The sequence below is a fragment of the Tympanuchus pallidicinctus genome, unplaced genomic scaffold, assembly GCF_026119805.1.
Source record: "Tympanuchus pallidicinctus isolate F22 unplaced genomic scaffold, pur_lepc_1.0 scaffold11, whole genome shotgun sequence".
Classification (NCBI taxonomy): Eukaryota; Metazoa; Chordata; class Aves; order Galliformes; family Phasianidae; genus Tympanuchus; species Tympanuchus pallidicinctus.
The window spans coordinates 22,661,682-22,805,860 of record NW_026294627.1 but is presented as its reverse complement, the minus strand read 5'-3'; the positions used below and the strand labels follow the sequence as shown (position 1 = coordinate 22,805,860).

General features: G+C 41.9%; 4 protein-coding genes across 5 annotated transcripts; 2 read left to right on the top strand and 2 right to left on the bottom strand.

The window, feature by feature from the left end:
- Window positions 1–55,395: 55,395 nt before the first annotated feature.
- NHLRC3 (NHL repeat containing 3) lies at window positions 55,396–66,274 on the bottom strand. Its single transcript, XM_052671398.1, is given in 9 exon segments — window positions 55,396–58,175; window positions 58,977–59,089; window positions 60,574–60,665; window positions 61,648–61,848; window positions 62,344–62,491; window positions 64,081–64,236; window positions 65,461–65,655; window positions 65,657–66,073; window positions 66,155–66,274. Coding segments are annotated over 9 exon segments (1,671 nt in total). The 3' UTR covers window positions 55,396–57,946.
- On the top strand, window positions 65,865–87,007 carry PROSER1 (proline and serine rich 1). 2 transcript variants are annotated; one of them, XM_052670828.1, is made up of 13 exons: window positions 65,865–66,491; window positions 69,080–69,145; window positions 70,166–70,234; window positions 70,506–70,600; window positions 72,203–72,296; window positions 72,810–72,920; window positions 73,537–73,620; window positions 74,941–75,019; window positions 77,496–77,591; window positions 77,714–77,758; window positions 79,999–81,760; window positions 82,420–82,567; window positions 86,672–87,007. In XM_052670828.1, the coding sequence occupies exons 1-13, from the start codon at window positions 66,447–66,449 to the stop codon at window positions 86,675–86,677; spliced, it is 2,700 nt and encodes an 899-aa protein (XP_052526788.1). In that variant the 5' UTR covers window positions 65,865–66,446; the 3' UTR covers window positions 86,678–87,007. The 2 variants fall into 2 exon arrangements, with proteins under 2 accessions (XP_052526788.1, XP_052526787.1); XM_052670827.1 differs by having other exon boundaries at window positions 83,858–87,007.
- Window positions 87,008–89,566: 2,559 nt separating this feature from the next.
- Window positions 89,567–99,829, top strand: STOML3 (stomatin like 3). The gene is made up of 7 exons (XM_052670881.1): window positions 89,567–90,334; window positions 93,271–93,374; window positions 94,209–94,281; window positions 95,498–95,580; window positions 97,009–97,212; window positions 97,970–98,104; window positions 98,240–99,829. Exons 1-7 carry the CDS (start codon window positions 90,283–90,285, stop codon window positions 98,438–98,440), a joined length of 852 nt encoding a protein of 283 aa, XP_052526841.1. The 5' UTR covers window positions 89,567–90,282; the 3' UTR covers window positions 98,441–99,829.
- A 592-nt stretch (window positions 99,830–100,421) lies between these two features.
- Window positions 100,422–142,494, bottom strand: LOC128074725 (complement C4-like). Its single transcript, XM_052670786.1, has 41 exons — window positions 142,341–142,494; window positions 141,469–141,661; window positions 139,821–140,004; window positions 138,765–138,835; window positions 138,400–138,485; window positions 137,313–137,395; window positions 136,161–136,248; window positions 133,167–133,272; window positions 132,854–132,977; window positions 130,672–130,787; window positions 129,789–129,956; window positions 128,866–129,063; window positions 126,506–126,697; window positions 125,136–125,285; window positions 124,619–124,745; window positions 124,194–124,265; window positions 123,597–123,803; window positions 122,939–123,050; window positions 122,635–122,705; window positions 121,902–122,041; window positions 120,851–121,063; window positions 119,855–119,906; window positions 119,286–119,366; window positions 118,062–118,265; window positions 117,130–117,205; window positions 116,552–116,708; window positions 114,750–114,848; window positions 114,257–114,425; window positions 113,335–113,501; window positions 112,743–112,901; window positions 112,100–112,159; window positions 111,540–111,633; window positions 110,616–110,784; window positions 108,373–108,460; window positions 107,686–107,760; window positions 106,947–107,055; window positions 106,155–106,244; window positions 105,698–105,790; window positions 104,883–104,966; window positions 102,040–102,172; window positions 100,422–101,054 (listed from the first exon to the last, which is right to left on the bottom strand). The coding sequence occupies exons 1-41, from the start codon at window positions 142,403–142,405 to the stop codon at window positions 100,916–100,918; spliced, it is 5,064 nt and encodes a 1,687-aa protein (XP_052526746.1). The 5' UTR covers window positions 142,406–142,494; the 3' UTR covers window positions 100,422–100,915.
- Window positions 142,495–144,179: the final 1,685 nt, after the last annotated feature.

Below are 144,179 nucleotides of genomic sequence, written 5' to 3'. Positions count from 1 at the left end.
CTTGCTTCTTTTCAGAGTGAACTCGGGGCAGGCCTACTTTTAGGGGAAGAATAGCTGGTTTAATATGAACTTGGCTGGCAGAGACCTAGACCTCTGACTAAGTGTAATAGATCATTCTGTGAAATTGTATTCAGCCACCCAACTATTTTCCATGATGTATTTCTTTCTTTCTTTTTATTTTTTTTCTTTCTCTTCTATGAAGAACCAAAGATAAAAATTATTTGTCTCCAGTAACTTTTTGTCTTTCTCTACTCTCTGTATCTCTAGAAAGTATACAGATAAGAGAAGATCAGATATGTTCTTTGGTCTGTTTTCTAAGATATGGCTGTATGAAGCAAGATGAATCAAAGTGAGCAGAAGGTGAATAAGGAGTTGCTTTCTATCTGAATACCATCCGGAAAAGGTCAGAGCAGCCTTCTGAATGACTGTGTCATCATCAAACACAGTGCTGTTCCCCACCTTACTTCAGATGTTCAGTGACCTTTTACTGTTTGACTCTCACACTTTCTCTCCCAAATGTTTCCCAGGCCTGCAAGTTTGCTGCAGTCTGGGCAAAGCTGCTTTCATTTAGCCTATGCACTGTTCTGCCTTTGTTCCATTTCTCTGGAAGATCCTTACCTTCTCTTTGGTCCTTTTCTCCCCTCTCCACATCACTTGAGCATTGCAGCTTCCCCCCCAGAATTTCACCAATCTTCAGCTCTTCAGATTTTGGTAACTGCTGTTCGTTGCAGTCTGCAACCCAGTCCTCCTTCAGCCTTGAGCTGTAAGGAGTATCCTGAGGACGCAGTTCTTCTGTCAGGAAGGAGATGTGTATTTATCTGTAACTAGAAGCAATGTGACAAGCTCCTGAGGCTCTCTTGTCAGAGGGCCAAAGCTGTGGATAGTCAAGGTTCAACTTCACTTTCTAATGGTATGACTAATTTGATGTCAGCAATGAATGGGAAAGGCCATGCATGGAAACTGCAAGCTATCATATCCATTAACTTCAGAAATGTCCATTTTATATCCAAAATGAGAGATTAATTACAAAAATGTGTGCAGATACAGCTGAATACATTCAAATCTTGTGCACACGCTTGTTAGGTATGTGATTCCCTGTTTCCACAAACCCCAAAGGAAGTTCATTTAAGTTTCTTCCCTGCTTCAGGTGGAAAGGAGGAATATTAATCAGTCTCTTCTCCCTGCTTAGGATCCTTTAATGACAGGAAAGAATGACAGTGTCAGTTTAATATTTAGCCAGTGCAGGACTGTAGCATGTGCAGCAGCATCCTGGAAGGACGTTGATTCTCAGTGAAAAGTAACAGACTGAAAGCTAGGACTGGACAGTTGTGCATGAGAACACTCACAGTACTAACGTAAGAGTTACTTCACATTGGCTCTTACACATTACTACAGGTGGCTGATCAAAAACCTAGACAAATGCATGTGGAGAAGAACTGTGAGTATGCTGACTACCAGGACAGAAGGTTGAGTTATCCCCTTCTTTAGTAAAGTGAAAAAACTGGTACACAAAACAGTCATAGAGACAATAGTTAGGGGACAACAATCTCTAGCTTCCTAACTGCAATATTCAGAGGTAAATGTTAAGTCATGAAATCAGTTATACTGAAAAATAGAATGTTGGCGAGCTGTTCTGCACCCCAACATTGTCTGTTATGATCCTGGACAATAAGGCTCTATAAAATAAGGAACTCAGACTCTGTAAAAAAGGCGCACAAGACTGTAAAATACTACTTAAACAGTTGTTTATTAGAGTTAACACTACAAAGAGAACAGTACAGATCTTACGCCCCTCTAGATGCTGGAAACCCCTGGTTATATACCACTGAATGGCCCCCCATCCACACACAGACTGTCACCAGAAAAGGTTACTCCATTTTGGTTATTTGAGCTCTTACAGGATTTTCTTAGAAAAAAAGAATCTTCATACATTTCTATCATCAAGCAGAAAAGATGCATGCATGAAAACTTAGTGCTACACTTTAAGATGAAGGCAGGGTCATGCAGGTGGTACAACAGTCAGTTCTGCTACCAATTCAGTCTGCTGTTAACATCATCCAGCTGAGTTTGTCCTGAAACTGAGGAAGATGTGCAGCATGACATAGGCCTGAAGTAATGTCATATGCACAGATCTGCACATTTCCAGCGCAGATCTGGATCTACACAGGTTTGCTGTTATGTAGATCCCTGACTCCTCAATGTACAATGGTTTTGCATTTAGAATCACTAGATTTCCCACCTTGGTCAACGTAAACTTGACCTCTTTCAAAAGTTACAGATAGTATTAGTAAGCTGTTTGGCTACTAGAGAGACTCTCATATACAAAGCTGTCCTGCAAATAACAGTAAAATTGGAATAACAACAAGTAAAACAAACACTGATTATGGTAACAGTAGAACAGCAACAACAGTAGGGTTAGGACCATTAGAGATGTCCTGACATTAGACTCCACTCCTCTCCCCGTCTTCAATAAGACAATGATGGTACAAATTCTGACACACAGTCCAGTTGCTCATGTGATGCAGAAGATGAGAAACTTTGGAGCAGCTGGAGGGCATCTGACACTTAGGGTGTGTTGATATATAGCATGAATCAAGGGATAGCAACAGTATGAGGTTTCATGAAAAGGTATGAGATAAAACAAACCCATTTTTAGGTACAACTTAGGGGATTTGATCTCCTCAAGCATTACCACAGCCATTATGTCTGCAAGGTGATCACTGTTGTATGGGAACTGCTGAGTCATGGCCTGAACCTCTGATTGATCACCTGAGGTGAGCCATGAGTCAGCCAGAGGAGCACAGGTGAAGGCAATTTAAGACCTATTTAAGAGCTGGCTACCAGGGGGAAGGGTCTCTTCTGGAGATTGCCTCTACTGGTGTTTTGTGGGTGAGCCCAGCATAAGGGTAAGCCTTCCATTTATTCTCTTTTGTTATCATAGTCTGCTTTGCCTAACTCTCTTGTTTATGTTGTGATTATAACAGCCTAATATTCTTTGATTATACAATTATCTTTCCCCCCCCTTTGCTGAGCTGGATTAAAAGCCTTCTGCCATCTCTGCTTCTTGACATGTTTGGCTGACTCATCTGTGTATGAGGCGCACTGCCTCTTCTCAGAGGTGAGATGTTCATACCATGGGGCTTTCTCTCGTTAATGGCTCAAGGTTAACTTGAGTTTCTTTTCACAGTCATTTTTGGGCTATTTTTTCCTGCGAGGAACTGATTTTCTGGAGATCTGGATTTGCCAGCATGGAAATACATCATGCCCATCTCCCAACATGGGATTGTTGTGCTCTCCACATTAGTTTTGCAGTCTTTCTCTCTCATGGTGTCCACAACACTTCTCCATGCCACTGGACATTCAGCTCACTAGGTACGGTCAGCAGGACATTGCCAGCCTAATGGGCAGCCCATGCTCTGGGGACAGGCTACCCTCCTCCAAGGGCTCAGCCTAAGTCCTCCAGCAAGGCATGGGGCTGTGCCCATCTTGCCAGGGCAGTACTGTTGGCCTTCCCAGAAGAAGGCAGACTGGCCTTGGTGTGTCTCAGCACTGTGGATACCAAAGGAGGCATTTGCCAAGTTGCTGACAGCAAGCCAAGTACTCAGCTCAGCCTCTGACCAACAGGGTGACACTATCCAGAGCAACTGCAGCCTTGTGGAGGTAGATATATTTCCAAAGCTGGTTACTGATGTTCCCACAGCAGGAACCTCAAAGTTCCTTTACAGGCCAAATGGGATTATAAAAGGCAAATGCACCCACTGTTTGACAATCTGAGAAGAGCACAGTTAACTGACTCAGCCAACAGATTCAGCAGTTTGTGCAGCAGCATGTACTTGGTCTGGATGGGTTGGAGTTAACTTTCCCCACATCAGCCCAATACAGTGCTGTACTTTGTACTTACACTTAGAACAAGTTGGCACCAATATTTTGGCTATTGCTGAGCAGTTCTGGCATAGCACCAAGGCTGGCTCTCTATCTCCCAGCCCTAATGAAGGAGAGTAGGCTGGCTTGGTGAAGGGTGGGGAGGGGACATTTCCAGAAAAGCTGTTTAAAATGATCAAAGGGATATTCCATGCTATATGGCAACACACTCAGAAATAATAGCTGGGGAAGGAGAAGTTGGGAGTCTTTTCATCATAATGTCTGTCTTTTTGAACAACCTCTGTTCATATTGAGGCCTTGCTTCCCAGGAAGTGGCTGGGATTACCACTGTTGATGAGCAGTCAAAAAGAATTGATTTCTCCTTTTTCTTCTGAAATTAAACTCCTTGTTATATCAGTCCATGATCCATTTTTCAACATATTTTCTCACTTTCTTCTTTTGAGGAAGAAGAGGAGGAAAGCAGCTGGAACGTATCTGTCTAGCAATGTAAAACTACCATAGAGCTCTTATTTTGAGACGTTCTTGATAATTTCTTGAGTTTCTGGAGATTAATATTAAGCAGTTGACGCTGTCCTGCATGACATCCTTGTCTCTAAATTGGAGAGACGTGAATATGGTGGATGGACCACTTGATGAATAAGGAATTGGCTGAATGGTTGCACTCAAAGAGTTGCAGTCAGTGGCTCAGTGTCCAGGCAGATATCAGATGGTATTCCTCAGGAGTTGGTATTGGGACCAGAACTTTTTAACATCATTGTCAGTGGCGTGGATGGGAGCACCTTTACCATGTTTGTGGATGACACCTAGCTGTGTGGTACAGCTGACATTCTGGAGGGAAGGGGTGGTGTGAGAATCCTTCTTTGGTTTTTTTTTTTTTTTTGGCTCAAAGCTTGCTTCCTGAGGTATTTTGTTGAGGAGGTAAGTGATGGATGTTGTGTGGCAATCAACATCGCTGTGTGGACAATTTTACATTTTTGGAGCTGTTTGCCTTCGGAAGATAGTGCTCAGGACTGTTTACTGGCAGAAGATCTAGCCTGTGACCAAATAACTCCTGTTTGCTATAGAAGGCTGGGGGATGATACCATTGTATCCTGCGAAGGCAAGATTCAAGTTGGTGCCTCCCTGCTTCCTCTTATCTGCTGGCAAGGCCAGAAAGATAAGAACAAAGGAGGTTCCTGCTGAGATCCCAGAGCCAGAAGCTGCCACCACAAGGAGAACTGACTCAACCACCTTGGGTTTGAGCTGTCACTCAAAGGAGAGCTGACTTGACCACTTTGGATTTGAGCTGTCACTCCAAAGACAGCTGACTCAACCACTTTGAAGCATTGGAAAAGGGCCATCATCGTCATGGTCGTCGCTCATTGTCCTTCATCGTTGTCAACAGAACAACTCTTCCTGACGACCCACCGCTACTGAAGATCAAAGACGGAACTACAAACCTCTCTGGATCCATGGTGGTGACTATCTCCCTCTTGCTGCCTATAAAGACCCCTTGCTTCTTCTCTTCTATCTTTTCTATCGCCCTCCTTCCCTTCCCCATTACCCTAATTCATAATAGTGGCCGTCCTCCCCTTCCCCATTTCCCTAATTAAGATTTGTAATAAACTGGTTGGACCAACATTTGAACTGTTGCTTCTTAATCTCACGCTGGGTATATAGATAATTAAAGAACCTTCTCTCCCTCCTATAAATTGGAGTGAGACAGGGTGACATCACAGGGTTGAGAGTTTCACATGAAGAGAGTTTTGGGAGTTTCATGTGAAGAGAATTTCACGAGTTTCATGTGAAAATCAAGTTAAACAAGGCCAAGTGCATGGTCCTGCACCTGGGCCAGGTCAATCTCAAACATCAGTATATACTGGGTGGTGATTGGATTGACTGCAGCGCTGCAAAGAAAATCTTAGAGTTATTATTTAATGAAAAACTCAACATAAATTGTCAGTGCATGTTTGCAGTCCAGAGAGCCAGCCATATCCTGGACTGCATCCCCTCTATTCCATTCCCTTGAGGCCTCAGGTACAGTACTGAATTCAGCTCTGGAGCTTCCAAGATGAAGACAGGGACATGTTAGGTCGAGATGAGAGGAGGGTCATGAGGATGTACAGAGGGCTAGAGACAACAAAGATAGGTTGAAAGAGTTGGGTTTGTTCATTCTGGGGAAGGGAATACTTCACAGAGATCCCACTGCAGCTTTCCAGTACCCAATGGGTAGAAGAGGGACTCTTATGAGAGTGTAGTGATGTATGGGAACTGCTGAGTCATGGCCTGAACCTTTGATTGATCACCTGCAGTGAGCCATGAGTCAGCCAGAGGAGCACAGGTGAAGGCAATTCACCTGTGCTGCCAGAAGGGGGGGAGCCTGGCTAGACCTAGACCTATTTAAGAGCTGGCTATCAGTGGGGAAGGATCTCTTTTGGATATCACCTCTACTGGTGTTTTGTGGGTGAGCCCAGGATAAGGAGGATGGGAGTAGGCTTTCTATCCTCTTTTTGTTATCATTATCTGCTTTGCCGAACTCTATTGTTTATTTTGTAATTATAACATCTTATTATTCACTGATTGTACAAGTGATAGGACAAGGGGAAGTTGTAATTGGGAGATTAAGACTAGACATTTGGAAGATATTTGTCACTATGAGTGAGGGTGGTGAGGGCACAGCTGCCCAGAGAAGCTGTAGATGCCTCATCCCTGGAGGTGTTCAAGGATAGGCTGAATGGGGCTTTAAGCAACTTGATCTAGTGGGAGGTGACCCTGCCTGTGGCAGAGCGCTTGGAACTAAATGATCTTTCAGATCACATCCAATTCATTCTATGAGTCTGACATGTAGGTAACCATCTGGTGTGGCAGTTGAGCTGAGGCAGAAACATAGATGAGAGGCCCAGAACCTTTCTGTGCAGACACATGCACTCAGATGGACCTTCCAAGAAGCAGGAGAACTGCCCAGACCTTCAGTTGTGGGAAGCTTCAGTCTGTGAAGATCAAGGAGGTAGGAGAGGGTCATGGGTGCAGGTGTGCTGAACTTATTAATCATTTTAACAAAAACTGTTTTAGCAAAGACTTCATGTAGATCAGCTGCATAGCAGAAGTGTGCACTAAGAGAGCCTTCACAGAAAGGTAAAATGGTCCCAAAGGAGCCAATGGGAAGGGAGGGCACAGCCCCTGAGGAGCAATGGTACTGATGTGGTGTGGGCAGAGCATAATCGTGTCCATGGTCTCGCTGCCATCACAGAGATGCGGTGGGACAGCTCTCATGACTGGAATGCTGTCATGGAGTGCCATGTCCTTTTTTGGAAAGACAGGCTAGAGAAGCCAGGTGGAGGAGTTGCCCTTTAGGTGATAGAGCAACTAGAATGTATCCAGCTCCACATGGGGGAAGGTGAAGAACCTGTGGAGAGCTTGTGGGTGAGAATTAAGGGGTGGGCCTGTTGTGGGGATGTACAACAGGTCACCAGATCAGGAGAGTGAAGTCAATGAGGCCTTCTACAAGCAGCTGGAAGTAGTCTCACAGTCTCATCCATTGATCCTCATGGGGGCTTTAATCATCTCAGCATCTATTGGGTAAGCAACACGGCCAGGCATGTGTGGTTCCTGCATATGGTTCCTGCAGTGCATTGAAGATAATTTTCTGATGCAGATGGTGAAGGAACCAAGAAAGCAGAGGGTGCTTCTGGATCTTTTTCTTAGCAACAGGAATGGACTTGTTAGGAATGCGAAGACTGGGGGCAGCCTGGGATGTAGCAAACATGAGATGGTGGAGTTCAAGATATTAAGTGGAAGAGTAAGGCATAAAGTAGGATTGCTAGCATGAACTTCTGGAGAGCCAACTTTGACCTTTTCCAGGGCCTGCTTGGAGGTATCTCATGGGCAAGAGTGCTGGAAGGTAAGGGGATCCATGAAGGCAGGGAAACATTTAAACAGCACTCTTTCCATGCTCAAGATCAGTGCAGCCCTAAAAGCAGAAAAGTGGGGAAGGGAGGCAGGAGACCTGCATGACTTCAGCAAGGCTTTTTATACTGTCTCCCACAACATCCTGATAATGAATATGTACAAGTCTATGGAACCAGTTGACATGCATCCCAGAGTTCTGAAGTAGCTGGCTGGGGTGGTTGCTGAGCTGCTCTCCATCATTTTGAAAAGTTGTGGCTGTCAGGTGGGGTCCCGGATGACTGAAGGAAGGGTCACATCACTCCCATTTACAAGAAAGGGAGCAAGGAGGACCTGGAGAACTACAGGCTGGTGAGTCTAATTTCTGTGCCTGGGAAGATCATGGAGCAAATCTGCCTGGATGACATGCTTGATAACAAGAGGAATGAGTATGTGATCTATAACCATAACAGCTTTACCAGGGGAAGGTCATGCCTAACCAATCTGGTGGCCTTCTATGATGGGGTGATGGCCTTAGTGGAGAAAGGGAAAGTCATTTACCTGGACTTGTGCTAAGCCTTTGACATGGTCCCCTGACACATCCTTATCTCCAAATTGGAGAGGTGTGGATTTGATGGGTGGACCACCCTGTGGACAACAAATTAGTTGAAAGACTGCAGACAAAGAGTGGTGATTAATGGTTCTATGTCCAGGTGGAGGCTGGTGAAGAGTGTTGTCCCCCAGGGGTCTGTCTTGGGATCTGTGCTCTTTAATATCTTTATCCATGACACTGATGATAGAATTGAGTGCACCCTCAGCAAATTTGCTGATGACACCAAGCTGAGTGGTGCAGTTGACCTGCTGGAAGGAAGGGGCGCCATTCAGAGAGAACTCAGCAGACACAAAACATGGACCCAGGAGAATCTAATGAGGTTCAACACAGCAAAGTGCAAGGTTTTGCACTTGGGCTAGAGGAATCCCAGGCATTTATACAGACTGGGAGAGGCAGTCCTTGAAAGTCCCTGCAGAGAAGGACCTGTAAGTCCTGGTGGATGGAAAACTTAACATGACCAGCTGTTTGCTGTTGCAACTCAGAACACAAATGGTATCCTGGGCTCCATTATAAGAGGAGTGGCCAGCAGGGACAGGGAGGTGATTGTCCCTCTTTTCTCTGAATTCTGTGATTGTGCTCTTGTGAGGCCCCATCTGGAGTACTGTATCTAGGTCTGGGCCATCAGCTCAAGGAGAACATGGAACTCATGGAACAGGTCCAGAGCAGGGCCACAGAGATGATCAGAGAACTGGAACGCCTGCACTCGGTAGACAGGCTGAGGGAGCTGTGCTTGTTCAGTCTGGAGAAGAGAAGGCTATGGGGTGACCTCATTGCAGCCTACAAACAGGAAGGGAGTAAACTCTTTGAAAAGGTGGATAACTACAGGACAAGGGGAAATGGTTTTAAATTGAACAAGGGAAGACTTAGGTTGGATATCAGGAGCAAGCTGATTGCTGAGTTTAGCTGCTTTGACGCTGTCCTGGTCAGAACCACAGTGACTGATCACAAAGTACAGGGGGGGGGTTTGGTTGGTTCCTTCCTTCCTCAACCCTGAGACAACAGAGCAATCCCACAGCTCTTTATGAGAGTGGCTGATGTGGTGTGTGGGTATTGCCAGGGCAAGGGCTCTGCATCCGCACCCCTGCCTTAAAAAAGCCTCAGGGATGGAGAGAAGGAGTCAGGATTAGGGTTAGGACTGTTCAAATGAGGAGAAACTGTAAACCACCCATTCAAGGGACTACACAGTGAGAAGGATTGTAATTAATGTGAAGGGAGTGGTAAGCATGGGGGCACTATGGGGCTGCTGAATCATGGCCTGAACCTCTGATTAATCACCTGAGCCGAGTAATGAGTCAGCCCTGGGAGCACAGGTGAAAGCAATTCACCTGTGCTACTGGAATGAGTGGAGCCTGGCTCCTTTAGGACCTTTAGGGGTGTAGACGAAGCACATAGGGTATATAAACTGCTGTGTAGTTGCAATAAATGCCATTTGCCTCTCCATCATGTTGATGTATGTGTCACTAATTGCCCTAGTCATTCACTAGTCCTAAGATGGCCTGACCCTTCAGAATGGGGGCTGCAACAGCAGGTAGGACCCAAATGGTGTGGCCTACTTGCACCTTGGGGGAGATTGTTGGAGGTGGGAGGCTCAGTAGTCCCTCCAGTAATAGGTACATAGTCTACTGATATTGTGATCAGCACTCTGATTTTCATTGCTAAAGGGACTTCCATCATGTCCCTATGGCAGATCAAGACACCTCCTTTGGTGCCTGATATCGCTATGCAGCTGCAGACATCTGGACAGAAAGTGTGGTGCAGGCAGCCAGGACGTGCCCCGTACAAGCGGAAGTGTTGACCCAGGATAGAAATACGGCCTGTATCTTGCCCTGGAGAGCAGACCTTCCCCTTCTTGGTACCTCTGAAACATCTGTATTATTCCTCGTGAGTCTTTGAGCCTTCAGAATCACCGGAAAGAATGAAATGTCATCAAAAGTGCTCAAGTGTTACTGACAGATCATGTGCAACACCTGGTGATGGTCTACATGGGACTGATGGAACACAGGATGGACCTGCACCTCACGACTGCATGCCTCCTGTAACATCATCAAGTGCTGGCCCATAAAAGAATATCAACGTTCACTGATTGCCTCTCATCTTGAATTTTAACAACATGTGTCGCAATGAAATTGTCTAAGTGTCGTGGTATATTGGATCTCCGTATTAGGAAAAGCTCACCCTTTAGTTAACCTAATCATTGGTTCATGCTGTGAAGGGTTGGAGTGTATGGGGCTGCTGAATCATGGCCTGAACCTCTGATTGATCACCTGAGGTGAGCCATGAGTCAGCCATGGGAGCACAGGTGAAGGCAATTCACCTGTGCTTCTGGAAGGGATGGAGCTTGGATCCACCTCTCCTAGACCCATTTAAGAGCTGACTGCCCATGGGGAAGGATCTTTCCTGGAGATCTGCTCCACTGGAGTTTCCTACGCAAGCCCAGGATAGGGTGAGTGTCCTTTTCTGCTCTAGTATAGTAATTATGTAAGCCAAGCTCCCAAATACACTATATCATCTGTATATTCATTGATTGTACAGGACACCTATTAATGGCTTGGTAATGGGGCAAGGGTGGTGCCAGCCCCACTGGCAGCAGGGCAGGGCTGATCAGTCACATCCCATTACGTATACGCTAATAGTGCTAGTGAGTCTGCTGGTTTGCCATGGCTGCACCCCAGCAGAAGGCCACTGCCATGAAAAATGTGGAGATCCAGATTGTCTAGTATTTAATGCGGATGTTGGTGGGCCTGCCTGCAGCAGGGGGATTGGAGCTTGATAATCCTTGAGGTCCCTTCCAACCCAAGCTATTCTATGATTGTATGGTTAATGAAGCTGAGAAAATGCGGGATAGGTGAGTGGATGGTGAGGTGAGAACTAGTTGCCTGGCTGAGCTCAGAAGGTGGTGATCAGCAGTGCAGAGTCTGGCTGGAGACCTGGGACTAGCAGTGTTCCCCAGGAATCTGTGCTGGGTCCAGTCTTATTCAGTATCTTCACTGACAGCCTTGATGAGAGGATAGTGTCCACCCTCAGCAAGTATGCCAATGATACAAAGCTGGGAGAAGTGGCTGGTGCACCAGAAAGCTGTGCTGCCATTCAGCGGTACCTGGACTGGCTGGAGAGGCTGGAGAGGCTGGGCAGTAAGAAACCAGTTGAGGTTTAATAAAAGCAAGTGTACAGTGTTGCCCCTGGGAATACTGAACCATTGTTTCAGCCTATTGAGAACAGGGAGGCTAATGTGGTTTCCACCAGACAACGAGTTTATTCCAAGAAGACTGCGGCAACCCAGATGGAGGGACTGCTCAGAAATGTGGCTGTTCAAGTCTCTGGCTGCAGAGACTGTTTGAGCCTGCTGCTACCTGGGGAAGGTGGCAGGGATTACACCTGCGTGAGGTGTGAGCAGGTGGATGAGTTACTCCAGCTGGTGGTTGAGCTCAAGGAAAAGGTACAGAAACTTAGGACCATCAGGGAATGTGAGCAGGAGATAGACTGGTGGAGTGACTGGCTGGCGTGTCAGGGAGACACCCTCACAAAAGTGGTGGACCCCCAGCCCCATCAGAGTAGGACAGACCTGACTGATGAGGAGGGTTGGATGAAAGTCCCTACTCGATGTCATGGGAACACCCCCTGCCTGCCTACCCCGCTTCCCCAGATCCCTCTTAGCAACAGATTTCACATGCTGGAAATGGAAGGTGAGGTGAGCGATGAGGTGATGGAGGATCTGCCTAGGAGGGAGCCTAAGGCATGGAGGGAGTCTAAGGCAAGGCGGCCATCCCCATACCTCCAGACTGCCTCTGTCAGGAAAGAAAGAAGGGTGGTCGTGGTGGGTGACTCCCTTCTCAGAGGAACGGAGGGACCCATATGCAGACCAGACCAGAGCCACCGAGAAGTGTGCTGTCTTCCTGGGGCCCGGGTCAGGGACGTAAGCAGGAAAATACCAAAGCTGGTGAGGCCCACTGATTACTTTCCGTTGCTCATAGTTCAGGTGGGCAGTGAAGAAATTGCTCAGACAAGCCTACAGGCAATGAAAAGGGATTTCAAGGGTTTAGGGCACTTAGTTCAAGGTGCAGGAGCCCAAGTAGCCTTTTGTTCTGTACACTAGGGGCAGTCTGGGACTCAGAGCTTGCATGGAAGGTGCAAGCAACGAATAACTGGCTCAGAGGCTGGTGCTGAGCCACAGACTTTGGGTTCTTTGATCATGGGGCAGTTTACTTGGCCCCTGGCCTGCTGTCTGCCTGTGGAACCCACCTATCTCGAAGGGGGCAGCGATTACTGTCACAGGAACTAGCGGGGCTTATTGAAAGAGCTTTAAACTAGCTATGAAAGGGGAAGGGGACAAAACAGGCCTCTCAGGAGATGAGCCTAGGGGAAAGATGCTCGAGCAGGGGATGAGGCAGATGACTCGTCTGAAATGTGTCTATACCAATGCACGCAGCATGAGCTACAAGCAGGAAGAGTTGGAAATGATTGTGAGTCAGGCTAATTATGATCTTGTTGCTATTTCTGAAACATGGTGGGACCACTCCCATGACTGGAGTGCTGAGATAAATGGTTACAAGCTCTTCAGAAGAAGGGTGGTGGTGTGGCCCTTTATATTAAAGACTGTTTTGGTGTAGAAGAGCTTGGGGTTTGGAATGATAGAGTGGAATGTCTATGGGTAAGGATCAGGGGGAAGGCCTACGGTTGGACTGGATGATCTTTTAGGTCTTCTCCAACCTTGGTGATTCTATGATTCTATAAGGGTGGCATCTTGGTGGGGGTCTGTTGTAGATCGCCTAATCAGGACAAAGAGTTGGATGAAGTATTCTATGAGCAGCTTGCAGAAGTCACGCGATCGCCAGCACTTGTTCTGGTGGGAGACTTCAGCTTCCCTGATATATGTTGGAAATATAATATAGCGCAGAGGAAGCAATCCAGAAGGTTTCTGGACTGTGTGGAAGATTGCCTCCTTATGCAACTGGTAGGAGAGCCTACCAGGGGCGGTGCCCTGCTGGACCTGGTCTTCACTAACTGGTGTGAGAAGTGAAGGCTGGGGACTGTCTTGGGCAGAGTGACCACAGAATTGTAGAATTCTCCATTCTTGGGAATGTCAAAAGAGTGGCCAGCAGAACTACCTTCTTGAACTTCCAGAGCTCCCCTGTTCAGGGAGCTTGTAGCGTGGGTCCCTTGGGAGTCGCTTCTCAAGGGTAAAGGGGCCCAGGAAGCCTGGATGCTCCTCAAGACCGAAATCTTAAAGGCGCAAAAACAGACTATGCCTGAATGCCGTAAGGCGAGCCGAGGGGGAAGACGACTGGTGTGGATGAGCCGGGAATTACTGTCAAGATTCAGGAAGAAAAAGAGAGTCTGTGTCCTCTGGAAGAAGGGACAGGCTACTAGGGGAGATTACAAGGAAGTTGATAAGAAATGCAGGGAAGAAGTCTGGAAGGTGAAAGCTCATCTTGAAGTTAGATTGGCCACTGCAGTAAAGGAGAATAAGAAATCCTTTTACAAATATATCAATGGCAAGAGAAGAACCAAAGATAATCTCTATCCTTTAATTGATGCAGCAGGGAATGTGACCACAGAAGACAAGGAGAAGGCTGAGGTCCTCAGTGCCTTCTTTACATCTGCCTTTAATAGTCAGATCAGTTATCTTCAGGGCATTTTGTGCCCTGATCTGGATATCTGGGCTGATACGCAAAATGTTCCCCCAGAGATTGAGGTGGAGACCGTTAGGGAGCTCCTCCTCCATCTGGACAGTCACAAGTCCATGGGACCGGATGGGCTTCATCCTAGGGTGCTGAGGGAGTTGGCGGGGGTGACTGCTAAGCTGCTCTCGACTATCTACCAGCACTCCTGGTTGACTGGAGAGGTTCCAGAGGATTGGAGGCTTGCTGAAGTGACTCCCATCTACAAGAAGGGCCGTAAGGAGGATCCGGGGAACTACAGGCCTGTCAGCCTGACATCAGTGCCAGGGAAGGTTATGGAACAAATCCTCCTGGGAGAGATCATAAGGCTCGTGCATGACGTCCACAGGATCAGGCCCAGCCAGCCTGGGTTCATGAAATTTGTTGTAGTCAGACCAAGAGAGCTGACTTGAGAGAAGAGGAATGGCAGCACGTCCCACCTCAGCGACGCAGGCGGTGCTCTTCCCAACCTACCTCGGTTCCTCAGGTGCCTCTAAGTAATAGGTTTGAAACCCTGGAACTGGAGGGTGAGGAGGCTGACAGTGAGGTGGTGGAACAGCCTCCGAGATTTCTTAAGGAGAGGTGGTCGTCTCCACGCTTGAAGACCTCCTCTTCCGGTAAAGAAAGGAGGGTGATAGTTGTAGGTGATTCCCTTCTACAAGGAGCTGAGGGCCCAATACATCAGCCTGACCCCACGCGGAGGGAAGTGTGCTGCCTCCCTAGGGCACGGGTCAAGGACATCTCTAGAAAGATTCCTGGGCTTATTCGCCCATCTGACTACTGTCCCTTATTGGTAGTTCAGGTTGGCAGTGATGATGCTGCCAAGAGAAGCCTAAGGGCTATCAAGAATGACTTCAAGGGTCTGGGGAGGGTACTGCATGGTGCGGGAGTGCAGGTGGTCTTCTCTTCTATCCCTTCAGTGGTGGGGAAGGACACTGAGAAGATCAGAAAAAACCCTCCTCATCAATAAATGGCTTAGAGGCTGGTGCAGGCAGAAGAACTTTGTTTTTTTTGACCATGGGGCAGTTTACTCAGCTCCTGGCATGACGGCTGCAGATGGAGCTCACTTGTCTGCAAGGTTCAGAAAGGATTGTCTTGGTTCTATGTTTTTTTTGTTTTTGGGTTTCAGTATTCCACATCAAAACATCGTGTAGTGTACGGGGCATTAAAGTGTCACTGCCCCAATTCCAGGTACCTATCCCTTTCAATTAAATTGTATTATATTATGTTATCTTGTATTCTGATACTACAGTAAAATAAGTTTTCCTCCATAGATTGTTGTCGCTGCTTTTTTCCTCCCTTCCTTCCTTCCCATTTTTTGTGGGACTGGGGTGGGGGGGGAGGGCAGAGGCCTGTTGCCCCTGTCACGGACATAGATTGATCTGGTCAACTCTGTGACAAATATCCTAGCCCAGGAGCTGGTGGGCCTCATTGAAAGGTCTTTAAACTAGGTAAGAAGGGGGAAGGGGACAAAATGAGGGCTGCTGAGGTTAAGGTAGTTCAAGGTTCAAAAGTGAACTTGATAGGTGATGAGGGTGGAGTTCAAAGGGATGGAGTGTGGCAGGGGAATGCTGCTTCCCTGAAGTGTCTATACAGTAATGCGCGCAGTATGGGAAATAAACAGGAAGAGTTGGAGATCTGCTATGATCTAATTGCGATCACAGAGATGTGGTGGGACAGCTTGCATGACTGGAATGCTGTCATGGAGGGCTATGTGCTTTTTAGGAAAAATCGGCCGGCGAGGCGGGGTGGTGGAGTTGCTCTTTATGTGAGAGAGCAGCAAGAATGTACTGAACTCCACCTGGGGGAGAGCGGTGTAGAGTGGAGAGCTTGTGGGTAAGAATCAAGGCACGGGCTGATATGGCTGACACTGTTGTGGGAGTGTGCTACAGGCCCCCTGATCAGGAGGAGGAGGTCGATGAGGCCTTCCACAAGCAACTGGAAGCAGTGTCACGATCCCAGGTGCTCGTGCTTATGGGGGACTTCAATTATCCAGATATTTGCTGGAAAAGCAATGTGGCCAGGCATGCGCGGTCCAGAATGTTCCTGCAATGTGTTGAAGACAACTTCCTGATGCAGGTGGTTGAGGAATCGACGAGGAGAGGGGTACTGCTGGACCTTATTCTCACTAATAGAGAAGGGCTTGTCAGGGAAGTAAAGGTTGGGGGCAGCTTGGGTTGTAGTGACCATGAGACGGTGGAGTTCAAGATCTTGAGTGGAAGAAGTAAAGCAAAAGTAGGATTGCTACCCTAGACTTCAGGAGAGCCAACTTTGACCTCTTCCGGGACCTACTTGGAGCTGTCCCGTGGGCTAGGCTGTTGGACGGTAAGGGGGCCTGTGAGAGCTGGTCGGCATTTAAGCAGCTCTTCTTCCAAGCTCAGGATTGGTGCATCCCTGTGAGGAAGAAATTGGGAAAGGGTGGCAGGAGACCTGTGTGGATGAGCAAGGAGCTTGTGCACAAACTCAAAGGAAAGAAGAAGGCCCATGAAATGTGGAAAAAGGGTCTGACTACTTGGGAAGAATATAGGAATGTTGTCAGGGTCTGCAGGGATGCGACAAGGAAGGCTAAAGCCCGCCTGGAATTAAATCTGGCAAAGGGGATAAAGGATAATAAAAAAAGGCTTTCTTAAGTACGTTAACAGTAAAAGGAAGACTAGGCAGAATGTGGCTCCCCTACTAAGTGAGGGGGGTGTTCTGGTAACGGGGGATGCTGAGAAGGCAGAGATACTGAATGCCTTCTTTGCTTCTGTCTTCAGTGAAAAAGCTCCCCCTCAGGAATCCAAGACCCTGGAGGTTAGTGAGAGGGTCTGGGGAATGGAAGACCTCTCTTCAGTCAGGGAAGAGGTGGTCTGGGAGTGCCTAGGCAACACCTATGTTCACAAATCCATGGGACCCTATTGGATGCATCCACGAGAGCTGAGGGAGCTGGCAGAGGTGATTGCTGAACCGCTTTCAGTCATCTTTGAGAGGTCTTGGAGGACGGGGGGGGTGCCTGAAGACTGGAGGATAGACAATGTCACTCCGGTCTTCAAAAAGAGCAAGAAGGAAAACCCAGGCAATTATAGGCCAGTCAGCCTCACCTCTGTCCCTGGAAAGGTGATGGAACAGCTTGTACTGGATGTCATCTCCAGGCAAGTGGAAGAAGAGGAGGTTATCAGGAGTAATCAGCATGGGTTCACAAGGGGGAGGTCGTGCTTGACCAACCTGGTAGCCTTCTATGATGTTATCTCTGGCTGGGTGGATGGGGGAAGAGAGATAGATGTAGTCCACCTTGATTTTTAGAAAGGCATTTGATACTGTCTTCCACGACATCCTTATAACAAAGCTGAGGAAGCGTGGGATAGATGGGTGGACAGTGAGGTAGGTTGAAAACTGGCTGACTGGCAGAGCGCAGAGGGTCATTGGTGGTGGTGCAGAGTCTGGCTGAAGACCTGTAACCAGTGGGTCTGTGCTGGGTCCGGTCTTGTTCAACATCTTCATCAATGATCTTGATGAGGGCGTAGTAGCCACCCTTAGCAAGTTTGCTGATGATATGAAGTTGGGAGGATTGGCTGACATGCCTGAAGGCTGTGCTGCCATTCAGCAAGATCTGGACAGGCTGGAGAGCTGGGCAGTAAGAAACTGGATGAGGTTTAACAAAAGCAAGTTTAGAGTCTTACACCTAGGGAGGAATAATTGGATGCACCAATACAGGCTGGGAGATGAGCTGCTGGAGAGGAGCTCTGCGGAGAGGGACCTGGGTGTCTTGGTGGACGACAGGTTGGCCATAAGCCAGCAGTGTGCCCTCGTGGCCAAAAAGGTCAATGGCGTTCTTCATTAAAAAGAGTGTGGCCAGTAGATTGAGAGAGGTGATCCTCCCCCTCTACTCTGCCCTGGTAAGGCCTCATCTGGAGCACTGTGTCCAGTTCTGGGCTCCCCAGTACAAAAAAGACAGGGATCTCTTGGAAAGAGTCCAGCAGAGGGCCACAGAGATGGTGAAGGGTCTGGAGCATCTCTCCTATGAAGAAAGGCTGAGTGAACTGGGTCTGTTCAGCCTTGAGAAAAGAAGACTGAGAGGGGACCTGATCCAGGTCTATAAATATCTAAGGTGTGGGGGGCAGAATGGCGAGGCCGGACTCTTTTCAGTGGTGAGTGGAGACAGGACAAGGGGAAACGGCCGGAAACTGCAGCATAGGAAGTTCTGCACAAATGTGCACAAGAACTTCTTTACAGTGAGGTGACAGAGCCCTGGAACAGGCTGCCCAGGGGGATTTTGGTGAGTCTCCTTCTCTGGAGATGTTCAAGACCCACCTGGACGCCTACCTGTGCGACCTGGTGTAGGAAACCTGCTTTTGAAGGGGGGTTGGACTCGATGATCTCTGGAGGTCCCTTCCAACCCCTACAATTCTGTGATTCTGTGATCCAGGGATGTCATGGTAGACAGAAAAAGAAGAACGGGTGTTTTCTAGCAACAGATTCCTCATGAAGAAGAGGTTTCTGCCATGAGAAGCCTCACGAGCTGTCTCTCTCCCTCCTGGACTTGCTCTTGTCATGGTTTTATGATTTTTGGTCATCAGTATTCCACACCATAACATCATGTAATGCACAGGAGGGCATTCCAACAGAGAAGAACTACATTTCCCCAGGAAGCTTTGTGGTCAGCAAGGAGATATAACTCTGTGTAAGGTCACCTGATCCTTCTTCTTTGCCGTCTGCGCTTCGCCATCTACACTTTGCCATCTGCTTTTCTTCAGTCACTCAACTGGACTGCATGTCTCACCTCAGCATTGTGGTGAGGTCTAACTACCATCCAGACAGACTCTCTCTCTCTCTCTCATTGTGCTTTGCTAATACTGTATTTAGTAAATCATTTGTTCCACCTCAGATTATTGCTGTTGTTTTCAAGTATTTTGGGGTCCCCTGTTTCCCCTTTCCCAGAGGCGCGGATCCGCAGATCCCTCTGCCCTGCTGGTCACGGAACCGGGCCGAACCAACCCGTAAACCATTGACATTCTTTGGTGGAGAATGCGGGCAGCAGTTGCTTTCTAGCTGTTTAGAACAAATCTCTTTCTCTGCTCTCGGAGAGCTTCATTGAGAAAGCTTATCTGTTTCACCGCTACTCTCTGAAAACGTGACCTTGAAAACTCTAGGCGGACTGCCAATATCCTAGGATATTTGTAAACTCTGAGCTTTACTGTCTTGCCTCTGTAAAAAAAAAAAAAAAAAAAAAGCTTTCTGTTGTGAAACTGACTCTTAAAGGGCTGCATGCTACTGCTTCTTCTTTCCTAATGCTCAAAACATACTGGGCATTAATTAAGCTTGCCGCCTTGCTGTATGGAGCAGTCGGCATTTACAATCAATTCAAAACATGGGTGGAAATATGGACCTGGCATGTTCGTACAATATGGCATACAATTCTGGAGACAGCTGTTAATTTTACAGGACTGGGGATTTTTAAGGTTTCCAGTCTCTCCTTTCAAGCTGTTATGCAGTTTTTGAATGATCACCTAATTGCGTTGTTAATCTCCCTGAATGTATTGCTCATCATTTCACTCAGTATTAGTATTTATTATATTTTGAGGATGTCCTCCCCAAAACCGGAGAATACTGAGTGGCAGGGAGTGTGGAGAGGTCTGGGAGAGACTTTAGACAAATGGAAATCTTCAGTGTCATGGAATTTCACTTCAGAACACCTGAAAGACCCCAAGAGTCTAAACAGCTATTTGAGGCAGGAATGTTGCGGCTTGGGCAGTTCTGAGGAGGCACAAATGATTTGGGGCCTGGCTAATGCTTATCAGGCCCTATTCAATACTATCCTGGAGAGACAGAGAGCTTGTGAAATTGAAAGGGAGAGTCTCAGGGAAACAGTTCGAAATAAGCAAGAGAGTCTCCTGCTCCAAAGAAAAAACCTCCCATCTGAGAGAGATGCCCTCCGAATTGAGAAAGACTCCCTGCAATCCAAACTTGACAATCTTCAATCTTAACAACACACCCTCCAATCTGAGCTAGATACTGTCATAATCGAATGAGACAGGCTCCAAGCTGAGCTGGAGGATGAGAGCATTGGAACTGACCAACCTGATCAACCACAGGAGGCACCACAATTGATGTCAGTTGCCCTTGTAAGAGGACGGAAAACGAAACGAATCTTGACTCAGAAGAGAAGAAAGGGGAGGAAAGAGGTCCAGAGGAGTGGCTCCGAGGTCCAAGAGAAGCACCTCTGAGTCCAGGGGAGGGGCCCTCAGTAAGACCACGGTCACCAATGCCTATGAGGGCAAGAAGTTCTGGAAGAGGAAGAGGTGAGCAAGATATCGTTACCTTTGTTGATCAATCTCTGAAAATGAATGAAATTCGAAGTCTAAGAAAAGACTTCTCACGTCACCCAAATGAGCCTATTGCTACTTGGTTACTTCGGTGCTGGGACAATGGGGCCAACAGTGTGTGGCTAGATAGTAGAGAAGCTCGCCAACTGGGTGGCATTGCTAGGGACTCAGGCATTGACAGAGGCATTAGTACATGCCAGAACCAGGCCTTCACCCTCTGGAAGAGGATGTTGTTAGCTGTAAAAGAAAGATACCCCTTCAAAGACGATCTGATGCCTGAGAAGAAGAAATGGGCTGATATGGAAGAAGGCATCCATTATTTGAGAGAATGTGCTGTGGTGGAAACACTACATAGCCCCAATTTCATTCCTGATAAGCCAGACCAAGAGCATGATCCTGAGAGAGCCAGGTGTACACCAAACATGTGGCGTACATTCACAAAGACTGCACCAGAAAGGTACGCCAGTACATTTGCAGCAATGTATGGCAGAGGGGAAAGAAGACCCCTTATAAATGAGTTGGTTAATAAACTTCAAGACTTTGAGTTACATTTAAGCCCTCGACGAGCTTGTGTTTCAGCCATTGAAAAAGTAGCTGAAAAGCTGGATAGAATGGAGAACAAACAAGAAGATATCATAGACAAACTATCAATCATGCCTGATGCTGATGAATCCATGGTGATAACAGATACATCCAATGAGGAACAGAATTCCCAAAACAGCCTACTTGAGGGGCTGTTCAACTTGATTTCCTCCCAGCCAGTGTCATCCAATGTCTCAGCTATCAAAAGAAGACGTCCTCCTGCTCGAACAAGTGACAACAGTAAGACAACGTCACATTTCGCCTTGTGGCATTACCTATGTGACCATGGAGAAGATATGAAGAAGTGGCATAAGCAACCTACTCCAGCACTTCAAGCACAGGTAAAAGAATTACAAGACAAATCAACCACCAAGGTGAACTTCTCCAAGAAGGTGATTGCTCCAGTTGCTGCAGACAACAGAGGTAACAAATAGAGGGGCCCTGCCCCCATCCGGGGGGGAAAGGGATAACAGAGTTTATTGGACTGTGTGGATTAGATGGCCTGGCACATCAGAATCATGGAAATATAAGGCCCTGGTGGATACTGGTGCACAGTGCGCTCTAATGCCCTCGAGTCACCAAGGGACAAAATCAATTTATATTCATGGAGTGACTGGGGGTTCCCAAGAGCTGACTATGTTGGAGGCCGAAATCAGTCTCACTGGTAAAGACTGGCAAAGGCACCCTATTGTGACTGGCCTAGGGGCTCAAGTACCTAGGTACTTGGTATTGATTACCTCAGAAGGGGATATTTTAAGGATCCCAAAGGGTATTGATGGGCCTTTGGAATAGCTGCTGTAGACACAGAAGGTGTTAAGCAGTTATCTGCTTTGCCTGGCCTATCAGAAGATCCGTCTGTTGTGGGGTTGCTATGAGTGGAAGAGCAACAGGTACCAGTAGCCACAAAAACGGTGCACAGGCGGCAGCACCGCACCAACAGGGATTCCTTGCTCCCCATTCATAAGTTGATTCATCAACTAGAGAATCAGGGAGTGATCAGCAAAACTCACTCACCTTTTAACAGCCCCATATGGCCAGTGTGTAAAGCCAGTGGAGAATGGAGGCTGAGAGTGGACTACCGTGGCCTGAATGAAGTCATCCCCACTGAGTGCTGCTGTGCCAGATATGTTAGAACTCCAATACGAACTGGAGTCAAAAGCAGCTAAGTGGTATGCCATCATTGACATTGCTAACGCCTTTTTCTCCATTCCTTTGGTCAAAGAATCTAGACCACAGTTTGCTTTCACCTGGAGGGGCATTCAGTATACCTGGAATCGTTTGCCCCAGGGGTGGAAACATAGTCCAACCATTTGTCATGGGTTGATCCAAGCTGCACTGGAACAGGGAGGTGCTCCTGAGCACTTACAGTACATTGATGACATCATTGTGTGGGGCAACACAGCAAACGAAATTTTTGAGAAAGGAGAGCAAATAATCCAGATCCTTCTCCGTGCTGGTTTCGCTATTAATCGCTATTGGATCGCTGAGGTCCGCGGCTCGGAGCTGTCTCTGGCAGAACCGCCGCGACTTTTAGCGAGGTACAGGGGGATTTTAATCGCTTTCCTCATCGAGGATTCCCACGGCAACCGTGCGGACGCTGCTCTCAGTCGGGCTACTCTCGCGAGAGCAGCTGACGCAGCGCGGGCGTTGCCAAGGCAACGGCGGGAGATTTAAATGGGTGCAAACTGGAAGCAGCCCTTGATCGCCCCTACAAAAAGCCCTCAAGAGGCGCAGCAGAGGAGGTAGTACAGCTATCTCCCAGGCTGTCTTAACGTGGTGCTTTTGTAAGCTACCCCTGTCTGGACTCCCCTGCAAAGAGTCTTGTTATTGCTATTGGTGGTAAGTGCCAGGGCATTTAGCGAACCCGGCAACAGTGTGAGGGTAGGGGGCAGCAGGGCAGGGCCGATCACTTGCACCCCTTTAGGACTTTCTGTTGAGTTAGTGAGCCTGCTGGTTGCCATGGGTGCATCCCGGCAGAAGGCTTCAAACACAAAAACTGTGAAGACCCATGCAGAGGTCCCGAGCACATGCAGCAGAAAGACAGTAGCCAAGAAGACGGTCCAGAGCCAGACTGAGGTCTGGTGCATGCATAGAAGGGAGAACAACAGTATGAAGTGTGTGGCAACTCAGACAGAGATACCATCACGAGATGCTAGTGTGCAGGTCAGTGGTTGTGAGGAGTGCCACAGCCTGGCCTTTGCAATGCCACATGAAGGAGGCAGCACTTGTATAAGGTGTGAGCAATTGAATGACTTGCTCAGCCTTGTGATTAGCCTGAAGGAGGAAGTGGAGAGGCTGAGGACTATAAAGGAGTGTGAGAGGGAGACTAACTGGTGGTGTCAGTCCCTCTCAACCTCAGGTTCTCGGCACACAGACGAGGCTCCTCACGGAGCACGTCAGCCCCTGCCACCTTACAAACACCTGGTAAAGGGGAACCAGCCAGCTGACAGCGTTTCAGCGAGCCCCCTGTCCTCTCTTCCCCCTAACAGCAATTTGAGAAGGGCGGAGGAGTGGAAACGGGTACCTGCTCGGCGGAGGGAGCATCCCCCATCCCGACCATCCCCGGCTCCCCAGGTGCCTCTGCGTAACAGGTTTGATGCCCTGGAATTTGAGGGGGGGACGAGTGAGAGTGCGGAGACAGGTTCACTCGTGAGGTTGCCTCAGGCGAAGCGGTCACCCCCAAGCCTCAAGACTGCTTCTACCCGTAAGGACAGAAGGGTGATTGTCATAGGCAACTCCCTTCTGCAAGGAACAGAAGGCCCTATATGCCGGCCTGACCCTACCCGCAGAGAGGTGTGCTGCCTTCCTGGGGCACGGGTCAGGGACATTTCAAAGAAAATTCCTGGGTTGATTTGGCCTTCAGATTATTACCCACTTTTAATAATTCAGGCTGGCGGCGAGGAAGTTGATAAGGAAAGCCTGAGGTCTATCAAGAAGGGCTTCAGGGGAATGGGGCGAATACTTAAAGGAGCTGGGGTGCAGGTGGTCTTTTCTTCTATGCCCGTGGTGTCAGGGAAAGGTACAGGGAGGATCCAAAATAGCCAACTCTTAAATAGATGGCTTAAGAGCTGGTACAGACGCAAGAATTTTGGCTTTTTTGACCATGGGGCAATTTACACTGCACCTGGCATGATGGCTGCTGATGCATGCAGCCTGTCCCTGAGGGGTAAGAGGATCTTAGCTGAAGAATTAGCGGGACTCATTGACAGGTCTTTAAACTAGGAATAAAGGGGGAAGGGGACAAAATAAGGGCTACTGGGGTTGAACGGGTCATCCGAGGGCTTGTACCAAACTCCATGGGCAATGACAGCAGAGTGCATAGGGAAGGAGTAGGGCAGGGGGATGCTGGGGATGCTGCTGTTCTAGGGGACCTAGATCCCTTATAAAGGTGGCGAGACGGATAGCCCGGCTGAAGTGCCTTTATACCAATGCACGCAGCCTGAGTAACAAGCAGGAGGAACTGGAAACTGTGATGCGCTCAGAAAGTTATGACCTTGTTGCTATCACAGAAACATGGTGGGATGACTCCCACAATTGGGATACTGCCATCGATGGCTATAGACTCTTTAGGAGAGATAGGCGAGGTAGGAGGGGTGGGGGAGTTGCTCTCTATGTCAGAGATTGGATAAACTGTGAGGAGCTCCCTACGAGAAACAGTCAGGAACAGATTGAGAGCCTGTGGGTTAGGATTAGAGATGGGACTAATATAGGTCAACTGGTGTTAGGGGTATACTACAGACCACCTGATCAAGGGGAGGCTGTTGACGAGGCTTTCTTGCTCCAGATGCGTGAGATGTCTGGCTCACGGGCTCTTGTCCTGGTGGGGGACTTCAACCATCTGGACATCTGCTGGGAAAACCACACGGCGAGCTGCAAGAGCTCCAGAAGGCTCTTGGAATCCATTGACGATAGCTTTCTGGTTCAGGTATTGGACAGACTGACCAGAGGTGAAGCGTTGCTGGACCTGCTGCTCACCAACACTGAGGAGATCATCAAAGGCATCAAGGTTGGAGGCTGCCTGGGCTCCAGTGACCACGCCCTGGTTGAGTTTGTGATCTCAAGTGATGTGGGCCTGGCAAAGAGCAGGATCAGGACACTAAACTTTAGAAGAGCAGACTTCAAGCTACTCAATGGATTGCTGGCCAAGATCCCCTGGCGCGCTGCCCTCAAAGACAAGGATGTTGAGGAGAGCTGGCGGCTCTTCAAGGATGCCCTCCTGGAAGCACAAGAGGTTTCCATTCCTCTGAACAAGAAAGTGGGCAGGCGAGGTAGGAAACCGGCATGGCTCAGCACGGACCTGCTGAGAGAACTGAGGGCGAAGAAAGGGGTGTACAAGCTCTGGAAACAAGGCTGTGTCACCTGGGAAGAGTACAGGGATGCTGTCCGGACTTGCAGACGTGGGATCAGGGAAGCCAAGGCGCAAGCAGAACTGAACTTGGCAAGGGACGTGAAAAACAATAAGAAAACCTTCTACGGGTACATTGGCCAGAAGAGACAGGCCAAAACGGGCGTACCTACTTTGGTAAATTTAAAAGGAGAACTGGCTTCAACAGATGAGGAGAAAGCTGAGGTACTGAATGAGTTCTTCACCTCGGTTTTCACTGGTGGCCAGGATTCTAGTCTTTTTCACGTCCCTGAGCCCTGCATCCCGAAACCTCTATGTGGGGACCAAGGAGGTAAATCCCTCCCCACTGTAAGGGCAGAGCAAGTCCGAGAGTGCCTCCTTAGACTGAATGAATACAAGTCTATCGGGCCGGATGGCATGCATCCCAGGGTCCTGAAGGAGCTGGCTGAGGTGGTTGCCGAGCAGCTCTCCATCATATTTGAGAAGTCGTGGCTGTCAGGTGAGGTCCCGGATGACTGGAGGAAGGGTCACGTCACTCCCATATACAAGAAGGGGAGCAGGGAGGACCCAGGGAACTACAGGCTGGTGAGTCTCACCTCCGTGCCTGGGAAGATCATGGAACAGATCCTCCTGGACAACATGCTCAATCACATAAAGAATGAGCATGTGATCTGAGACAGCCAGCACGGCTTCACCAAAGGAAGGTCATGCCTAATGTATGGGAACTACTGAGTCACGGCCTGAACCTCTGATTGATCACCTGAGGTGAGCCATGAGTCAGCCAGAGGAGCACCCAGAGTATCACGAAAACAAATGTTTAATGATTTAATTCGGGCTGGGGTCCAATTTGCTAAGATCGACCGCCAGCCCTACCATGTCCTTCTCTAGCTCTGGAGACAACTAAAGGACAATCAAAAATTCCAGAGCTACCCTAAGAAATCAAGGGTTAGAGCTATAGAGAGGGTTCCAACAGCAACATGGAACCTAGAAGATTTTATTGTTCCAAATAGGAAAAAAAAGCCACCTCAGCTGTCTCGGGCCACAATGCCTGAGCCGTCGGAAGCAAAAGAATTGGCCCTAGCACAATTCATGGAGTGACAAGGGATGTTAGTCCCCGTAGGGCCTCCAGACGGGACCGGAGGCCCTATGTAGAATTAACGATTTATTGGTCCCGAAAAAATATTCAAAGAGTTATGGCATTGGTAGACACGGGAGCAGAAACATCAATTATCTATGGAGATCTGGGAAAATTTGATGGCGACAGAGCGATGATTGGTGGTTTTGGGGGACAGACTATTCCTGTCACCCAAACACGGTTAAAATTGGGAGTTGGGCGTCTCCCACCCCGGGAGTACAAGGTGTCTATTGCCCCAGTCCGAGAATACATCCTGGGCATAGATATTGTATGGGGTCTGGCTCTCCAAACAACTGTGGGAGAGTTCAGACTTCGACAAAGATGTATCAGTATCTGGGCGGTGCAGGCAATATTAAGAGGCCATGCGAAACATGAGCCTGTTTGCCTGCCGAAACCGTGCCGGATTACTAACGTTAGTACAGACTCCCGGGTGGGCAAGATGAAATATCGAGAACGGTGCAGGAATTAGAAAAAGTGGGTATTATAAGACCTGCACACAGCCCATATAACTCCCCCATATGGCCAGTGCAAAAGTCGGATGGCACATGGAGGATGACAGTAGATTACAGAGAATTAAATAAGGTCACGCCGCCTATTCATGCGGCCGTACCCAATATTGCCTCCCTGATGGACACATTGAGTAGGGAGATAAAAACCTATCATTGTGTCCTAGATCTAGCAAATGCGTTCTTCAGTATTCCAATTGCTGAGGAATCGCAAGATCAGTTTGCGTTTATGTGGGGAGGCAGGCAGTGGACCTTTCAGGTCCTGCCACAGGGATACGTGCATTCACCAACATATTGTCACAATCTAGCGGCGCGTGACCTGGCTGATTAGAGAAAACCTGATGATGTTAACCTATATCATTATATTGACGATCTCCTGTTGACACCCGACTCACTGGAGGCAGTAGGACAGGCGGCAGATTCATTAACCGCTTATTTACAACAGAGGGGATGGGCTATAAATCCCCAAAAGGTGCAAGGTCCAGGCCTGTCTATAAAATTCCTGGGGGTGGTTTGGTCAGGAAAGACCAAAGTGCTACCCAGTGCTGTTACAGATAAGGTTCAGGCGTTCCCAGTCCCTACAACATCAAAGCAGCTGCAAGAGTTTCTGGGTATATTGGGTTATTGGCGTTCCTTTATACCTCACCTAGCACAGCTGCTAAGGCCACTATACAGACTCACAAAAAAGGGGCAGGTATGGGACTGGGGGAAAACCGAACAGGATGCTTTCCAACAAGCAAAACTGGCAGTTAAACAAGCTCAGGCATTGGGTATATTCGATCCTACCCTCCCAGTCGAGTTGGACGTTCGTGTTACTCAAGACAGCTTCGGTTGGGGCCTGTGGCAACGCCAGAGCTCTGTTCGGACCCCCATTGGTTTCTGGTCTCAGGTTTGGCACAGAGCAGAAGAAAGATACAGTGTGATTGAAAAACAGTTATTGGCTGCCCATTCGGTGTTACAGGCAGTAGAGCCAATAACTCAAACAGCTGCAGTTATAGTCAAGACCACTCTGCCAATTCAGGGGTGGGTGAAAGATCTGACCCACCTTCCTAAGACAGGGGTGGCCCAAGCACAAACAGTGGCACGATGGGTCGCCTATCTCAGCCAAAGGAGTAGTCTGTCTTCATCACCCTTGAAAGAAGAACTGCAGAAGATCCTAGGCCCAGTTACGTATCACAGTGATGCACCCAAAGAAATACTGGTCGCTCCACCAGAGAAGAGTCCCATTCAGGAGGGAAAATATCCTATCCCTGAAGATGCCTGGTACACAGATGGGTCCAGCAAGGGCAACCCGAGCAAGTGGAGAGCAATAGCATACCATCCTTCCACCGAGACAATCTGGTTCGATGAGGAGGATGATCAGAGCAGCCAATGGGCAGAACTGCGAGCCATGTAGATGGTTATAACCAAGGAACCCGGTGATGGTATCCTGAACATCTGTACAGATAGTTGGGCTGTGTACCGGGGGCTCACTCTTTGGATTGCACAGTGGGCCACCCAGGAATGGACTATCCACGCCCGACCAATCTGGGGCAAAGACATGTGGCTAGATATATGGAATACGGTCAAACACAGGACTGTATGTGTCTACCATGTTTCTGGTCATTAGCCTCTACAGTCACCGGGAAACGATGAAGCCGACACACTGGCCCGAGTTTGATGAATTGAGAATTCACCATCTGAGAACATCGCCCGCTGGTTACATCAGAAGCTACGGCATGCTGGACAAAAGACAATGTGGGCAGCTGCTAAAGCATGGGGACTGCCCATACAACTATCTGATATCATCCAGGCATGCCAGGATTGCGACGCTTGCTCCAAGATGAGACTGAGATCGTTGCCCGAAACAACAGCCCGTCTTGCTAGGGGACACAATCCTCTCCAGCGATGGCAGGTCGATTACATCGGGCCCCTTCCTTGTTCCGAAGGGGCAAGATATGCCCTGACCTGTGTCGACACTGCAAGTGGGCTACTGCAGGCCTATCCAGTACCGAAAGCAAACCAGGCATATACCATCAAGGCACTCACTAAACTGATGTCTACCTACGGGACACCTCAAGTTATTGAGAGAGACCACGGGACTCATTTTACTGGTGCAACGATACAGCGCTGGGCAAAAGAAAATAACATCGAGTGGCAATTCCACCTGCCATATAATCCAACGGGGGCAGGCCTCATTGAACGTTATAATGGTATTCTTAAGGCTGCCCTGAAGACAGACTCCCAGTCCTTGCAGGGGTGGACGAAAAGACTGTATGAAACCCTGCGGGACCTGAATGAAAGACCTCGAGACGGCAGACTCAGTGCCCTGAGAATGTTGCAGACGACAAGGGCCACCCCGCTTAGGATCCAAATTATGGTCACTGATCATCAGGTAAGACCCCAGATTGGTAACAAAAATAATCTTCTGCTCCCTGCCCCTGAGAATTTAGAGCCGGGTACATATAAAATAAAATGGCCCTGGAAGGTGCAGGTAGGACCCAAGTGGTGTGGCCTACTTGCACCTTGGGGGAGACTATTGGAGGTGGGAGGCTCAGTAGTCCCTCCAGTAATAGGTACATGGCCTACTGATACTGTGGTCAACACTCCGATCTTTATTGCTAAAGGGACACCTATCGTGTCCCTGTGGCAGATCAGGACACCTCCTTTGGTGCCTGATATCGTTATACAGCCACAGATATCCAGCCAAAAGGTGTGGCCAGGACGTGCCCCAGTACAAGCGGAAGTGTTGACCCAGGATAGAAATACGGCCTGTATCTTGCCCTGGAGAGCAGACCTTCCCCTCCTGGTACCTCTTAAACATCTGTATTACTCCCTGTGAGTCTGTGAGCCTTCAGGACCACCGGAAGGAACAAAATGCCATCAAGCGTTCCAGTGTTGCTGTCAGATCATGTACAACACCCGGTGATGGTCTGCATGGGACTGATGGAACATAGAACGGACCTGCACCTCAGGACCTCATGCCTCCAGTCGCATCATCGAGCACTGGCCCATAGAAGAATATAGACATCCACTAATCAATCACTCGTCTTGAATTGTACCAACACACGTCGCGATAAAATTGTATAAGCGTTGAAATATACCGGATCTCTGTATTAGGAAAAGCTTACCCTTTAGTTAACCTGATCATTGGTTCACGCCGTGAAGGGGTGGAGGGTATGGGAACTGCTGAGTTACAGCCTGAACCTCTGATTGATCACCTGAGGTGAGCCATGAGTCAGCCAGAGGAGCACAGGTGAAGGCAATTCACCTGTGCTGCCAGAAGGGGTGGAGCCTGGCTCCACCCCTCCTAGACCTATTTAGGAGCTGGCTACCACAGGGGAAGGATCTCTTCTGGAGATCACCTCTCTTGGTGTTTTGTGGTGAGCCCAGCCGAAGGGTAAGCTCTTCCACTTATTCTCTTTTTGTTATCGTTGTCTACTTTGCCTGACTCTCTTGATTTTATTGTGATTATAACATCTTGATATCTATTGATTATACAATTATATTGTGATTATAACATCTTGATATGTATTGATTATACACCTAACTAATCTTGTGGCCTTCTATGATGGAGTGACAGCATTGGTGGACAAAGGGAAGGCGACCGATGTCATTTACCTGGACCTGAGCAAGGCCTTTGACATGGTGCCCCACCACATCCTCATCTCCAAATTGGAGGGAAGTGGATTTGATGGGTGGATGACCTGATGGATAAGCAATTGGTTGAAAGGCCGCAGACAGAGGGTGGTGGTCAATGGCTCTATGTCCACGTGGAGGCCGGTAACAAGTGGTGTCCCCCAAGGGTCTGTCTTGGGACCGGTGCTCTTTAACATCTTTATTAATGACATCGATGAGGGAATTGAGTGCACCCTTAGCAAGTTTGCTGACGACACCAAGCTGAGTGGTGCGATTGATATGGTGAAAGGAAGGGATGCCATTCAGAGGGACCTCGACAGGCTGGAAAGCTGGGCTCGGGTGAACCTAATGAGGTTCAACACGGCTAAGTACAGAGTTTTTGCATTTGGGCCGGAAGAACTCCAGGCACCCGTACAGGCTGGGAGGAGTGGTCCTTGAGAGCAGCTCGGCAGAGAAGGACCTGGGGGTCCTGATGGACGAGAGACTGAACATGAGCCAGCAGTGCGCTCTGGCAGCTCGAAAGGCAAATGGGATCCTGGGCTCCATCAGGAGAGGGGTGGTCAGCAGGGACAGGGAGGTGATTGTCCCTCTCTACTCGGCTCTTGTGAGGCCCCATCTGGAGTACTGTGTCCAGGTGTGGAGCCTTCAGTACAAGAAAGACATTGAGATTTTGGAAAGGGTCCAGAGGAGGGCGACTAAGATGATCTGGAGCACCTCCCCTATGAAGACAGGCTGAGGGAGTTGGGCTTGTTCAGCCTGGAGAAGAGAAGGCTGCGGGGTGACCTCATTGCAGCCTATCAATACCTGAAAGGAACCTACACCCAGGAGGGGAGTAAACTCTTCAAAAGGGCTGACAATAGCAGGACTAGGGGAAATGGATCCAAGTTGAAGGAGGGAAGATTTACGTTGGATATTAGGGGGAAGTTTTTTACAAGGAGAGTGGTTAGGCCCTGGAACGGGCTGCCCAGGGAGGTTGTGGATGCCCCGTCCTTGGACGTGTTCAAGGCCAGGTTGGATGGAGTCCTGGGCAACCTGATCTAAATGTGTATGTTTGGTGGCCCTGCTAGGCAGGGGGGTTGGAAGTACATGATCCTTGAGGTCCCTTCCAACCCGGGTGATTCTGTGATTCTGTGATCAATCAGTCGAGATGGTCCTACCCAATCCAGCTCCCTACATATTGTAGAGGGAGATAAGGTCCCTGTAGCACATGTAAAGAACATGTTAGGAAAAGCAGTTTGGGTTTTTCCAGCTTGTGGGAAGGGTAAACCTCTTCGTGGAACTGTTTTTGCCCAGGGACCTGGGTCCACCTGGTGGATGATGCAGAAAAACGGGGATGTTCAGTGTGTACCACAAAGGAATTTGATGTTGGGGGAGTGCAGTCTGTAATCCCATGTGTTAAGCATGATGTAGTGATGTAGAATAAGGGGTGGAATGTCATGGTTTTATGATTTTTGTCATCAGTATTCCACACCATAACATCATGTAATGCACTGGGGGGGGGAGGGTTGACTTCTGCCAAATGTTCATCCAACGGAGAAGAACTACATTTCCCCATGTGGCTTTGCGGTCAGCAAGGAGATATAACTCTGTGTAAGGTCATCTGATCCTTCTTCTTCGCTGTCTGCGCTTCGCCATCTGCTTTTCTTCAGTCACTCAACTGGACTGCATGTCTCACCTCAGCATTGTGGTGAGGTCTACCTACCATCCAGACAGACTCTCTCTCTCTCTCTCATTGTGCTTTGCTAATACTGTATTTAGTAAATCATTTGTTCCACCTCAGATTATTGCTGTTGTTTTCAAATATTTTGGGGTCCCCTGTTTCCCCTTTCCCGGAGACGCAGATCCGCAGATCCCTCTGCCCTGCTGGTCATGGAACCGGGCCGAACCAGCCCATAAACCGCTGACAGAATGGTAGCAGGACCCAGCTTGGAGATGCAGGCAGTGCCCATCCTGACCTACGTCAGTTCCCCAGGTGCCTCTGTGAAATAGATTTGAAGTCCTAAAACTGGAGGGAGAGGTGAGTGAGGATGAGAACTGCCTCCAAGCTTTTCTAAGGAAAGGCAGTCAGCTCCACGCTTGAAGACTGCCTCCACCAGTAAAGAAAGGAGGGTGATAGTCATAGGTGACTCCCTTCTGAAAGGAATAGAGGGCCTGACTGCCCGTAGGGAGCTGTGCTGCCTCCCTGGGGCTTAAATCAGGGTATCTCTAGAAAACTTCCTAGTCTGATCTGATCCTCTGATTATTATCCTTTATTGATAGTTCAGGCCAGTAGTGATGAAGTCACTGACAGAAGCCTAAGGACTATAAAGAATGATTTTAGGGGACTGGGAAGGTTAGTTTATAGAGCAGGCATACAAGTAGTATTTGCCTGTATTCCTATGGTGGCAGGGAAGGATACTGAGAAAACCAGGAAAACCCATCTTATAAACACATGGCTGAGAGGCTGGTGCAAACACAAGCATTTTAGGTTCTTTGATCATGGGGCAGTCTACTCAGTACCTGGCCTCAGGTCTGCTGATGGGTATCAGCTGTCCCAAAGGGGGAAAAGGATCCTTGCCCAGGAGCTGGCGGAACTTGTAGAGAGGAACTTGTAGATATGAAGGGGGAAGGGGATGAAACCAGACCTGCTAGAGATGAGCCTGGGGAAGCAGTAATGGGATTAGGGGTGAGGCGAAGGGCTCAGCTGAAGTGCATCTACACCAATGCACGCAGCATAGGCAAGAAACAAGAAGAGTTGGAAGCCACGTGGGACTTCTTCCATGACTGGAGTGCTGCAATGGATGGTAATACAACATAGCGCAGAAGAAGCAGTCTAGGAGGTTTCTGGAGTATATGGAAGATAACTTCCTGATGCAGCTGGTGAGAGAGCCTATGAGAGGAGCTGCCCCGCTAGACCTGCTGTTCACAAACAGAGAAGGTCTGGTGGGGGATGTGGAGGTTGGGGGCTGTCTTGGACAAAGTGACCATGAAATGGTAGAGTTCTCGATTCTTGGTGGAGCCAGAAGGGAACAGCAAAACTGCTACCTTGGACTTCTGGAGGGCAGACTTAGAATTGTTAGTAGGGGGAGTCCCTTGGAATTCTTTCTTAGAAAGGGTCCAAGATGGCTGGTTGCTCTTCAAGAAGGAATTCTTAAAGGCACAGGAGCTGGCTGTTCCCTTGAGCCGCAAAATGAGCCAGCATGGAAGAAGATTGGCGTGGATGAATATGAGGGACATAGAAAGCTCAAGTAATGAATAATTGGCTCAGAGGCTGGTGTCGAGGAGGAAACTTTGGGTACTAATCATGGGGCATTTTACTCAGCCCATGGCCTGTTGTCCGTGCATGGAACCCACCTACCTCAAAGGGGGCAACAAATCCTAGCACAGGAGCTAGCGGGGCTTACCGAATGAGCTCTGTGCTCACAGGTTTTCATCTTCATGGGGGACTTCAACCATTTGGATATCTGTTGGAAAAAACACACAGAGAACTGCAAGAGATCTGGGAGACTCCTGGAATCCATTTATGAAAACTTTCTGGTTCAGGTATTTGACAGACTGGCCAGAAGTGAAGCATTGCTGGACTTGCTGCTCACCAATGCAGAGGAGATCATTAAAGGCATTAAGATTGGAGGCAGCCTGGGCTGCAGGTGAACATGCCCTGGTCAAGTTCATGATCTCGAGGAATGTGGGCCTGGCAAAGAGTGGGGTCAGGACCCTGAACTTCAGAAGAGAGAACTTTAGGCTGTTCAATGGATTGTTGGCTGAGATCTCTGGGATGCTGTCCTTTAAGACAAAGATGTTGAGGAAAGCTGGCTGCTCTTCATGGATGCCTTTCTAAGATCACAAGAGCTCTCTGTCCATCTGAATAAGAAAGCAGGCAGAGGAGGCAGGAAACCAGCATGGCTCAGCAAGAACCTGGTGGGCAAACTGAGGGCAAAGAAAGGTGCATACAAGCTCTGGAAACAAGGGCATGTCACCTGGGAAGAATACAGGGATGCCGTGTGGACTTGCAGACATGGGATCAGGAAAGCCAAGGTGCAGGCAGATCTGAACTTGGAGAGGGAAATTAAAAACAACATGAAGGCATTCTACAGAATGTCGAGACAGACAAAAGCAAGTTAACCTCCTTTGATAAATGCAAAAGAACTGGCTACAACAGATGAGGAGAAGGCTGATGTACTGGATCAGTTCTTTGCCTCAGTCTTCTCTGGCAGCCAGGTTTCTAGTATTTCTCATGTGTCTGAACCCTGCGTCCCTAAACCTCTAGGTAAGGACTGGGGAAGTAAATCCCTGCCCCCACTGTAAGGGCAGAGGAAGTCTGAGACTGTCTCATGAGATTGAATGCGTACAAGTCTATGGGAGAAGATGACATGCATCCCAGGGTTCTGAGGGAACTAGCTGGGGTGGTTGCCGAGCCGCTCTCCATCATGCTTCAAAAGCTGTGGCTGTCAGGTCAGGTCCCGGATGACAGGAGGAAGAGTCACATCACTCCCATTTATAAGAAAAGGAGCAAGGAGGACCCGGAGAACTACAGGCTGGTGAGTCTCATCTCTGTGCCTGGGAAGATCCAGGAGCAGATCCTCCTAGATGACATGCTTGATCAGGATGAGCGTGTGATCCGAAATAGCCAGCACAGCTTCACCAGGGGAAGGTCATGCCTAACCAATCTGGTGGCCTTCTATGATGGGGTGATGGCCTTAGTGGAGAAAGGGAAGGTGACTGATGTCATTTACCTGGACTTGTGCAAAGCCTTTGACGTGGTCCCCCACCACATCCTTATCTCCAAATTGGAGAGGTGTGGATTTGATGGGTGGACCACCCTGTGGATAACGAATTAGTTGAAAGGCTGCAGACAAAGAATGGTGATTAATGGTTGTATGTCCAGGTGGAGGGTGGTAACAAGGTTGTAAATGCTCTATCCCTGGGGGTGTTTCAGATCAGATTGGATGGAGCTCTGGGCGGCCTGGTCTAGCACCAGATCTGGAGGTTGGTGGCCCCGCCTGTGGCAGGGGGGTTGTAACTCGATGATTCTTGGGATCCCTTCCAACCCAAACCATTCTATGATTCTGTGATCACAGTATATGTTGGCGTTCTTAATCAAGGAAGGCTATAGGGGAGGAAGCACATAGATCCTTCAAGAGCCAGGTACTATCAGAGAGTGGCAGAAGAGTCATAGGCAGGGTCAGGAGAAATGGTGGCCATTCTCCACAAATAGAGGCAGCGCTTTGAAGTGCTGTAGCCAGGACAGGGCATGAAGGGCATCTCTCTGAAGAAGGCCATTCCACTGGCTAGTAGGCAAGTAGGCAAGTAGGGAAGTTCAAAATGCACATTACCCAGTAACCAAACACTCCTTCATCTACATTGGTCAAGGGCACTCAATCTACCTGACCCTTAAGGCAGAATGGCAGGCATGCATCTGAGAGTAAAGGCTGCAGCTCCAGCTGAGTGGCCTGCTCCATATCTCCCAGGGTTGGCTGATGCCTCCACTCTGATGAACCTGCAGGAGAGGCTGCAGTGCAGACAGAGTCATGTCAAAAGACAGATGGCAGTGGCCCTAAACTGAAACTCTTACCTACTGGTCAGTGCAGAGTTCTGGTGAATGAATAGGCAAGAGGGTATTTTAAAAGTCTCTGGCATGAGGGGTTGGTGCAGAGCAGAACCAGGACAGTTTATCTAAACTGGCCAAAACGATGTTCTGTACCATGTGGAGTCATACTGAGCAATAAAACTGAAGGCGTTAGTGGGGGGGGGGGGGGGGTTCACTGCTGCTCATAGACTGGCTGAGCATCTGTCAGTGGGTGGCAAGCAATTCCATTGTGCACCATTTAATTATAATACCCATCCTTTTCTGTCCTATTCAACTCTCTTTATCTCCATCCATGAGATTTTTTTTCCTGATTCTCCCTTGTCCTATTTGGGAGGGGCAGGGAGAGGCAAGGTGACAGAACAAAGGGCTGTGTGGTGCTGAGCTGCCTTCCAGGTCAAACCACAACACAGAAAGATTGTTGAGACCAACTTCTGACTCTGTGTAGGGCAATTTAACAGTTAAACTGCGTATCTAAAAGTGATGTCCAAACACTTCCCTAACATCAATTGTCTTGGTGCTATGACCACTGCTCCAGGTAAGCTGTCCCAGTGCTTGATCACCCTCTCAGTGAACTGATGTCCAATCTGAACATCAGCTTTCCTGATAGACTTCTCCAGTTTCATTCTTCCATGTTGCCCCCCCCCCCCCCTCACCCCCCCCCCCCCTCCTTCTGCACTCCCAAATGTGTTAACTATTACTGGTTCAGTCATTTCAGCAGTTAAGAATTAGTTCACTTCAGAAAGAGGAGTGGATTTCCATGAATTAGGATCACCTCTGTCCCAATGTCCTACAGAGCCAGGGGCAGGGGCTGCAAGGGGTTACCCTTGCTTATTTTGCCAGCTGCAGTGTGTCCCAAGCAGAGGGAAGCACGCGGGCTCCATTCCCCCCTTACTGCCCCTGTTGAGCAATGTGGGGGAGTGGCCACCCCCTTCTCAGTCTGGCTTGCAGAGGATATGGGAGCAAAGGAAGGCACTGCAGCCAGACATATTCCCTGTCTCCTCTCCATGTTCCTCGCTCCCACAGACCCTAAGGCCTCCATTACACCAGAGCCTGAGCAGTAAAGTATCACTTAGAGTACTACTTATTAGAGCTAAGAGCGTAAGGAAAGAGAATAGTATTGTTTATCTTACGTCCCTTTGGATGCTAGGAGTCCCGAGTTGTGCAGCGTTGAGCAGGTCTCCCATCCATGCGTAGCATGCTGTGCAGACATGTCGGCAGGAAGAGTTTCCCAGTTCTGCTCACTTGAGCTCTTATAGAATTTCTTACAAGTAAACAGCTCTATTCTTTATTTCTTCTGCCCAACAGAACAGATATTCTCATGAGAACTCCTGGAACTTTCAGATAAAGGCAAGGCCATGCAGGTGGTTTGATTGCCAGTTCTGTGTGGGAGCTGCTTGCAGGCTCCTGTTACCACCTCCTGGCTGAGTTCATCCCACAGCACGGCACAGGCCTGCTCAGGTTCACCGTTATGTGGATCACTGATGTTTACATACAGTGGTCTTTTGATCAGGATCACTGCAGGAGCCCATAAAGGAGCTGAAGATATCCATCAGCCTGGGTGCATTTTGAAAGAGACTTACCCTAAGAGCAGGATTTTTTCTCTATAGAGCAGGATTCAGGACATTAGTAAGAAATGTGTTGCTCATGCTGATAACATAACAGCCCGCTATAATGAGTACCTACACTGACTTTTTGACAGTATGGATGGATGGATCTATCAGAATTTTATTATTTAAGGTAAAGGGATTGTACAGAGACAGACTGAATAAAAACCAGCCAGTAGGTTTTAATGTTTGAAATGCTAGTTGGAGCTTAGCTGGAACTTGATCGATACCTGTCATGGAAAAAGTCTTGGCTTACCAGGTTGCATCCAGCTTCAAAATGAAAGAATCATTGAGATTTATTGGTCATACACAGTATCTTCTCCCAGAGGTTCTTAGCTGGAAGACATTCTTTGATAACATGATTGCTATAGTCTGACTACCACTACTAAATTCTATTTTAAATTCCAGAATGATACTGAAGTTTATTGAAATTCTCCACTGGCTACATAATGATCATCTTCATTTATCAACAACAACTTCTCAGTCTCTAATTTTCTCCTCGGTGAATATTCTTCACTTTAGAGGTCTTGCCATTTCACTAGTTGCCTAGTCAAAGTTAATTTCTCTAATGAACAGAGCCACAGCAAAGTATTGCTTGTGTAGCGTTTGAACCGATCAGAAGTTCCAGACACTTTCAGGGGTAAACTCCCAGGTCTCTCTGGGGAACAAACCTCTTTTACCACTGCTTTTATGTCCTTCACCTCCTCCTGTCCCACAGGACCTGAGGGTGCTAACACTGATTTATTCAAAGCTCTTTTGCAAACACAGGAAGGCTACTGTCTTTATACCATGAGAGAAATGTACTCTCCAGGGGAAGTATGTGAATCATGGTTATTCCATACAGCAACATTCAAAGCTATTGCTTTCAGAGGACAGTGAACACACCCTCTTACTTCATCAGAGTTGTGCTTGACAAGGGATCTTTCTGACTATTCTGCTACCCTTGAAGCAAACACGACAGGAATTGTCATTCCCATTGTCAGAAGGACCATCTGCCACTACATTAGGACAGTCTTCTATTCAATTTACCAGCACTCTAATTACAGGATGACTAGCAAATGGTTAAACTGCCAGATGCTATGAAGATATATCACTGTCTCTTTAGGTGGTTAGGCAAACGTTTAATTAGACCTACAGCTGCTTTGTCTGCTTTAGCTACTAACTTATCTAAATTGCATTCACCTGTGGGAAAGATGGAGCTGCTGTCCTCTGAGAAGAAAAGCATCTTAAGCCTAACTTTACTGAAACATACAGCATGTAGATGTGAGCTTCCACCTTGAAAAAATAAGCAATATTGGGCTCAGGGTGTTTAACAATCTGTGAAGCTGTTTATTCACAGAAACACTGAAGGGCAGAACCCTGCAGTTTTCCCATTTGGTACATGGCTTTGGCTGAAGCCTGCAGAGAAGGATTTAAAAAAAAAAACATATAAATCCTTATTTTGGAAAGTGTACTTGGCTCTGCTTAATACTGTGAAATCTAAAGGTCAGATCCAGAAAAATAGGACTTTGGGATCTAGCTGAAGTCTAGCCTCCATTCAGTTTAATTGCTTTTACCCTTCTATTTTAAGGGTTTACGAACCAGGTTTCAGAAGGGTACTTTATTTCCATCTAGTGCTGGAACTAATGCTTGCCACCCCAAGACACAGGCACTGTAGTGACCGAAGTTGCAGGTGGGCAACAAGCTTAGAATCAGCCGTAAAGCCTGAGGCCCTTTGTCAAGGGCTTTGTTGGGTGGCAGCATCCTCAGTGGGGCATGGCCTCATGCTCTCCATTGATTGCAGAAAGCATTGTGTGAAACTATCTGAATTGTACTGATTGCAAGGAGAACTTAGAGGCATTTTAACCCAGATCTACCCTGACCATGCTTTAACCCGATTCATGAGCACAGCTTTAATTACAAGCCAAAGAGCATTGCCAATAGGCAGACAATCTGGCCATGTGCTTTGGTGCATAGGACTATGTTATGATATGTGTATGCTGCTGTGTGCCAGTTGGTTGTTGTGCCAGAACGCTAGCAAGTGGAGAAAGTAAGGTTCTGGGAGCTATTCAGGAGATCCCAGGGAACCAGGCTTTAAGGAGGCTAAGGTGGGGTCTGAAGCTTATACAGAGGAAGTCCTAATTACAGTAATTTCACTGTATTTTTAAGCCTGCCTTATTTATAGCTTCTTCCTTTGCTAGCATCAGTTGCAGCCAGTTTTCCTGATCTGTCTATTTAGGCATATACAGACTTCCCTCTTAGGTACAGATATTGACACTGAGATTCATATGATGGTTAGCTCAGATCTGGATGCTTGTAACATGTCTCAAGCAGAAATAAGCTGAAATCCAGGCACAGTATTTGGAAGTATACAATACTGGTGTCTCAGGAGTTGTGTTTAGCGCCTAGGAGTCTGCTTGAAGTTCATGGTTTTTGCCTGGGAAAGCAGACAGAATACATCTGTAGTTTCATCTTACAGCTTTACTTATGCTCAGCGGTCATTAATCAGGATGAAGCATGTTCTTTCCTCCCACACTCTCAGTATCTGTGTGCACAGTAACATTCTCTATGGTCCGGGCCTTATGCACAAAGAAATATTTTCTCTTCCTAAGCTCTGGGACCTAGAAATTAGGAAAAGCATAGGGAGAGCTTGCAAAGGAATGGCTCTGCAAATAGCTCAGTGTGATGGCTCTAGAAATTGTTCTTCTTTTCCATTTGCAGACATTAAATTTGCTGACTTTCCAAGCAGACAGGAAAAAACATTTATGTGAGAGGCTTTTCAGAGGTGATAGAAACATACTTTCCAGGTGACAGCAGGGGTAGATAGCTGGCTGAGTGTACTGCTGAGGTTTAATTTAGTTGTATTTTTGCATAATTTATTATGGCAGCCCTTCGGAACCTATCTTGATTATTTTATGCTTAAATAAATAAATAAATTATGGGTTATTGAAGGAACTGGTACTCAATTTCAAGAGATGAACCTGAGGCACATCAAAGGCAGGTTCTGAGTGCCAAAATCAACTGCAGTTTTATGGCTATGCTAAGCCATGCAATTATCTTAAACCACAAAGATCTTGTTGGATTTGCAGGGGGAAATTTAGCATCAATCTCTGTACAGAGAACAAACAAACCAAATCAGTGCTGCATTTTCATGCTAACATCGCACAAGACTGCCAGAAGTGCAATACTGTCTGTGTTCAGAAGTGCCACTGGTTGTCTCACAGCTAAATAAAACTGTGTACTTGTTCTGAGGAGCTTGTGTCTGTACAGAACATAATTATCTGTAGAGATCATGACCAGCAAGGCAGCTGAGCAAGTGCTTTGGCTGTTGAAAATGGTACTAGTTAAGTCAGCATTTTACCCTGCTCAGATTTGCAGCCATCCTCCCTTCATTCACTGTTGAGCACATTTTTTCAGTCTTTTCACCTATCTCTTGGGAAAAGAGACTACAGGAACTAACCTTGAGACAGATAAAGCAGGAGGATGATGCCCTTCCCAGGGCAGGAAAACAGGAAGCAATGACAACAGAATAAGGTTGCGAATGTTCTTAGAAAAAAAGAAAAAGTAAAGCCAAGTTGTAACATTTGTTTTAAACCCATAGGAAGAGAGAGTAAGCAGCAATGCAACAGAATTAATTATGTCAATAAATAAATAATGGTATTTTTGTTGCATGTCACTCAGTGGCATTGATCACTGTCAGCAAGAGCAGAGCTTCTCCAGAGTTTCCTCCCCTCTTAGCCGGGCTGGGATCCAGTAGGAGAACAGAGTTGGGACAGCTTTCATTTAAAAGACAATTTATTTATTAGCCAGGCAGAAAATCCTATTAAAAAGAGAGGAAATTTCATGATTGAGCTGCAGTTTTCATTTTTAAGTATTCTGCCAAAAAAAAAAAATGAGGCTGCTTTGCATAAGATGAAACCATAATTTTGGATGGTACCTTGAGCAGGAGGTGAGGAATGTGCTGTGTTCACTATGAGATGTCCCAGGAGTTACTTTGACTTGAGAGACAGAAGATTCCTACTTCCCTGCCAAGCTTTGTTTTTTTTTTTTCCCCTTTTTTTTTTCTGGATTAAACAGTATCTGCTGGGAATGTCTGCTTCCTGGCAGAGCATGAGTGTGTGCAGTGTTCGACATAATTTGTGTCACTCCTTTTCTACCCCTTGGTGACACTTTTTAGCTTTGGCTAAAATAAAGTGATGAGTCTTGGTGTGCCTGTACTGCTAACCATGTGAGGTGGGAGTGAATCTGAGAGCTGGACCCTAACTCTTTTCTGCTGAAAGTTTTGTTTTTTTGCTGGCTCGCTGTTCCACTAAGCGTTTTTCAAGACAAAAAGACAAAGCTTGTGCACGCTACTGAGGGAGTTTTGTTTTTTTCCAGCAACTGCTCCCAAGAGGCACCGTAGGTAAGCTGAACCCTACCCCAGAAAGCTCTGACTCCTGCTGTATGGGCAGATGGCCTTGTGCCACACACAGGTGTGAATAAAACACCCCCTCATGGGTTCATGTTGCTAGGAGCTTCAGAGCCAGCCTTGGGGTATGACAGGCGGGTGGTAGATGAGAGGGCTGACCTGGAAACTCTCACCATGGAAGTGTTTGCTGTGTTGCAACCCACGCTGAAGCAAAAGTCAGTTTTGCAGTGTGAATGCACGGAACTTTTTCATGGCAGAATCCCTACAGATGTGTATGGACACAATGGGCTGGGCTTTCTGTTGCAGAAGTATCTTCTTTTGCACCAGACATACTGTTGGTTACCACATCGCAGCTGTGGGATGGCAAATTCCTGCCAGAGGGGAACTGTCTTCTACAAATTACTTCATTCAGTCATAAAGCACTCATATGACCATCTTGCAAGACATTTTAGCTGGTACAAACCCAGCAGGAACTGTCATGTGGAGATGATTAGGGTTTAACTCTGCGGTGCCATGGCTTTCAGCTGATGGGAAACTGCCCAGAAAGTCTTTCTTGGGAATTGATTTTCTTCTTTAATGTTGCTAACAGCATATGTTGATAATAAAGATTATCCTAGATATCTCTAAACAAAAATGGCACGCCCCCACTGTGGTTCACTTTTGAAAAAACCTGGTCCAAATGCCTTTCCAGATCCAAGGACTGAGAGAGAACTAGAACATGCAAAATAATAATTATAATCCATCAATTTTGCAGAAACAAAGCAGAACAACAAACAATTATGATAGCAAATTGAATCATAAAATGGCAATATGCCAAGCTTTATATCAGCTGGGTCTTTTCACTTGTCTGTTGGCAAAATAAAGAGGATTAGGAGGATGACTCATCTGGTGATTGGAAAATCTACTTTAAAGTTGCAAAGGAAATTCGAGCAACAACAGTTCATGAGCAATAATTCACTACACTTAAGCTTCTGCTCACTTAAAGCTCCCATCCTCAGCTTGTAAACTGTGAATGCTGCAGGGCAGTGGAACCAGCCCAGCTCTGATGCTAGCCTTGCAGCTCTGGGTTGTGCCTGCTTGTGATTGCTGCAGTCCCTGTGAGTGGGGTCATGACAACAACAAAAATGTAATGTGTTTGCGCAGGGGGAAGTCCTCCTGTAGCTGTAGCTCTCCGTGACTATTTTACTACTGACTGCAGTGCAGTCAGAATTTTAATCTTTCTCATCAGTTTTGTCTTGTGTGTCAGTTCTGGATTCCTCCTACACTGAGGCTGGATTCTTACATGAGGAAAGCCAGTGGTGCCAGGGAGCTCCCAGCAAAGTGCCCATCCACTGTCTCATCTCCACCCCAGCCTTCTTCAGGCCAAAGCTGCTGCTCCAGGGTCACCAGGCCCTTAGAATCATAGAATCACTAAGGTTGGAAAAGGCCTCCAAGATCAGGTGGGTGGGTCCAGCCACCCACCTACCACCAGTATTTCCCCTTAGTACAGCATCTAAATGTTTCTTGAATCCCTCCAGGGATGGTGACTCCACTACCTCCCTGGGCAGCCCATGCCAGCCTCTAACCACCTTTTGAGAGAAGAAATTTTTCCTAACATCCCATGTGAATCTCCCCTGGTGCAACTTGAGGCCATTCCCTCCAGCCCTAATTCCCTCTAATCTTCAGTAGAACTGGAGTCGTGCTCTTCTCAGCAGTCTGGTGAAGATGTAGATAACAGGTTTGCGTACGTGCTACATGGTTATGCCTCCACTGTGCATAATTGCACTGTGTTGATGTTTGGCAAGTGCCATCTGGTTTTCATTTTCCTTCACAGCATAATTCATCACCTCCACCCCCACAGATTTACAGTGCAACTGTCTTTCTGCGTTCAAGACAATTTCAGCTACACAGAGTGTGTTTTGATTTATTTTAACTGAACCCAACAGACACTAATATCAAATCATTCCCCTCTAAATTAAAAGGGATTGGATTTGCAAATTTTAGCAAGATAGGACTACTCATAAAATCTTGACTGATAAAGTAATAAGATGGTGAGGAGGAGAAAGAACTATGGAGCAACTCTACTCATCAGAATCTGGGAAAATACTCTGGAGAAACATTTTAAGCACATAAAAACTCATCAGAACTATAGAAGCAGTAGAAAAAACTGAGTAAGTAGAGGAAATGTAGAGAGGAAAGTTCAGTACTGGGAGTCACTTGCTCAGTACTTCCTTTTGTAACTGAAATTCCTATCTTTATTTGCAAACAAGAGGCATCTTTCAGGAAAGCTGTTTGTGAGAGAGGACACAGTCCTGTGTACCTGCATGTGTGTCTGCATGGGGGCAGGGCAAAGGAGGGGGGGAAATTGAAACCAAAGAAGGAACAAAAGGAAGAGCGGATTGCAGAAGTAACAAAAATGCGCAACTGACAAACCTGGAAGGATACTTTTATTCTAGGCTTGTGAAAATTCCTGTGAACAATTCTTTCCACTTGTATTACACAGATACTCTGTGAGCACAATCAGACATAGCTGTAAGGGAAACTGCAAATAGGAAATAAGATCCAAAGAAGAAGCCCTCGTCTGTTGGCACTGATATCTATCTATCTCCTTTTGCAGTAACAACAAAAGCCGTCTTGGAGTTCTATGTGCTCCTCAGTTATGTCTTCAGGTTCACTTTGCTCAACAGCTGTTTCCTTCGAGAAATGTTGTGTGTTAAGGTATTACGAGTTATGAACAGGATTAGTAGGCTAAAGGGACACTGCCAAAAAGCATTACTTTACATGCACATTCACATTAAAAACCTTATTAAGTCTGCTAACGTAAGGAGACAAAAACCTAGGAAATGTCAGGACTAATGCTATCTGTGTTACCCTAAATCTGTCCTTTCCCCATGTGCATCGTGCCTGCAATCTTTAATAACATCATCACCCAATTTATTTTCTCCCCACAGGCTCTTGTCTCATTCAGTGTCCTCTGCTGGATGCTCCTCCTTCAGCTGCCCCTTCCTCGTCCCTCTCTGGGCTCACTGCACAGCCAAACATCTGCATATTTTCCACAGGAATAACAAGTGGAAATTATCTCATGCGGGGGATGTGCCCTTTGCTGAGTTTAAAGCCATATTTAGTAAGGGAGCATTAGAGCTTCTCCATGTTTTGTAATTCTTTTAAATAAGTGGAAGGCAATCTTTTCTTAGAAGTCATGGATTTCAGCTGAGCCTAAAGCAAATCCATAGCATGGGTTATTTCCTAGGCTGTTCAACTTTAGAGATCAAAAGAAAAAACAAAACAAAACAAAACAAAACCGAAAAACCAAAAGAAAAGAAAACAAAAACAGAGTCAAATAAAGGCAAATGTTGAAAAAAATCATCTTGATGACACGATTAACTTTACTTACTTAACTTTACAGCAGCTTGCCCATCACCACTACTTCCCACCAGGGAAGCCCTGGGTGCTGCCCACATTGGGCAGCGGGAGACCCATCCAGGCTGAGAGGGCCCCATGCAGAGCAGCAGGCAGATTTCCCTCTGCTTTAATCATAGAATCATAGAATGACCTGGGCTGAAAAGGACCACAATGATCATCTAGTTTCAACCCCCCCTGCCATGTGCAGGGTTGCCAACCACTAGAGCAGTTCCCTTAATTCCCTTCCTTTGTAGAGCCAGGGTGCAAACATAGCATAAAGGTTGAACACAAGGCTCCAGGCTTACTTTCACCCACTTAAAAATGAAAGCTAGGCAACTAAATCAGCCGCACAATTAAAATGGTCTTTGTCCAGTCACCTCAATGAAGAAACCCCATGCCATTTGCCCCACTGCGCTGCCAATGCTGCTTCAATTTTACCCTTCATCCCTCTGCCTGTGTTTGGTTATCTGTACAAGAGCCTAATAACTTCCACGCTAAATTTAGAAAAGCAGGAGCATTTGCATTCTGATTGCTCAGCCATTTAATTGTTACGCTTCAGGGGATGCCTCCAGCTCTGCCATTCACCCTCGCTCAGGAGACTGGGGCCCTTGTCCCAATGCCGTATGGAAATATCTCCAAATCCAGTCTTGACTGGAGCCTGATCTGCACCTCTGGCTTAAAACTGCTGTCCCAGGGCAAATATCTGCCCAGCTCTTCAGATACCCACATTGTTAATCACATTTAATTGGAATAGGCTTGTGGAAAGCTTTGTCTAAGAAGAAGGCTGTGGTTCCAGCCTGTCTCACCGATTCATACTTTCATTAAAGGCTGTTGTTTTCTACTTCAGCGTTGAATGCTGTGTTTATTTGGCTTCACCTCTAACCACATTACAGTGGAAAATAAATCCTTCCATGGGCTAACAAGTATGCTCATAATAGAACTTTTTAGAAGGCACTCAGAGTTTCCTATCTCTTAATTTTCCCACTGTTTCTCTTATCTGTAATATGCTTATGTCAAGCTCTCTTGGCAAGGCACAGCCTTTCATCTCATCTATTTTATAATGCCAAGCACTTTTTTTTTTTCCTTTTGAAATAATTAATGGGTTTAGAGATTTTTTAGATCAAGCCGCAAATGTTTCTTTGCTGATAAAGATTTTAGGTCAAGAGGATATTAGTTCCTTCTTACCCTAGATGAAATTTCACACAAGCAGAGCAATGAGAAGTGAGGATGCCGTAAAATCTCTTAATGATAGAAAGGGACCTTGGTGTACTGATGGACAGTTGGCTGAATATGAGCTAGCAGTGTGCCCAGGTGGCCAAGAAGGCCTATGGTGTCCTGGCTTGTATCAGGAATGATGTGGTAAGCAGGAGTAGGGAAGTCATCCTGCCCTGCACTCAGCATTGGTGAAGCCTCACCTCGAGTACTGCGTTCAGTTTTGGGCACCTCAGTACAGAAAGGACATTGAGGTGCTGGAGCAGGTCCGAAGAAGGGCAACAAGGTTTGTGAAGGGCTTGCAGAATATGTCCTATGAGGAGAGACTGAAGGAACTGGGACTGTTCAGTCTGGGGAAAAGGAGGCTGAGGGGAAAACCTTATTCCTCTCTTCCAATATCTGAAAGGTGCTCACAGCAAGAGCGGGGCTGGTCTCTTCTCGCTGCTGACAGGTGACAGGACGAGGGGAAATGGCCTCAAGTTGTGCCCAGGTAAGTTTAGGTCAGATATCAGGAAACACTTCTTTACAGAAATGGTTGTTAAGCACTGGCATAGGCTGCCCAGGGAGGTGGTTGAGTCACCTTCCCTGGATGTGTTTAAAAACCATTTGGATGTGGTGCTCAGGGACATGATTTAGCAGAGGATTGTTAGGGTTAGGGTTAGTACGGTTACATATATATATATATATATATGTACATACATATATATGTATATATACATATTGTGCAAACACAGCAGGGGACCACTGCTGCTATTGAGTGGCTTAGACAGTTTTTTTTTTTTAATATATTTTAATTGAATTATTATTTTTTTATTATGTTATTATTTTATTATTTAGCACTTTACTCTCCCAGCATGTCTGTGACCCTGGCTGCAGCAATTTAAAACTTAATAATAAAAATAAAAAGTAAGGTTAGATTATATATACTGTATCTACTACATACGCCTCTCTTGATATATTTTATCTATATTTCAGGTTGGTTACTATAAAAAGGTTACTATAAAGAGTGGTAATGCATTGGAACAGGCTTCCTAGGAAGGTGGTGGACCCACCATCCCTGGAGGTGTTCAAAAACTATGAAGATGTGTCACTGAGGGACAAGGTTAGTGGGTACTATGGGGATGGGCTCATGATTGGACTGGATGATCTTACAGATCTTTTCCAAGCTTACTGATTCTGTGATTCTATGATCCTATATACACATAAGTGTGCACATTTAGGAGATACAATACATATAATCTGAAAATTCTTCCACAACTTCCATTTCTTGAGCAAGTCAAGATTTGCTGAGGAAGGTGATAGACGTAGTTTATATACCGAGTGAGATAGTTATAAAAATAAATTACATATGGATTTTTACACCCAAAACTTATCTACCATTTTCAACAACTGAGCTACTGAAGGATATTATTTTTCCTTGCAAATATTGCCATCGTTGTATCTGCAGACCATTATGGTTTTTACAACAGTAGCATGATTGCTTCCTCTGTTGGAGGATGAGCATGGTGCTCAGAGAGATTGAAGGGCCCTCAGATTTGATGCAGAGTAGGAGGGAAGTAGGAAAAAGCAGGTGTGATGCCCAAGACCTTACATGACTGCTCCATAGGACTGCAGGGGTTTCAAAGCTGGCAGTGTCCCTCACAGAGCCTGGTGGCTGGTTCTGCTTCGAAGGTGGAGCTCTAATACTGACAGCAAATCTGCCTTTTCAGGTAAGCTGCAATTTTCTTTGCAATGTTTGGTTAATAAAAAGAGTTTTTAAAAAATAAGCCATTCTAGCACTGCCAGGTTCTCCTGACTTACAACCCGTCCTCTTCCCCATGCACTACTCGGGAGTTGCATGCAAGTTGCATCACTAAAACTGGGTTTGTCAAGTCAGAGAGCCTCTGGAGCAGCACAGCATCTGCAAGCATCTGTACAGCATCTATATTTGTCATCAAGTGCAGCGGTATGGCTCAGACCATAAAGAGCCACAGAATCATTCAGGTAAGACCACTAAGGTAATCAACACCAACTGTCAATCCATCCCCACCATGCCCACCAACCCATGTCCCTCAGTGCCACATCCACGTGGCTCTTGAACACTGCCAGGGATGGTGGTTTCACCACATTCCTGGACAGCCTGTTCCAGTGCACAACCACCCTTTCTGAGAAGCGTTTCTTAACATTCAGGAAGATGGTGGCTGCTGTGTGTGCACAAAGACTACAGGATTATTTAAGCACTTCATGAAACAAAAGAGCCCTATGGGACTTTCTGATCACCATTCCAGAGACACCGGTGCATCGGTTTGAGCCTTGGCACCTGAGAAAGTTGGGATGGGAGTCCTAAATGGTGCTCCTGCCCCATAACTGTGTGTGTGAGTTCTGGGAGGGTGTAAGTGAAGGCAGTGTGAAATGGTGATCTGCTGTAAATCACAACAGCTATAAACAGCAGCTTAATTAATAAGAGATGTTTAACAAATATTGTCTGTAATCTGTGTTTCTTCCTGACTCAGTTGTCCTTGAGAAAGAAGAAAATTTGCACCAACGGCATTGGGCAGAGTGAAGATCAAAAGCTGTCTGCTGGGCCAGGCATCTCCTCAAGAATATAGGCCATCAATTTTAAACTAATTCAAAGATGGCATTTTAAAAGTTATCCCAAAGATTTTTAATTCCTCCAGCTCGTTATCTGTCTTATGGGCGATCCAAATTTTCTGTCTCCTAGTTCTGTCTTGTAGCATCATCCCTCACAATGACCTGTCAAGGCAAGAGCCTGGAGGCACTTCACAGCAACCCTCAGGTACAGTATAATCTCCCACTCTTAAATTCCCCAGAGTTTCCATTCCTTAAAAGCTCTGAAATTGGTCTGGGCATCAAGTAAGATATTGCAAGCCTTACATGGCTTATTACAGAGCTAGTGTAGAACACGGCAGATAGAATCCCTGCTCCCTCCTCCTCCTGACTTCCAGGTGTCATTCTTAATTAATGGCTTTTTTCTACTGTGAGATTTATGCAGTGCTGAATAACTTTCCCCTCAGATGATGATATCATACAATCATTAAGGTTGGAAAAGACCATTAAGATCGTTTAGTCCAACTGTCAGCCCATCCCCACCATGCCCATTAACCGTGCCCCTTGGTACCATATCTACACATTTCTTGTACATCTCCAGGACTCCACACCTCCTTGAGCAGCCTGTTCCAATAGCTCACCAATCTTCCTCCCCTTCTTATTTACACCATCTCTGTAGAGTTAAATAAGGGTATTTGCTTGCAGAGCCATCCACAACTATGAATGCTATACGTGGACCATACAAGAAGACCACATTTGGTATCTAAGAATACTGCTACCTTACTTTCTAGCTGTTGGTTCCCATTACACCACTGCAGATGAGAATGAACCAGAACAACCATCATCATTGTATCTTGGTTAGAAACGGTTTGAAAGGCTGAAGGAGAGCATCTTCATTTTACTTTCCAGAATTTTCAAGTGCTCCAGTCTTTGAACAAAAATTTTGAACAGAAAAGGCTTTTGCTATCTCACCTCACTGTCAGACCATAAAAACTTAGGATTTTTTGCAGTTGTATTACCTGGCATGGCAACATAGTGCTTTTCCACTTCAGGATGGTGGGCAGGCAGCCAGGGCATGAACTTTGCGCAAAACATCAAAGTTGATCACCCTCAAGTAAGAACTCTAATCAGTTTTGCCAGAACTCTTCATTAAAAATAGCGATTAGGGAGCCTCAATATGAGAGTTTATGAAAGGAGGAACATATTTGCACTCTACAACTTTTTGAAGGGAGGTTGAGACTAGGAGGGGTTTGACCTCTTCTCCCAGGCAATGAATAGGACCTGTGGAAATGTCCGCAAGTTGTACCAGAGGAGGTTTAGGTTGGACATGAGGAAGAACTTTTTCTCTCAGAGTGGTCAGGCACTGGAATGGCTGCCCAGGGAGGTGGTGGAGTCGCCGTCCCTGGCAGTGTTCAAGAGGCACCTGGATGAGGAGCTGCGAGAGATGTTTTAGTAGCTTGTGGTAGCAATTGTAATGAGAAGACGGTTGGACTAGATGATCTAACAGGTTGTTTCCAACCTTGTGATTCTGTGATTTGATGATTCTATGATATTGTCAGCCAATTTTTCAGTAAGGCCAAGGAACCACTTTTGGACTGCATGTTCTATTCAAAAATTGCCTTCAATCCCAAAACCTCAGGATACTTGCACTCTCATCCTTTCAAGCTGGCACGTCCTCCTGCATAGGACATCACATCTTTTCAGCTGTTGTTATATTCCACCCCACCTCTGAATACTGGTGGACTGCACATCCTCGCAATTCAGAAACAAAACCAGTTTCATAGCAGTAACTGTAGGGAAGAAGGCATGTCCATGCAGTGCCTTGAACAAAATTCTAATGATACCAAACACAGTCGGTGTGTACAGTCAAGGATCTTTAAGAAACTCTTCTTCTCTGTAAGAGAAGGCTCTGAAAGAGCCACAAATATCTGCAGTACTCAAAATGAGCACGCACCAGGAATTCACCAGGAATTCATCATTACGTTACAATGCTTTATGTTTGCTCATCTGTTACTTTCCATGTAATTTCCATCATTCTCTTTGTCTTCTGACTTCTGCTGAGGAGGTGTTTCCATAGAACCTTTTTTTGTGAGCCTGCAAACATCTCCTAAATGGGAATATGCATAGGGAATATGTATATCAAATCTATCATAGTATATAGAAAATTAGACTTTTAAAACTATTATTTACCAATTGTACCAGATGTCATGCTTATCAATGTTATATTTCATGTGCCATTTCATTGCCTTGTCAATTCAAGCTCATTATATACTCCTGCAGCTCTTTGCAGCTTTTGTTTTTACTAGCTTAACTGGCTTGGTTGTGTCGGTAAGTTCTGTCCCCAAATTCTCAAGTCTATTTCCAAAACATTTATCAATATACTGAGCAGCACAGAAGTAGTTTTCAATATACTTCCTTCTTAATCTTTTAATTCTGCATTATTTCCTATTTCACACACTTTCTTTATGGGCACAGGGTGAAACGCAGCTGAAAGCCTTTTGAAAATTCAGGCAGATTGTGTTAGTAAGATCATCCTGACATGGACACTCAGAGATTCTTCTAAAGACGTGTAACAGATCTGCAGACTATGTCATTTCCTTTCAAAAAGTCGAGTGACTTACTGTCCTTCTGTACCCAATACGTATTTTATTATGCATTTTGTCAGTTGGCAGGTTCTGTTGGTTCTCTCAAGAATCCTCACACAAGTGTGTTGGGGCTTGTTTTTCCTCATTCCTCAAACTGTATTTGCCATGTTTTCTTTCCAATGGTACTAAGGCAATCCAAAGCAAAATTAAGTATTTCGTAAATCCACTGAAAACGCTGAATGGCCTTAATGAAATGATCACCTGCTAGCAATTTATCAGTTTGTTTTAAAAAGCCATTTATTAATACTTCAGTTTCAGCCAGATCCTTTGATAAGGACTGTGTCAAACTATGCTACTGAGTACAAATTTTTCCAATGTCTTTAACAGCAATATCAGATAAAAACATAGTATATATTCAAGTTTATTCTTAGTGCAGGGTTCCCTACACTTTTTCTACTAGTCATCCTAACCACCTGACAACCAGCAGTAGAGTGCTGAGAGCTAAGAACAGAAATTCAGGCCATATCAAAGCACAGCCTGTACAACACAGAAGTTATATTCAGTGCTGGCAGTTCACAGAATCACAGCACCATAGAATGGCCTGGGTTGAAAACATGATCATCTAGTTTCAAACCCCTGCTATGCGCAGGGTCGACTACCAGCAGACCAGGCTGCCCAGAGCCACATCCAGCCTGGCCTTGAATGCCTCCAGGGATGGGGCATCCACAGCCTCCTTGAGCAACCTGTTCCAGTGCATCACCACCCTGTGTGAAAAACTTCCTCCTAAAGTTCTAATATCCAGACCTCCCATCAAGTGATAGAAAGCCTTTGAATTTGTTGGTTTGCAATGAAAAATACAATGAATTTATTATTATTATTTTATACTTTTTTTTTTTTTTTTTTAATTAAAGCCTTACTAGTTTTCCCACTACATGGCAAATGTTCTGATCAGTGCACTTTACAGAAGGAGTAGAGCAAAAGATGACTCAGTCATCATATGTAAATGATTCCATGGAGGATAACTAAAATACTTCACTACATGGACACCTTCCTGTGCAACTTACTCTAGTTGCATTAGCATCCTGCATTAGCAGGGGGTTGGACTAAGTGACCTCCAGATTCCCTTCTAAACCCTGTGATCTCTCCAAGCTAGCTGAAAGTTGAAAACACGAAGTTGAAGCCAAGCAAATCTAGACTGTAAAGCCTTCCTAACTTTTAATAATATTTATTGACCACAGCGAAGAATTAAAACACAGAGACTTCAGTTACTAAAGTTAGATTTCTTAGCTCTTGTTTGTAAGATATCACATCATAACTCAGAACTAAGTAGGCTTATTTCTGACGTAACTGGCAACATTACTTTATCTCTGTTTTGCACATCCAGTTACATGATCATCTTAAGTTTTCTCAGCCTCAGAACATGCACTTATAGACAAAGTGCATCAATTCATATCTCATATGTATCAATGTTACACTGGCTCTAACACAGTAAAAAATCATCCTGCATGCATAAATTTATATGCTCCTACCTCCAAATTTCCTATAAACAACAGAACTTTGATGCTCAATAAACCCTGAAAAGTTCATAATATATGGAAACATTAACCTCATAGGAAGTCTGCATTGTAACTTTTTGATGCTAACCACTGGCAAACACAGTTTTTGCAGATGCAAATACAAAAACGTAGAATAAAACAATAATACAAAATCATAGCAGGGTTTTAGACAAAGGCTGAGAAAGGAGGGGCAGAATTAAATTGGTGAATCAGCTCTAGGAAGCTTAGCTCTAATCTCACCTGGGGTCATCTCTGCAGGGAAATATACTGGCATTTCTCTCTCAGTATAATTATGCTGCTACAGTTATACTATTATAAATTATTACTTTTCTGAAACAGTGCATCAGGAGTAATTCCATCGAACCTAACAGCATAAGGAATAATCAATTCACCATACAACATAGTCTCTGGACACTCTTTTTCTAAGAAAAATAATGGAAATAAATATGAGATGAACATAAATCCCGTATTAATAAGCCAGAATGACTAATAGAATTATCTGCTTATGTTTAAAGCAGTCTGTTTTGAAAAGGAAAGGAAATCTGCCATAATTCATCATGTCTCTTGACTTACTCCAAATGTTTAGAATTTATCAGCTGTTTACATTTGCTAGGACAGGGTTAAGCTGAGTATGCCAAACATCAGCAGAGGTCTGGTGCCCCCTTACGTTTTATTTAAGCAACTTCTGCGATAGGAAAACATCTCGCTCAGAGATCACTTGTGAGGGCTTCTCATGTTACAAATCGTGGACAAAGGATGTGTTGACTTAGCTAACTGCTTACTGCTTCAGAAAGGTTAATAACCACTTTCAGGCAGTGAACTTAAAGTAATAAGGAGACCCACATATATCCCTATGAACCTTCCAGCTCTTACTGAGATAATTTAGCCTCACTGAACTGATCATGTGTGGCAAAAAGTTGATCTAGGCTTCTTCTGTTTTGACCAGACAGATAAGGCTAAATCAATTGCTGACTGGACAGGAAAAAAAAAAAAAAAAGTCTGGTTGGCATCACTGAGAAAGATCATGATTAACAACATCAACAGATGTTAGAATCTCAGAAGAGACAAAGATCAGTCTACCTAATCTTACCTTCTGGGAATGTCATCCAGGTAACAATTCAGGTACTTACCCTAACTGTAGGGAAGTTTAAAAACAAACAAACAGACAAACAAAAAGTTCCCAAAGTTCAAACCACCAAAACACAGTTTATTCCCCATTTCCTTTATTTTGATACAACAGTGCTATTTTCCTCACACTTAAAAATTGCTATCTTTCAACTAAAACTAGATTTTCCAGGGTTTTAGCAGTTATTTTATATTTTCTTCTTTGCCTAGGTAACACCGTAGTATGTTATTTTAATTCTTGTGCAAGTATTTCTATCCTCCTTGTTCTTCTAAAGCTAAATAGATTGCTCCATAAGTCTTCTCAGGAAATAAAACCTGATTTTATATTATCGTAGAATCACAGAATGGCCTGGGTTGAAAAGGACCACAATGCTCATCCAGTTTCAACCCCCTGCTATGTGCAGGGTCACCAACCAGCAGACCAGGCTGCCCAGAGCCACATCCAGCCTGGCCTTGAATGCCTCCAGGGATGGGGCATCCACAGCCTCCTTGGGCAACCTGTTCCAGTGCGGCATTGCTGAATTTAATTAGAATGTTGATTAATAATATTAACATTCAGTAGTAACAATATTAGTATTATTTTCCCTTATAGAATAAAAAGAGTATGCAATAGTTTTTTTTTTTCTAAATGCTTTGCACTTGTATAGGTCACCATCCTGCTTTGCTAATTACTCAAATGAAAACACCTGGAAGACATTTTTGTGCTTTTTGTTTTTTTAAATACAGGAGTGAGAGCATGAAAAAAGTGGCCTGCTGAAATAGTAATGTATAAAGACAACATGAAATTTTAGATTCCATTTTAATCAGTTATCTAATTTTTTTTTTTTAATATCAACATTCAAGTGTTTTGGATCCCATATGAAGTGGAGTCAAGTAATGCACTGCAACAAAATACATTGACATAATAAAGAAATAAAGAGCCAAAATATTTCACAACGGTAAATTCACAATTTATTTTACCAAATCATCCTATTACACAATTTTTCAGAGATCAGTTTTAAGATGATACATAAGAAGACCCTCACAGAATAAGAAAGTGCATATATCATTTTTGCAGTTTGGCCATAGACACAAAAGTGAAAAAGGAGTCTGAGAATCTCATGCTATTTACATCCCTTCTTATCACACATACCCAATCCTGGAAGGAAAGGCTTATTTTGGCACCATGTCCCTTCTCAGTAAATTCAAACAAAATGGGATGAATATTCCCCTTTTCTAGGTGCTGCAAAAGCCCACTTAAAAATATCCATACAGCAAACTGAAATGTGCATAACTAACTTGTTTGTCAACATCCAGAAGTGCACTACTCCTCCACAGAACACAGAAGAGTGTTTCCAGAAAGCTTAGTTTTGCTTCAAATGGAACAAAGAGAAAATAAATAAGGATGAGAAAGAATCAACATGCTTGGACCCCTTATAGCATCAAGATATGCTCAAATGTAGTTAATTATATTAATATTTTTAAAGGCAATGTCACCTTCTGTAGGTGAGAAATAGCTAGATTGCACGAAGAGCAGAAATCCCTGAGCTAGTGGTGACCTACTTAGAAGATCCACACAACACACATCAAAGCTATGTGGCCCTATCTGCTGAGGTCAAGAGGAAGAACTGCTACCTTTTCAGCTAATAAACACTGCTTATTAGCTGAAATTCAATACCATGCAAATGATGGATCACATTTGCTGAAGTCCCAGTTTCAGGGCTGGCACATGCACAGACAGATTAGATCTGCCTTTATTATTGCTGATCCAGCCAGCAGCAAAGCATTTATATCACAGAATCATAGAATGGCTTGGGTTGGAAGGGACCTTAAAGAGCATCTTGTTCCAAGCCCCCTACTGTGGGCAGGGATGCCCATGTAGTGCATTAATCCCAAATAGTGCTGAAAACAAGGCATCAGGTTCACAACTGAATTGCTTCAAAAAGAAAGTGTATGAATCTGGCTTTTTCTGGACAACTTCCCAATCTGCTGACCCAGAAATGTTGAGATCTTAGATTGAAGCCTGCCAAATTAAGATGCATTTGCTTTAAATGACATTCATTAACATGGATACCTTCAGAATTAATACATTTCCCTTATTCTTTCCCAAGGAAGTAGAAAAAAGAATCACTTTTATTAGTTTAGCATTAAATTAGTCCCACACATTCTACTGTGTGGAAACAGGAGAAATCCTCCCAAATATTGTGAAAACCTAGTAGATAAACATGGAATGTGTGACCATGGCTTTAGAGAAGTACTGGGTGACTCACTCTAGGGCTGTGAAAGCCCTGTTTTGCCAATTCCATTCTTGTACCCACCTCCCTCTGCGCTGTAAAGTGAACTAACAGAAAATCTCATAGCAGCATGGAAAGAAAACAGAACCACTCTGGACTGCGAAGGGAAAGAGATGCACTACACTGGTGCTCCTATTCAGAAAAGTAAGTTTTTCTTCAGAACAGAGTTTGGAGACATCTGTTAAGAAGTCCTTCAAAAGGAAGAAAATCTAGACATTAATGGAGTTGTCTCTTTGGGGTAGTGAAAGTCTAAATGCAGAATATAAAATGGTGAAGAAAAATATCCCAAATCAAAACAACTGCTAACTGACTGAGCTTCAATAACATCGGGTGGGAATCATGTCTCCAAGGCCCCAAATGCTGTTTAAGAGTTTCCTAGCAAACTCTGATTTCTTTACCATGAGCAACTTAAATGAGTTGAACTCCAATATGTTCCACTGTGAAATCTCACTGAATAGAAAACTCATCCTGATAATAAATCAAATTAGATTAAGAACAGACATAGTTAAGAATCAGTACGTGGCTGCTGTGCATATACTTTTAATTTAGTTTGACATGCCTGATGTCATTTTAACTGTAGCCTATTACAGGCTTGACTGCTTCAGCTGAAAGTGAAAACTTTCATTTCACTGCAGATATTATTAGCTACTCAAGGCAGATCCTAGTGTCAGCACTGACACCAGCATCCAGCAGCATCTCTCAACACTACAATGCATCCCTGTATTCAGAGCTGGGCAGTTTCAGCACGAAGACAAAAAAAAAACCAAACATCCAAAAACAACCCAACAACTAAAGAAATGTTATAATGAGGTGTTTGACTAGCAGAAAATCAATCATTTATATACTTCCCTCAGATCAGTTCTGGCCTTCATTTAACAACATACACAACAGGCCAAGTATTTCAGCCCCAACATGAAGCTCTGTACACCGATTAATAAATCTTTCAGTGTTTACAAAATTGTATAAAATAAAGACACTTATCTTCCTCTTTCCAGAAACAAAAGGAAAAGCCATCGTTGCATTACTCAAATTAACAGCTCAAGACCAAGTACTTCTCCAGAACTGCAGCAAGAACAAATTCTTCGCCCTAGAGTTCTGAGCACAATGTTCTGTGCTAAGGAAACACAAGCTACAGAAAACTCAAGGAAATGTGATCACAGCTCTTACACGTCATACAGCTTGTGCTACTGTAGGTGTGGGAAACCATCAACTTAAGGGTACAAATCTTTGCACTTGCTGGGCTCCGATTTCTGCGATATAGATTGCTCCACTCTTCATATCTACATCTACAAGGTGTGGCTTGGTTTCATCTGCCAGCTGGATTGTGCTGACTATAACACAGTCCCCAATTTCGCCAACTGGTGGTGCTGCCAAGATTGCCAAACGGTTGGTATTCAGGTGAGCTACAATCAGATACTTGTAATTGCCAGTAAATCTGTGAAAGAGAGAATGATGCACTACATGACATCTCACATTAACACAACCATGCACCTAAAAACAAACAAAACCTCCTCTTAAACACTGAAGTTTTAGAATGCTATAACAGGCCTAATGCAGTAAAAGAATTAGCTAGTAAACCTCTTTTTATGTGCTGCTGTTCCCTGAGACAAGTTAAATTACTACTGAAAATTCATTCAAGACAGTCTTTCATAGAATGATTCATAGAATCATAGAATGGCCTGGGTTTGAAAAGGACCACAATGATCATCTAGTTTCAACCCCCTGCTATGTGCAGGGTCATCAGCCAGCAGACCAGGCTGCCCAGAGCCACATCCAGCCTGGCCTTGAATGCCTCCAGGGATGGGGCATCCACAGCCTCCTTGGGCAACCTGTTCCAGTGCGTCACCACCCTCTGCCTGAAGAACTTCCACCTAATATCTAACCTAAGCCTCCCCTGACTTAGTTTAGGACCATTCCTCCTTGCCCTATCACTAACCACCCTTGTAAAGACTCATATTTCCTCCTGTAAAGGCTGCAACAGCAAAGAAAATACAAGAACTTCAAAATGAAATTCCAATTTCCACACTTTAATCTATATGGCCTGTTATAAAACCAGAATTCTGCTGTCATATCAGGATACATCTGCACACACCTTTGCACACAATCAGGCCCAGCTCCCTATTAGTTAAATTGGTTAACTACTTGTCATCAGACACTAATTATCAACATTATCATTCACAATGTATATATTTTATTTATGTAATTGCATGGTTCTAGTAGAACTGTTTGGCAATACCTGACAGAATAGGGTCCATCTTCTGAAAAGCAGCTGCTCCAAGCCCCCAGCCATTCCCCTGTCACTTTATCAAAAACCTGGATTCTTCTGTTGTCTCTGTCTGCAACCCAAACCTATTAAGAACAAAAATCATGGTTGTTCACAATTACAACAAATTAAACAGATCAGTTTCTTGCATAAGCAAAGTATCCTGAAGTAAAAAAAGAAGTACCCAGGAAGAACATACCTTCATATTCAAAGCTGAATAAGTAGGTATGACTTCCAAACAAACTCTTCACGTACAGCAATTATTTTTAAAGTACTTTAGCAAAGAAATCAAGGCCCTCTCTTCACTTTTGTAGCTGTGACATGGTTATGCTCAGTGGTAATATATTCATACCTCCAGTGAGGACATATACACACCTATTAAATTCTAGAAACACTGGTCTGTCTCTTGCTAAACATTTGTTTCCCAGCAGTAGTATCATGATCCAGACCCACGATGACTGCATCTGTAGACACTATTATGGTTTTAATACTACTACAAATATTGAGCAACTTCAGTGCTATGACATTTTCAGCACATTTTTGCCTCCTCAGTTTTGTGGAGCTTATCTCTGTTCACCCTGTGCTGAGTTCACAAACACTGTAAGGTAGCAATATCAATAGCCAGTTCCACTGAAAGCCTCACATTTTCTATTATCACAAACATTTTAGCTGTTGACAACTTGTCTGACAGGTAAATAAGCTTCATCAGTTTTCTGGGACATCACCCAAAAGGAAAGAAAAAACAAGTTTACCTGGGATCCTTCATCACTATTTTTAAATGAAATAATGCTACAGCATTCTCAGATTTCTTAGGAATTGCCAATGGTTTTCAACCCAAGCTGATGACCAACACCACTTTGGCAATAAGATCTCAGCCCATCATAACTGCTGTCTTTGACTGTATATACTCACTGTTCCTCTGCAACACAAAGCTGCTGTATCTTTTCTCTCTCCCATCCCCTCAGTTTTGGCAGATAAGTTTTATAATCACTTCTTATTCTGGTTCAGACAGCATCTACAGAACCGGCTGAAAACAGTGACTGAAGATGCAGCCAAGTGGTCTTATTTTCCCTTAAAAGTATTAAGAACAGCAATGCAAAAACTACATAATGATTTAGATCAGGAAGAAGTAGAATCTTGAATGCCTTGAGGTACATGTAGAAAAGGACAGATGCTCACAACCTAGCCAGAGTCTTACCGTTTTCTTAAGCTTATCTGGAATTTCCAAATATGAAACTGGAGTCCCCTGAAGAAGTTTAAGTGCTTGGGCAGTTATCTATTACAGAACAAAATTCTTCTATGCTCCCACAATGGCAGCCTGTTACAAAGTATATAAGGAACATTTCCAACATCCATGCAACAACAAACAGTATCTGGTCAGGACCCTTGCATCAACCCTGAAGATATCCACCTCAGTAGAATCTTCAGTATAAAACTTTGGCTCATGACTGCTATCACACTGAAAACTGTAAAGCACAGCAGGTCAAGAAAAACAAATACAATTTTTTGCATTGTTCAAATTCAGCTGCCATCAGAGTCATCTATAGGTAAAAAATAAAGTCCTCTTTACCCGTCCAAAAGGGTCCACTGTCACACTGTGAGGGATCTTGAATTGGCCAATACCAGTTCCATTTTCTCCACTCAGCCATATCTCTTTATAATCTGAGCAGAAGGCACCACATGAAATAAAAGAAAGAAAAAAAAAAAAAACAAAAAACAAAAAAACAAAGAAAATAACTTCAGCTTAAAGTCATTCCCTTACAAAGCTATTTAGTCATTTGTAGAAGATGGTATTTCTAAACCTTGATAAGTGAAACTAAAAATACTGCAACTAGTGCAGTAACTACTGGATTGTAATTAGTGATTTCAGCATCAAGGTTACAGAAATGCAGCCACTAATGCACGGGAGCCATAGTCAAGGCTCTGTTAAGCACTGTATTAAAAATAAATAAAAACAAACCTCAGTGATGATCACACTTCTTCGTTTACTGAATTCATGTTCTGTATTTGTTACCTGGCAGTTTTGAGTCTATTCTGAGTTACAATAATTTATCATTTTGCATGTTAAATGTCACATGACTGTTTTATGAAGTGGATGGTGTAGTGCAAAGGAGAAACTGTAACACCTCAAACTTTCCAAAGCTGCAGACAGGCTCCCGACTCATTGCCCTAACCAGCACTGATCATCTGCTGGAGAGTATGAGTAAGTTAATTAGAATCACAGAATTAAAGCATCTCCATCTGGCTCAACCTGGCTCTAAAAGTAGAACTGGTCCTGGTAACAAATCAAAACCTGGAATTAGATCAGGTTGGTGATATCAAATTCTCAGTATCTCCACAGGTTGAGAACGCAAAGGTTCTCTGGACAAACTACTCACTGACTGATCACCGCCATCATGAATCTTTCTCTCCCAAGATCAAACTGGAATTCCCTTATTTTGCAATTTTTGTTCGTTGCTTCTCATTCTTCATAGAGAACATCCAAGAAACGTGCAACCCCTTCTCTATACCCTCCCATCAGTACCCTGCAGACAGGGATAAGAACCCACATTACCCTTTGTCCCTGAAGTGTGAACAAATAAACTCTCTCAGCTTCTTGTCATCAATAATTAGAATATTAGTTTTTCAGATCATTTTTCCATACCTTCGGAAAGTTTGAGCAGTCTGTTATTCATTCCTCCATCTCCATCCACAACATACATCTCTCCACTCTCCTCTACAAAGACCTCTGCTGGCTGATCAAATTGTAGGGGATTCAAACTTGAACCAGCGTTACCTGGCGTGCCCAACACCTGCAGAAGTTTACCAGAAGGGCTGTACTGTTTCACAGTGTGCCCATATTTCCCTGAATTAAAAAATAAAAATAAAAATAAAAATCTTAAGAAACAAAATTAGAAGTATTACAACTGATTACAAAGATTAAAAAGAAAACCTGATGACTGCAAGTGAGATCAAAACAAGTAAAATTCCACAGTGAGAGTATGACTATGGGTTAGTGAATCCACAGGCCATAGCAGTACTTCTCCAATCTACTAGGGTCACTAATCATAAGTAAAGACAAGCTTCACAGCCACAAGGTATTTTTATCCCTGATCCTTCTCCTTTGCCAAAAAGAAAAAGCGCTTGCTAAAGGAAGAAGCTACAAAGAGACACACAGCTCTACTCATGAACCTTCAGAGTATTTTATACAGCACCTGACTAGTTTGTTCAAGGCAAGAAAAAACACCAACTTGTTTCAGAGTGATCTGAAAGCCTTATTTAAATAAAAAGGCTGTTTAATTTATACACAACTTGCAATTTTTTCCCTGCTTAATATTTCCCGCATCTCCACAGTGCTTACCTGATCCAACATCTGTGATCCATACTGAACTATCTGTTGCAGTGTTTGATACGAAGATACCATGAGGCATTTCAACTGTATCATTCCAGGAGTAAAGAAAATAGCCTTCCTCTGAGAACACAAGCACCTTTGGTACATCATCTCCCCTCTGAAAAAGCAAAAAAAAATCCATTAATAAAACAAATTAAGCAAGTAATGATACTTTTGAAAATTCCTCTTTGTTATTTTTTGCAGTCTTTCATGAATCATGAAGGTCACGTCTGAGAGTTATCACTTTTTCCAGCTAGAAAAGGAAAGAGAGAAGGGTCTAAATTAACACCTGCCAATCATTCTAGACTTCCAACTTAAATCACATTGAGATCAATTTTCAGAGCAGCCAAGCACCTGCACTTTGAATTGTGTTTTTAAGTGGTTGATGAAAAATACACAAATAAAATGCAAGCATAATACAGGCACAAAAAACTAGCTGTACTGGTTAACTGCATGGTACTGAATTACTCACGCTGTGCTCCATAATTAAATCCTTTCAGATGGTCCCAGAGGGACCATCTTAGCCACGAATAAAGATGCAAATACATGGCACAGGATAACACATGTAACTGAATCCCAATTACTCTAACCATATGGTTTTGATTTCATGGGACAGAGGCTGGAAGGGGACCAGTCATCTACACCAGAACTACATTCTACACTGCAGTTAGAAAAGAAGTTACTGTGATTCAGTTAAGTTAGATCATGTGCTCATACCAGAAAAAAATTCATACTTTAAAAAAGCACAAAAGTATTCTCCCAGAGCTGCTTTAAAAAATGACCAATATCCTTATATAGTCACTAGTTTTAATACAATAATCATTTTATATACTTTGCAGGTTTAGCCATTATATTAAAATTACTGGAAAGTACACGGTATGCTTCAAAAGTAATGCCTCCTGTCTTATTCTGTTGACCTACAATGTCAGAAGGCAGACAGGATGTTGGTGGCATGAGAGTTGAACCTTCCCATCCATGCTGCATTACATTTTGCTGCTGTGCAGCAGATAGTGGCATAGGGGTGGTCTGACAGAATGGTGTCTGACATGGAAGTGCATTTGAAGCAAAGGTGTGGCACTGAATTATTCCATGCAGAAAAAAAAATGACACCCAGACATTCATTGATTCTTGCTGAGCATTTATGGAGCCCAAACAGTGGATGTGAACACAGTGAGGCAGTGAGTGGAGCATTTCAGCAGTGGAGACAGTGACAGTGGTCACCTGTGCTGGTGCAGATTTTTTCAAGCATGGCATGCAGGCTCTTGTTCATCGCTGCTGATGATGGTGACTGTGTTGAGAAACAGTGTTCTGAATTTGCTCTATCAAATAGTGTTATTCTGCCCTTTGTTTCTCTTGTTCTTTTTACAGAAGTAAGCAGGAGGTATTACTTTCGGAGCAATCTACGTACATGTTTTAGCCTCACATTCATATAAACATATAAAATAATCTATATAGAAAAGTAAATATCCTTTTACACTACCTACAAATTATACATGCATATTTATATTTACAGATATATGTAATCATAACTCCTTACATATATGTAAAATGCACATATGAGAAGTATATATACAGACATATAAATGGATAACAAAATAATAAAATTGTCATAGGTGTACAACATAATAATCCTTAATGTAAAGCAGAAATTTTGAAGGCAAAAATGCACTAGATTAACATGAAGAGAAATCTAGCATTTTCACTCACCTGTCCCACATAGACCAAACCGTGAAGAGAATCAACAGCAACACAAAATGTTTGGCCACTGAAGTACTCTGGAATTTTAGGCCAGCTTATGTCCAACTTGTACATCTGTTGCTCTCCATCTCCCTTCCAAGAAAAGTAATCAAATGCTTTTAACATCTGAAAATACAAAAATATGTCTCTGTTAGCAGTTAGATTCCAGAACAGCGGGGTTTGCTTACATCCAGTTTCAACAAATATGAAGATTAGAAGAATCAGCAACAGTAACTTATACTGAAGCACCGTAAGTGGATTTCATTGAATCACAGAATCGTTTAGGTTGGAAAAGCCCTCTGAGATCATCCAGTCCAACAGGTGACCCATCTCCACCATGCCCACTGACCACGTCCCTCAGTACCACATCCACACGGTTCTTGAACACCTCCAGGGATGGTGACCACCACCTCCCTGGGCAGCCCATGCCAATGCTCCACTGCTCCTTCTGAGAAGTTTTTCCTAATATCCAATCTCAATTACTCAGGTTAGAAAGGTAAAGAGAAGCTGGTCTGCAGCTATGGCTCTGATGAACTGCAAATGAGGTAACAAAGCCATTTGCGTTGTGGAGCTCTGGAAGTGGAATGTGAAAAACAAAAAACAAAAACAGGGAAGAAGTGCACATGAAGAAGGAAAACGTCTTAGAAATGAGGAAGCTTAAGACTGTAGGAACAGCAAGGCTCAATGCAGTGTATACATTTTGAAACATAACAGAGAAAAGACTGCTGCTTCTAGGTTGCATTTTTGCAGGTGAGGGGTGGGAGAAGAGGGTGAGCATGGGATAGAGATCTGCACACGGGCACGGAAGGGTCAGGGCAGAGTCACGAAGAAGCAAAGTGGCAGCGGCTGGGGACAACACCTTTCAGCTCTTCTGTTAACGGCTTGGCTACAACAGGGGTACCCTGAGCAAACAGGGCTGGGAACAGCACAGGGGAGGAATGTCATAAACGAAACAGCGGAGCAGGGAGGAAGCCTGACAGCAAAGAGAGCAGGCAGGGTCTGTCACTTCGCAATTAGTAATCACACTCTTAAAAGCAGCGTTCATTTGGCATTCCCTGACAAAGCATCGCCCGGCTGCTCGTTTACTTCACAACAGCTGTAAAGCCGTGGATACAAACTACTACCTAGCAGCCCTAAAGCGGGAAAGGCGCGAACAGGAGGCGGACAAAGAACAAAAAAAAAAAAAAAAAAAAAAAAAAGGAAAAAAAAAAAAAAAAAAAAGAAAAAAAGGTAAAAAAAAAAAAAAAAAAAAAAAGAGAAAAAAAAAAATGAAAAAAAATAAGAGCTTCCTCCCCACATATGGCTGAAGAAAGGCAGCCAAACCCCGAGCCCAAAGCCGCCCCTCCCCACCTGCGAGCCCCAGAGGAGGCCGAGCAGCGCCAGCACGGCCCCAGCCATCACCAGCCGCGGCTCCGCCGCTTGCTTCCGCTTCATGGCAGCAGGGCGGGCCGCGTTGCCATGGCAGCCACGTGACAGCCCCTGCCAGGCCTGAAGGGCTGAGGGGGGGAGAAATACCTCCGCACATTGGGCTGTCCGAAGCAGTGCCTTGCTCTCCGCCGAGCAGCTGTGGGGTGAAGAAAAAGAGAAACAGCCCCATGGAAGGACACAGCGTTTTGAAGAGACACCCAGAGGCTGGAAAAGCTTCGAGACTGGCTCTCAGCTCCACGATTTCGTTCAGGCACTGTTGCAGACGACCAAGATGGGGAAGGGCCTTCGAGCTGCCCTGTGACGTCATAGCTGTGCGCCCGGCGCAGGCGCAGGACCGGCAGAGCGGGCAGTGTGGGCTATAGAGCTTCTTGCTTCTCTCTTCGCCTCGCCCCGGCTCCTGTCTGTTGTGCTGCTGAGTCCCGTCTTCCAAACGCTCGGCCGCGCTCAGTCTTCACGGCCGCCGGAGCGCAGCAGGCGGTGCGGCTATGGCTGCTTGCAGCGCTCTGCGGGCGGGCGCGGGCCTCGGAGCCGCGTGCTGAGGGGAGTGATTCCTGCGGCCGTCTTTCTGCCGCTACCTCGGCCTCCTCGCAGCCCTGTTCTGCTCTGCCCTGCCCACCTTCTCCCGCGCTGCGAGCGGCCCTGTGCCGTGCGGAGGCCGGGTGCGGGTTGTGGTGGGGCGTTGAGCAGCGCCCGGCGCGGTGCCTTTGTCTCCCTCCAGCAGCGCTGAGGGACCCATCCCATCGCCTTGCGCTGCTTATTTTAACCTTTTTTTTTTTTTTTAAACTTACTTATTTCTGTCCACATAAAGACTCTCGTTGAAAGCTTTGATTTAGATTTTTTTTTTAACTTTATTTTTTGCGGTTGTTTTTCCCTCTATTCAAATACCTGCACTGAGTGAACTAATAAAGATGGATAAGAAATCATTTGAAACCGTGCTGGATGAAATTAGAAAGGTAATTTTTCATTTTGCATGTTAATTTAATCATCTGGTAGTAGAATGCTCCTCTCGAGGAATGTTCCATGTTAAATTGTGTACTGTAATTATCATTTGAGGCTTAAATAAAGACTAAATTATACCTCAGCTTGGAAAACCATAATCCGGCATTGCAGGTGCATTGTGCTCATTGCATACAGCAGTATGTGGCAGCTGTGCTGTGCTTGCTCAGTTTGAGGTAGCTTTATTTTCTCAGAAAACTGAGCCCGTGTCCACACTGTTAGCAAACTAACAAGATGTGCTTGGAGAATGCTTATTTGAGATGTGTTTATCATGGCTTTTAAATGGTAATAAAAGCCAGGATAACCTATCAGCACATTGGTCAGGGTAAAGGGATGCTTGGCTAGTCCAGCTGAAGTAGTGAGCTTGTAACATGAGATGTATTTTATTTTATATACCACCTTTTATATGTATGTTTAGGAGACGGAACACACAAATCACACACCATGGGGAGTTTCTAGGCTACATTCTGCTTGCCATATTGAAATGTATGTCTCCATCAGTTCATGAGCGTTTCCTTCCTCTGAGCTGGTCCATGTTCTGAACTCTGGTGATGTGCCTCCTGTTACAGAAGTGCTGAGCAAAATACTTGTTTGATGTAGAAGGCAGAGGTACAGACCTGCCCTCCTGTTCCCTGGCAGATGCTAATGTTTCATTCTGCATGGAGCTCTGCTTTTGAAAGGGAAGCTGAAGATGGATAGCTGGGGCAGTTCCTAGCTGATGGAAATGGAAACAGAAAAATAAGTGTCAGAATTCTTTAGGATCACTGGATAACTAGTTGGGAGGTTAAGCAGAGGTGAGGAAACATCACAGAGCTGGTATGTGTCCTGCTACAGCTGCTGTGGTGTGGAAGGGAAGGGTATGCACCAGGTGTTGTCCTTACAAGGGGCTGTCCAGAAGGAATCATTTGCTCAGTGTGTTATGGTACCAGAGGGTGCAGCTCCTGTTTGAGATGCAGCCCTGGCCATGGTTGAAGTTATTCTTTTGGGTGAATTGGGGTACAAAGTGCTTTTGCACAAAAGCCCCAGTTATGTTTGCTGGCATAAAGGCACCTGTGGGCGTTCTGTATAAGGTTGCTCTCATAAACTTCTCTTTATAAAGTAGGTTGGATATTGGGCATATACGTGTATATACGTGTGCTGTATTACCAGCTAAGGATGTGACACAATAATTCCAGGATACGGATTTGCCTCCTAACCTGAGGACTGTCATGGGAAATACGGGGATAGAATCAGGGAACAGTTTGCACATGAAGGACTTTTTCTGAGAATTGATGGAGGAAGGGAGCAGTGTCTCAAGTGTTACATCTGCATTGCAGCCCTTCAGAATACATTCTGTGATTACTAAATACTGCAGAGAAAAGGGTTTTTGGCATGGGATGTCGGACGTTTGTATTTCCTGATGCCATCTGCCTGTATTCCTGTAAGCTGCATTTACTGCTCATCTAAGCATCCGGGCTGTGCTGTCTTAATGCTAAAGGTGCTGCTTCATTGTAACCTCCAGCTGTATCTTTGTTACTTTGTTTAACCTTCATGTGAAGGAACCTTTATTGTGTGACTCACAAGTCAATTGTGTTATACCTTTCACTCCTACAATTAGCAGCAACAAAGTATTTAAACGTCTTAATGTGCAGCTTTAGTGCTATCTTTCTCCATGCTTATTTATGATAATTAAAAAAATAAACCAATTTTATGTACAGCAAAACAGAGTAATGCTTTTCATTTTTTTCTCTTATTATGAAGTTATCAATTGTCAGTTTATATGCTGTATTACATGCTAGTTTTGTGTGGTTGTTTTTTTTCCCCACAAATATGAAAAGAGAAGGGAGGGAAAGAAAAAAAAAAAAAAAAGGAATGAAGAGAGAAATGCATTTTTTCTCTGACTTCAGCATTTCTGATAGTTTCAGGCTCATAAAGAGGTATGGGAGTTTACCTTGAACAGTGTGCAAGTGGGTTTTATGCACCTGTGCTCCTGCAGGCAGACTGCAGTGACAAAGACCTTCATTTCCATCTGTGTGGAAGCAGAAGGGAAAAAAAGAAGGGGCATGTTTTAGGGCTATGGTAAGACAACAAAGCTCCCTGGAGCAAACTTTTATCATGAACTTCATTCTGTTGCAGTCTTGTTTCCCACTCTCCATAAATTCACTGAAGTAAGATACTCAGCTCATTATTTTATAGGGATCTACAAAGAGATTGTATGAATAACTATCTGTATTATCTTTAACATAAGTTTGATGTAAAAATGTAAAAAATGAGAATGGATAATATTTTTCTTTCAGTGTAGCTTTAAACCAAAGCAATATGAAATGAAATTAAAAAAGTGTTTTTTAAACAGAAAATTTCAATGACCTTTCTCTGGTTCTCACTGTTCCCTTAGTTAAGGAGAATGCGGTCACTTAGAAATATTGCTGCTAATGGTGTAAATGTCATTTTGCAAGGTCAAATGTAGTATTTTTTAGATTAGTAGGTTTGTTTAACAGGACTGTGCTGTAACTGTAATTTTTTGAGAGCTACTTATGTGTCTTTTTTCTTTTTATGCAACTTCTAGGCTGTATTGACTGAGTACAAATTAAAAGCTATTGAATATGTCCATGGATACTTCTCTAGTGAACAGGTAAAGTCAACATAGTTGCAAATTTAATGGGAGCTGTTGGTTTTGTCTATTCAGTAATATAGAATGTATCCCCAGTCATACTGAAGCTGTAGAGATTTATTTCCTCATTACTGTATCAACGTGAGTCTGTTAAAATAGTTCTAAATTCTTTTGTATTATCAAACACATTACATTTTAGCTCCTCTTGCATGAGGAAAATTGGGGAAAATAATCATGGAATTTGGAATTATTTTTAGTATACAGCTGCTGCCAAGCAAGGCATAGAACTTCTCCTCTAGGAGGACAGGCTGTGAGAGCTGGGGCTGTGCAGCCTGGAGAAGAGAAGGCTCTGGGGAGAGCTGAGAGCAGCCTTTCAGTATCTAAATGGGGGCTGTAAGAAGGGAGAGGACAGACTCTTTAGCAGGGTCTGCTGTGACAGGACAAGGGGAAATGGTTTCAAACTAAAAGAGGGGAGATTTAGATTGGATACAAGGAAGAAGTTTTTTACAGTAAGGGTGGTGAGGCATTGGCACGGGTTGCCCAGAGAGGTGGTGGATGCTCCATCTCTGGAGATATTCAGGATCAGGCTGGGTGGAGCTCTGAACACCTGATCTACCTGTGGATGTTCCTGTTCGTTGCATGGGAGTTGGGCCAGATGACCTTTAAAGGTTCCTTCCAAGTCAAATGGTTCTATGATTTTTGGTCCTATTTGCAGTTTTCTGTTTGCTTTTCTGCTTCCTATGTACTGTGGGAATTGTGCATATATAAAAATGCATAGTGAGGAATGTGTGTGTGTTTTAAATACTTTAATAGAAAGTCTTCCCTTCGCAATACTGGATTAGTTAGCAGCCTGTTTGGATGTAAAAAGAGCATTAGGTACTGATGGACGCTGAGGTAATCAAACATTACAATCAAACATTACAGACAAAGTTGTCTATTTAGCTGTATAACACCTTACTCTGTGAATGTGAAGAACACGCTGATGCTCTTAGCACTATTTTTGATACACTCAAAAGATTAATGATGATCTTTCTGATGCAGGTTGTTGAGTTACTGAGATACTTCTCCTGGGCTGAACCACAGCTCAAGGCAATAAAGGCTTTGCAACATGTAAGTTCTTGTGCAATAATCTTGAGGAAGATGTTCTCTCTTTTAATCTCGTTTTAAATTTGTGATGTGTGCATTAGCAGCTGCCCTTTAATTATCTCTTCATCTCTCTTACTATGGTCTCATAGTGTGAATGCACATAGAATCTCCTTCTCAACGAGATGAAGAGAATATTAAACATTTAGTGACGTACACAATACATTGCTGTTATTAAGTTCTCAGTTTATTGTTGCATTATTTAAATATGTTCTTTTCTTTCTTCCTTGCTTGTCAGAAAATAGTGGCAGTCCCGGCATCAAAAATGGTTAATATTCTCAACTGCTTCACATTCAGTAAAGATAAACTTATTGCTCTTGAAATCTTGGCATCGTAAGTATCTCTTCTGTTGTATGTCCTTAAGATGTATTTGCTGTTTTTACTAATGTTTGACTGTGTAAAACTTAATGTATCTCTAGAAGGAAGACGTTAAGGTAAAGCACATGTCTGCTATTGATGTGACTTCAAAAGAAGATGTGCTCAAATTTGTAGTTCACCTGAGTCTTGTCTGTGCTGCTTCATGCCTGCTGGAAAACTGCTCCTTAGCCAGTATTTTTAGAGCAGTCTTCAGATGGCCAAATAATGAGGGCCTTAAGCTTATTTCTGTTTACTGAAATGTAAGAGGCTTGAGACCAGCAGGTTCTGAGCGTTTACTCCTTTGCATTTGAAAAGTCCTCTGATTATTATATAAAAATGTGTTAAATGCTTCACTCAAATTGATACATTCTATTTACAGATCTAATGTCTATAAAAGATTTACCTTTTACAATTGTATATATTGAAACTCTTCTGCCTGGTTTAGGGGATTTTTTTATATGAAGTGTTCTGTTTTTGTTATTGTTTGCATTGAGTATGTCTGCCTTGCATATGAACATTGTAGCTTAGAGTTAACTTGAACATTTTGAGTGATATATAAATATATGATATAAACATCCATAAAACAATGAAGACATTATATAGGCATGATCTTACTTTTAGGGTTGAGGTATGAGAAGCAGTATGAGTGCTCCTGATCTCTTTCAGACCAAAGCAAAATAGGGTAGCCTAACGGAAGTTCAGTGGTATAATTAACTCATTTTTCTTCTTGGAATGGGAGCTCATAGGCTCTTTTGTTGCTACACTTCAGCTGGTGTGATCATTCACATTTTAATATAGTCTTTCAGGTATTTTTCATGGCTTTATTCAACATTCTGCTGATTGTGTCTATTCTTATGATTTCCTCCTTTGATTAGTTGTCCTTTAAGTGGCTGAATTGTATTTCCAGTGTTTTGGCAGGAGCATAGTACTTGACATCAGTAAAAATGTTGTGGTAAGGGTTTTGAACAAGGCAAGTGGAAGCAGGCATTAGGCTTCCTGCATGTGCACATTTTGTTCTCTGTGGTGAGCCTAACTTCATTTTTGAAAGAGGATCAAGGGAAAAGGAATGGTACTTTTTGGAGGTATCTGAGGAGTTTTAGTACTGCAGAACATGGGTAGAGTTGCCGGGAGTTTCATCTTAATTTTTCTGGAGTAAACAAAATGAAAATTTGTTTATCTATCAATCTAGTGAGCAGCAGTGACAAATTCAGTAGCTAGAGGTTTTCTGCTGTGCTGGGAATTGTATGCTAGTGGGAATTAAAATTTTCTAATGAAATGCTGTGATCCAGAATCCATTTTTTCAGCTTAGTTATTTTTTACTGTAAAGTCTAGCCATCATTATCCATTGTTCCATATTGATTTTGATACCATGTTTCACTTACAGGTATGAAGTCTATACTTAAGTCAAGGGTTTTTGCTTTAGTAAGATTAGTAATGTTACAATCTGAACTTTTTATGTTCTTATTAATAGAACTGTTGGATATTGGCTAAATAATTGTTGATCATTTTTTAATAGTGCATCATTTCTGATAAGTGTATAGAATGACAGAAATCATTTGTCAATGTCTCTATTTGTAGCAACATTGTTGATGCTCAGAATTACCGCCTTATTGAAGATCTGTTCAGAATTAATATGTCAGAGAAGAAAAGGTGTAGAAGAATTCTTGAACAGGTAGTCAAGATACTCTGTGTCTTTCATTCTGTCAAATGTAGTATTGTTTCTGTCTTTACGGTCATTGTGGGGTCAAGACTTCCTTTGAGGACTGCTGGGAACTGTTGGTAGAAAAGAGGATGAAAGAAGCAGTCAAAGAAAGATAAGAACTGTGTAGTGTATGTGCAAGAAAAGGGAAGTTTTTGTTGGGCACTGGGATAATGTGGAGAAAGAGGGAGAGAAACATAACCAGTACTTGAGGAAACAATCTGGGTTTGTTTTAGAGAACACCAAGTGCTTAATCCTCAGTTCAGTACAAGCTGAGATGAGTTGAGTAGAGTTACTGAAAGCAAGTGGGGTTTTGGCAGAACTTCACAAGGGCTGTTTGGCAAGAAGATCTGACAGATAGAGACAAAGCTGTGAGTTGTTCCCCGTAGATCGATTTATGCAGTCTAAATGTCATTAAAAATTAATGCATTTCTTTAAAGCATTGAATTTTGTAGCCAATAATGACCTCTCTTGGTTATTTTGCAGGCTTCAAAAACAGGTTGTAAGGCTCCTCATGCTATGATATCATCCTGTGGCATGATTCCTGGCAACCCTTATCCCAAGGGCAAACCAAGCCGTATAAATGGGATTTTTCCAGTAAGCATTTGCTTTTCATGATGCTCTTGATTTAAGATCCATTATAGTATAACCAAACTAGGATTCATACACATGTGAGGAAGAGTGGAATTAAAAGCAGTGATTTTAATTATATCATCCATTTCACTTTCGCAGTGAACTGTACTTATTTTTATTTGCATATTCTTCCTATGCTGCTTTGTGTAAAGATTACTGCAAAAATAAGATAGTGTTCATATATGGAGAACATTGTAAACTACAGTAATATTTGGCAGAATCAGGAGAGGTATAAGGAACCTCACTCGTACATAAGATGGCTTAATATGATCACTACAGTACTACTGATAACCTTAGAGTGGTTTTTGAGGAGTTCTGGTATTTCCTGTGAACACTTTAAGGAGTGGAAGTTTCTGTAGAGAACTACGAAAGCCCAGTGTTACATACCCAGCTATTGGAATGCTCTTGTTTAGCATTTTACAAGTTTATAACACCATTTTTTTTTCCCCCAAAACATGTGTTGCTTTTAAAATACTTGGAAACTCAAATGTAGTTCAGACATAAAGCAAATCTACCAGAAATTCTTCAGCAAGATTTACTTCTAAAGTAATCCCTAATAGTTGATTTTCTTTTATTTCAGGGAACCCCCATCAAAAAGGATACAGAAGAATGTACTAGTGAAGGAAAAGGAATAGCAGCCCGTATACTTGGCCCATCCAAACCAGTATGTCTGATAAATGAATGAGTAAATGAAACTTCTAAAAAAAAAAAAATCTAACCAACTGCAGATTTCATACAGCTTTTATGTGAAATGTTGTTATGTTTCAAGAAGACTGTAGAGCAGCAATTTAAACAAAGTTAAGTGAAGAATAAAGATAATATGTTCTAGAATTTTTGTAAATAATGTGAGCAGAATCAAGCTCTAGATTATATCTTTGGGGAATAGGATTCTCTAGAGGATACAGTGTGTGTGCTCATTCAAAGCAGAATTTAAATTACAGTAGCAGAACAGAAAACTGAAAGCAGTTTTAGTACTCTGTTGTAAGCTAGTGGAATTTTTAGATACAAATATATGCAATTTTATGTTACGGTCTCTGGAGTTTTCCTTTGTGAACATAAAAAGTGCTGGCATCATAGAAATGTGAATTATGGAAGTGATTGAGGAAATACTTGTTTCTTAGCAACATAGCTGATCTATATGTCAAACTTTTTAAACAAAAGTGTGACAAACTTTCAATGAACCTGATATTATCTAGAATTACTGTCCTAATGTTTTATTTCCACTTGTATTGTGAGATGTTTCTCACTAAGTGGTATTATTTTGAAGTGAAATGTAGCCTCATAACTATTTGTTAATTTTAAATATACTAAATCTTTAAAATGAAAATTCAGTCCAAAACTGCAGGGTGTGAAGTCTACAAGGCAGGAAGAAATTCTCTTTCTCACTTGTGATCAGTAGGTATTCTAGTTCCTAAAGAGGACTTCTCATTACCTAACGAGACTTTACAAGAAAACTAGAGAAGGACTCTTCATCAGAGTGTAGCAATAGGACGAGGGCAATGGCTTTAAACTAAAAGGTGGGAGATTTTGATTAGATATTAGGAAGATATTCTTTACTGTGAGGGTGGTGAGGCACTGGAACAGGTTGCCCAGAGAAACTGTGGATAGCCCTTCCCTGGAAGTGTTTAGTGTCAGTGTCAAACTAGATGGGGCTTTGGGCAGCTTTGTCCAGTGGAAGGTATCTCTGCCCTTGGCGGGGGAGTTGGAACTCAATGGTCTTTCAGATGCCTTCCAATCCAAGCCATCCTATGATTACATTAAAATGTAAAGTTGTACTAGTGATGTTTGTTTCATTCTCTTGGGAAAGAATGAAATGTATGCAGTCAGTATGGATATTACAGAGAAATCTGATATCATGAATATTTTCACTGTGGACAACAGCAGTTCTGAATGTTAGCTTTCTGACAAAAATTAGGTAATGCTTTCACTGTTCTTCCATTTTTATTTATTTACTAATTTATTGTTATTGTTGTTGTTTATGTAGGCTCCATCAACCTACAATCCACACAAGCCTGTTCCATACCCCATCCCACCATGTCGGCCACATGCAACTATCGCACCAAGTAAGGCTTCTGTGTGTTCTTATCTTGATGCTGTTGTTCCATCCATTTGCCTTTTAATTAATATGTCAGTACGTCAGTTTCTCTGACCACAATTAGATCTGAAATTGGCTTGTGCTTCCTAAGCATGTTCTGGATACTGGTTTATGCCTCTTCCTGTCATGAATGAAAAGATGCTAAAAAGATAAACATATACTGACTTATTTTTCCAACATCCATTTTGTGAGAAAACTTCAGTGTCCTGTTCTGAGAACAGTATAGTTCACTGATGGGAGACACTGTGCATGTTAGATAAGATTGAGGCTGTGTATCCATTTTAATCTTTTACAAAGGTTTGGACTTTGGTTTGACAAGTCTGTTGACTTGTTGCTGCCATGTCACACTTAAGATATGGTCAGGTTCAGCCATACACTGGATGGGAATATGTAGGAATTTGCTGAATAGCAGGGACCTCTTCCTTAGTTGACCTCAGTAAAAGCACTTTATTGCCTCCTCATCACAGTGGAACACTTTCCTAAAATAAAAGTTTAGACTTTCAGATGAAGATTTCAGACTCAGAAGGGGCAACGGCATTTGTGCTTGCCATATTATGTTTGATCTGATTACTCCTAGTCACGTGCCTCACACAAGATCAAACCTTTGTTTATAAGCTCCTCTCCTCTTGTTCTGCTGCATCAATCGTTTGATTCAAGACATTTGTGGTAGCAAGGCAATTAGTAGCACTTCTCTCAGGGGTAACTGTAATCCATCCACCTAAATGCTTTTCCTAGCAAATGACAAAAAATTGTGACATAGGTTTTGCTGGCAGTACTCTTCAATGGCCATTTCTTTGAAGTGAGAATTTGAAGATCTCACATGGCTGGGCTCTGATCTTTTTGTGCAGCAGACAGAAACTTGTTCTAAATTTGCCATTCTGTGAAGAGCTCTGGTCTGCAAGCTTGCTTTTCACTGATTTTAGGGATTTCAGGGACATTTTAAGGCATTTGATGAGAAAGCATGTGATGTTATTTACCATGGATATTAAAGGGTGAGTCATCTAACAAACATAATGTCTACAAATGTCTTTATAAAGAATCTAGAAAAGTAGGCACTACTACCAGGTAGAGTAAGTCTGATGACTTGTGTCCTAGAAATGCCTTACTCTCCAAAAAGCGTACAGGAAACTTGCAAACTAGCTCTAATTTATATTACATTAATCCTATGTGAAATAAATTGGGACACAAAGTTTGTCCTGTGGCTGCACATAAATACTAGTGCATTTTAGGATATGAAGTAGTTTTGAAGGTCTGAGGCCTTGTTAAACTGCAGCAGAGTTTTAAAAAACCTTTGTGATAAGGGAACTGATGATAAATACCTATACATATAAAATAACATTTGATGAGATTGCAGTTGTTGATCTATAACTATTGAATCTAATTCCAACAATGTTTGGAAAGATTGGAATGATGTTTTATTTTCTGCCTCTTATATGTTTTGGTGTAGTATCTGCTTTCTCTGAGTCACAGTGATTGTTAGTTACTTCTCTGATTTTGGACCATGAATTGTCCTGCAAGAAGAACCACTTGAAAGTATGAAATGAGAAAGGATTTTTGTATTCAGATTGCTGCTTTTTGAGTATTTTTTAAGTGGTGCCTTTTCCCGTGAAGCATAAGTTTGTATATTCTTAAAACAATCATTCAGGACCATTGTGGATTGTATGTATATTCCTGTAGTTTAAATTCTGGTACTCTTCATCAGAAACGTATACCACAGGTATATATATATATATATATATATATATGTATATATATATATGTATACGACAGTAGCAGTTTGGGTTGCTCTAACCCAAGAGCAGTTCTGAAGAATAAATAAGGGGAAAAGGTATTTTTGTCATGTTCAGTAGAGTAAGTACTTTATATAAAAATCATCTGCTGTCCCACTTCAATCTCTTTACATTTAAAGAGACATTGAAGAGTGATAGATTAAGAATTTGGTATGCACAGAGATGGGACATCATTCTCTACATTTTCTCACTAGCAGTGGAGGGCAGGTCGTGATCATTGATATGTTTGACTCTTTTGTTTGTTAAGGCTTTTCGTGTTAGAGGAGGAGTTGCACCAGCCGTTAAGTTAGAAATAGGAAAAAAACAAGTGAGGCTGCAGACACTGATTTTTTCCTCCCATTAAGTTCTTCAAGTGAGAGGGAAATGAAAGCAGTTGAAACCTGTCTTTTCCAGGCTGTTTCAAGGTGAAAAAATCAAAATTCAGTTTCTGCTATGTTCTGCTATAAAAACAATTAGAGTCTCTTCCTAAAGCTTGGATCACAATGTATGTCACTCAGGCAGATAATGTCAAAAACCCAAACGATTAATGGCTTTGTCTTTTTAGTGAAGAGATGTCTTAAAATCTTGATAATAGCCTTTTTAAGGAAAGACACTGGGTCATTCAGATATGGGTTCTTCTGGCAAATAAGACATTTACTGCATTTCTTCTTCTAGGTGCTTACAACAATGCTGGCTTGGTTCCAATGGCCAATGTCATAGCTCCAGGCTTACCAGCTCCTTCAACATACACTACTAATCAAGGGGTATCAGGTAAAGTGCGAAGAGGTTTAAAAGTGTTGAAGATATTTTCTCCTCTTTCTTTGTTATGACTGGATTATTCATTGCTGGAGTTCTGTTTGCTTTAAAATAATCGGCTGTTGTTCTCTGTTTAGAAAATGAAGACCTTTCCAGCCAGGCAAAACCTTCCCAAAATCAAGGTAAATTCAGGTCCACAAGGGGTTTATCATGTTGATTGTAACTCTGTTAATTGTTCAGAAAATGTAAATCATGTATTTGTTTAGTATGATTTTCATAAGCATTGAAGTATTTAATTGCAGCTGAAATATAATCCCTTGAGAACCGATAAAAATTCATTTCAGGCATTTGGCACTTACAGTTGTTGAAACATTAAAATCTGGCCTTCTGTGTTAGCTCATTAGAGTTTTATCTTCATCTGTGTATGCATTTAAGAGTTCATATAAAAAGCTAAATAAAAATCTGCTTTGCAGTATAGTGTATTGAAATACTTCATTAATATTTTTGCACTTTTTAAAACCTTGGACCTCTATTTGAAAATCCATTCACATTTTAATTCCATATATTAGTTGCAATGGGAGACTAGGAATACAAAAATAGACATACTCTTTGTTCCTAGTTTGTTGAAATCCATATCTAGAATATCTTAACTGTTAAATTCAGGTACGTCTACCTGCAGTTTTGTCTTGTGCTTTAAATTTCAGTTATTTTTGCACAAGAGAGTTGTGCATGTGTTGGTCTGTATATGTGTGGTACTTGGTGTACCGAGGTTTGGTAATTGAGGTGATAGTAATACAAATAGTAATAATAAATCCCATGATGAACTACTAGTACAAGATTTTTGATAATACTTTGGTAGCTTTGACAAATATAAACTGAGAATCTGTTATGTATTGAATCAGGCATATTAAGAAATACCCAAACGGACAACACAATTGTGATAAGTTTAGCTTCTGTAAGAAAAAAAATATATATATTTTGTCTTTTCTTCTTTGTGCTCAGGCTTGGTAGAGCAGAAGGGCTGCTATTTCAAAGAATCACTTTATACATATTTGCCCTTTAAGAGCGCATGTATTTTTATGAGGTAGTTTATACAGGTAAATCAATACCTTGTAAGGAGTCAAATAGTCTCTTAGGAAGAGAAATTCAGTAACAGCTTTGAGTTCTGTTGCAACTGTGTTTCTCTGGTGATTATCTTTGCTGGATTAAAAATTGTGATCATTGGGAGAGTATTCAGCTTGGAAATAGGGTGAAGGAAAATACAGCATCCAGAGCAGAGCAGTCTGGGTTTAGATTCTTGGGAAAGGCTGTATAAAAGGAAATGACTTGTTTGCAACCTTTCTCACTTCAGAGTTTCAAGATGCATAAAACAGGAGTGTATAACATGAAGCTAGGTCCAAGATTTTAAAGATTCCATTTTTCCATTTAGTTTATGCATAGAATTTGGGTGAGAGAGAAATCCAACCTATTTTGGGCCTGTGGGAGACGAGTTTGGCCAATTGCATCAGTGATTTGCTTACAGTCGAACTGACCATTTTTAAAGTAAATTAAAATTACCAGGGTTGTTTTGAGAAGAATGATTAATTACATTCACATTCCACAGGGTATTAGATGTAGAGATACCAAGGCGCTTGATGTGCCAGCCTTCATAAAATGCAGTTTCTGCCCCAAACCCTGACAGTGTGCTGCCTTGTTTTGCTCCAGCTTGACTTGTCTCTTTGACTTGATCTGTAGGGTTGATACAAATTAATATTCCTAGTGTCAGGTGGTTGCCTCAATTATAGATGCCTGACTTTCAGCTTCTAGCAATATCTGTTGATAAGGTCAAGTGACATTGTTAGTTTAATACTGTAGTGTGATACATTAATTTAAAAGTGTACCTTCTTAGAATCAAAGTATGAAGGAAACACAGTGAAGAGAATGACCTGATTTTGAAAGAAAGAAAAATACCAGCACCTGAAATCAGCTTTCTTCAGATGTTGACTAAACTTCTCTGAAATCATGATACATTGAATTAACTGATTCTGAAGGAAATTCTGACCTTCAGTGAGAGTGAATGCAGAGGAGCCCAGGTGATCCAATGCCAATAGATGCAGGTGTTTACCTGTATCATGTAACTATTCTTGCAGAGTATACTTGAATATCTAAACTGTCTTGCATGAGATTATGAAGAGATGGTAGATGTCACAAAGTGTTTTGAAGAAAAGTAGTAGCCTACATAATGTACAACTTGTGTGATGTGTTTGTACGTACCTTTTTGTTTCGTTTTTGTAGTTTCCAGTGTGGATTGTTTATATACAGACATTGTATGTTAGCTATTGCCTGTGTTTCATTTTTTGAAATGCTGTATAAAATGTGTTTGTGTTGATTTCAAACATTTCTGACGGTTTCAAGTATTCTTACCAGTTTTGTTTCTTTCCAGCTTTTTCTGCACAAACGAATCAGCTCTTTACTCCTCATGGTTCTAATCCTTCAACACCTGCTGCTACTCCAGTCCCTACCCCATCACCTGTCAAGGCAATAAGCCATCCATTAGCACCTGCAACTCCACTCATCTCTGGGATGAACGTGTCTACCCCTGTCCTTCCTGTTTTCCCGGGACAGGTCTCCTCCTCCATCCATACATCTCAGCCATCCACGCCAACCCCTACAGTCATCAAATCCCTTTCATTACCTGGTGTTCCTGTCACATCTGTACACAGTGCAACCTCTACTCCCATCCCTGCGGTTTTCTCTGGGCTGGCTTCTATACCCTCTGCTACACCAGCTCCACAAGGCTCTTCCACACTGTGTGCTACACCTGCACCTAGTGAAGCTTTTGCATCTGCTACTACACCATTTGCTGGTCTTCCTTTTTCTGCAGCCTCTTCAGTTGCTTCAGCTAGTAATCCCACTCCATTGTCATCAGTTTTTGCTGGACTTCCTCTGTCCTTGCCACCCAGTGTCCAAGGGATTTCTAGTCCTGTTCCCTCAACAATTGCTAATTCTCCTGCCACCACCATTCCTGGTTCACTTAGCTTGCCTAACCCTATTTTGTCTGTCTTAAAGGGATTTCTGACATCAAATGACACTTCATTAATCAATTCATCTGCTTTACCTTCTGCTATGACAAGTGAACTTGCTTCTTTATCTGCTCTTGCTAATCAAAGCTCTGACCCTCCCACGTCCTCTGTCAAATGTTATACTCCATCAGCCACCCCCACCTCACAGCGTTCCTCCACGCCCGGGCTGGCCATTTTTCCAGGTCTTCCATCCCCATCTGTGACCAACTCTAGTTCCACTCCTCCAACATTGCCTGCACAGTCACCCTTAACCACATCACCATCAGTTATGCCAGTCAACTGTGGCTCATCAGCCTCCCTCTTGCATGGCACAAGCCCTACTAATCCCGACCAGCAACTCTCATCAACCTCAGTTGCCACAAGTATCCCACAAGTCCTGATCAAAACAGAACCCATGAGTCCTACCCTCTCAGCCTTCAAAGGTCCTTCTCACTCAGCTGGTCCTTCTCATGGCACTATAGGGCTCTCAGCACTCGGGCGTGCGTACACCTCAGCAGCGTCAGTGCCAGTCAGTTTACCCAGCTCCCTGAACCCAGCACTATCGGGTCTCTCCTCTTTGAGTGCTCCTCTGAACAACCCCAATTCTCTGGCTTCCATTTCCCTCGCCCCACATGGCTCCACCACTCCCATTGCCCCTGTATTTAATGGACTTCCTCCTTTCACATCTCTAACCAGTAACTTTGCTTTTACTGGTAATCCAGCACTTGCACCACCCGTCACTCTCCCAGGGTCTTTGTTAGCTACTCCAGCTACTACTGCTTCAGCTGTGTCTGCCCCTCATGTGAATTCCACAGCCGCCGTACTCTCAGGACTCGCCGCCTCAGCAACAGTCTCTGCTCCACCCTTCTCGCTTAACCTGTCCAGTGCCGTCCCTTCCCTTTTTTCTGTTGCCCAGGGACCTCTGGGATCATCAAACCCATCCTTCCCTGGTTTTCCTGTCTCTAACACACCCTCTGTCACTCCTGCTCTCCCTTCTTTCCCTGGCCTCCAGGCATCCTCTGCAGTAGCAGCAGTTGCACCGTTGCCGGCAGCTGCCACAGCCCCATCTCCGGCTCCGGTCCTGCCAGGGTTTGCCTCGGCCTTTAGCTCAAACTTCAACTCTGCACTTGTTGCACAGGCTGGGTATGTTTTTGTTTCTGAAGGAGCTCAGTACCAATTATTTTTCTCTTGAGCAAAATGCTGATTTTACTTTATACGTAGACCTTATTTTCAGTCCTAGTTAGTAAATTTGTTAGTAAATGATTAATTTGTAAACCTAGCTCACCAGTAGATTGCCACTGTCTTTGGAAACTAAATGGTATTTACTAAATAGTTCGTACTCAGTAGTCCCTGTCCAGTGAGGTGCTGAGTGATCTCATTTCCCAGATGAGGATACTTGGCACCTGCTGGCTTTTACACAAATGCATTCCACGCTGGCATCCATTGACACATCCAGATAACAGCAGACAATGTTCCTAGATGTTCGTATGTTTTAAGGAAATACTAAGCATTAACTTTTGTCTACAAAGTTTTTTTGTGTGTAGAGTAGGTACAACCAAGATATAAAATCTTCTGAGTTCCCTCTTAGGTACGTTGTGTTCCAAATGGTCTTGGTTTGTATATGTGTGAATAATTTCTAGGTAGGTAGAGGCCAGGCTTCTGTTTGCAAATTCCAGTCTTTGTGAAGCTTAGAAAAAGATGCTTTTCTGATTTGTATAGATAACAAGTTTATATAGAGTGAAAGATAGGTTAACATTTGGTAGGACTATTCCTAATAACAACCACATCTTGATTTCTTTCAGCTTGACTTCTGGACTGCAGACACCAGGAAATGCAGTTTTTCCTGGTCTTTTATCTCTCCCTGGTATCCCTGGCTTTCCCCAAAGTGCCGCACAGTCTTCCTTACAGGAACTGCAGCACAGTGCGGCCGCACAGTCAGCACTGCTACAGGTATGGTGCCCGTTTGTTAATACTGTTCTGCTTCCAGTAACTACTTGAATATATACTTGGGTGTTAACTCCTTAGGATTATTTTAAACGAGTAAATTGATAGAGAAACAAGTAAACTGATAGAGAACTGATTACAAGGATAATGGTGAAGAACAAATCAGATGAATGTCTTACTGAAGCTTTGGGTGATAATCAGTGTATAGTGCAATGTAATGAAACCCTTTTTGAAAACTATGCAGAATAAGGAGTGAAAGATAAAGGAAAAGGCAAGCACATAAAATTTTCATAAGATTTGTTTTAAACCTATTGAGCTGATCATGTAGCTGCGAAATCTGTGCTCAGATTCACTCTGACATTTTAATACTTAAAGATTTATGTGGAAAATTACTTTATTTATGTAGCTTTCTGCATCCTCCAGCAAATTTTATTGACTTTGGTGCTGTGCCTTCATCTTGACAGTTCTCTATAATATAAACATGAGGTTGCTTTAAGTAATGTGTAGCTTCATCATCTCTCTCATTTGTGAAACAGCTTGTTGTAGTCATCAACATACAGAGGCTAACTGAAGCTATCATCAGAGTTTGTATTTGATAATTGAGATGCTTATTTTGCCTTTTGTTAAAAAGGGCTTACGTACAGATTAATAATGCTGGCAGGGCTTTTGTTCTTCCATCCAAAATACAGGCAGTAAAGTGTCTTCAGTTACTGATTTCTCTGTTCTGTGACAAATGGATTTTTGAGATGGAGCATATGTCTAATACTGTTTAGTGTGCAAAACACTGTCAGATACCTCTTAAATAGGAGGGGAAATGTAAGGGGGAATGTGTAGAGAATTATTCTGTGGAAATCTACATACAGAGGTTGGTTTGGAGAAATGTTTTTTCTTGTTTACAAGTCCCTGTCAGTGAAATGAACATTTAGATACTCAACCTATGTAGATGAAGAAGGCTGAAAGTCAGTGAAATGCTACAGCTCCTGATTAAGCTATGCCTTCCAAATCAGCTGTGGCTTCCAACGTGGGAAAATAAATGCCAATAATGCTTCTTCATTTTTCCTGTTAATCCAACTGCTTTCTCACTCTGGTATTTCGGAGCAATAATTGCACTGCAGTTTAACACATGCATACAGCACCATTGCTCATCCTCATTCTTTGCATACTTCAAATGATACTTTAAGCAATTGCTGTTTTGGCTTGAGGGGGTTGGTATTGTGGCTGAAATTTTGCTTGATTTTGGTTTTTGTTTGTTTGTTTTTATCTGTGCTGTTTCCTAACTTCTTCTCTTCCTTGAAGGCACATTCTGCTTCTGCTCTGGAGAACTATACAGCTCAGCCTGAAGGTTTTGCTAACTATCCATCAACACCAGGAACACCATTTTCATTGCAGACAAGTCTGCCCCAGAGTGGATGGCAATAAATACCAGACATTTTTAAAGACTGCAGTGGTTGCTTGACAGAGCCTGGTCCTATTCACTTTGAAGGCTGTCTCCACTTTAGTGAGAGCGCTCTGCTTGAGTGGGAGCATGGTTTGAACTGGGGAAGGAGGGGAAACTGTGAGGATAAAATTCCAGGCAATTGTATCAGACATCAAACTTAGGTTGTGATTGCATTTTATTGATTCAGGGTCTGATCCTGCAAGTTTCTGAGCATCCTTGACTCTTTTTGTAGTTTATAAATCGGAATGTTTGGTTTCTTACAGGATCAGGAGCATTCAAACAGACGTTTGTGTAAATAGAGCAATTGGCTAACAAATCAAATGGGGAGAACAAGTATACTTAATTGTGTGTATAAGCACCTATTCTGTTACATTTTGTATGGTATACGTGGTTAATATAGAATAAGACCTAGAATGAAATTAGGTAATTAAAGCTGTAGGTGATCTTTAGATGCACACCTCTGTGCGTGCACAGATCAAGATCAGCTTATGGTTCTTCAGACCTACCATTATGTCTGAGGATCTCCTGTTAGCATCGATAGTATGGTAAGGGGAGATCACAGGGGCTTGGGCGTATTTTTACACTTTGAATTATTGTCATGGGCTTGCTGCTGAATTGTGTACTCTGTCAGAATCAGAAGGAGAGAACTAGGAAATGATAATGTATTTGGATAGAAGTGGATGTCTTACTGGAGTATGGTTTAGTTAGCTGGAAATACGTCTTTCCAAAGTCCGTAAAAAGCCTTTTAATTTGCATCTAAAGTAGAGTTCCATAGCATTTTCCCTGCCCCCACACCTCTCTGTGGGTGAAATAATTGTACTGCGGATAGGTTGCCTATCCGGCACTTTTGACTGCAGACTTTTGTGAATGTTTACAGACATGGGTCAAGTTCTTCTTTCCCTGGTATTTACAGGCCCACTGGTTTTATTTTGTTGGCTATAAACCACAATGTGATGGTGCTTACGAGTTATCCTGTGAATATAAGTGGGAGCAGAATTTGGACCATGGGATTTTTAGTATTTTTCCTTGGAAAACGTACATGATTTTAAAGGCATATGGCTAAATTAACTGTATTGGTTAGGAAGGGTTATGATGCAGTATATAGAAAGGTCTTGCTTTGTTAGTGAAATTGAGTTGTGCACTCCTCTAATGATGTTAGTACCTGTGGCAATGTGTAACACATCATTGAATATCATCTATTTAAGGTAAACTCTCAATCGTGTCAATAGAGATGAATGATATTCAATCCTGTGGTTAAATTAAAACGTAGAGGATATGATACTGTAGAAAAGCTCTGCACCTAGAGTTTTACTTTTTTAAAGATGAATTCTGCTGGGAGATGTTGCTAATGTATTTTCTTTCAAGATGGGAACAAACTTTTTTAGAACGTTAATGGAAATTCATGTACTGGTTTTTAACACAATTTTTTTAAATAAAAAGTTTACAGTCATGGCAAAAGGCTTTGCTGACTATTTACCTATTTGCTTAAAATATAGATGAATAAACTTGTATTTACTAAGACACTTCCTAATGTTTGATCCTACTTAAGCAGGTTATTGTGATGCTGAATTATCTACAGAATTATAAAATAGGTTTCCTGAAGAGTGATAATAGAAGTACTCTATGAAGTGTCATTTAGATAGAAAATGTAAATAGTGTCCTAGACACTCTGTCAGTATTGGGGTAGTCTTGCATTTTCATAATCAAATTTACATATTACTTTGAAGTATGTTGCACGTTCACATTTTTTATTTTGTGAAAGCAGTTGATTTCACAATGATTCTCTGCTTTGAACTTCTTTTGAAATTAATGCCTTACCTATTGACTCCAGAAACTTGTGGAAAAAATCTCAGCCATCTTTCAGTACTACTCATTCTTTTTATGAGAATTTTTTAATCATTTGTAGATCGGTTGGAAAAGGAGAAAATAAAAATGTAGGTATCTCGTCGAGAAGTGATTGTCTTTCATCCTGCAGATGTGACTGTACATGTAGTTCAAAACCAGTAATCATTCTGTAACCTTACTAAGGTGCTAAGTTTGATCTCTGGTTTGAGCCCTACTTTCCTATGCAACCAAGCAGTCAAATAAAAAGCTTAAGCTAACTTAGTTCACCTTGTAGTCAAAGTCAGGTGTCAAACATCAGCCTTTATGTAATGTTTCATCATATGTAAGTAGTTTCTGTGTCAGTTTTTGGAAGCATGTATTGAGTGGTTATGGATTATGTGTTTGTGGTGAGTTTTTTCCTGTTTAAACTTGAAACATCTCAAGGGTACCTAAAAGATCGCGAAGCTTTGTTTCTCCAAATTCAGTCAGGTGAGAACTAGTGAAATTTTCACTGTTTGAAAAGTTGTTTTTTTTTTTCCTGAAGCACTGTACTTCATAAGTGGGGCCTACCTACTGGGAAATGTCCTTTACCAAGGGAAGAGTTTTCCATGTGCAGCTGGTGTCATGTCAGATAGAAGCTTGTCATCAGTCTTAGACAAGTACACAAGTTGGTTCAGAAGCATTAAACTATCAACAGTTCCTCTCTATAATGGGCTCTTTTTTTTACTGAATCATGTTGAATAGGACATTGTACATGGAACTTTTCAATGGTTAGGATTAAGGTAAGTTTCATTTCATTAAAAAGTCACTTCTGATGTAAAATGTTTTTTATTAATTTTTCTCCTCAGGAATAAAGTCAATGTTCTGCATTGCAGCTTGAAGCCAACTCCTGTGACCCAACCATGGAATTTCTGAAGAGGATTGTTTGTCCTGAGCTCTTTCATACTTACTTGAGCACCGTGTTTAAAGAGCCAGGGAAAAGTCTGCTCCTGAGGCAAATGATGCCAGATCATACACTGAAATTGTCTTTGGAAAGGACTGCTGCTGTGTGACTTGAGTCTGGACTAATTACGGTTTGATTGTTCAGTTGCTGATTACTGCTGTATTTCAGCTATGCTGAGAGACTACAAAGTCAGGTGCAGTGAAATGTTATTTAAAATAAAATCTTTATTCACAACAACAAAGCGAACCTACTGGGACAGTTTTTGCAAATGCAAGTTTCACTGTTTCAAGTGCTCTAATTGCAGTTGTACTAAATATGAGAGAAAGAGTAATGGTTTTGTCATCTTCTTCTTCTGACTTGCAGTGGAGTGATGTGAGCTTGATTGGGCCTGGAATGAAACTCACCACAATATGAGCATTCTTACTTTTGTGTCAATTGTCTGCCTCTCTTGGTTGAGATGCAGAGAACCCATTTGATTGGTTCTGTCTTATATTTATTCATGGTCTCATGAAGTAGCCGGTGGTGTCAACACCTTCCTGTCATCTCACCATCTTCTGTAGGGAGCACGCTTTGCGGGGGAGTTGGACTCGATGGTCTCTAGAGATCCCTTCCAACCCCTACAATTCTGTGATTCTGTGATCTTCTGTTCTAGAAAGCTGATACCATTTTCACACAAAAGGAGGAGGAGCAATATGGTGATGTTCCTACAAGTAGCAAGATGTTACTGGTAATCTCCTCGGTGTCCTAAGGGAGATGAATGAGAAGCCCAGAGCAAAAGGCTATTGTCTGTTCTGGGTGGTAGTGGGGATAGAATTCAGAAACAGGAAAGGAATGCGAGGGAAGATGGGCCTTAAAAGATCAGAAAGAAGCAAACAGAAACTTAGAACTATGTTATATGCAAATCTCATGACCTGCAAATGTCATATCTACTCTATGATGGGATAAGTAGAGCAAGTGGAAACCTTAGACTGTAAAGGACTGGTCACATTTTGCAAATATAGTGGTTGGTGCAGGGAAATGTTGGAGAATGGAATGCTGGCAGGTAAGCCATATATCATTTTGTCTGACCTAAGCCTTTGTGATGATCCAGGAATAGACATTAAAGGCTCTAACTGTATCAGCACACGCTGCAGAAGTGCTGCACCACCCACCCACCAGAACCACGTTTACTTACTGCTGTGTCCACGTCAGTAAGCGGTGCTAAAGTGGCTTTGGACTTGAGCTGTTTTGCTTTGTGCTACTGTACCAGGCTGGTCAGCATTAGTGAACTTGCAGCTTGGAGGCTGCTTGAGTGCTCACGTGTTTTACAGGTGGAAACATGAGGGCTAGTGGCTGTGTGTCTGCATTCCCAGCATAGCCCAAGGAGAAATGACTTAAAATTGCCCTACCTTTTAACTTCAAATGTTTGAAACATAGAGAGAGAAAGTGCAACTGAAGTTAACACAAATAGTAATACAGTAATGTTCCTGTACATCAAATAAACACACCATCTGCTTCTGTCACCTTCATGAGTTATATTTACAGGCACCTCAGGGACTTCTCACTAAACAGCAGGGAGCAATTATTTCTGTTGGATTTGAATGTTTTGCCCTTGTGTCTCATGGTGTGAGCAGCTATGTAGGCTGTAGTATTCAAATGATCTGCAATAATGAAGTTATTTACCATAAAAACAGTTACTTCAAAATAATAATATGAGGGTAGTTCTGCATGTTAGATTTTCCTTTCTGAAATAATTAAGAGCACATATTTCTTTTACCTGCTGTCCTGTTAATAGGCATTTGTCATGATCATCTCCAGTACCTGAAGGGGGCCTACAGAAAAGCTGGGGAAAGACTTTTTATAAAGGCATATAGGGATAGGACAAGAGGAATTGGTTTTAAACTGGAAGGGGGTAGACTGTGACTACTAACCCTAACCTTGTATTAGGAAGAAATTCTTTACTATGAGGGTGATGAGACACTGCAACAGGTTGCCCAGTGATGTTGTGAATGCTCCCACCTTGAAGATGTTTGAGGCCAGGCTGGATGGAGCTGTGAGCAACCTGGTCTAGCAGGAGATGTCCCTGCCTATAGCAGGGCGTTGGAACTAGATGATCTTAAAGTCCTTTCTAGCCCAAACCATTGTATGATTCTATGAGCAGGTTTCATCTTACAGCCAAGAGGTCAAATCACTGGGGAAGTGCAGCAGATAACTTCATATAGATATTGTGACTATTGGAGAATAGTGAGATAAACATGTGAATCACAATTTTGCAAGCTGTGCTTATAGTTTCCACTGTAACTTCAAACATCCATTCAGCAAGGGTAGGTTGAAGTCTTTGTGAAGCTGGAATAGAATTCTCTGGGGAGCAATCAGTGCTGAATAACCCATCTGGGACCATGTGGTTACTGGCATAGATGAAGGCTGGAATGAAATGAAGCTGGAACCAGATCTTCCAAGATGCTTGAGGTAATGGATGCCCATAGAAAACAACCATAGAATGAATGTGGCTATATGTCAAAGTCATAGACTACATATGAAAAAATATGCCTTATTCTCAAATAACTGTTTTGTGTCCTTTGAGAAGGCTGCTCTCTGCTGCTGCAGTCTTCCAGTATATCTTAGTCTAAAATGCTTTGCTAAAATTACTATGGAATCATAGAATTGTTTGAGTTGGAAGGAACCCTGAAAGGCCATCTGGTCCAACTGCACTGCAGTGAACAGGGACACCTACGTTCCATCAGGTGCTCAGAGCCCCATCCAGCCTGACCTTGGGTATCTGAAGGGATGGGGCATCCACCACCTATCAGAGCAACCTTGCTAGTGCCTCACCACTCTTATTGTAGAAACTCACTATGTCCAGTCTAAATCTTCCCTCTTTTAGTTTGAAACCATTTCTGCTTGTCTCTGTTATACTTTGTTTGATTCCTGTATTGAAAGGGAAGTTTTAGAAATGAAAGAAAACATATTTGCGGAAAAAAAATGTTAAAAGCCTTTGGAGCTGAAGCGTTCCTGCTGGAGTTTTTTAGTTATCTGGCACAAGGGGGTTCTACCTACTGCGACGTAAAGTGTCAAGAAATGTCTGAAGATAAATTCCATACAGCATGGGCACTTTTCATACTAAAAAATGAGCAGCAGAAGAGCAGTACTCCATACATACTAGATTTCTTCTCTTACAGTTTTGTCTTTTTTTTATTATTAAATCTGCGTTGATAAATATTTCTGTGATTCACTGAAATAATTTCTAGTTTGGATACTGCATGGTTTAAAATCAGCTGAGCCATGTATTTCCCCAGCCAAAAGCCTGCCACAGAAGAGCACGGAATTACATCAGGGGCAACGGTGATCCACAAGTCTTTGTTTTTGTAAACACGTCCTCCTCACCAGGGTAACTAACTCCCAGACGACTCTGATACAGGTGGGGATTCCTCCTTCTGTCCCTGTGCTTCCCTCTTTGGTGCATCGCATGGGTGCTGTGCTGTGTTGAGGTATGTTGCTGTCCTGTCTGTGAGGGGATCAGAACTTCCCTGGAATGAGATGGATCCCACAGAAGAGACACCCAAGAAAAACAACATAGAACATCTAATTGGTAAGCATCATCTTTTTGTGCGTGGTTATGTTTTTCTCAATAGAAACCAAACAAGAAGAATATGTTTGTAACCAAGCATTCATTGTAAATCTCACTTATGGGCCGGAGATGAAAATGCATTATCTGCCACTGGAAGTGATGAGGCAAAATACCTCCTACTGCGCTGCCACCATGCTTCAGCACTTACCTTCCAGGAAAATGACCCCAGAGACTAAAACATCCAGGGATGAGGTGGAATGGGAAAAATGTGAATAAATGAGGAATAGCAGGGATTTTCAGCCCCAAAAAGGAACTTAATGTGGTTGGGCTTGTGTGAGGAGCACCTAGTGCTCTTGTCAAGAGAAGGAACTGTTACCAAACCAAAGTTGTTTGGGGCAATGTGTTCTGTTTCCATTGTTGTGGGCATAAGAATGGGTGGTGCAGTGGACAGATGTGGGGACAGCAGGGTTGGTTTGGGTGCTTGTGGAAAGAAAGAGGTAATGGGTACAGAAGTCAGAGGCACCTTTTAGTTTGCTATGGGCTGCAGATGCAAGGGAGGTTTCTGCTGGTCATGGCTATGGTAATCAATATACAGGTGCAGCAAAACTAAGTCACTGGCATGTTGAGTTACTGGATTTATTCTTCACTATTGTGTTTTTGTAGAAACTCCCATTAGTTGTGTGGTTAAATGGTTCGAAATTTTGGAATTATCAGAGTACATTTGTGATGGTCTTTGGAGACTGGATTGCTATTGTATAGTAAACAGGTGTATCTTTATATCCTGCTTTTCTCATTGGACTCAACACTTTTAGCTGGCATCAGGATCCCCAGGACAGGTCTCATGGAGGAGTCAGTCATAATTTGTCAAGTTTTGGATGAGTGGGTGCTTCTTAGCCATAGTTATGATGAGTGATATTATGACCTCTCTCTTCTCAGCCGTTTGAATACTGACCTGCAAAGTCATTTGTTCCCAGATAGTCCCACCTCTCTGGATTGTGTCAGTCCTATCAGGTGTGTGTCATTCCTATCCATCCTCACAGTGGTCTCATGTAGGTGATGGCGGATGATGCTACCATCCAGAATCACCTTTTGAGGGGGGTTCATGGCAAAGGTTGGCACTGGAGAAAAAGATTTCCAGGCACTTTTCTCCATGTTAATCATTTAAGTGAAATAGGGACTGGGCAGAACGTTGTCTGCTGGTGAACAGAACACCCCCTTGTAACAAATTTCTCCAAGCTTTTGATTAAGAATTATGAATGATGCCCAATCCACAGCTTTCATAGATCAGTTTCTATGATCTAGAATCATAGATCAGAAGACAGTCAACTGCTGGCACTTCATGTACCTGCTATAGCCTGACACACTCTTGGTGTAATGTGAAGAGAACTGTGGTTGTGAAAAGGTTAAAGCTTTTCATGTGAAATCTCAACAGCCCTGTTTTCAAGCACATGACCTTAGGGTCCGCATGGTAATTTACTCAGAGGAACTCCTCATTCCTACAGTGACTATGGAATGGCTGATAATACCTCATTAAGCAACCAGGGAATATACATTATTGTCAGGAGGGATGCCAGGATCCCAGGGCAGCAGGTCTATGTCCTGAAGCTTGGCCCTATTGGACACAAACTTACTTCAGTGTGAGCAGTTAAATCTCCAGCGAGGATCTCAGAAGGGAAAACTGCAAGGAGCGAAGTTTTAACACCCAGTCGTGCAGTTGAGGTGGGTTCCTTGCTGCAACCTGCAAGGAGCTCTGCAAGGAATTTCCTGCAGGAGGAAAGCACTGCGGGAGGCCTTTGTGTCTCCTGCAGGATCATGGGTGTTTTCCAACAAACCTGTCCTCCCAGTCTGCCGGTCTGTTGCCTGGTATGCACAAGGTAACCTGATCAGGTCACTGATCAGGTAACCTCACACTGTCTCAATGTGGTGGCAAGTTTTTTTCACAAAGTATATATAAGTTTTTCTTCCTATTTATCAGTTTCTGTCTGTACATTAAGTTTATTTAATGTGAGAAATTTCTAGTGTTGCCTTACACCACTGAGGTAACATCAAAAAAAATACACTGCATATGTGCATCAGCATGGGAGTGGATTTGTTTTTAAGAACAGCGCAAGTCAGAAAGGAAACAGCCTCATGTGGACCTCAAAGCTGGCAACCCTTCAGACAAGCCCTGCATCTTTTGCTTTCTTTGCAGCTCTCCTGGTCCAAGGCATTTCTGCATTCAGCAGGATTTGGTTGACATTGCAGTGCTCTGCTCTCATGACAGGTTTCATGGCATCCATTTCTCACCTTCTGCCTCTGCTGCGAGTGTCCCTGCAGCTCCAGTTTCTGATCTCGCCAGAAAGCAGCAACTCCTTGGTCCACTTTCCCCTACAAAGAGCCTCCCAGACTTTTAGTACATGAACAGCAACTCACCACCACCTTTCCTTCAGGCACTAAAATAATTAAATTTTGTGATGAGAAGAGCTAAGCGCAGTTTACCCACAGTTCCTGGGTGTGCACTTAGACAACCACTAATTCTGAAGCTTGTCTTCCAGTGGATGGACTGGTCCATTAATATTCCTCAAAACCTCTATCTAAAGATGGAGGAGTTCCCCTAATTTTTCTTATCTGCTTTTGTACAAACTAGATCTCCTATCCCAGGTGTAACACACTTTCTCAGTGATTCATATCCATACATACATTCTACCTGATCTTTTATATCTCCAAGTCCCCAGTTTTGGCAATGCCTGTCACTGCTCCTGTTTCTCCCCTGCAAAAATCTTTTAACCTTTCATGCAGAAGAAGTATATATATAGCTGGATTGTTGGTTATGTATTTGTGCTGAGAGGGAGGAGAGAGGGACTGACTCTTTGTGGACTTTGCATTCCATAGTGATTGCAGTGGGCTAGGTCTGCATTCCTCTGACAACTCGTTTCAGGATTTGCATTCACTTTGCTCCTCTTCCTTACTGTTTACAGCTGACAGGCGGGAAGGAATTGGTGTCTGTGGATGGATCCTGGTTTCCATATCTTTCCTGTTGGTGCTCATAACCTTTCCTATTTCCATCTGGGCGTGTATCAAGGTAAGCTAGTGGGATGTGGGGCACCCAAAGAATGCTTCGTTATTACTGTTGTTACTCTTTTCTATTTGTTCAAAGATTCTCCATTCACTTTCTGGAAATAAGAAGGCTTTGCAGTGCAGATGTGTTCTGAGTCCAAGAGATTCATGTATTTCCACTGACTTTCTATATCAACAAAACCTTCTAATTTGACTTCTTATCATATCAACTTCCATAGTCAATTAAGCTTTCCTGCTTTACAACAACCCTGGGAGAATAAATTACAAACTTTTTTGAAGAACTCACACCTGGTGCTGCCAACGACAGCAAGTAACAGATACTGATGGAAAAAGGAGTAAGCGCCCACACAGAGGGACTATACAACCTAAGCCTACAGTCCCTTCAAGACATAGGCATGATACGACTAATTTAAAGAAGTTTTTAGGGCTGAATCACCAGAGTGATTGCCCTTAGCACCATACCATGGATAACCCTACTATCTGAAGTAGTTATGTCAACATTCTGATGGTATACTCTGCCTACAGCTCCTCTACTTGTAGCACTGGTGTTGAAAGAGCTGTGGTCAGCCTCATTAAATCAGCAGCATTTCTTGCATATTTGATCTGTTTTATGACTTATTCACAGGGCCAAAGTCTGAATTTTTCCAGCAATGATGTGAGAAAATATAAAATGCTTGGTAACTTGCAGCATTGTTGACCCTATGTTGACTGTATTTTTCACATTTAATATGGATGTTATAGATTTGGAAAAAAAAAAAAAAAAAAAAAAAAAAAAAGTCATGCCAGAGAGCATGAATAGAATTACTTGTAAAATTCTAACTTTGAAATGTTTTCCTAGGTTGTCAGAGAATACGAACGTGCTGTTGTATTTCGTCTGGGACGTATACTGTCTAAGAAAGCCAAGGGACCAGGTGAATGCATGCAGTTTTACTCTATTAGGATGCGCTGTAATCCCAAGGAGAATTACAGAGGTCCATGAAATCCTTCTTTAAAGCATACGTGGAATGAGGAGTTTCTCTGCTGCAGGTCTTTTGCCTGCAGAACTTTTGCTTTTCTAAATAGAAGGTAATGTCATCCCACAGAGAACAGCACAGAAGGTCAAAAGGCTTCTAGTTGAAGGACTTCTGGTTGAAGAGCTGTTGTGGCTTTGCTGTTCAGTAGATTGGATGACTGAAGGTTGAGCTTACGCTGCAGGCACTAGTGAGAGTTCTGGGAGGTTAAAATGCAGACTTCAGCTCAGATTTGTTTGAGTGACTGTGGTGATTCTCCTCGTACTTCACTTCCAAAACTACAAGTTCTTGCCAGGACTTTAATTCGCCTTCAATTCTGTAGAACTATAAGTGCAGGGGCCTTTCCAGACTTTATCTACCCAGCGTTTGTTACATTTGAGTGGGATCAGGTTGCCAATTGCAAATAAAGTAACCCAGCAATGCTAGCAATTTGCATTGGTGCAGCAACCACGTCTGTGCAATAAAACTGGTCAGGTTGGAAGTCGAAATAATAAGACAAAAAAACTGTTTTCAGAGGGTGTCTTTCATCTTGCCAGCCATTGGGCAGGCACAGATTTTCTCTGCATGGCTCTGGGCAGCCAAATATGGTGCAGAGTTTAGAAGAATTGTGTCAAGGCTCCTGCTCTCATGATGGGAGAGTGGGGATTGCTACACAGGACTGCTCATATCTAAGGACAGCGTTCCTCCTAACCTGAAGGCCTAAAGGTGGTGGAAGACTCTGGACAAAGGTGCCTTTCCTGGATGGGCACACATATTGCAGAAGTGTTATGGCTGAAAGAATGGAGTTAGCAAAAGCATAGATGGAATTTTTGCCACAAGTCTCATGGCAGATTTGAAACCAGAATGATGTCTATCCATTCCCAGACCACAGCTCTAAACCATTAAGGTCTAATAAGTTCACATCATTTGCAGATATCTGCATTTCCCTCTATTATTTGAAAATGCAAAGCTTCACTGCTGTAACCTTCTATAGCAGAAGGACAGCTGTAGTAATAAAATGCTACACAGCTCCTTGACTCCTTCCCCACCCTGTTTCCATCTGCTTGCTTCGTACAGGCACCAGGCTCAAGTCAGCTCTCAGAAGCAAGTGTTTCACCTAATTATTTCTTTATTTCAGGTTTGATTCTCATACTTCCATGTACAGATACGTTTATCAAGGTTGACCTTAGAACTGTTACGTGTAACATTCCTCCGCAAGAGGTAACTATTTTCCAGCAGCCATCCAGATCAGAAACAAAACAGCTGATTCATGGCAAGATCAAAAATGTTGTGGGTGCTTTGTAGTCTTGCAGCTGTGAGCTACCCTATAGAGTTTAGCTTTTTTGTTTTGTCTCTGGACTTCCAGAGACCTTACAAAACACCTGCTTTTGAAGACCTGCAGATGCATCATTACAGGCCAAGCAAACACCCTTTGCTGAAGTGCTAGTTAAAGAATAAAGAAGATGATGTTGGGGCTCTGAATAGGAGACAGCTGAGATGCGAGGCTACAGGGGTGCATGTGGTGGCTCCCCAAAAACAGAAAGCAGGAAGGACAGCGGTTACATACTTGTACTGCATGAGATTTAGCAACTTTTGGCAAGGCTTCTGCAAATGTTGGCAGAGCTTCCATGGAGCACTTAACTGCAGGCAAGAGACACTGAAAAGGGGAGCAGTCATGGGAGTCATTAGTGCTCTGCTGTGACCAGCTGCCTGTTGAGGTGCAGAATCATAGAGCCATAGAATGGCCAAGGTTGGAAGGGACCTTAAGGATCATCAAGCTTCAAGCCCCTGCTGCAGGCAGGGCCACCAACCTCCACATTTAATACTAGACCAGGCTGCCCAGTGCCCCATCCAACCTGGCCTTGAACACTTCCAGGGATGGGGCATCCACAACCTCTCTCAGCCTGTTCCAGTACCTTACCACTCACCTGGTAAAGTACTTCCCCCTGATATCCAATGTAAATCTTCCCTCTTTCAACTTAAAACCATTTTCCCTTGCCCTGCTGTTATCTACCTTTTCAAAGAGTTGACTCCTCTTCTGTTTATAGGCTCCCTTTAGGGACTGAAAAGCTGCAATGAGGTCATCCCGCAGCCTTCTCTTCTCCAAGCTGAAGTGCAGGCACTTACATCTTCTTGCACTGGCAGAATATGACACAGTTCCTTTAGGAATACTGAAATATCTTTCAGAATTTCTTCTCACTATTTTTGCACTTTGCTTTTCTCTTTTGCTTTAATTTTTGGTGTATTACACCAATTACATTGTGTAAAGAAAGTAGCACTGCTTTAACAAACTCCATGCAATGTGTGAAATCAGTTCTGGCCCTTTCTACAAGGAAGGAACAGGATAACTATAATTTATCATTGCAGATGAAATTCATGCAGGTGATGAGATTTACTTACTATTGAAACAGTTGTTTAAAAACTATGTAGAACATTTTGCCCTAATTTAAATTGTTGGTGATGCAGGATGATTTCTTTGAAGTCATCTCTTTGGGGGGAATGCCAAAGAAACCAGAAGGAATTCTTAGTTTCCATGAATTTTCAGGATCTATTCTTCACTAAAGGAAAAAGAAAGATTATGACTCCCCTTCATTGTCAAGCTGTGCCTTATTGAATACTTCTCTAATTCTGTATGTTTCTCCAACACAGATTCTGACAAAAGATGCTGTTACTATTCAGGTGGACGGGGTGGTGTACTACAGGATCCACAGTGCAGTCTGTGCCGTTGCCAATGTCAATAATGTACATTCAGCCACCTTCCTATTGGCACAGACAGCCCTGAGAAATGTGCTGGGTACACAGACCTTGGCTCAGCTCCTGGCTGGTCGAGAAGAGATTGCACACAGTATCCAGGTACATCTTGGGTTTACTGTCAAGCATAGAAGTTAGTTCTGGGCAGCAGTGAATCAGAAATAATCTCATTCATTTTCTTCAACAGTAGAAAAAAATCCTATGTGGTCCTTTCAGTTTTACTTCTCATTGCTTGAAGTAAGAAAGAATTACTGGAAAGGTATTTCCCAAGATTGTTCTAGAAGAGTTATTTCCTCTCAGATAGCAATGAAGATGCTGAAATTGTCTGATGAGTTGAATAAATCAGCATATGCAGTCTTTGCCCAAAGTTGGCTGCAAGCAATAGGAAACAAGACTGCTTTTTGTGGGAAACTCCACCCTAAGCGGACCCTCAATGGAGTTGTTGTACCTTCTGTCATGATGGCCAACACAGATCCTGAGTGCTGCAGGACTGTGATGTATCATTTGCCAATAATGTGTTTGTACATTGAAAACATAATACTATTCTTAAAGACTCTTAAAGTATTAGTTTGTAAATAAGGAAAGTGCCTACCTAAAAAGAGGGCAGCAGTGATCCCCTACGAAAGTCTTACACAGGGAAAAACTTCAAGTATTGACCAGTATCTCACATCAGAGATCAGCAAGAGTTTCATAAGGCTGGGGTACCTGCTGTGTTCACACCACAGTGTGTGCCAGCACCTTGGTACGTTCCATCTTCCTGTAGTCTGCCTTCCCTTCTGTTGACGTGGCACAGTAAATCCCACAGAGTTCTTCCTGCTCCCCCTGTGCTCTTTTGCTGGATACTGTGTTTGTCTCCAAGGCCATCCTTGACAATGCCACAGAGCAGTGGGGAATCAAACTGGCTCGTGTGGAGATCAAAGATGTCAAGATTCCTGTGGCCATGCAGAGGGTGATGGCAGCCGAAGCAGAGACTACACGACAAGCAAGAGCTAAGGTGAGACCCATAGCTATACTTACCTCCAATCTGCAATGTCCTGTATCTTTCTCTGGGCTCCCAAGTTCTTCTGTTTCCTCCTCATTGTAAAGGTGATGGTGTTGCAATGCCATTTGTATTTCTTTTACATCACAGGTTGTGGCAGCAGAGGGAGAGATGAATGCTTCTAAAGCCCTCAAGCAGGCCTCCATGGTGCTGGCCGAGTCTCCAGCAGGTCTTCAACTGCGCTACCTGCAAACGTTGACAACTGTGGCAACAGAGAATAATTCCACTATTGTCTTCCCTCTGCCAATTAATTTGCTTGATGGTTTTGGGTGGAAAAATAGAGGGGGATAGAGATTGATCTACACTAGCTGCTTGGATTGGGGTTTTAATTTAAAAGGTTTTAGATTTAAAGGGTTTCCCAGGAAGCAAAGGGTTCCAGATTATCAAAGTAGAGTAAAATAAAAATAAAAAATAGTTTTTAATAACCACACATAGCTCTCCCAAGGGGAGACTGCATTTGAGCAAAGAAAGTTGCAAGATTCAGGCACTGAGCAATTTTATCTTAGACTCGTCTTGAGATAAAAAGGAGGAAATTATGTAAAATACATGTTAGACTTAATAAGAAAATTTATTGATGCTTTCACTGCATACTGCATATGCTTGAGTCTAGCAATTATTTGGTGATTTGTCTGCTAAGCAAGAACCTGTGAGCTCCTGATGAGCTTACAAATCTACTCCATGCAGCAGAAGGGTCAGATGCTGGTGCATAATTCAAGTCCCAGAGAGCACAAGAAAGGATTTGGCCATGACCACGCTTAGTATTACTTCTTAACTATCAACAGAATTATTGGATAATTGATATGTCAGTGGAAGCCCTTATTCTTTATCACAGAATCGCAGAATGGCTTAGGATTGGAAGAGACCTCAAAGATCATCTAGTTCCAATTCCCCTGCCACGTGCAGGATTGCCAACCACTACATCAAGTGCTAGACCAGGTTGCCCAGGGCCTCATCTAGCCCAGCACTGAATATCTCCAACTTTAAATAAATGAAAATTAGCAGTAGCTTTACTGACCTCATCAGAATTTTGCCATATCACTGATACTTCTATAAGCTCTGTAATAAAGGGATGAGAATATATGTCCATGTATTACAGTCACATTTCTTATATTTGATAGCTGACACAAGCCTCTGCAAAACAAATTGTTCTATGTTAATTTAAGTATCTCATTTTCATCCCCAAGAGGTTTATTATCCCACCTTGCAGATGTCATGAAGTGGTGGTACAGCTTTTTGTAGAAAGAGCCTTCCCCACCTTCCATCCATGCAATGCCCTGCAGCTGACTGGGTGGCACTCCTGAGTTTAGCCAGCATTAATGCTGAGTTTATGGCCTTCAAAAACAGCTGAGCTGTTCACATGGCTGGCACACAACAGGCTAGCTGTATATGAATCTGAAGGCCCTTGCAGTGTAGATGCTCTGGTGGATGCTTCTGCTGTGTAGAATCTGAAAACACACAAGGCTCATTGCTGCCCTTTCTATATAGTAATGTCATTTAGCTCATGACACTACTATGTCATGAGATCAGCACGGGCCTACTAACTATGTTGTTGATAAAGGCCCATCTTGTTTTGGCTGCAGAATAACTCAAGCAGTCCAGGTAGCAAATTTTGTACTCAATAAGTTCTGGCACACAGGCAGTGGTATGAGCATCTGAGGATGGTGACCTGCCCAGCAAATATTCATTGCTTTGTTTCAGAGATGACTGCCAAACAGCATTTTGTTGGCAAATCAAAGGTGTAAAACCTACATTCAAAAGTCATCCCTATTAACATTTGCTGCAGATCCTCCTATTTTAAGAAAAGGGATGTTTTGAATTTGGAGGTTATTTTTCACTGTCAACTTAGTTTGACATTTGTAGAAGCATTTACAATTACAACAGGAGAAACCTCCTGCCTTTGCCTGACAAATGTTGCAACTCCACTGCAGAGCTGTTTGCCTGCAGGAGCAGCAATGTTTGAGAGAAATGCAGCCATGGACTGCAACTCTTCTTTAGAGTAGTGCAAATTAATTAAACTATGGGAAGGAAAAGCTTGAAAGATACGTGATACAGAGTATAGTTGGAAAACAGCTCTATGCCCTCAGTGAGCTACCTGCACTAACTGACAGCCCATGCAGGATTCTGTATATATTCAGGTATATTCAGACCAGTTGTTCATCCCTGATGCTGAGCCAGTTCCAGTTTAAAAACTGTGTATGGGAATCCTACTGAGTACAAGTTGGGTTCATTTGTTTCCCCGTATGAGCTCTCACAGAAATAATGTGCTGAAGCATGAGTGCTAATATCTTTTATTTCAGCAGCAAGCTGTACTTGGTAAGCCCATAAATATCAAGCCTTCTTTCTGACCCATGCAAATTTCTTGGTCTCTTTAATGTTCATTGACAACGACTGAGGGAATCAATCAGCTCTGCAAAGAAAAACGTTCTATTAAAAAAATCATTTTTCATTTTATCCCCTCCAGTATAATTATACCACTGAGTAATGGGTCAGGTAGCAGAAATTTCTGCTCCCTTTTCACCAGCATAGAGTGCAGTAAACTCAGTAAGCAGTAGAATAGCTGCAATTTTTATCACATTGTCCCCCTATCTACAAGAAAATCTACAAGAAAATATCCCATTCAGCAAGTACGCTGCTAAAAGAAAAACAGCCATGGAAGCAGCTCTGTGGTGTCTTGGTGCATCTCTGATGTATAGGATTTACAAGAAAAAATCAGGAACGAGCTGAGCTGCAGTAACACAGGTGGGATGCAAGGAGCAAAGCAGCCTTTCAGAAGAGGCAGATGTTGTCAGACTTGCTCAGGAAGCTCTGCAGGTGAGCACAGGCTTGCCGGTTACGGGTGGTGTGACACTCCCTGTCTTCTGGAATTTTCTCCACCCAGGCTTGCGAGTCAAGGAAGTACTGCATCCTGAGTAAAGGAAGTGAGTCATCAGTGTTTACAGAGAGAAACAGGAAAGCACAAACCTTGAGAGGCTGCCCTCTTCCATCAAGGCACCTCTGAGATGAGGAGGAGTCACACTACTCATAAAGCTTGTCTGAAACCTCATTCCACCAGGAGGCTAACTGAGCTTTGACTTGAGTTTAGCAAGATAATCACTGTCAAGCTGGGACAAATGCGGATATACTTGTGTTTTGAGAGACACCAGTAAGCTTGGGCTGAGTTTCCATTATATTTTTGTGGAATAGCACCACAAATATGGTCTTTATTAGTCTCTCTAAGTTTAGCATTCACACTGGTGTCAGTAGATATGGTGGGGGGTTGTTTTAGGATTGCAGGAAGTGGTGCTTACAATTTCACTGAGATAGTCTCCATCCTGGAAGCTTTCAAAGGCATTACCTTTCTCCAGTTCTGTCCTGAGGAATTAAATATTTAAGATGCCTTTCTCACTGAATACTTACTAAGGACAGACTACATTCCTCCTCAAATAATTTCCCCTTTTTATATTCAAGTATGACAATGAGAAGGGAGAATAATGAGCTATGTCCACACATGATATAACAGAAACTTTGAGCGCTGCTCTTTGATACAGTCCCACCCATTTTTTTGGCAAATGCACAAACTGTGTAAGACATTTGCAGCATAAGGAATGATGCAGCATTTCCCATTCTCCCTTTCAGCTGTGAGTTTTTAACCCATTGGAGAAGGGCCAAATTTTGATTCTTAGAAATGTGGGAACCAGGCTGTACACAGATAGATTTGAGTGGCTCAGCTGTTACCCACAGCTGCCCTTTCGACTTTAGGCTGATACTCTGCATTTTATTAAAGCAGAATCAGAATCCTATAGAAATCTGGCCCTCCCTTTGCTTTCTGGAAGCATTCCAGCAGTTTGAGTATCAGCTGGATTCATGATCCTTGCTAGCAGCCTCTGTGGCTCAGAATCTATTGCACTTACTTGTTGTTGCAATCGACAGTTTGCCCATCTTTCCCCATGAGAAGGTACCGTTTCCCAGCTACCATGTTTAGCGTGCAAGAGGAGCGCTTTAGGAAATGTCGATGGGCTCCCACTTGGATGCTTTCATCAGCAGCTGTGGTATGAGAAGAGAAAAACCCATAAACTTTCCTGATGAAGAGCAAAACAATAGCCTATGAGATGCAAATCTTTCCAATCTTTTATAATACCGCAAAGTCAAGCTAATATTTCATTTGGGAGTAAATGCTGTGGTAGGGCATATTTTCCTTAACATTTCTTGGCTAAATGTAAGTCACTTTTTCCTTTTATGGTGGTCTTAGCCTCTTTAACAGCTATGGAAGGAGCATCTTTCGCTCTAGATATCTTTCAGACTTTATGGGGTTCCTTTCAATCTTAGAGACTGAAAGAAAAGACAAAGGAGAAAGAAAACATTATCTTACATTTCAGATTGTTCAGAAACATAGTGATCTTAAAAACTGGCAAACAAAATTCAAATATATTGAGGCTCAACAGTGCAGCAGGCAGTATTAAAAACTCCTTAGTATGATTGACTTGAATGTCACTGATTTACCCATTATACTATTGCTTTTGAACTTGCTTTGTAGGAAATGTACTTTGTAATCTCCACATCAAAGTAACTTAGAAGATTATGGTCTAATTCTGGCTCAGAAGCTTATTCATTTAAAAGCTGCAGTGCCCATTACTGAAATGGCATGAGATCTGGAAAGAGACTTATTTAGCAAGTTAACACAGGATACGAGTATACTGAGTTTTTTGGCTAGAAGACCAGTTCACAAAGTCCGCTTGGAAAAAAAAAAAATGCAGATTACATGTTATTCTCTTATATTCTTTCTAACAATAGTGCAAACTGTTGTGCACAACTGAGGTGACCAAATCAACATCAAACCAGATTAGACTGCAGGTAAGACACCACAGACTTCCTAACAGCAAACAAAAACTTGTGCAGCCTCTGCTGCCTGAAGTATTGTATTACAATTATGAAAAGTTCAATATTCACAATGAAATCCTAAGAGCAGAATAAAAATCTGATTTAGACTATTTTAACACTAATAAGATTTCAGGGCATTTGAGACAGTGCTAAACTGTGAAACGTAGCACTAAGAACCATATCAATTTCCTAGCTGAAGCCTGAATTAATTTTACATATGGTAGGTACAGACCAGATAAAAGTTGGTCTTCAGTTCTGCATACAGTTTCACATTTGTGCATTTCCAAAGAAGCATGCAGCACTGTAGATTTTCTCATGAAATCCAAGACTTTCTGCTGTTCCTGAGCTATATCCAATTTTCACTTTGTTGTAAGAATGCAAAGGAGTGTTAAGATGAATCAGAATTATTTGAGAAAATTACAAAATTTTGCCTCAGGTTCATTACGTTTAAATTACTATGGTGCTTCTCACTTCAAATGCTTCACAGATGTCCTGGCAGATTTCATACTCTAGGGATCATCAGCCATTAATGTAACAGTTGTTATATAATTATGCAATTTTCAATCTCCAAATACATATATATATATATATATATATAGATGATAATATAGATGATTTTAATATATAAAAATGCATCTCTCTATATATAAATGATTTGGGAAGGTACTGCACCTTGCTTTTTCTTCATCATCATGGCTTAGCTCCCCTTTCCAGACTTTACCAACCCCACTGAAACAATCTGATGCTTGTAACCTACTTCATACAGTACAAACAAAGGAGTATTTTAAAGGAGGTGGGAATGAGAGAAGTCACCTCTTCTGTTCAACTTTAGGTTCAGAAGATACCTATCTCTTCCAAAAACCAAGAAGCAAAATCTTCCCAGGGCTTGCCTATGAGCAAGAACAAATGCAGTGAGGCCCATGGCTCTAAGTTCTTCGGATCCTGTAGGTTTTCTGGAGGCATTAAAGAAACTTTCCATCGTGGTGTTGTAATCTTCCAGAGGCAGTGTTTTGATCATGAAGTGTATTATGATTTCCCTGCATATGGAAAGTCCTGATTATCACTGGCCATCTCTGGATGCATCCAATAGGGACCTGATCTTCTGACTAAGTGGACATTTGACACAGATCACAGGTTGTGTGCCCTAAAGTACTGGCTGACCTCACTTGCCCTCTAGGCAAAGATCAAAAGAATGAGATAATTATTCTGCTTAAGTAAGGGAAGTTTTGAAACCTTTACAGTTTTTCTTTAAAGGCAATCTCTGGTTGCCAAACTCAAAACTGAAAACCACATGATAGCTTGGTGGCTGAAGTCTGAGTTGTCATCTGACAGCCTTTCCAGAAATTCCTTTGAATAATTTCAGTGTTCACTGATGCTGCTGATAGAGTAAAATTCATGTGGGCACAGCTGGAATGGCAGGCCTGCAAAAGGACACTGTCTGAGAGCTCTGCAAATCTTTGCATTGCAACAAAAGGGAAAAAAAAGGCTTCTTGTTATTATAATTATTAAAATGATATACAGAGGACCTAATATATGCACAGTACATGTTTTGGAAGATTTGCTTTAGACTAGCCCCAGTTTGGAGCCATGGATTAAATGCAGCTGTAATGTGTCTTCTGTATTAGTTTCATCTGAGAGGATTGGAGGTATGTGCTCTGGGATTGCCATGTAGTGTGAACCAAAGCAACCTACAGCTGAGCTGAACCTAATAGTGATGTAGCTGCACCAAATCAATAAATCAGTCTTCTTTCAGGCCTAACGTATCTGACTATGCTGACAGCAAGACAAGGCATCTGAATGGCTCATGCTGGTTAGTGTTTAATCAAAAATTTTTCCTTCGAGTGCGAAAAAAGGAACTAAACATTTTGATACTTACTGAATTTAAGGATTCTCTGAATTCTGACCTCATAGTAATCAAAAACATTCTTCTGTGTACTGTTGAGGAGCTCCACTTCATAGACTACAACAGACAACACTTGTGTGAGGGTACATGGAAACATGAAGTTACATCCAGAAACTGAAAACAGCTAAGCTTTTATCCCATGTCAGTGCAGAGGCCAGTATGCTATCTTTTCAAAATTTGTGGTAATATAAAAGACAACAGCACAATTATCCTGCACACTTAATATATTTTTAGCAAGTCTGGTACTAATCAATAACCTCTAAAATTGTATTTTCTTTGGCTATATATGTTCTGGAATAAACTACTAAATATGATTGAGTTCTTGCTTTTTCTTCACCAAAGATACTAAATCAGTTTTCCTCCAGTAGATCTTCCCATTTGTCATCCATAGTAGAGGTCAGACAGGCAAATTAACCAAAGGGAAACTATTCTCCTAACACTGCAGAAGGGAAATGCTAAGCTTTTGCATGCTGCTTGTGAAAACTGCACTTTATCTCATAAATCCTCTAAAATTACAGATCATGGAGTCAGTGGTCTTTTCTAAACCCTGCAATACAATGTTATACATTCTTCCTTCCTCAACATCCGACTACAGCTTTCAGAGGTCTTTATTTTTCCCCTTAACCTCAGAGGACAGCTTTAGCATTTCATCTTCTTTGCCTCCTGGCCACATAAAGGAACTCTTCTCATTCCAGGAGCGGTCTAGGCATATAAGACTACAAATTTAGCCTTATTTTTTGAAAATAACTGCTTTTACAATACATTGACAATTGTCTTTCATGCCTCACCATAATCTGCAATAGGCTGGTAGCACACAAAGTTAAAACGTGTGTTTTCTTTCACGTTTTTACTGAAAGTTGATTTTTGTCTTGGGCAAGGACCTAGAATGAAGAAAAGAAATGATGCATCTGTCTCTGTAATTGTGGATACTTAAATAGATACAGTATAAAATTAATCATCCACTCAACATTATCAAAGAAAACAAAACAGCTGAACAGCTTTATTAGAAGCGTGGTGATTTTCTTTTTTACATACATATGCATATGTTAATAGATATCATATGCAACTATCAAGATAATCCTGCATATCTTCAAAACAAAGTTTTTGGTAACACATGAGTGGATATTTTGTGTTCTAATTTATGCATTAGGGTAAATGCATAATATAAATGCATAGGTCTTTTCTGGGTAAAAGAATTCTCCCATGAATGGTTCTTTTCATCTGGTGTATTTAGATTTCTTTTACCTTCTGCACACTGGCAAACTTCGGCGTGGCACACCTTGGCAAGCATGGCGCTGTGCTGGGGAGCACTGTAGAAGACACTGCACTTTCTGTCTGTGGAAATGAAGCAAAGTGATCTGGATTACAGTGCTCAGATGGAAGACCCTAAATGCTTGAACTACACTTGTTTCCCAGTTTTTCTCTGGTCCAGACAAATCAGCATATGAGAGACATATAAGCATATGAAATCCGTAAAGGCCTGTAGCCTCAGCACCTACATGCAGTACAAGTACTTGACTTTTAGCTGGACAACAGCCTGGGTTGTTGCTTCTGTGGTTTTGCTTTTTTTGTTGCTGTGGCTGCTATTGAAGCTTTGAGCTGTATTCTTCCCCCCTTTTTTTTGTTCTGGCTGAAAACCATGCATCTTAATTTCATATTTTAGCAATATGGCAACAATTACCACAACTTGTTTCAGAGGAAGGAGACAGGATCACCAATGGTTAATGTATGCTTAGCCAATAAATAGAAAAGTCAGCATGGATGAAGCTCTAGGGATATCTGCCAGGGATATCTGCCAGGGATATCTCAGCTTCAAGAAAAATAGAGGTCTGACCTAATTTTCAAATACCGTTATCATATCTGTTAAATGGGGATCTTAAATTGGGGTACAAATAATTGCAGACTTTTTTTTTTATTTTAATGCTCAACAAATTCATGTGATTTCAGATCCTACATTAAAAACACCTTTTAATAAACTAGAGTTACTATTACGGGTCACTTTCTGATCAGTTACATATCACTTTTATATGCCCTTACCTGGGTTGTAAAAATCATACAGGATGGCATTTGCTGGCTGAACCAAGCCCATTGGATTAATTTGCTTTGCCCCAAATACTATACAGTCTGGCTCTGGTCCACTTGTGAGCTGCACAAGAAAGGAACACAGAATCACAGAATCACAGAATCAGAATCACAGAATGACCCGGGTTGGAAGAGACCTCAAAGATCATGAATGAACAACAGTTGTGATGTGTAGGCTAATCAATTCCTCATTCATTTGTGCCTATACCAGCCTGGCTATTCTGCATGGATGGCATGGATGAGTTAATTCTGATAGTTCTATATTCAATTAAAAGAAACCTTTTATACAATTGCTCCTCATTCATCTTGCCCTTCAGACTCTTCATCATCATCATAGTCCTGCACTGAACACTCTCTAGCAGCTTTGTATCCTTCATCTACTATAGTGCCCAACACAGAAATTAGAGGATTTGATGATTACACTTGTTTATTACTGTATTGATCTTGATCTAGAAATACTGAACTTCACATGCTGGGTGAGGCACAGACTACATCTACAACACAGAAGAGCTGAGGATGAATGTGCATGTCTCCCACCTTCACCTCCCCTGCCCTCTTTGAACTAAACTTTCAGTACTAATAAATGACAAAAATCACAGAAGGTAATGGAGCGTGAAATACAATGGTAGGTTTAAAAGGAAGATTCTGTGTATTAACTGAAACAGTAGAACATAAAACCACTGGGCTTGCTTACCTCCCCAAAGTAGAGCAAAACCTTTCCTTCCTTGTACTCAAAGTGCTGAATATATTGATCTGAAGATGTTACCAACTACAGAAAGACAACAATAAAATCAAAACAACAATGTAGGACAGTAACAGCATTGCTATCATCTTCTTTATCCTGGTTTGCTTTGTTCAGACATTTGTATTACCCTGCTTTCTTTCTTCCTCCCTAATGCAAACATTGCCTGTGAGCACAAACCTGGGCAAATCACTAGACCAGGAGGTTCTAGAACAAAAATTCTGTAACTACCTTCACAGAATGCTGTGCTGCATGTCCCTGCCACTGTGCCCTGTGGGCAACACCCACAAATGCTTTTGCCTTCTCCCTTGTAATCAAAGGACACACCATTCTGCTCTGTCACAAAAAAGCAGTGCCAGCAGGGACATGATGTTGTGTAAAGACAGGAGAAGTATGAGTGCTCTAAAAAAGCCTTGTGCTAATTTCTACTACAGGGAATTAAAGGCTGCACTCAATTCAACAGCAGCTTTTCATTTCTTGCATATATTCAGTGAATAATTTTTTCAAAGCAAGATAATGAAAATATGCCTATCCAAAGTCTGTTTTACTTTCATTATTCTATATACCTAGGAAAGATATACAAAGATAAAATTTGCATAGAAAATTTTACTGAATAATGCCATAAAAAGTGTTTCTCACCTGTTCAAGATCATTAGTATCAGGCTCCAAGCCACTCAGCAGAGAAAGATCAACCAGGGACATCTTTGGTGAATAGGAACCTGTGGACCTGTATAAGGGAGTCTGTCATCAGTGAACATCTGCACTGAGATTTGTTCAGCTTGTTCTCCAAGCTTTGTTTGGAAAGGTTAGCTCTTCTTGCTCAAAAAAAAACCAACCCAACATTCTGCTCCATTTAGCTTTCTTATATGGATTCTAATTTGCCAATTAGCTGCGTACCACATTAAATGTCACAAAGTAAAATTAGTTTATATAATAATCAAATGGTCATCCAAAACACAGGTGCTTCATCTCTCCTTGTCATCTAGGCTTTCATTCTCTCTACCATAAAATCATAGCAGAATATAGAAAAGACATGGAAGGTAAGAAGCACTCGTAAACATCCTTTATTATCTACAAGGAGAATCTAAGAAACTAGCTTGTCCAAAGTCCTCGTGAACAAAGTAAAATTTATGCTATCTTTACTTTTCAGGGTCAACATTCTCACTTCCTTAAGTGCCTGCTAGGCATATATATATTGAGCTTCTATTCCTTTTTCCCTTCTGAAAAATCAGGTAGTTGTGTGATTGCTGGATGAAGTTGTTCTGCACTCACACAGGATGCTTTGTTGAAAATATTCAACATATCCTTCAGAAACTTTTACTTCAGCACCTTCTATTACCCTGTAGCACAGTCCAGAAAGGTTCTGTAATAATGTAAAAGGTCCCTTGACTTTTTCTTCTGGTGTCTTACCTAAAACAAATGAAACTACACAATTTCTTTTAAACCTCACCCTAGCACTCTGCAACATCTTGCTCAACAGTGGATCTGATTGTTGATAGATGTATCATAGCAATTAATGGGGAAAATAGTGTTTCAGTCAGCTGACAATTAACTGAATTTATGGTTAACTAGGGAGAGTAAAAATTGGGAATTAGAGTAACTCCAGTCCTCCCCTGTCTAAGGAAGTTCCTGTCCCTCTCTGGGAAGAAGGATAAAAAGTATTGCTTGTAAGGCTCTGCCAGAAGTCAGTGGAAAACTGGGAAGAAAAACCTCCTTCTGTCACTTGCTCATCTCCAGAAGGGGAACTCAGGACACACAGAAACACAGAATCACAGAAAGGCATGAGTTGGAAGGGGCCCCAAGGATCATGAATCTCCAACCATCCACCACACGCAGGGCCACCAACCTACCCATTTATTACCAGACCAGGCTGCCCAGGGCCCCATCCAAACTGGCCTTGAACACCTCCAGGGATGGGGCATCCACAACCTCTCTGGGCAGCCTGTGCCAGCACCTCACCACTCTCTGTAAAGAATTTCTCCCTAAATCTTTCTTCCTTCAACTTAAAATCATTTCCCCTTGCCACCTACATTTTCATGCTTCTGCAATACTTGCCAAGCTGTGAGAGGGAACAAAAGCAGTTTTATTCTGCACTAGGGAATTTCTTTCTCCCTTTTCTGCTTCTTGATGTTGGCCACAACTTTAGGATATCATTTCTCCTCTCTTTCCTCTCTACATAGTAGAAGACACATTTTCTTTTCTATGGAGGCCAGAGTTGCATCCATGAAGGAAGTAATAATCTCTCTCCAAAAAACAATGAAACACTGTAGATGTGTTATTGTATTTACTTTATTAACCACAGAATCACAGGATGGTTGATGTTGGAAGAGGTAATCTAATCCAACCTCCTTGCTCAAACGGGGACACCTATTATGGGTTGCCCAGGACCATAATAATATGACTTAGGAAGATCTCCAAGAAAGCAGACTACACAACATCTCTGGGAAGCCTAGTGGAGTGCTACATCACCCACACAGTGAAGAAATGCCTCCTGATGTTTAGATCTTATGCTCCCACTGCCTCTTGTCCTGTCCCTGTACAATCACTGAAAAAAGCCTGGCTCATACATAAAAGACATCTTTCAAATGATTAGACAGCCAGGATACTCTGAGTATCCCCAGAGAGCCAAATATTGCCAGTGAATTTGTTGGGGCAGATCCTGAAATGGGCGTTTGAAGTCTATATAAACCATCTAAATGTACTTTGCTTGGAAACTGACTTTTCTGCTGTGGATATAAGGATGCAGATTCTCTCCATTTATGTGCAACTACAGAAGGTTACCAGCTTGGATGCTGAATTCATGGATATGAAAAAGGTGACCAAGAAGAACTGCAAACAAAAATGAAGATATGTGCTAATGAGAGGCTGATCTCCAGACCTACCTGACACAGATTTTGTACTGCAGAGATTCTGTTTTACTGGGTGAGATCACATCCCTTTTCCTTCTGCTGCGGATATCAAACCAGTCTATTCTAGATAGGGTCTCAGAATCACTGGAGTCTGAAGCAAGATAATCTTCATCATCATAATTTTCCTCGGAGTATACAGTGTCTGTTGGTGATAGACACAATCAGCCATGCAAAAATTTGACTGAAGTTCTTGTAATTTCATTTATTTATTTATTTGTTTGTTTATACAATGATAGATAAAATGGACAGTCACGCTACCTCTATGGGATTTTATTAAGTTTGTGTTACACCATCTCAGTGTTTCTAATCAATTTAGAGTTAAAATTTGAGCAACAATTTTAGTAAGAGTCAGCAGATCTAGCTAAGAATGGGGTTTGTGCCATCTATTCACATATAAAGTACAACCCTTGCCTAAAAAAGTTACCTATTCAAACAGAAAAAAAAAAAATGCAGACAAATGCAGACATAGGCAGAGAATCTATGCTTCAGAGAAATGAAAACATAGTCTTGACTATATGAAAACACCTAAAGCAAAACTGCCCCAAAGATACTCTATGGCTGCTAGATAGGTCCCTTATTAGTGGAATAATTGAGCTCCCTGCATGGGAGCCAAGAACAAAATGATAGGAGTTAATCTCCCTCTCTTCCAGGTAACATAGAAGAGTTAACAATAGTAGCAATGTACCTGTTAGGTACTCTCTGCACCCACAGTTATTGTGTGAGTTATTAAATTATTCAAAATATTAATAAACTGAATGCAACTATAGCTATGCAGGTTTCAGAGACCTCTCTCTTTCCTTGCTTCACTCATTTATTCCCATTCTCCAAAGCTGGAAAGTCATTGACTAATTATTATCCAAACGTGTTACCTTTGAGTTTCAACCACTTTTCACTTACCAGAATACTTAATCCTTCCTTCCACTTCCACTGTCAAAATCAGGTCATTACATGTATTGTTTTTCAGCTCAGGTGACCAGTACATTTTCAATATCTAAGACAAAAGCACAGACATCAAACTCATAAAAATATCATTTAAATGACATGTGATTTGCTCTTCCAGGGCTTTAGCAAATGTTGATGAGACTTGGAGCGTGGAGGGAAACACAAGTCTCTCAGAGGCACTAATTAGTCACAGAGAACTGCCCTGGGTAAAGCAGGAGAGGTCTGTGTGCAAACCTCGAATTCCCTGAGACCTCTGACACTATTCTCCATCCTCATCACAGAAGGATCTTTCCAACTCCCAACACTTCTTTGGATCGTTCTAATTAACACTTCATGGATTTCATGATGTTAAAAATAGGCAGTATTTCCTACCAGGGCAGTTTGCTTGCCATGAATTTTAGAAACTAGGTGGTAGGAATGGAAAGAATGAAGACATGGGAAATAGTGCCCCTTGGTGTTCAAAAAGGGAATGAAAGAAGTCCACCTGGAATCTGAATTTCCAATTTATGGCTTACACTCATTGTCCCGTTTCCTCTGCCTTGTACAGACACTTGTAGTTTTCTCCCAAGTTCGAACTGCAAGCAAAAGCAAAACAGTAAAAATTTAGTGTGTGCTCAGCATTTTATCTATTGCTTTCCTGTGATCAAAACAGTCTTCTGTGTCTTTCACCTCAGAAGATATGGGAAATCTATATTTAAGAAAGGGGTTATGAGACCCCACATCTAATGGGATTTTCAGTGTGCTGGGCTGGAACATCTTGTTCTGCTGTTCTGTGGCTCAGGAGACAAATTTTTCCTGAGTTCTTTATTCCCTCTATAGCCAGGATATGACATTTCCTCAGATCCCAACACTGTGAATATCAGAATATTCCCCTGCTCTCTTCTGCCTCATTCCTTAGCAAGACTTAGATTGTTCTCCTGGCTTCTCTCCACTGATGGAGAATGTTCACATGTTTTTGGAGGGGGGTGGAAGGACCTATAAACTCTGTTTCTAGGCGCATGTTGATTTATTTTTTTTCTTTAAAAAGATTATTTGGTTGTTTTTTACAGATTGGATTACTGAAAAATAAATGATAGCTTAACGTGAGAAAAGCTACCCAAGCAGTCCACTGCTTCTCCTGTTTGAGCAAAAAATACTGAACAAAGAATAATTGTGTACCTCCAGCTTCTTCTGAATCCCTTCGTTAGTATCAGTCAAAGTAATAGTGTAGTCCTCTCTCCTTCCAGGTGCTCCTATTCTTACAGTCAGGTTGGTGGGAATAGTATTCAGCGTCTTTATGCTGTATGCTGACATTGCTTCCAGGGCCACCACTGTGTCCTAGTTGAGACAAAAATGAAAAAAAAACCAAAACAGAACAACAACAACAACAAACAAAATAATGCCCCCAAATTATGCTAGATTATTTCAAGAGTACATATGGTTGATCAGTAATCTAAAGCTGTTCTTCAGTTCTATCTATTATGCTGATTTGAAGTTCTGTGTCTGTTCCCACCTGCATGTACTGTTCATTTTGTTTCTCCCTTCTTCCTTTGTCATTAAAATCCCCAAAACACTGCAGGCCCAACCTCTGGCTACCATAAATCTTCATAAAGGCTCATAAGGTTATTAAGGGACAGATTTTTTGGTGCTTCATGAACTGAAGAGATTTGAGATGAATTATTACTATGCTTTCACACTTGAATGATAAAGCCCTTATGGAACTACCATTTTTCTACCCCTTGAAATGCCATGCTGGCTGGTGGTCCGGTACCTGTGTAGAGCAGAATCCTCCACCATAATTCTTTCTTTCTGTCAGCCACGTAGCAATAGGCATTGCATACTCCATATCTTCCAAGAGCAGTGTTTGAAGCAAAGCATAGGCAGTGGTTTCTACTGAGATTGCATTGTTGCCATTTCCCCAGTAGCGCTGCTGGTTTGCTGAAAGAGTAACTCAGTCTAGAATGTCATTGGTAAAGATATTAGCCAGAAATGGCTGCTGTTTTACACAATAGATATTGCATGTCATAATACCAAGGAACTACAAAACACAAGTGCTGTCATGAAAGCAGGTGGTCATATAGGTGGTCACTGTCATACACCAACTCAACACTGACCCCAGCCATGCTCCAAAAGGGAAGAGGTGATGTCCACACGGAGCTGGAACTCCATGTGGACTAGTGTACTAGTGAGAAGCTCTGGAGGTGGGCAGGCGGGGAAAGATATCTTCCCTTTTACTCACCAATCCATTCTGTACTGCTCCCACATGGAGCTGCTTGTTCCCACTGTCTATTAATAATTACTTATTTTTCAACAACTTGTACTTTTTCTTTTTTTTTTCCTTTTTCTTTTTGGATACAATTTAGGGGTGTGGAAACTTTGGAAGCAGCAAGAGAAGAAGAAAATGTAGATTTCTATATTCCATGACTTTGTTCCATCTTCAGTAACAGACAGGACCGCAATGCAACATCCTCAATGCTAAACTGTTAATTTATATTGATTCCAATTACACAAATTACATATAATTTTAGCATTTATATATAATTATGTAATTGAATTAATTACATTGCACGTATACATTCACACTTTTATAAAAATTAAACGCCTTTCATTTATGTGAATTTGCTTTATTAGCATATCAGAGTGCTCAAAGCACTTTAACTACAAGTTGAATTTTTAAGAATAGTTACTAGTACCTGCATTAAAAACAGAACAGCTCCTTAATTTTTCTGTTGCACTCAGGGACTGAGAACTATCAGGCTCAACAAGCGTCAAAGCATAAGCAGCAACAACTGTAGAATAGCAGTCAGTATTTCCAGGAAGTTCATTATTCATGTAAACCACTGATCTTCTAACAGCTTCTGCCTGTGAAAACAGAATGGATTCATCTGAAAATATCATCCACACCTACTGTTCCTGCTGGTGGAAGCACTCAGAAATTAGAATACTCCCGTGTAGTAATTTTTTACACGTTTTTAATAACTGCTGTTTTGTGATTAAAGACATCAATGAGGGAGTGTGCAGTTCAAAATACTTTGCTGTACATTAGCTCACTGCAACTTTTCTTATCCATCACAGACTTGGTAAACAGAATATTACCTTCCCATCCACAGCACTTTAAAACAGTGGGGTGAACGTGCCACCGTGCAATAGCCTTCAAGCTTAAAGATAAAAAGTCAGGCATCCTACCACATTGGGTGATTCTTTGTAAGCCTGTAGAGTCTGCTGCAATGCTATAGTTACAAAGGCTGTCAATGCCAAATCTTCTCCCGCTGACTCAATGCCACCCTGGAAGATGAAACATGAAAATGTAAAGCCACGTGTACTTTCTTATGATTAAACTTAGAAAATAACTTTCCATGAAGACAAGGACCCCCCCTGTCAAATCCTTAAACAACAAAACATGTAATTTCACCCTTTAACTTTACTCAGTAATTCTTGTCCAGTAAAAGCGTATCTTCTTCTATGGTAAATTTAATTAGGCAACATTAAGAGACTGGGAATCCCACGTCCTTTATCTGGTAAAAAAAAATATCTAATTAACTCGCTTTTAAAAAATTTCCAGTTTTTGATTGGAGCAGTCCTGTCTTCAGTTCCCTAAAACTGTTTCACTTTCTCACCTACTGCTTATAAACTCAAGAGTTCTTTAAAATCCTGAGCTTTTTGCTTGTAAGGGATATATACAGCATTACCAGTTCATTTATCATTTTACTTCCTGATAAGCTATATACAGTATCTAGCTTTCTTGTTCCCTGAAGAGGTGCATGTTCATTCCTGTTCTTCTTTCTCGTTCTTTTGCTCATGCTCTTCTTTGACAACTGGATCATTATGACCCTTCTCTTTCACTCAACCTCAAATGCTTAGAGAAGCAGAGATTGTTTGCATAGAGAGATTGTAAGTCTCTGCACAACTGCAAGCAGTTTCTGAAGTAAATGTCAAATAGAAGATAAGTATCTCAATGCAGACAGGTTAAAAGCTCTTTGGCCAGTTTTTCAGCTGATTGGTTTTAACAGTAACTATACTGGCTTTGAGGGTAAAAGCTACTCAAGTGTTTTAAAAAATATTAACAAAATGGTTATTTTCCCTTGTAAGGCCCATGCAAAGGTAACTGCATTTTTGATGGATTTTGAAAGAGGCATTTTTATAACCCATGTGCATGGGAGTAAAAATTTTGTGTTTCTGGGTACTTACAGAAGATGTATAGGCTAATGTACACTCTTGAAAATTCTTATTAAATACTAGAATTTTTATTTTTACTTGGAGTGTTTGAATTCTGACACACTCAGAGAGGCTGTGGGGTCTTCATCTTTGGAGATTTCAGGACTCAGCAAGACATGGCCTTAAGCAACCTGATCTAATGAGTCCTATTCTGGGTGGATTTAGACTAGAAGAACTCTGGAGACCCCTTTGAGGTTGGATATTAGGAAAAATTTCATCTCAGTAAGAGTGGTAGAGTATTGGAACAGGCTTCCCAGGGTGGTGGTGGAGTCTCTGTCCTTGGAGGTTTTCCAGAAAACCTCTTTGATGTTGATGTCACACTGAGACACATGTTTTGGTGGGCATGGTGCGAGGCAGAGGGTTGGACTAGATGATATTAGTGGTCTTTTCCAACATTAATTATTCTGTGTCTCTATGATTCTACAAAATATAAGTTATTATTCTATCTACCTATGAAAATAAAAAGCATGAATTTTTACGAAGCACAAAGATCTCAGAGCTGATTCTCTAATTCCTCTTGAAATACAGGTAAACTGCAAAATCACTCAAGATAGGATGAAAAGGTAAAAGTGGTGACATACTAGTCATGTTTCTTTGGTGGATCTATTAGCAGATTCATTTTACATTACAGATTTTATACTTGTTACATTATAGATTTCTTTAAAAAATAAAAAAAAAGAATAATAAATTCTTGATACTCAGCAATTCGGGTTATTCCTTTTCCTTACCAGCCTTAAAGGTGCAACTAATTCTTCTTATTACTAATGACCCACCTGCATTTTTCTGTCCATTACCGGATGATGGTCATGGAATGAACCATCTGCCTGCTGTTGATTAAGCAAGTACAAAATCGAGTTCTGTATGTGACTGTCTTCCACACTAATGTATTCTTTGCACCTTGTGAGCACTTTAACAATGAATGCAGTTAACCTGCACAAAAGAAAATATTTAAAACTTGTGTTGACATATATTTATTGCAGAATATATTAATTAGAAATCAAGCATACTCCATCTCTGCATAGAATCATATTGAACACAGTGTGCTCACTGGAAGCTGGAGATTTCTTGTGCAACATTAGAACTGCAGTGACAATATGAATACTCTGTGGCAAACGCAAAATAATCAGGGGCTTTGTATAACTCTCTTTCGTAAAGGGCTAAAGATTAACATTCTTAGAAGACTGACTGTGCATGACGAAAGTACATAGGCAATACCATACTTACTAAACTTTGAAAATCATTCCCACCTTCCCCTTATCCTTCCCCCCTAAAAATTTTTGTATCAAATGGTAATAGTGGCATTTTAGGAGGCAAAAAAAGAACCAAAGCTGGTTATGAAAAATACATTTACCAAACACTACTGGGTGTTGATTTAAAAGCTCCATAGGAACCGTCATCCTTCTGAAATTCAAGAAGTCTTGTATAACCTGTATGAACAAGACAGCACAGAACTGCTTAGAATATATACATATTTCTTGATAATTTTCATATATCACTTTTATTAACATGGATGTGTTCAGCACTGTTAGTGGATTGGGTGCATGGAGGTTTTCATCAAGTATGAAATATTTGGGTCAGTAGACCTTCGACAAACAAAAAAAAGGCAAGGCTTTCAAGGTACTTTGTCTTGTTTGATTTAGTCAAGCCATGAAAACAACCCGAAAACTGTAGGTATGTATAGATACATACATAGTTAACAAGGCATTTTTTCCATGGTGAATGTTGGGAAACTTATTCCCCGTTATTGAAAACTTCTCAAGCTGTTGACTTCACGGTGCACAAAATCAAAAAATATCCAAAATATCATCTACCCATGTCAGGTTAAGTTTTAAAACTCATGAGTTTTGGTTTCTGATCTTGGTTGCTATTATCTTAACAACATCTGTATCATATCTGTATCACATTTGCATTAGCCTGAAATGATTCACATTCCACAACTGCCTTCTGCTGCTTATTTGATCTGAGTTGACGTTGATCAACTTAAATTTTACTTTCTGCTTCTAGATGAGGCAAGGAAGAGGATGGACTGTGAATGTCAGCACTCTGCAGTGTCAGACACAAGCAGTTAGCCACCCAAATCCTCCTCACAAGTTTCATTTCTCATATCTATCTGGAGGCTACCAATGGCATTACTGCTTGACTGTATCAAGACCATGCTCACTCCTTCAAGCAAGAAGCAATATTTAGTGTGGGGAAAATATGGGGAGATAACAAAGCCAGTGTTTGTTGGTTTCTGTATTTTGTTTTGTATTTTTTCTTTTTTCTTTTTTTTTTTCTATGTACCTTTTTCAATCATCTTAATGGCTTCATCCTTTCGTTCGGGATCAAATTTCTTCCACTGCTCACTGGCATCCAAGTACTCAATAGCATAGACCGTGGGAGCCATTTTCACCATTGTTTGCTCTGCACAGCCCGTGGGCACTTGAATAAGTTTCTCAGTTCCATTGAGACTCAGACAGTTTTCAACAGAATCACCCATAGGATTTCCTGTTGTAAAAGACATAATTTGTAAGACATATAGCATTTCAAACTGACTGGTGTAACATTAATAAATGTGATATTAAAAATATGTTGACATTCCAGCATGCCCTGATTGTACAGTTGCTTGATACTTCTCCCTGTTAAGCTATTTTCACTCATTTGTGACTTCATAAGGCTGAAGAAGAGCAGGGGTGAGCTACCAGGTCCTGGAGTAGCTGGAGGGAGAATGGTGGGACAGTAAGGTAACATGGAATAGAAAGAGTCCTGAGGTTGTTGAAAGTGGGGATGCAAAGAGAGGGGCAAAGACTGGTGCCTCAGGTTCTCGCTGGAAAGGTCTTGTCAAATCAGAACCGATCCTCTCACAGGGGGGGAAAATAGTCATGCTTTAATAATGTCAAACATGTTTGGCATTTTTTACCTTTACATTTACCATTTTCTCATTTGATGATTTTAGGCATCTCAGCACTTTAGAACAGGGATTTGAAATGCAAGCAAATAGCCTTTTCATCAAGGATGCATTATTGTACAATTCCTGGGATAACTTGCTTTTAACTTTGATGAGTATTTGCTCTGCTACTGCATATTTTTAAATTATGTATGCATGAGCATAAATCTGTAAAAAACATACGTATCTTCTCTTTAGAAAAACAGATATTTCTAGAACTTATGAATTAGAGTATGGTATACTCATTCCCAAACAATAAAGCTAACTTCTACAGGGCTGCATGCAGTGTGGAGTTACTACTGATGGGCAACTCCTCCCTTCTCTGACCTTAGTGTCCTTGGTTTGGGCACAGTAAGACCAAATTATTCTGTGCAGTACAAATGAGAAGGGGCAATGAGAATGAGGTAAGCTGCTGGATAATCTTGGGGCTCCTTTTTTTTAACAACCTGGGCATGCAAGAAAGACCATTTGGATCATGGCAGAAAACCTAGGAATGAATGAAGACTTGGTGCTCAGAAACTAACAGCAAAAGGGGCATGTCTGTTCTCCCCTCCAGAAAAATATTGATGAAAAATGTTTACCTTTCAGGCTAACAAACATGTGACTCTCAGAACCTGGTACCATGTCAGATGGTCTGCTGAAGTCCAGTGTATGGGATCTCACTGTAAATAAATAGGGTTCAACATCCAAACTCTTTAAGCACAAAAATATACTTCAATTTTAGAACATGCTTTTCATTAAATGTCTCACAGTTGATGACTATTACAGCAAACTGTTATTAGAATGTTAAATGGAAATGTATAAGAAAGATACTTATAATTCTTAAATTTAATTTTTAGTCAGTAATTTTTTTTTTTTTTTGCTTTTAATTTCAATTCTTTGTTGTTCTTTTTCTTACCCCCATTTATACTCACTGATTAATAAAATAGAAGCCTACTTAAAAGGAATGCTACTGTCAAAAAAAAAAAAAGGGTAATACAAATCAGTTATAAACATCTATACAAAAATTATTTTTTCCTGAGTCTTACTGCTATGTTTTGAATGAAGAATGTTTTTAACTTAAGAAGTATTTCACCGTATTCATAGCAGGCTTCACAATACCTATTCCTACTCAAGATCTCATCTATGTCTAACTCCAAGTGTAACTTACAGTCGCTATTAATGCAAATTGTCTGTTCTTCTCTTTGTAAAACACCTTCAGCCTGTACAAATGAAGAAAGAAAAGTAAAAACTTTTGCAATTTCACACCTGAAATTAAGTTGCATGAAATCCATGATCTTCACATCTGCCTCAGACCAGCAGGTGGCAGAAATAGGTTATTTTGGAGTGAAATTTCTTTCCAGATAAAAAAAAGAAGCGTGAAAACAGAATTGAAGTGTTCCAGTTGAAAAACTAATCATTTTTTACTGACTTTTTGTTATAACTGATACATTTCCTTTGAAGAAATTCTTTTAACTGAAGCCCAGAAAAAATGAAACTTCAAAGTTTGTTCTCAGCTTTGTGAACTGTGCAGGTAAATTCACAGGTGGACTCACGTTTATAAGCCTGTTTTCTATGAAATCCACCAATTTCTGAGTTCCTCATGTTGGTAAAACTCAAAGGTTTTTCCCTTCTGATTTCCACACGTCCCTTTCCAAAAGCCTGTCTTTTATAAAACTGTTTCTACAGACAATTTTAATGCTTTGGTGTAACACTGCCTCTGAGACAGTGTCAATCTCTAAAAAAGTTATGGTCTGTAACAAGAGTAGGTTTGCATCATCTCATTAATCATCTTTACGTACAAGTCTGCAATACTGACATTAATGGTGCAAATTTTCATACCCCTCAATACGCTACTTGGATGTTGTAATGAGTCTGGATGTTGTAATGAGTCTTTGTAATTGAGGTCAATTAGTTAGATATAAAATAATAGAGCTAAACTTCATGCTTAGGAAAGACTACTTCCTTCTCAAAACATCACTGGATGAGTATATTCAATCTTTACTTCATAAGAGAAAAGGACTTTTTATATACTTTTTATATACTTTTTATATTGATGAAGCAGGTGGAATTTAAAGATGAAGAGATGTGCACTGAAGGATGTTGTTGGTACATAATGGAGGAAAACGTATTAATGAAATGCCCACCATCGACTACCTATACTTACCACCACCTTGAGGTTCTTTCTAACACTATCGCTATGCCCAGTATTTGAGTCCAAAGCAGAAATAGTAATTGGAATTTCTCCCACAATAAGTGGAACAACTGAGAAATAGGCTGGCGTTGCTGAATTCCCCTTAGCCTCCAGTTTCAGCTGCACTGCCTTTCCTGTTGCTTCTGCAGTGCACAGCCCCTTCACTGCATCCAATTTCACTGTGACCTACGGGAAAAGGCAATGCCCACCATCAGTACTACTGATCATCACTGCAAAGGAAAATGGTCCAGCTCCACCAATTCTGAAATAAGAATGGGAAGTAAGAAACAGATCTAAAAGGAGATTGTTTAAGAAGAAAAGAGCAATACATATATCTGCAAGACAAAAAGGAATTTCCTATGCATATACTGGCTTATATAGCGACATTAATGTAGCAGGGTAGCTGTGGGGTGGCCTCAGTGAGCAGAGCCCATCACTGCCTCATGTCAGATCAGAGCCAGGTCCAAAAGGGACTGCCACTGCCAGAGCTGACCTATGAGCCATGATGGGTGTGCTCTACAAGAACGTATTTAAGGAAGGGATCAGTTTAGGGAGAATGGTATCCTATGGGAGGGACCCCACCCTGGCACAGCAGCAGAGTGGCCATGAAGGAGCAGCAGAGATAAAGAGCTTTGGAATGACTGCAGCCCTCATTCCTGTGTCACTGGGGGAAAGAAGGTAGAATAGGGTAGGCGGTAGAGAAGGTATAATTTACTTTTATTTCTCACTGCTCTACTCTGTTAGCAATAGACAATAAATTATATTAATTTCCCTACACTGAGTCGGTTCTGTACATGATGGCAAAGAATCTCCTTGTCCTTATCTTAATCCTGGAGCCCCTTTCTATTGCATTTTCTTACTCTTTTCCTTTGAGGAGGAGGAGTGAAGAGAGTGAGGTGGTAAAGTTTACTTGGCCTTCAGAGTGAAATCACCATAATGCTACATCTACAAAATGGGAAAACCATTTCACCAAGAAGTATCAAACACTGGCACGGGTTGCCCAGAAAGCCTGTGGTAATATTACCTGGAGATCATTGGGCAGATAGTTGTAAATCACTGCTTTAATTTCCAGTTGTTCGTGTCGTTTAACCGAGTATGGTAATCTCAAGGACACAAAAAAGTCTTTGAAAACATCAAAGTTGTGAGGATCAGCTATGCAAAATCCTGGGATAAGTAAAAAAAAAGAGTTGAGAATTACACACTTAAGATCAGTTGATGAAATTAGGTGTTTGGAATAACAGCCATAGCTCTTGACAGGTAAAATTTGGCAGAAGTATTTGTAGATTTTGTAAGTAAAATGTGGCCCAGCTTTCCTGCAGAGGCCATGTTTAAAACACAATGACCTTTCCTAGACTTTTGTAAATAAGCTCTATGACCACTATCTGGGTGCAGACAGTCAGAACTCACTCCCAGAAATATTAAATTATAAATCAGTATTATTGTCACTACATTTCTCATAGTCACAGGAAAGACAAATGTGACTGTTTTGAGATTTGGAAGACAAGGAGGCTGTTTTTGATTGTTCAGTCCACCCTCCATAGCTCACTTCACCTTGCTTTCAAAGATATGTATTTACTCCCCTAACTTCCAGTTAAGCTTAATATGGCATAAAAGAGAATAATCAAGCTACAAACACTTGGTTGTTTTTCAGTAGATTACCTCACTCTGTCAAGTTGACATTGCATCTCTGACATAAGAAATAAACATTCTCTATTCATTCTCACAAAATATACCCAATAGAATAATAATACTTTTACCTTTTTGGGGAGATATGCTTATTGCCTGAACTTCCCAGGTAGTTATAGAGTCAGGAGCAATGCTGGTTACACTAAGAAACACAAAACAAAATGCGTTACGATGGACATATGACGTGCAAATGTTGTTATGTGCCCAAGTTTGAGTATTATAAGGTAAAAAATATTCGCTCAGTTCTGAAGACTTGGAATATACTTGGAAGTATTCTAAATTCTTCTGCACTAGATAACATATAAAGCTGATATTTATACATACACATTATTGTTAAAACTTTGATGCATTCATCTAGTCAGGTAATTACAGTACCTATGGTTTCCAGGATTTTTCACTTCTTTGAATTGCCACCACCAGCTTTCAGGAAAATAACTGCGCAAATTGAGAGTCATTTCCTCAAAGATTTCTTCTTCCTTATCATAGTCTATAAAACAAAAGTGAGATTTCTCTTTTGAAGACTTCTCTTGCTGACCATACAATGTCTTGCAGAGCTTTAGTCAAAAAGAAGGTAGCACTGAAAAGCAGTCTAAATGAATTCATCTGGGTTTCATCTTACGCATTAAAAAAAGGGGGGAGGGGGGGAGAGAGAGATGCAATGACCAAAGATTCTTGTCATTGAGAAAAGATATTTTTTCTCTCTATGTTCAACAACGGTATGATGCCAACCGAGAAAAAATTCCCCTTAAGTAATGAGGGCAAAGTCTCTGAATATGATCATTTTCAATGTGAAGAGTTTTGGGTTTTTTTTGTGACATGGCTGTTGGATCAGAGAAAGAGACTTTGGGGAGAAGAAAGGAAGAAAGACAGAAATAAAATTGTTCCTAACTGAAGACAGCCCTTTAGAGATACTCAGGAGTTATAGTGATAGCACCACTGATGGAAATGCCACGAATGATTAAACAACCCTTAGCTTTCCTTTGCCCCTCTCTGAAGGGTAATTTTCTTTAGACAGTGGTATATCATTTTTTACTTCGTGCCAAGCTCACTGCTGTTCTCCTCTTCGCTGCCTCCTCCTTCCGGAGGGCTGTGGCACTTTCACAACAGGCCTTGAAAGCTTCTCTGCATTTGGGAGGGCCAGTCACTCTCGTTAACCTTTTCGAACAAGAATACTTCATGGCATTTAATTTCATTCCATCTTCACAGCATTTGCGTACATCAGCATCTTGATATTTGCTAGCTGCAACATAATTGAAGGCCATAATTAGAGGTGTGGAAACAGTAGGAAGCAGAAAGGTGTTGATTCCTGCTGTTATTTGCAGTTAAGATTAATTAACATTGCAATAGTCTACCTATAACCAGAAACCTGTGCTCCATCCTAAAATCAGACCACAGAATAGTACAGCAAAGAACATATCACATCACATCCAGTATAAGCTTTCTCTTTGGATTAAGAATGTGGCACATTGGAATTAAATATCATGGTATGAACATTCATGGCTCTACTCTCGTTTTTGAAGAAAGTCACTGAATCAAAAGTTCCGGTGACTTGGCAAGGAAATATCAAATATCACCTTGATATCAGCTATCCCCACTAGTCCTTTCATGCCACCCAGGTGAATGGACATACCAATTCCTAACATTTTCTTCCGGAAATCCAAAGATCTCTTCTCCCTTCTGGTAGCCTGGAGGCAGGTATACCCTGGAAAGGCAGAATAGAAGAGTTTGGTTTTGACATGACAATAATAGTCAAATAATTCATGTCAATCCTGGAAGAGCCTTACTAGGACACATCTCATTTACAGAAGACATATTGCTTTCAGTCCCAGCCAACTGTTGCCCTACTCCAAGTGAGCTGGTACCAGTGGACCAGCAGCCAACATCTGGGCTGTCTGAGCTGCCAGCACGCAGCAGAAGAACGGGAAAATAAAAATCCACAGGGACACCAGCTCTTACAACTGCATGATAAAATGTTTCTAATTTTTAAGCAATCAACTTCCCCAAGTGTAGATTGATTTGTATGAACATCTAAGGTAAAGGACAGGTTTCACTTACCTTCCCGAACATTGGATTGAATTGTGTCTGATAAAAAGGCAAGACCAACATCAGTAAAAACTTGAGCACTATCTGCACCACCGCCTGCGGAACATCCAAGATCATATGAATTCATTGCCTTAAATACCTGCCAAATAAAACACCATAGATTTCATGTTGTGTACATACTTGCAAGTTTATTATTACTATTATAATCACATTCTCATTGCCTTTAACTTGCAGAAACTTGGTATAAACTGTATGTGGAAACAAAGATTAAAGTTGAGGGATGTTTTGGTTGTGGAATAATTTCAATTAATTTTTTTTTTTTTTAATTTACAAAATTATCTGCTGTAACATGGGAATTGCCAAACTTCTCATTTAAATGCATCTTAAACTGCAAGAGCAAAAGCACTTTCAAGTTTAGCAAAGTTTGGATTAAGCATTTAACCATTAATTTCATTTTAATCCTCTCATTAGTCATGGAAAAATTTTCCTGGCTAGAAAGCATGATATTTTCTTTCTAAAGTTATCTTACTTTTTTGGATGTGAGTTTATTTTTCTTGTTCAGAATAAACACTGCTTTATCAACCACAGCTAAGGCAACAGTTCCCGCATGGTCCGTTTCAATCTGTAATTTGACGTTGTCGGTTGGTTCATATATCTCATGTTCTGTTCTCACTTTAATCTAAATAGAAAATATTGAAACAAAAATCATAGAATCATAGAATCATAGAATCACCAAAGTTGGAAAAGACCTAAAAGATCACCCAGTCCAACCGTTCACCTATTCCCAATAGCTCCTACTAAACCATGTCCCTTAACACAACATCCAGTCTTTCCTTGAAAGATGTCATATGTCATAAAATGTCATATTTGTTAATGAAATGCAGGCGCTCTCTGGGCAGACAGTACTGCGTCAGCAGCACGAGGCAGTGTTTCTGCTTGGGATCCTACCTTTTGGCAGATAACCACTACTGGGGCACTATGAGGAAGGTTAACAGATATATCTGGATGTTATCTTACAATGGGACATAAGCACCAATGTGAATTAAAAGTATGTGTAGGGAATTTGCTCCTTTTTTGTTATTTTCCAATGGAAACAGAAGTTATTTTGAATTGTTGACACTTCAGTAATTCTGTTTCATGCTACTGTAAAAAATGTTCATAGAAACTTAGAATGGTCTGGGTTGAAAAGAACCTCAAAGATCATCTCATTTCAATCCTCCTGCCATGGGCAGGGTTGCCAACCACCAGACCAGGCTGCCCAGAGCCACATCCAGCCTGGCCTTGAATGCCTGCAGGGATGGGGCATCCACAGCCTCTCTGGGTTCTTTTATTTTTCCTTTATAGTGTCAAAAAGACGAAGATAAAAGGTGAAAAAAGTCTTAGAGAAACCTCAATTTTATCCACATTTCATTTTCTAATGGAAGGAAATGAAAAAATTGTATTTTTGAAACGTTACAAAAGCTTCAAAAGGAATAAAAACATTAAAAATTGCATTAAATTTCTTTTTTTTTTCCCCCCAGTAAATTCACTCTACTTTCATTCAATGAACATCACTGCAGGAAGAAAGAGTTCTCAAGAGATCCTGCCACTCAGGAGTCCTGCTAGTATTTTGCTGTATTTTTCTATTATCTAGGCCAGGGATTTACCTTTATGAAATTATGTTTTTCATCTCTTCAAGGCATAACCTGTCCTATAGAAAAAGACTATCTGTGACATCATTCCTGGGAGTGTTCACCAGCTGCACCTTTTATCAAGAATCACGATGATTCCCTCTTTAAATAAAAAAGAAAATGTCCACCATGCCTTTCATATTTCAACCCCAGGTCTGTACTCTCTGCTGATAATATTTTTGTTATTATTTTGGAATGCAAAATCAGAAGCTACTTGCTCTGAATTTACCTTTCCTTCACAGACATCCATAACATCTACCCATACAGAATCAGCAACAATCTCTTGACGGCCCTGGTTTGCAATGAAGTAGTAAGCTAAGAAGCGAAAAGCAGGCACCATCTTCTGAGTGATTTTGAGATTTATTACTTTGTTTGAGGAGGACACCCTTCCCAACAGCTCAGCTTGTCCCTTTGCTATAACCTATAGAAAGAAACATAAGAGAGATCAAGCATCGTGAATATGCAACACACATTACATTGTGTAATTTTATAATCTATATGCATTATCTGTTATATATATTAGACATATGATGTATATTATGTATATACATTATATATCTGCATATATATCATTTTATGAGGCCATTTTTGTTTGAACTTTATTCTGTAATGGCATCTAACAGTTTTAATTCTCCAACAGTATTCTGGCTGAGACCAGCACAGAGCCTCTAGGAGAACAGTCTCTGCTGCATGGGTCCTGTGGCCCAGATCTAAATATGTCTCTCTCTCTCCACTTGGTCTTACTGCTTGAAAAGGGGCTCAGAGATGGCATTCTTCTGTGTTCTGCAATAACAGGTCATCACCCTCAGGAAGATATCAACTGTATTTATCTACCATCTGTATTGAATATTTCAGATAATGTGGAGGAATTGGAAAGAGAGGTTTTAACTACCCAAGTATTATTCAGTGTAAAGGATCACAGCCTGGCCCTTAAATGATTTCTGCCCATCTTGTACTATTTTATCATTTTCTTCCTATTTTCATGAGTAGTCAGCAAATAAAACACAGGCAGCTTTCCTAAATGCAGAAGGAGTGGGCTTGAGGAAGAAACAAAACTATGTTGTAACCTCATCCGAAATCCTCACAGTCTTCATTTAAGGACCAAAATTTGAGAAAAAGCCTCATTACTCTGGCAGTGCCCCCATCACCCCGCCTGCCCAGCCCTACTCCTTCCCAGAAATGAGCAGCAGCAATGTCAATGCTGTGATCAGCCCTGTGATTAAAACAACCTCTCTCTAAACCCAAATTTAACTCCCTGGGATGCAATTATTCCAATATATAAGGGTCCAATTAAAAGTAAATGCAAACTGCTGTTGTGCTGCTTATCAGCCTGGGGAATTTAAGCTGCCAATGGAAATTATGAGAAGAGAGATAAAGAAACTTAAACACAGTTCACATGCAACAGATTTGCTCCTGGAATGTATCTGTGAATGCTTTTGTCCCCTTAAGCAGAATAAATACTTTGTGTGCCTGGTCCTGGCTGAACAGGATTTTTTCCTGGCTTTTTCATCTGCAGAACTGATCTTTTGTTCCAGTTTCAAGATGCTATTTAGCACCATAATAGCTAATGCCTTCAACAGCCCTTCATCTTCTTTTGGAGAGAGCTGTGAGTTGCCCATTAACTGACATCAGCTGCAAGTAATATGGCAATTTCAGAATCATGTATTATTCATGTAATAAGCAATAGATATCCTCAAAAGACATTTTCAGAGATATTCAAGGTCCCCTAGAATGTGACTGTGTTTTCTGTTTCTAGGGGGTAGAAACTTTAATTTATATAAATGATCTGCACACAGCATGGTAGACATTTTTGTAATGTCTGAAGAAAAGATATCTATAAGAATTATATCAATAAAAAATAGTAGGCTTATTACAAGAACAGAGCTCAGATTGGATGGAGAGGCTCTCAATTTAGTATTTTTAATATATATATCTACATTACTATGTAAATGTTGTACACATGCACCTATTTGCTTTAGACTATTAGTAACTACAGACCAAAATTTATAACCATGTCTTCTTACTCAGAAGAAAAAAAAAAAAAAGAGATTACAAAGTTGTGTATATTATGTCCAAAGATAAATAAAAATGTATGTAAATAACGAAGTCGCAGAAATATTTTTGGAAGGCACTTGTGGAAATCTCTAGTTTAACTGTCTACTCAAAGATAGGTTATCATTGGCATAAGCGGTCAGATACGATGTTCTCTAGGTGAGTATTGAGTGCTTCTGAGAGTGTCAATTCCCTGAAATGTCCAGGAAAATTCTTCCAGTGTTGTATTCATCATTAGTGAAAAGATTTTTCCAAAATGAATCTTTCAAGCTACAATGTGGACTTTGTGCCTTAATATATTACATGGTACCACCTAGGAAAGTTTGTTTCTGTTATGCCTGTAATCTCTCTTCAAGGAATTTGAAGTAGTAACTCATTCATGCTCTTCCCCATACTGCACAAGCCCACTTCCCTCAACCTCTCTTGGTAGGCTTGGTGTGCGAGGACACTGATCACCTTGTCTGTCCTAGATGGACAGTATAGTTTTTCTTGTATAGTATCTAGAAGAGATTACTGATATGCCACTATTCTGTTTACCATATAATAGAAGTAGTCAATCGTCCCACTGCCAGACTGATGGATGGCATTTAAGATGACTCGTAAAGTATCTCCAGGTGCCAAAACAGTATGTGGGATGCTGATGCTAAGGTAGTCACGGGTAGCAGACTGGTATCTTTCAGCTCTGATTCTGGTTTCAGGTGATTCTAACCTTTCTTTTCCCTCTTCAGCCTTTACCTGTCAGGGGAGGAAAGGACAGAGTGAGTAAAGTGTCCCTCAAGAGACAATATGCAGTGTCACTCTATTCACATCATGCCAGGTTACTCTGAAAATGCTGAGAAATGAGATGAGGTCCCACAGAGACCACGTTAGCAGAACATGGCATCAAAAGACCAAGGTTTTCCATCACTTTTTCTCCAACCTTATTTTGTCTCTTGCTGTATTGTGATTGATATTTTCCAGGTATGGCTTTTTCTGAATCAGAATAAATATCTTAAAATCACACAGTGGTAATTCAATGCCTTTTTTTCTGTTTTTATACTGTGAATATAATCACACCCTCTGAGCATCAGGTATAAATACAGATCTAGTCTGTATTGCACCTGATATTTTTCTATGCCCTCTTTTCGTTGTTTGCTGTCACTTCTCATGGTGATATTCCTTACAGACCTATTCATATTCCCCATATCAAGAAAATACAAGTTGGAACCATACAAAAAAAGGTCACCAGCCATGCACACTCTCAAAGCTCTGAAGTACAAGAGTAAGTCATTCATTTCAACTAGATATCCCTCAAACCCTGGTCTGTCTGATATCTCATACAACCTTGATAAAGTTGCGAATATGGTATAAGAATTCATCTTTCGTAATGAAAACAAAACAGCTTCACAGACATTTGCAATTGTTTCAAGAGCTCTTCTTAACAGAGTGCTTTTGAACATGAATGTCTGGGTTTTCCTTACCACTACTTGAAGAGTCTGGGCATCTGCAGGGATGTCAAATGTGAGGGGGATTAGGCCATCATTATTAGAAAGTGCAGTCTTCTTCATGGAGGACTTTCCAGGTATGGTGACAGTAGCAGTGACAGGCAAGGAGGCAGCAGGAGAGCCATCAACCAAAGTGACAGAGGCCTATTTGAAAAAAAATCTTTGTCTGTTACTTCAAAGAAACTTTTGGTTTTAAAAATGCCCACAAAGAAGAAGCAAATATATATTAATTTTTATAAATTAAAAGGAAATATTAAACTGTATACATAGGCATTTATAGATATATAGGGAAAAGGATAGCAATTGACTCAGTCTGGACTCAGCTAAGATTAAAATCGATGAACAAAAATTAACAGCTGCCCCAGATCTTTATTTAGCATCAGATCCCAGAGATATTTGTCTTCAACTGTTTTTAGATGAATTTCTAACCTCGACAGCTTGTAGAAAAATTTGAAGGAAAACTTGCCAGGTTTTAAAACTCACTAACTTAAATAAAATAAAATAAAATAAAAGTCAATATTCTGTATTTCAGTTTTTGTAATTTTAATTTGATACAGGATTAAACTGATACAACATGATTCTTTTAACCTTTCTGTATGGAAGTGAAGAAGAGTCTGCTACAGGCTTTATGAAACCTTGTAATGCTACAGTGCACAGATGAGTTCCAAAACAGAAGCAACATTTTCTGATTTTATTTCTCTGCTCAAGCTGAAGACAAACCAGAAACACCAACAGTAGCTCCATGTTGGGCCTGTTCCTGAAGGTCTCTTCTACAAAATTCCCCTTGGATCAGATAAGAATTTTACAAACCAATATAAACCTATTTCTATGGAGGCAGAGATTGCTAAATACTGCATACCACAACAGAGAAGGGGGCTCCAGGCACAAAGTACTTTTTGGTGTTAGACAGATCAACAACATAAGGAGATTTCACAAACTTCACATTGCTGAGTTCCTCTTCCCTCATCTCTCCACCTGTTGATATCAAACAATACACATTGCCATGAGAGTAATATCTATTTACTTACCTATTACCATAGCATCTGTGGTTTTCCATTTTCACTGCACTATAATCGTTGTACATAAAGATAACTGTAACGTGATTCCTCCCTACAGAGCTTCAGTTGAGTTGAGTACAGGAGGACTGGGAGCATAACTATAGATGGGCCATCCCAATGGCAGTTCTTTGTGTCCAGTGTTCCAACTGTTTGGCACCAGCAAATGTGTGCTCTTGGGAGCTTGGAAACTGAGAGCTGTGAAGTGCTCTATTATGCTTCCTCCAGCTACTTCCTCCAGCTACAACTACTATGCCTCTACTCCAGCTACTCCAGCATGGCTTGATTAATACAAAGTGTGTTTAGAGACATAATTTCCTTAGTCCTTATTTTCTACTTTAAACACTGAAAGGTGGAAGTGTGCCAGTAAAGTTCAACAGCCTTGCTCTGCTACGCATGTATGAAACACTAAGCCCAGCAAATATGCAAGTGTGGATAGAACCTGTGTGTGGATGGCAGACAAAGTATGCACAGAGGGGAAGAGACCACGTCACATCATGAGATTCATCATGCTGTTGTGGTAATGAGAACAATCCCTTTTTCTGCCTGAAATAAATGCTGTAGTAAGTGAAAGTAACTATAGGAAATTATATATTAAAAGAAAAAAAAAAAAAAGGCACTGCTGGAGTGTAATTTACTTAATTTTAGGATTCAAAGAAATTCTAATTGATATTTAGGATTTTTAGGAATTTTTAATTCTGAGCTAAGTAACTAGACTCCTATAACCAGTGCACAGAAACATCCCTGGAGTACAATTTACCCTATCTATCTTCTCTGCTTACTAAACACTATACACCTGGCTCTGGCCAGGTGCCTTACTTTCAGACACTTAACATAAAAGGGACCAATCTCTCTTCAACAACAAGACAAATATTAACCAAGATTGCAAAGTCAGCTCCGTTGAAGATTCAACAAGCACTGAAGTTCATGCCTCTTATGACTGACTGCAACACAATTAAGCCATTCACCACTGCACTCAGACAACCCAGTGATCTCCTGTGGATAGCTGTAAGACATCTGGAGGCCTTGTTGTGTTTAGCATTGCTGTGAGCAAGTGTCCATACAAATCCTTTTTAGTAAACTCTGAAAATATTTATCTATTCCCTAGGAATATTTTTTGGAAGGTGCCCTCCAGCCTCATTTCCTCAGCCACCATCCTAAATGAATAGCAAAATCATACTATTTGGACTATATTGTACACATAAGCTAAACTGTTCAGTGCTGCAGGAGATGTCTAAGATGCTTAATGCTCTCTCTCATCTCCAGAGCAGCCTTGCTGTTTGCTCACCTTTTAAGACTTCAACATAGCAAAATATGAATTTGAACTAGCCCTGTCACAATTTTGGGTCTGCCATATGTGGGCCATAGTAGAGATCTGCCAGGATTTGATGTCAATTCCTAGCCAGCTGGCATGTGGGAAAGATGATCTCCTATAAACTGCATTTTCAATAGCAGTTTTATAGTGAAACAGCTGAAATGGTCAACAATCAATGTAAAAACAAGATAATTCTTAAGATAACTTACTGTAGCACTAGGTGTAGAAAGTGTGACAAGGCATAAGAGAACTAGCAGGAGTCACAAGGACTCTGCATCACACCATGGTTGTGGTACATGTCTCATCTTTCCACTGACAGCTCAGCTAGCTGGGGAACAAAGTGAGATAGAGCACCACGCTCAGCTCCTAACGCTGCATGTATAGAGTAGACCTGGCTGAGGCAAATACTCAGACAAGGTCACAAGGGGAGCAGCAATTCAGTTGCCTCTATACAGGCATCTGATGCCTCTTAATATGATTTAATTAACTAATTAAACCACATTAATTAAATTATTAATTAATTACACAATTAATTAATTAATTAATTAATATGTCAGCTATCCTCACAGAGCTACTTAATATGGTACAACGTTGCTCACATGAAAGATCATCCTAGAGAATGTTCAATGTAAATATCACAGACTGTATCAGTGAAGGCATAATCTACTCACTTGCAGTTTCTACAGCAGTAACAGCAACATATAAATGAAACCCTTCCAGAGTGGAAATACTCTTTTTTAATTTCTCTTCCAGAAGTGGTGTAGTTAAAGTAACTCTTCCTTTTCCATTTTGAATCTATAAGAGAAGCCAAAAACAGTGACTACCTTTGCTGATTTGTTGCCATTAGAATTACAAAAAAGTTCACTGCATGACTATTGTATTACAGGGATTTATATTTTGATAATAATTTCAATATAATTCTGACAATATTCAGCTCACTTGGGATAAATCTGAATAATTCCACTGAACTTTAGTAGTACTTACTGACAGCTGTTGTTCCAGGCCTGGAAGAAAGACTTTATTCTCAGTTTCATCGATTATTCCAAATCGTACATATGCAATACCTTCAATCCCTTTTCCATAAGAGTGCCTTTGGAAGGAAGAAAAGTGAGGAGATGAATCATTACACTGACAAAAAGCAAGCATAAATCACATTAATAATTTTATGCTAAAATAAAATAGGCAAACTGACTGTAATCGATAACTTGAAAATGAAAAATAGTTCCACCCACTGATAATGCAAACGTGAAGACTGCTACAGGCCCGTGTAAGAATCATTGATTTCATTAGATGGATGTATGTAGCAAATCAGCTTGTCAGAATCCCATGCGGAGGAGCCATCATCTGACAAAATTTATACTTGAGTAAATTTCTGTATTGTTTACAAAGCAAGGAGAACATTATTGGCCCAGGTACATGAGGTCTCACACAACCAACCCACTTCTCGGGTAGCAAAGGAGGCATCCAGTCTGTTTAATTTGGATGAACAGCTGATTCCTTTGTATTGGGTAACCAATGAACTGAGCAGTGTCCCGGAACTACATGAAGCATGAGTACCTCTAAGGACCTAGAGGTTCATCTGCTGAAGTGTCCATATCTGCGTTAGGCAGAGTAAACACCTTCCACCTCATATCTTTCATATGCACTCAGGCAATGTGGCAATATTTGGACAGAACATCCCTGAGCTCTCATACAGATGATGGGGAGAGATAACAGGGTATGTTGCTTCACCTAGCAGGCTCCTTACTCAAGGAGACCTTGGCAGATACAGGATCCTTGGCATCCTCCTGCAGAGCAGCATGCAGTGCACCCCATGAGACCTATCAACACTCACATCATAGAATCATGGAATGGTTTGCGTTGGAAAAACCCTTAAAAATCACCTACTCTAACCTCCCATGGTATTGTTTCTTGCTGTGGAAATTCTTCTTTTCAGCTCTATAATGGCTTATTTTTATTTAAACAGCAACACTTTCAAATTGACCTGATCAGTAGCATTCATCTGTATCAGTGAATCTAAAATTTTTCAGAAGACTGAGAAAGAATTCTTATAAAAACTGCTTAAAATGACAGAACTAGTAACTACTGGAAACAACAGTCAATATATCAAATAATTTTTTGTTAATTACATGCACGGCCAGTTCAGAGTAGCAAGCTCGATTAAATGAATTTGATTTGTTGATAGTGATGAAAGTCAAGCAGGTCTTTTTAACATCACTAGGACCTTTTCAATAAACAAAAGAACAGTATTAAGTTATTTTACCTCTTAAATAATTACAACATCAATGAACAGTGAAATGTATACAAGGAACTGCACACTTCATAAAGTCAAAATTGAATGCTGCAGTAAAAAAGAGAGAATTCTAGTTATCTGGTATCACTGATGTTATCAAATAATCATGAATAAAGCTAACAAGAAGAGTAATAAATACAAGAAAATGAAGGTGAGCAAGTGAATGGCAGTAAAGCTGGTGAAAGGACTAGAAAATGAGTTATGAGGAGTGGTTGAGGGAATTGTTCATACTGGAGAAGAAGATGCTGAGCTAAATGAAAGGAGCTTGCAGTGAGGCGGGAGTTGGATTTTTTTCAGGTGAAAAGTGAGGGGACACGACGAAACAGCCTGTGGCCTTGCCAGGTAAATCAAGCAAGACTTAGATTGAATATTAGGGTTAATTTCTTCATGGTTAGTGTGGTTTGCATTGGAACAGGCTGTCTCGGGAAGTAGTGGAGTCTCCATCCCTGGAGGTATTTAAGAGGTGTGGATATGGCACTAACTGACCTGGTTTAATGGTGGGACTCAGTAGGTTGCTGGGCTTGGTGATACTGAAGGTCTCTTCCAACCAAGATGATTCCTTGTTCCTGAGACTAGAAGAGCTGACTTTGCTCAGCCAAACAAAAGGAGACTGATGCTGAAACCTGTCTGCTCTCACAGGACACTCTGAGGAAAGGAGGGATCAGCATGAAATGTGAAGAGCTGAATGACGGTGGGCAGAAGAGCAACTTTATATAAACTATCCAGGGATTAGCTTACACTGAAAATAAAGCCCACTAGAACTTGGGGTTCATGATGAGTATTCTGCTTGGATAAGTGCCAGGGACCACACAGCACAGCTATACCCTGCGCCCTGCTGGAGATAAAGTGATTATATAAAATTAAACAGATATGCAGACTGCTGACCTGGAGTGGGCCTTGCTCTGTGCTGACATCTAAACAGCTTCTGGGAGTTATCTGGGGAGTGTTCAACGGCTGAGTCTGAGCCTGTGCCAGGCACTGGCCAAAAAGCCAGCAGCCAACCTCAAGTGCTCAGGAATCTTCCCTGGGATGGTTCTTTTGCCTGCTCAGGTGGTTCAAATAGCTTTTCTGGTTTCATGCTGAACTCAAACTGAGATGAAGTAATTCACACATCCATAGCAATGCTTATATAAACTCCTCTGATTAACCGTATTTATTCACCTCAATTCAAAGGAATTTCTGCATAACATCACTATTCTCAAGTAAGAATGAATTTGCTACTTCCAAACTTCACTGGACATTGAGGATTAGAAAATTTCATACTAGAAAATTTCATTTTAAAACCTCAATCCATTTCTATTTGAATTGCATTGAATAGCAACACCTGAGGCTTTAGATTGATTCCAAATGTTTAAATCAAAAACTATAAAGAAAAATTGGTTATTATTTTGACTGGAATCTTTCTTAGCAACACAGAGAATTCTAAATTGTCATCCATCTGCTAAAAATCTAAAGCATTCAGAAAATCTTGTTTCATTTTGATCACCACCACTTGCATCTATGTAGCACTTTACACCGACACCAAAATTTAGCAGTAAAGTAGAAACAGAGAGTACAAGAGGATAAAGTTAAATTCAAATAAATCCAGAACCTGGTTAACTGTTAATGATGAGGAGAAGAAGCAGCAGCAAAATTCATTATCTACCTATCCGCCTTCTAAATGACCTCAATTTGAGCTCACTCACTTTGCCTCGATATCAAATATGAAGTTTTCATTCCAGATGGAGTAGTATGGCTGAAGTGGAATCAGTTTGACTTCAAAAGATGGAAGTTCTGCATGAAAAATAAAACACAAAAACTGTAAGGTCATGATAGCATGTGCTGTGGGAACTCAAATTCCTGGTATGTTGCAACACTCCCTAAAAAGGATGGAGCTGTGTTAGTCTTTTATTTTGGATCATAACTCTGAAGCAAATCTCCTGATTATCTTCTCTTACTCTGCTTTGCTTCACCTAGTGAAGCAGTCTAGGAACACACAAAATGGATTTATCCAATGGCAATAAGTCAGAAGATGATCTACAACCACTATGGTGCATTCAATGCCCTGGACTAGAAGTAGTCTGAAGGAAACCCACACTGAAATGCATTTATTGTAGACAAGAGATCCTCAGCATCAACTGTGTCACTCTGTAAGGTGCCCCTATAAAGCTATATTAGTATTAATTGTGGATGCAAACATTTATATGTTCCTGGCTGTAGACATTTGCAGGGGATGCAGTAATATCCACTTGTCTGTTACTAGTTATCCACTAGCTAAAGAAAAAGACATGGATTTCTGAATCTGGGATTTTAATATAAACCTAAGGGATTTTTTTTATTTTTTTTTTAAGAAGAAATACCATACAAAAATTTTGAAGGTAGCATAATTTTAGCACACATAAATCAAGTAATTTATTCCTTCAAATTGTGGGATTTCTACACTTTTACATGGTGCCCTTATTTTCCTTATAGAAAGCTTTTCTGAGTACGGTGACAACTCTAATGAACTTCCAAACAGCATTCTACTGTGAGAGAATAGTTGATTTTAACAGCATACTTCCATTTTATTTTCTACAAAATGATCATCTGGAAATAAAATTGAAGTTGATTTTTAAAAATTAAGTTGGTATTTTATTCTGTCTTTTTAAAATTTGTTTGCTTCTTTGTTTATGAATATAAATAGAGGACACAAAGAATTCTCATTCCATACAAAAGACATAGCAATGAGAAACAGAAATGCTGTGAATTGTGTATCTAGTAAGTAACATCTAGTTACAGCCAGATTTAATCACTGCAGTATATCTTTAAATCAGTAGCTACGACCTCCTATATATATTTCAAATGAAATATTTTCATACCGTATCTTTTAACTTCAAATTCAGCTGAAGCATTCGACATTTCATACTGTTGAAACCAGGCTTTGATTTTCCAAGTTCCAGGCCTAAAGTTCAGATTTAGTAGAAAATAATTAGTTAAGATTCCTCCGATATGTTGTGATGCTAAAATATTTAAGTTACTGCTAAATACTAATTTTGTCCTTTTTATGATTCAATGTAAAATCTATTTATTAATGGATTTCTCATTTACTGTAGGAGCTAGAAAAGTACTTCCCAATTTTCTAGGTAACGCTCCATCAGACTTCTGTGAGGAGCTGCAAGATAGTATATTTGCAAGCTGCATGTAATATGCATTGCCTCTGATAAACCTACAGAAACAGGCATTTCATGATAATAACCTATACCTCATCTTCACTGCGTTAAAATCAGGATAGCACACAAAAAAACACACACTGAACAGTAAGTAAGTAAAAGCTCAAGTCCATTTCAAATCACTTTATAAATTAAATCCTTATGGAAGTGCTCTCCTGGATATAGTCATTTTCATATCATATCAGAGAATCAGAGAATGGCCTGGGTTGAAAAGGACCACAGTGCTCATCCAGTTTCAATCCCCCTGCTATGTGCAGGGTCATCAACCACCAGACCAGGCTGCCCAGAGCCACATCCAGCCTGGCCTTGAATGCCTCCTTGGGCAACCTGTTCCCATCACCACTCTGGGTGAAAAACTTCCTCCTCGTATCTAACCTAAACCTCCCCTGTCTCAGTTTAGAACCATTCCCCCTTGTCCTATCACTACCCACCCTCGTAAACAGCTGTTTCCCCTCCTGTTTATATGCTCCCTTCAAATATTGGAAGGCCATGATAAGATCTCCCCAAACATTCTCTTCTCCAACCTAAACAATCCCAGTTCCCTCAACCTTTCTTCATATGATTGAGGCAGATGGTTAAGCATTTGCTCAATTGTTTCTAATAAAGAGAATAAAGAATAAAGGCTTCTAAACATCATGTATTAATACAAAATGAAGACAAAGGGCCTAAAGGAAAGCTAAGGAAGAAGACATTTGGACATCTGAACAGTTTTAATGCACAGGGCATTGTTACATACTCGGCAATGTCAGGTATATCAAAATTTTCACTGAACACTGCTTTTATTTTCCGTTCCGACTTCATAACCACCATTCCTTTTGAATTCTGTTGAGAGGGTGAAAACAAGCAAACGTAAACCAGATACTAAAAAAGAAACTCATGGTCATATACTGATCCTAAGGAAGACGCGCTATTTTCTGACCTTAATTTTCATGCTTTTCCCCTCCCTCCATGCACCAACAATGAATTATATCTCACAGTATGTAAATAGTGATGAGGAAAAGAGAGGAGCTATAGCCATGGCTTTACTCTTGGACTATTTGTGGAAGACTTCCATAATGCCTGTGCTGAAGAAGCACCCATTAAAAGTATTTGTATACTCACAAGCACAGCAACTGTAACTGTATCTTCTGATGGCCTCATAGAATTGTCCAGAATGAAGATCCTGTATCTTACTGGTTAATGGAAGAAGAAAATGTGTTCACGTACTTATTGCTTTTCTATATAATAATTACTATTGTCATAGAAATGCAGGTTGTTAAAAACCTATAGATCGCCAGCTCAAACAGTTAACATATCACTGGCAAGTCTACCAGTGATTTTGTCCTTAAACATCATACCTGTGTATCTTTTAAATACCTCCAGGGATGGTGACTCAACTGCTGGGCTGCCTGTTCCAATGCTTCACAACCCTTTCAGTGAATAAATAATTCCTAACATCCAATCTAAGCCTCCTCTGGTGCAACTTGAGGCTATTTCCTCTTGTTCTATTGATTGTTGGTTGGCTACCAGTATGTATCTGAGTTTAGGATAAAACACTTCTTTTCAAAAAATAGAAGTGTAAGAAAAAAAAAAAAAGAAGAAGAATTACAGTCTTCCATATTTTGAATTTTACATTACTTCATACAATTTTGAAGCCACTTCTGAAAACTATATAGATAGCTTCATCCATCTACTATTCCTTTTGCTGTCAAGGTCTACAGTAACACTTAAGAATTTGTTTTTACCTCCCTCACCTGCTAGTTGAACTACTAGCTACCTAAACTATTAAAAAACAAAACTGTTGTGGTCTTAAAGTGCAAAGATGCTTTGTGCTGACATTGCAAACAGAAGGAATAATTCTAACATTTTTTTCTCTTCTCAGAAAGAGAAATTTTCTGAGCAAGAAATATTTTTGGAGGGGCTCCCATTGTAAGAAGAAAAAGACTTTCTGGCTCCTCTGTTATTTCCATGTGCTTGTTCTAATATGCAGTGCAGACCCTGCAAAAGCCCTGGCAGCAGAACATAAATGTAAAATCTGGACTGGTTTGTATATATGGAGATAGCTGTGGGAAAAGACAAGGAATTACATTATATAAGATCAAGTCATTATTACTTTTTTAAACCATGCCCATGTAACATCTATATTCAACATCTGAAGTGCAGCATTTGTATGTTAACCTTTAGAATTTGGTGTATATATAGGCTTGTCCGTCTGAATGAAAATGTAGCCCTTCTTGGATGACAGGAGGATGTGGATTTTTTGAACAGCTTCCTTGTGAAGCTCCCTGCTTTCAGTGACAAGCAGAACTTGTGGATTTTTACTCTTCTTGAATGTATCCTGCTGCAGATTTCCTGGCTTGACCTGAAGATAATGAAAGAAACAGACACAAACCTGGTAATCTTGGAGTTACATGGCTGATGGCCAAAGCTAGCTGAAGTATCATTCAACAGAAGTTACTCAATTGTGTCTTATTGAGTGACTATTTCTTTGTAAGTAGAATTAATATCTATTCCTCCCTTTGAATAACATAAGCCCAATGACTTTTCTTCTGTCTACATGCATGTTTAATTCCAGCTACCATATCATTTTCATATCATAGAATCATAGAATGGCCTGGGTTGAAAAGGACCACAATGATCATCTAGTTTCAACCCCCTGCTATGTGCAGGGTCACCAACCAGCAGACCAGGCTGCCCAGAGCCACATCCAGCCTGGCCTTGAATGCCTCCAGGGATGGGGCATCCACAGCCTCCTTGGGCAACCTGTTCCAGTGCGTCACCACCCTCTGTGTGAGTAACTTCCTCCTAATATCTAACCTAAACCTCCCCTGTTTGGAGAGGTGCTCCAGCCCTCAGATCATCTTTGTGGCCCTCCTCTGGACCCTCTCCAAGAGCTCCACATCCTTCCTGTTCTGGGGGCCCCAGATTTTGGGTATGTTTCTTTGCTTAAATCTTGTACATGAGGTCAGAACTTCAGCTCATGTAGTTTGATACGTTTCTAAACATCCTGACAATTTCTCTTCGCTCAGTGTGGCCTAGGCAAGCCAAAAGGTTGAATACCCATGGCTTTGCAAGTAAACAGAACTAAACTGACTATTGCTGTATGTGGGAAAAGACAAGGAATTACATTATATAAGATCAAGTCATTATTACTTTTTTAAACCATGCCCATGTAACATCTATATTCAACATCTGAAGTGCAGCATTTGTATGTTAACCTTTAGAATTTGGTGTATATATAGGCTTGTGCCAATCAGTACTACTGAACTGAATGTTAAGAACTGTGTCAAAGAATTGTGTCTGAAGCAAATGTTGTAAGGCAGAATTAATCAACAGTCTTCAGAAAAATTACATTCTTTGGAATGAGAGACTGCACATTTTTCAAGGACTCCCCTGCTTCCTATGATGGCCAAGGAAATGATAAAGCCATGAAAACAGTTGAAGGATTACACTGCTACACTTCCAGGAGGAAAAGCAAATCCCTCAGATGAAAAAAATAAATCAATAAGAAAAACTCAACCCTTCAAATGCCATAGATTTCTAGAAGAATGATCAAAAAAAAAAAAAAAGTTTAAAAATTTAATTTCATCACTCTAATCAAAAAATCTTTCATCACCATCAAAACTTTGTGCTTGATGATTAGGCACAGAAGAGCAAAAGCCATCACTTTATTAGCTTTTTGGATTAGCAGTGTTACCATTACTGATACTGATGTTTTCTCGTTTCACTCTAGAAATCAATGTTATCTCTGTTCCAATGCATTTTTAGAACACATTATGATTTATACCCAGAATAAGCATTTACGTCACTATGATGGCAGACTTACCATTATTTTCTTTATCTCTTGGTAGTTGTTCCCTTGGTTAAGGTTAAAGTTAATCCTATCTGATAAAAGCCGATTTTTCACCTCATCTTTGAAATAGGCAGTAACATGAACTGGGCTCTTTGCTCCATGAACTTGAACGGTTACTGTCTCCTGTGCACCCAAATGAACCACATTTGGGGCAGTGATGAGAAATCTAAAATAACATAGGTATAGATTGACCAATATGTAGACTTTTTTTGAATAACACAAGATGCAAAAAAACAATATGACTGTTAAAGAAAACAGGCTTGTCAGTTCCAATATCACAAAATAGTTGAGGTTAAAAGAGCTTTGCGGAGGTCACCTAGTTTAGTTAGAGTATATATTAAAAGAAGGCAGATACTCTCTGACTGATCCCCGAATTCTGTATCATACAAATTAGACCCTACAAAAGATCAACCCCCACAGACAGGAGAGAAAAAAACACCTGCAATATGTGGTAATATATCGGACATTATGAATTCACGAATCTTCATGTAGAATCATAGAATATCATGTATTGGAAGAGACCCACAAGGATCATTGAGTCCAACTCCTGCCTCCACGCAGCACCACCCAAAAATCAGACCATATGTCTGAGAGCATTGTTCAAATATTCCTTGGACTCCTTCTTGTGGAGCCTGTTCCATGCCCACCGCCCTGTGCTGCAGACCCTTTCCCTCACCCCCAGCTCCTCTCCCCTGACACAGCTCCGTGCTGTTCCCTCAGGCTCTGTCGCTGTCACAGACAGCAGAGCTCAGTGCTGCCCTTCTCTTTCAAGGCCATACGCGTTTCCTACTTTCTGTTTCAAAGGCTTTGTCATAAATGAAAAGTTAATAATAATATATACTTACGAAGGTTCTTGCTGTGTACTGGCTAGCAGCAAACAAAAGCTTGTCAAAAATACCAGTCTTTCCATGGTGAAACTACAGCATCTACAAAACAGAAATACCAGAAGCCCACTGTCAATCTACCCTTGGCTTGCAAATTGAAAGTATTGGCCAATGGCATATTGCAGCTAAGTACATTATTCATCTTGGTTATTTATTAATAAGTTTCAAAACTGTACAACCAATAATGATGGACATGTTAGTGGTGCACACACTAATAGCCTGGGGAGAGACACTCTGGACTAGGCCAGAGTTTTACATTTGATTATTCATTTGTTCTCTTCCCACCCTCAGTATGTACACCTTACAGTAACTAAACATTATGTAAAGAGAGAAGTTTTCAGAAATGCTACAAACTCAAACCCAAAATCAAACAAGGCTAAAGGAATGATTGTAAGGCAATAATAAATGAAAACAAATGCAACAGACAGATTCCTTCTCTACGTTATTGCTTAACTCCAGGCATTTCTGTAGTCCAGCAAAGAATTGAGGGGGCTCCTTCTGGTTAGATAGCACAAAAGGAACTATAGTGGAAATCTGTACATCTTAGTTCCATCTGTAGTGTTTGATGGCAGATCAACTCCTTTAACTTAAACGGGATTAAAATGGATGTCACTAAGCTAGTCAGTCCAATTTTCCTTTGTAGTCAGGACTGAGGGTTTTTTCAAAGTGTAATTAGTCTCTTCTTAGCATAAGCATGTAAAATGGCACATCAGCTGAAGGCATTTCAGACAGCACAAAAGACATATTATGTCTCAGAGTGTGGAATACTCAAAAACAGAAGAAAAACATGCCTGAATCATTACTGCTTGTGCAGGAATCTGTTTTGATAAAAGACAAAAGAAGAAACTGAAACTTTCCCCATGTCTCATTCTTGCATGCCTGGAGACTGTTGTTTCCCAAACACAATTTTGTTGACTCAGAAACATGGAAAAATGCCCATCTGATCTGCAGGCAGCTGAAATCCCAGAAACAATCACATGGTTCCCCACAAGGTCTGGAGTTAAACTGCCCTTTAGCATTCCACATTTAAGCTGGTATCTTTAATTTTTAGCAATAGATGCCTTAAGGCAGCACACCTTTATTTTTAAGGGAAATTCACACTCACTGGTGGCTCACAGTCATGTTGTGCTGTGAGGGTGAAGGGACCCTCACCTTGCCCCATCTTTTGCCTAGGAGATTTTTTTAAGGGAATTTTTAAGGGAATTTCACACTTACTGGTGGCTCACAGTCATGTTGTGCTGTGAGGGTGAAGGGACCCTCACCTTGCCCCATCTTTTGCCTAGGAGAACTTGCCTTGCTCTTCAAACATAAGAAGCTCCTCAAGTCAACATTTTCCTTCGTGAGCAAGACAAGGAGGTAGGGGAAGAGAACAAGCTGTATGATGTCAACAGATCAGTTCACTCTATCACATCAAGTATTTCAGAAGCATGGTAGTTCCATCTGAATCAAACACATATGGATGACAATTACTTCTGTACAGTGATGGTCATAGAAAGTACCAGTGGCTGTAGCAACAAGTGTATTTCTGGCTTACATTTAACATCAGTAGATGGTATGACAACAGACTGAAATTCAGCCCATGCAAGCATGGCCTTGGAAACAAAAACTATTGCTTTTAGACATTTCAAGCTGATAAGTATTTACTTATGGTTTGGACATGTAAATTATTCCATTTCAGATTAATGCTTTAAGCTTTGGTTCTTGAAACAAGTTATGAGATCAGTGCAAGAGCACAGTGACAGAGGTAAAAGTAAGTTAGTGGGAGATAAGGAATTCTCCCACAGTTCAGAGAGATAGCAA

Bases quoted from the DNA above. Each gene is read 5' to 3' on its own strand.
- PROSER1 (XM_052670827.1), top strand. From the start codon at position 66,447: ATGGATAAGAAATCATTTGAAACCGTGCTGGATGAAATTAGAAAG. The intron at 66,492-69,079 runs GTAATTTTTCAT...TGCAACTTCTAG, and splicing joins TGCTGGATGAAATTAGAAAG to GCTGTATTGACTGAGTACAA. The intron at 73,621-74,940 runs GTATGTCTGATA...TTGTTTATGTAG, and splicing joins TACTTGGCCCATCCAAACCA to GCTCCATCAACCTACAATCC.
- STOML3 (XM_052670881.1), top strand. From the start codon at position 90,283: ATGGATCCCACAGAAGAGACACCCAAGAAAAACAACATAGAACATCTA. The intron at 94,282-95,497 runs GTGAATGCATGC...TCTTTATTTCAG, and splicing joins TAAGAAAGCCAAGGGACCAG to GTTTGATTCTCATACTTCCA. The intron at 97,213-97,969 runs GTACATCTTGGG...TTTGTCTCCAAG, and splicing joins AGATTGCACACAGTATCCAG to GCCATCCTTGACAATGCCAC.
- LOC128074725 (XM_052670786.1), bottom strand. From the start codon at position 142,405: ATGGAAAGACTGGTATTTTTGACAAGCTTTTGTTTGCTGCTAGCCAGT. The intron at 140,005-141,468 runs GTAAGTCTGCCA...CATTATCTTCAG, and splicing joins AAGAGATAAAGAAAATAATG to GTCAAGCCAGGAAATCTGCA. The intron at 122,042-122,634 runs GTAAAAGTATTA...TACTTATCCCAG, and splicing joins AAGCATATCTCCCCAAAAAG to GATTTTGCATAGCTGATCCT.